The 132,948-nt window shown below is 27.4% G+C and overlaps 25 protein-coding genes across 25 annotated transcripts; 12 read left to right on the forward strand and 13 right to left on the reverse strand.

The window, feature by feature from the left end:
• Nucleotides 1–305: 305 nt before the first annotated feature.
• On the forward strand, nucleotides 306–1,097 carry OCT59_002434 (uncharacterized protein; the record flags this gene model as incomplete). Its single annotated transcript, XM_066144504.1, has 7 exons — nucleotides 306–349; nucleotides 434–468; nucleotides 544–609; nucleotides 677–724; nucleotides 796–864; nucleotides 946–1,014; nucleotides 1,090–1,097. The coding sequence occupies 7 exons, from the start codon at nucleotides 306–308 to the stop codon at nucleotides 1,095–1,097; spliced, it is 339 nt and encodes a 112-aa protein (XP_065995662.1).
• Nucleotides 1,098–1,944: 847 nt separating this feature from the next.
• On the reverse strand, nucleotides 1,945–7,372 carry OCT59_002435 (uncharacterized protein; the record flags this gene model as incomplete). The annotated part of the gene is made up of 4 exons (XM_025322591.2): nucleotides 1,945–2,645; nucleotides 2,740–4,298; nucleotides 4,702–4,709; nucleotides 4,790–7,372. 4 exons carry the CDS (start codon nucleotides 7,370–7,372, stop codon nucleotides 1,945–1,947), a joined length of 4,851 nt encoding a protein of 1,616 aa, XP_025165899.2.
• A 6,415-nt stretch (nucleotides 7,373–13,787) lies between these two features.
• OCT59_002436 (uncharacterized protein) lies at nucleotides 13,788–17,753 on the reverse strand (the record flags this gene model as incomplete). Its single annotated transcript, XM_025328604.1, has 13 exons — nucleotides 13,788–14,110; nucleotides 14,201–14,348; nucleotides 14,431–14,555; nucleotides 14,627–15,372; nucleotides 15,461–15,570; nucleotides 15,649–15,747; nucleotides 15,821–16,111; nucleotides 16,179–16,264; nucleotides 16,346–16,508; nucleotides 16,600–16,689; nucleotides 16,780–17,111; nucleotides 17,186–17,450; nucleotides 17,529–17,753. 13 exons carry the CDS (start codon nucleotides 17,751–17,753, stop codon nucleotides 13,788–13,790), a joined length of 3,003 nt encoding a protein of 1,000 aa, XP_025165897.1.
• A 1,182-nt stretch (nucleotides 17,754–18,935) lies between these two features.
• Nucleotides 18,936–20,905, forward strand: OCT59_002437 (uncharacterized protein; the record flags this gene model as incomplete). The annotated part of the gene is made up of 3 exons (XM_025322589.2): nucleotides 18,936–20,247; nucleotides 20,326–20,551; nucleotides 20,657–20,905. The coding sequence occupies 3 exons, from the start codon at nucleotides 18,936–18,938 to the stop codon at nucleotides 20,781–20,783; spliced, it is 1,665 nt and encodes a 554-aa protein (XP_025165896.2). The 3' UTR covers nucleotides 20,784–20,905.
• Nucleotides 20,906–23,604: 2,699 nt separating this feature from the next.
• On the forward strand, nucleotides 23,605–24,357 carry OCT59_002438 (uncharacterized protein; the record flags this gene model as incomplete). Its single annotated transcript, XM_025323339.2, has 1 exon — nucleotides 23,605–24,357. One exon carries the CDS (start codon nucleotides 23,605–23,607, stop codon nucleotides 24,355–24,357), a length of 753 nt encoding a protein of 250 aa, XP_025165895.2.
• A 151-nt stretch (nucleotides 24,358–24,508) lies between these two features.
• On the reverse strand, nucleotides 24,509–25,249 carry OCT59_002439 (uncharacterized protein; the record flags this gene model as incomplete). Its single annotated transcript, XM_025309659.1, has 1 exon — nucleotides 24,509–25,249. One exon carries the CDS (start codon nucleotides 25,247–25,249, stop codon nucleotides 24,509–24,511), a length of 741 nt encoding a protein of 246 aa, XP_025165894.1.
• A 2,142-nt stretch (nucleotides 25,250–27,391) lies between these two features.
• Nucleotides 27,392–29,003, forward strand: OCT59_002440 (uncharacterized protein; the record flags this gene model as incomplete). Its single annotated transcript, XM_025322588.2, has 5 exons — nucleotides 27,392–28,120; nucleotides 28,206–28,247; nucleotides 28,319–28,367; nucleotides 28,447–28,635; nucleotides 28,738–29,003. 5 exons carry the CDS (start codon nucleotides 27,392–27,394, stop codon nucleotides 29,001–29,003), a joined length of 1,275 nt encoding a protein of 424 aa, XP_025165893.1.
• A 9,386-nt stretch (nucleotides 29,004–38,389) lies between these two features.
• OCT59_002441 (uncharacterized protein) lies at nucleotides 38,390–40,171 on the forward strand (the record flags this gene model as incomplete). Its single annotated transcript, XM_066144506.1, has 5 exons — nucleotides 38,390–39,112; nucleotides 39,192–39,233; nucleotides 39,304–39,352; nucleotides 39,453–39,641; nucleotides 39,879–40,171. 5 exons carry the CDS (start codon nucleotides 38,390–38,392, stop codon nucleotides 40,169–40,171), a joined length of 1,296 nt encoding a protein of 431 aa, XP_065995663.1.
• A 2,580-nt stretch (nucleotides 40,172–42,751) lies between these two features.
• OCT59_002442 (uncharacterized protein) lies at nucleotides 42,752–46,188 on the forward strand (the record flags this gene model as incomplete). Its single annotated transcript, XM_066144507.1, has 13 exons — nucleotides 42,752–42,814; nucleotides 42,887–43,078; nucleotides 43,157–43,389; nucleotides 43,460–43,688; nucleotides 43,812–43,872; nucleotides 43,942–44,196; nucleotides 44,274–44,468; nucleotides 44,537–44,701; nucleotides 44,792–45,062; nucleotides 45,130–45,260; nucleotides 45,331–45,505; nucleotides 45,583–45,704; nucleotides 45,778–46,188. 13 exons carry the CDS (start codon nucleotides 42,752–42,754, stop codon nucleotides 46,095–46,097), a joined length of 2,412 nt encoding a protein of 803 aa, XP_065995664.1. The 3' UTR covers nucleotides 46,098–46,188.
• Nucleotides 46,189–56,765: 10,577 nt separating this feature from the next.
• On the forward strand, nucleotides 56,766–57,461 carry OCT59_002443 (uncharacterized protein; the record flags this gene model as incomplete). Its single annotated transcript, XM_066144508.1, has 2 exons — nucleotides 56,766–57,038; nucleotides 57,144–57,461. 2 exons carry the CDS (start codon nucleotides 56,766–56,768, stop codon nucleotides 57,459–57,461), a joined length of 591 nt encoding a protein of 196 aa, XP_065995665.1.
• Nucleotides 57,462–66,717: 9,256 nt separating this feature from the next.
• OCT59_002444 (uncharacterized protein) lies at nucleotides 66,718–67,719 on the forward strand (the record flags this gene model as incomplete). Its single annotated transcript, XM_066144509.1, has 1 exon — nucleotides 66,718–67,719. The coding sequence occupies one exon, from the start codon at nucleotides 66,718–66,720 to the stop codon at nucleotides 67,717–67,719; it is 1,002 nt and encodes a 333-aa protein (XP_065995666.1).
• A 2,491-nt stretch (nucleotides 67,720–70,210) lies between these two features.
• On the reverse strand, nucleotides 70,211–71,874 carry OCT59_002445 (uncharacterized protein; the record flags this gene model as incomplete). Its single annotated transcript, XM_066144510.1, has 5 exons — nucleotides 70,211–70,569; nucleotides 70,645–70,760; nucleotides 70,830–71,038; nucleotides 71,107–71,208; nucleotides 71,446–71,874. 5 exons carry the CDS (start codon nucleotides 71,872–71,874, stop codon nucleotides 70,211–70,213), a joined length of 1,215 nt encoding a protein of 404 aa, XP_065995667.1.
• A 2,251-nt stretch (nucleotides 71,875–74,125) lies between these two features.
• OCT59_002446 (uncharacterized protein) lies at nucleotides 74,126–75,117 on the forward strand (the record flags this gene model as incomplete). The annotated part of the gene is made up of 3 exons (XM_066144511.1): nucleotides 74,126–74,386; nucleotides 74,474–74,727; nucleotides 74,796–75,117. The coding sequence occupies 3 exons, from the start codon at nucleotides 74,126–74,128 to the stop codon at nucleotides 75,115–75,117; spliced, it is 837 nt and encodes a 278-aa protein (XP_065995668.1).
• A 1,616-nt stretch (nucleotides 75,118–76,733) lies between these two features.
• On the reverse strand, nucleotides 76,734–78,759 carry OCT59_002447 (uncharacterized protein; the record flags this gene model as incomplete). Its single annotated transcript, XM_025321546.2, has 5 exons — nucleotides 76,734–77,603; nucleotides 77,687–77,716; nucleotides 77,802–78,049; nucleotides 78,151–78,469; nucleotides 78,544–78,759. 5 exons carry the CDS (start codon nucleotides 78,757–78,759, stop codon nucleotides 76,734–76,736), a joined length of 1,683 nt encoding a protein of 560 aa, XP_025168571.1.
• Nucleotides 78,760–82,986: 4,227 nt separating this feature from the next.
• Nucleotides 82,987–86,413, reverse strand: OCT59_002448 (uncharacterized protein; the record flags this gene model as incomplete). Its single annotated transcript, XM_066144512.1, has 2 exons — nucleotides 82,987–83,326; nucleotides 83,403–86,413. The coding sequence occupies 2 exons, from the start codon at nucleotides 86,411–86,413 to the stop codon at nucleotides 82,987–82,989; spliced, it is 3,351 nt and encodes a 1,116-aa protein (XP_065995669.1).
• A 4,034-nt stretch (nucleotides 86,414–90,447) lies between these two features.
• On the reverse strand, nucleotides 90,448–91,373 carry OCT59_002449 (uncharacterized protein; the record flags this gene model as incomplete). The annotated part of the gene is made up of 8 exons (XM_066144514.1): nucleotides 90,448–90,455; nucleotides 90,539–90,607; nucleotides 90,692–90,751; nucleotides 90,825–90,872; nucleotides 90,937–91,002; nucleotides 91,071–91,115; nucleotides 91,188–91,199; nucleotides 91,286–91,373. The coding sequence occupies 8 exons, from the start codon at nucleotides 91,371–91,373 to the stop codon at nucleotides 90,448–90,450; spliced, it is 396 nt and encodes a 131-aa protein (XP_065995670.1).
• A 3,530-nt stretch (nucleotides 91,374–94,903) lies between these two features.
• Nucleotides 94,904–95,233, forward strand: OCT59_002450 (uncharacterized protein; the record flags this gene model as incomplete). The annotated part of the gene is made up of 1 exon (XM_025311754.2): nucleotides 94,904–95,233. The coding sequence occupies one exon, from the start codon at nucleotides 94,904–94,906 to the stop codon at nucleotides 95,231–95,233; it is 330 nt and encodes a 109-aa protein (XP_025168573.2).
• A 6,091-nt stretch (nucleotides 95,234–101,324) lies between these two features.
• OCT59_002451 (uncharacterized protein) lies at nucleotides 101,325–102,737 on the reverse strand (the record flags this gene model as incomplete). Its single annotated transcript, XM_066144515.1, has 2 exons — nucleotides 101,325–102,532; nucleotides 102,680–102,737. 2 exons carry the CDS (start codon nucleotides 102,735–102,737, stop codon nucleotides 101,325–101,327), a joined length of 1,266 nt encoding a protein of 421 aa, XP_065995671.1.
• A 1,996-nt stretch (nucleotides 102,738–104,733) lies between these two features.
• Nucleotides 104,734–106,030, reverse strand: OCT59_002452 (uncharacterized protein; the record flags this gene model as incomplete). The annotated part of the gene is made up of 9 exons (XM_066144516.1): nucleotides 104,734–104,837; nucleotides 104,918–104,959; nucleotides 105,040–105,081; nucleotides 105,163–105,204; nucleotides 105,283–105,323; nucleotides 105,532–105,596; nucleotides 105,726–105,800; nucleotides 105,886–105,926; nucleotides 106,018–106,030. The coding sequence occupies 9 exons, from the start codon at nucleotides 106,028–106,030 to the stop codon at nucleotides 104,734–104,736; spliced, it is 465 nt and encodes a 154-aa protein (XP_065995672.1).
• Nucleotides 106,031–107,728: 1,698 nt separating this feature from the next.
• On the reverse strand, nucleotides 107,729–109,063 carry OCT59_002453 (uncharacterized protein; the record flags this gene model as incomplete). The annotated part of the gene is made up of 2 exons (XM_025321547.2): nucleotides 107,729–108,523; nucleotides 108,725–109,063. The coding sequence occupies 2 exons, from the start codon at nucleotides 109,061–109,063 to the stop codon at nucleotides 107,729–107,731; spliced, it is 1,134 nt and encodes a 377-aa protein (XP_025168577.2).
• A 3,479-nt stretch (nucleotides 109,064–112,542) lies between these two features.
• On the forward strand, nucleotides 112,543–113,397 carry OCT59_002454 (uncharacterized protein; the record flags this gene model as incomplete). The annotated part of the gene is made up of 1 exon (XM_025311756.1): nucleotides 112,543–113,397. One exon carries the CDS (start codon nucleotides 112,543–112,545, stop codon nucleotides 113,395–113,397), a length of 855 nt encoding a protein of 284 aa, XP_025168579.1.
• Nucleotides 113,398–117,091: 3,694 nt separating this feature from the next.
• OCT59_002455 (histone H2A) lies at nucleotides 117,092–117,651 on the reverse strand (the record flags this gene model as incomplete). Its single annotated transcript, XM_025311757.1, has 3 exons — nucleotides 117,092–117,123; nucleotides 117,199–117,505; nucleotides 117,607–117,651. The coding sequence occupies 3 exons, from the start codon at nucleotides 117,649–117,651 to the stop codon at nucleotides 117,092–117,094; spliced, it is 384 nt and encodes a 127-aa protein (XP_025168581.1).
• A 1,378-nt stretch (nucleotides 117,652–119,029) lies between these two features.
• Nucleotides 119,030–120,214, reverse strand: OCT59_002456 (uncharacterized protein; the record flags this gene model as incomplete). The annotated part of the gene is made up of 7 exons (XM_066144517.1): nucleotides 119,030–119,037; nucleotides 119,129–119,197; nucleotides 119,267–119,335; nucleotides 119,508–119,573; nucleotides 119,649–119,690; nucleotides 119,769–119,780; nucleotides 120,130–120,214. 7 exons carry the CDS (start codon nucleotides 120,212–120,214, stop codon nucleotides 119,030–119,032), a joined length of 351 nt encoding a protein of 116 aa, XP_065995673.1.
• A 2,825-nt stretch (nucleotides 120,215–123,039) lies between these two features.
• OCT59_002457 (uncharacterized protein) lies at nucleotides 123,040–127,975 on the reverse strand (the record flags this gene model as incomplete). Its single annotated transcript, XM_066144518.1, has 12 exons — nucleotides 123,040–123,071; nucleotides 123,150–123,262; nucleotides 123,352–123,397; nucleotides 123,467–123,520; nucleotides 123,619–123,824; nucleotides 124,414–124,541; nucleotides 124,615–125,647; nucleotides 125,736–125,781; nucleotides 125,850–125,894; nucleotides 125,971–126,560; nucleotides 126,649–126,845; nucleotides 126,950–127,975. 12 exons carry the CDS (start codon nucleotides 127,973–127,975, stop codon nucleotides 123,040–123,042), a joined length of 3,516 nt encoding a protein of 1,171 aa, XP_065995674.1.
• A 993-nt stretch (nucleotides 127,976–128,968) lies between these two features.
• Nucleotides 128,969–130,372, forward strand: OCT59_002458 (uncharacterized protein). Its single transcript, XM_025311758.2, has 2 exons — nucleotides 128,969–129,878; nucleotides 130,065–130,372. The coding sequence occupies exons 1-2, from the start codon at nucleotides 129,089–129,091 to the stop codon at nucleotides 130,088–130,090; spliced, it is 816 nt and encodes a 271-aa protein (XP_025168584.1). The 5' UTR covers nucleotides 128,969–129,088; the 3' UTR covers nucleotides 130,091–130,372.
• The last annotated feature ends 2,576 nt before the right edge of the window (nucleotides 130,373–132,948 follow it).

Genomic DNA, 132,948 nt, shown 5'->3' on the forward strand with positions numbered 1-132,948 from the left:
CCAGGAACTCCTTTAGAATATAAAAATTTGATGAAGCAATGCTGGGATGCTGATCCATCAAAAAGATCTGACATTTTTACACTTCGGAGAAAAATGGGAGATATTAATTTATTTTATCAAACTAAATCAAGTGAATTATCTCAGCTTGAAGAAAATAATAATTTTGAGGTAGAAAACCATACCGGCAGTAGCAAACTATTTACAAGTAAACTTCATCAATTTGACAATCTTCCTGAACCAAGAAATGCAACAGAAGGTACTATTATATTAATCATTATTAATTGTTTAAAAAGACTAAATTAATAATGTATTTTTTTTTTAATTTAAATAATAATAGAAGAACAAGAAGGTATAAATTAAGCAATTTCTTATATAATTTTAATTTATAAATAATGATGTTAATTATATATATATTTTTTTTAGCATTTCATAGTAACAAATCATATAATTTTCATATTCCTGATAATAGTAAGTGCAATTAAATTTAAATATTATATAACAGATAACGGGACGTTATTTATTGATTTACTTTGCTTTTTTTAGTTGATGATTTTAATAAATCAAGTAGTAAGAAAAATAGTACTTCGAAAATAAATAGCATATTTAAAGGTAATTGAATAACATTTTATTTTAACATAATCAAATGAATGAATAACTTATATTTAAGGTTTTTTAGTTAGCAGCAAAAAGTCATCCAATATATTTAAAAGAAGCTCAAAAAATGGCAAGTAAAATAATTTAAAGTACTATGTTAAGTTTTATCAATATTAAACATGATTTAATTTATTTATTTAGATATTCAAAATGATTTTAAGATTGAAACAATGCAACAGCAAGTAAAGAAACTTCATAACAATGATGATGGTATGATGATAAAACAATTATTTAAATTCTTAAAATAATTATTCTACAGTATTTTATGATTTTTAATTTTATATTTGATAGACGAAGATGAAGTACATAACAATCTTAACCTTCATTCAAAAGAACAAGATGAATTGGAACTTCCTGATAGTAAGAATTATTTTTAAATGTTTAAAATTTACGTTAAATTACTAAATTTAACGTAATATTTTTTTTTTCTTTTAGATATTTAGATACGGAGGAATTATATAAATTAGATAATTTTCTTATCATAAATTATTTAAACACTATGACTTGATGAGATTTTTTTCAAGACTTCTTAGTTTGTAATTTGAATAATTTATTTTTTTTATTTTTATTTTTTTCTTTCTTATTATATTATTATATTAGTAGCGTAAACTGAACGCGTTTTTATTAAATAAATTTTAAAGTATATTTTTAAATTTAAATTTTATGATACAAAAATATATATATAAATATAAATATAAATAGCGTATAAAAAAATAAAGTCACGATGATCGTTAAAATGAATGAAAATTTCTTTGCCGAAATTATCAGAATCATTCATAATTCTGGATCTAAAACACATACAATATCCTTCACGACCGCATCTCGGTGAAATAGCGTTCTCACTAACACCCGACATATATTTATTTACATTTTTAAAAGGGAAAAGTGTTTAAAATTAAATTAAGTTATATAATGTTCGTTTATTTGTCTGTTGAAATATTTAATTTAGATATAAATTTTTTTTTAAAAAAAATAATTAATTTATATTGATAAAATATTCGCCACTCCGTCTCTTGTTAAATTTATAAATAATCTTTTTTTTTCTTATTTTTTTTTAAAGGGTTTAATGAATAAAAATTAAGTACAATGCGTGATAAATGTTTATATAGTAATATATAATGTTTATATGAACTTTTTTTTTTTAATACAAAAAAAGAATGGAAAGAAATTTAAAAAAAATATCTACAACTAGAAAATAAAAATAAATAAATAAAAAAAAATTAATAATTTTTTTTTAAAAAAAAAAATAAAAACGAATGAAAAAACAATAAATTAGTTTGGTTATGATTATCATGTACTTCCTCCACTACTACTATTACTACTACTATTACTACTTCCAACACTACTATTTTCACTTGATTGTTCATTTTTTTCTGACCATTTTTTTAATACTTTTTCCAACATTTTTAAACTAACAGGTTTAGTTAAAAATCCATCAACTCCACTTTCAAAAGCTATATCTTTATCTTCTTCACTAGCTAATCCAGTTAAAGCAAATATTAAAGAACGAGAACGTTTAGTAATAGTATTGATAGTATTATTTTCAATAATAGGAAATGATGGTGATGAAGGTATTGGTGATGGGGATGGTAAAGGTGATGTTTTGGATTTTGTTGTTGATTTAGTAGGTATTTTTATCGATATTTTAGGTTTTAATAATAAACTTGTGATTGAAAATGAATTGTTTTGAAAAGAGAATTGATCAGGATTTGATACTCTTCTTTGTAAAAATCTATTCTTTTGAGTAAATGGTTTTAAATGATTATTAGATTCTGAAACTGGTGATGAAGAAGTAGTTTTGTTAAATAATGATGATGGAGGAAATTCAAAATTTGTAATTGTAGGTGATGCAGCTGGAGATTTAGTGAGTGTCGTATTTGTTGTTGTTCTTGCTGTCGATAATAATGAAAATTTCGGATTGTTGAATTCTTCTTCAATTTTACGTATTTCTGCTGTTGCTACATTGCCGTTCATTACAGGCATTTGTATGTCTACAAATAAAAAAAATTTATATATATATTTAAATACATATTTTTTTTTAATTAAATACACGTGTACATAGATTTACTATAAAAATTTACTTACCCATTAATACGATATCAAATCCTTTTCGATTAGGAAATTCTCCATCATCATCTTCTAATGCTTTTTTAAATTTTTCAACTCCAATAGCTCCATTTTCAGCTTCATCAAACCTAATACCACGTTTTTTCAAAAATGTAGCTAAAATCATTCTATTGACTGCATTATCTTCAACCACTAAAACTCTAGGACCTAAATTACAACTCAATGAATTCACTGATTTAGATTTTTTCAATTCATTTAAAGGTGGAGGGTTAATATTTAGTGATTCTGACATATTTGGTAACGAAGTTGACATTGCGGTAGGCGTTGCACAAGGTGAAGTGGAAGGGGTAAGTAAAAAAGTTGATTTCGGAATAGGTAAAAATTTTGGTTCTTTATTTCCAGACGGTAAATGAAGATTTGGAAGTGTGGTGGAACGGTTAAAACAAGGTCGTAAGGGTGGTGCAACGGAAAGTAATGATGAATCACGATCAGATTTATTTAAAGGATCGTTAATATTTGGAGAAATTGATGATGATTTTTCTGAAGAATTATAACTAATATAATCTTTTGAATTATCATCTTCTGAAATTGGTGGTGTCATAATCAATTTTGGAAAATATGAATTTTCCTCTTCTAATAATTTTTCATCATCTTGTTGACTTGAAAGTACAGAAACAATAGCTTTCTCTAATTTACGAGGTCCACATGGTCGTGTAAGGATGACAACTTTTCTTCTTTTTCTTTTTATAAGTTGAGTTTCTTCAATTTCTTTCTGTAATTTTTCAACAAAATCAGCTATTTTACCATGTTTTGCTAAAGTAGTAGTAAATACTATAGGAGCTTGTTTAGTATCAACTTTAGAAATGATTTTTTTAAGTTGACCAATATCATCAATAATAAATATAATATCACCATCTAAAGTACTATCAGTAACATTTTCTTTATCTTCACAAATAAGTTCTTTAACTTTAAGCCATCCTTTAAAATATCTTTCAACAACTTCTTTTAATTTACCATCAACACATTTAACTACAATTCTTTTTTGTTTGACCTTTTCAAGAATAATTTTTCGTTGTTTTTCTTCAAAATCTTTAATTAAATTATCATTTTCATTATTAAAAGAATCAAAAGTATTACTAAAATCTCCTAAATCATCATTTTTATTATAATTCATTTTAATTTCTTCATTTGCTTGATCAAGATCTAACCAAATTCTAAATCTTGTACCAACTCCTACTTCACTTTCAACATCTAATTTACCTCCCATTTTTTCTACTAATAATTTTACTATAGATAATCCTAATCCTGTACCAACTTGTAAAGAATTTTCTTGAGAAAATGGTTGAAACATATTCGTTGATAAAAATGATGGTGATATACCACATCCTGTATCAGTTATTGTTATTAACGCGTGAATTTTATTTGATGATGATGATGATGATGATGATGTATCCGTTGTTGTTGTTGTTGTATCTTGTACTCCTGCATGTTTCTTATATTGATCACTTAATGATGAATACGATAATGATGCTAATGAAATTAAGACATATCCTTTCTTCGTAAATTTCATGGAATTCCTATTTTAAAAAAAATATAATATATATTAATAAACTCGAATAACGTTTAATTAAGACCGTTCCAATTTAACTATTTGCTTAACGTCTCATTTTTTTTTTAAAAAAAAAATTGGGAAAAAATGTTGTTACGCTCGTACAAACAGGTGAAAAGGGAACAAATGAAGGGAACAAGAGAAAAGGGATAGACATTAAACAAACAACTAAGTTGGAACGGGGTTGTGTCAATCCGTTATATCTGTTAATGTTACACTTATTTCGATATGTGCGCTCTAATTTTCGTGTAATTCGAATAAAATCCAGAATTATACTTAAGCTTATCCTCATATAAGGTCAATAACTGATAAATAACGGTTGACACAAATTCAAAAAAATAAATAAATAAATAAATAAATAATAAATTTACCCGATAATCTAAATAATCAAATCAAAAAATTAGTTTAACGAGATTTTTTTTTTTTTAAAAAAAAAATTAAATATCATATATAACTTACATTCATTAATAATTGTTTTAATGCACCATCTTCAGCCATTACCCACCAACCAGCATCTCTTGGTTCAACATCAATCATAAGTAAAACATCATCAGCTTGTTGATGATGAGATTGATTAGGATGTAATAAATCATATACACGTTTTTTCCTTGCTTGTGTTATAGCAGTATTATTATTATTATTATTATTATTATTATTTTCCATTAATAAATTTTCTTCATCATTATTTTTATTAATAGAATTGGTTATTTTATTATTATCATTATATATAGCTGTAACCATTTGTTGACCCACAAAACAAGCTTCAGATACTTCTTCTAATAATTTAACTAAATCAATTCGCTCCTTTTGTTCTTTTTTCCTTTTATTATTATTATTATTTCTATTCATTAATTTATTATTATTGTCTTTTTCGGATAATTTCTTTTGATTAATTGGATCATCAACGTAATCTTGTTTTTCACTTTCTAATTTCGCGAAATCTAATACACTATTAATAATACTTATTAAAGAAGTTCCACAACCTTGTATTGTTTTAACCAATTCAGCTTGAGATTCATTTAATTTACTTTCTTCCATTAATTCACAACTTGCTAAAATACCATGAAGAGGAGTTCTTAATTCATGAGATATAGAAGAAATGAAAGCACCTTTTGCTCTATCAGCAACGATAACTCTTCTTTTTAATACTTCACTAACAACATTTACACCAAAATTACTTAAATAAACACGTTCTTCATCTTCAAATTGTCTTTGTGGATCTTTTGTCATAGCTATCAAGAAACCAAAAGCATTCTGTGTATCATCGTAAATGGGTACAACAATACCGGAATGTACATCATCAGGAAAGAGGGTCGGTAATGGAGGTAAAGAATTTTGATAAATACAACCTTGTGATTGAGTTTGCATTAAATAAGTGAAATAAGAAGTAATTATAGAAGCTTTTAAAGCTTCAGTAGATAATTCAATTTCACCAACAGAAGCTAAAGATCTTAAATGACTTGATGGTACATCAGGAGGAGGACCGGTTAAAAAGAAATTATTTGAATTACGAGAAGTTATAGATAAAGGACGAGAATAAAGACAAGGCATTTCTAATAAATAAACAGAATCTACATTTAAAGTGTCTCTCATTAATTTAACAGCCATATTAAAACATTGTTTCATAATAGGATCACAAATAGTAGATTTTTTCTTATTTTCATCATTATTAGAATTATTATTAGCCAATTGAATTTCCAAACAAAATTTACTAAATTCAGCTATACTTTCTTGCATTTTATTTCTTACACGTAAACGTAAAGTATCAGTCCATAATTCTAATTCTCTCATGACAACTCTAGCATATTCTTTTAAATTTTCACGATCCTTTTTTGAAAAACTATCTCTAGGTTCACGATCGATCACACATATCGTACCAATATTATAACCATCATCAGTTCGTAAAGGAGCACCAGCATAAAATCTTATAAAAGGAGCATCAGTAACTAAAGGATTATTACAAAATCTCCAATCTTTAGTAGCATCAAGTACTACAAAAGGTTCACCATTTTCTTGTAATATAGCATGACCACAAAAACTTATTTCTCTAGTAGTTCCACTACATCCCATACCATCTTCAGCTTTAAACCATTGATGAGTCGTATTAAGAAGTGATATCATTGATATTGAAGTTTTAAAATGTTCTTTTGATAATGCTACTATACGAGTAAAATTAACATCATTTGATGTATTAAGTATTTGAAATCTCCATAACGCTCTTCTACGTTCAACTTCATTAGGAGGCATGGGAGGAGGAAGGTAATGATTATCATCTAAATCATCATCTAAATCATCATCATCATAAATACTTTCATAATTACCATCTACTTCAATATTATAATCAACAAAACATTTACTTTGTTCACAATCATCTTCAAGACCTTTAATAAAAGAAGTTATGGCATCAGCTTCAGCAGTAGAATTTAATTCACAGACAATTTTACTTCTACGACAATCAACAGTTTTACTTCTTCTAAGAGAATTTGGTTTTTTTGGAGTAGCCATAGGATTAAATTTTCCTTGAGCATAATTATAAAGGAATTCTTTCCATTCATCAGTATTATATTGATCAAATTGTATATCGGAATCAGGGGAGGTAGCTAATAATGAAATATCAACTTCACCACTATTAGGAGATGATAATACTTTATCAATAGAAGAAACTTGTTTTGGAGAAGGTTTAAAACGAAATAACGCACTGTTACGACGAGAAGATACATTGTTGTTAATATTATTGTTATTATTATTATTATTATTCGTGATAGGAAATTTTTCTTTTATTAAAGTTTTCCATTCCACATCTTTATAATATTTACTTGGATTCGATAATAAAATCGGTATCGCTATAGATTTTCTACGAATAATATTGTTATTATTATTAATATCATTATTATTATTAATTCCTTGTATAGAATTTGAAATTTCTTTATCAAATTTATAAGATTTAAATATAGAAGTATCCAAGAATTTTTTTCGTACAAAAGATTTTATCGGATTTGGTTTTGAGGATGAGGATGAAGAATTTGGAGGAGATGATGGCATTTTAATTGGAATAGGATATGTTTATTATGTTTGTTGGTAATGTAATTGTTAAATGTGATTGATGGTTTAATGTGATGGTTTTTATGTGATTTGTTATTTCGACTGCGGCAAAAATATGATTGTAAATGCCTTTTTGATTTTTTTGAAAAAAAAAAGAAAGAAATAGGATTTGTTGTGTAACAAAAAATAATCCTATATATATATATGTACGTTATGTATGTATGTATTTTTTTAATCTATATTTTAAAAAAAAAAATTTTTTTTTTTTTCTCCTCGTATAAAAATTCTCGTATAAAAAAATGCGAATTTGAAAAAAAAATGAATAATTTTTTTTAGTTTGAAAAAATTGAAAAAAAACAAAAAAAAGAAAGAAATTTATATATATATAAAGTGGTGTGTGTAGTGGTTGTATATGTATGTATATATATATATATATATAAGTAAAAAAGTTTGTTCAAATGTTATGTATATATTAAAAAAATAAAAAAAGATAAAACGTGAATAAAAAAGGAACGGAGGTCATTATTTATAATTTCCCCCTTTTTAAGTATCAAAACATTCAGTTGTATAATAAAAAAAAAAAGTATGTAATATGTAATATATAATTTTATTTATTTTATAATAATTATTATTTATTTTATTTTATTTTATTTTATTTTCATTTTATTTTATTTTTTTTTGTTGTTTATTGTTTATTTTTGTAATACAAACCAATTAATAGTTAGTAGGCGGGAAATTTTGTGTTAGTAAATAATAAATAAATAAGTAAATAAATGAATATACTAAAAAAGAAAAAATTTAATTTTTTAACGCCCATAAAAAATTAAAATTATTTAAAAGGGTTAATCGAAGGAAAATCTATGAAGATACGCCATATATAAAATAAAAAAAAAATGCGAAAAAAAAATGCAAAAAAAATGCAAAAAATGCAAAAAAAAAAAAAAAATAATTTTAATATAAATAAAGAAACTCAATTGTTTGCCTAAAAAAAAAATACTAGATTTTTTAAAAGTTATATTCATTAGTAATTTCCAATTTTATATGTTATCAATTAAAATTAAATACATTTTTTTTTTTGATGATAAACGAAATTGGTTAATAAAAAAGATTTTTTTTTTGAGACTAACCAATAAAAAAACAAAATGTTATTTTAACAATGGGTAACTTTGATTATTACTGATAAAAAGAATATATATATATATATGTTTATATAAGTTCAATTTATAATATTTATAATAAATTATTATTCAATTAATTATAAAGTAATTATTTTGGTTTAGTGAAAATCTGGAGAAAGGCTCCGATAAATTCAAAAAAAGATTATAATTTTTTATGTGTTATATAATATATAAATTAATAATCATCACTAATCATTTTTTATTTCTTGAAATTAAATTTATATTTTGTGTAAAATTAAAACCAAATTTGTTTAATATATGATTTTTTTTAAAAAAAGATGTACAAGTTAAAAAATTTATACGATGATACGATGAATGATTGTTACCAAACACTTAATGGGGTATTACTAATAATCGAACCATTTATATTCAAATCCAGAATTCTGGGATTAATTCAAAATCAAACACAACATTTTATGCATTATAACATTATCAGTTATAAAGTTATTTAAAATCCATAAACCTGTTCATTCAACGCCAAGACAAAGTGACAAACAATGTGTTTAATTCCCCAAGATTAAACTAACATATGACACACGACATATAAACTCTAAAAAAAACGCCACCCTTATATGAATTGGGTAACAAACATTTTTTTGGATTATACTAATAATTATTTATCCGATTAATAAGTTGGCATTAATTAAACAGATCATTCACCTGAAGGAAAAGTCATGTCAATCAAGTTAATCAAGTTTTTCTCCTTAAAGCTTGAATAAATTGTTTGCTTACATTATATAAAATTGTATATACGGGCGTAGTATTGTATATATTTTTTATTTTTCGTAAAAGTGAAATTTTTCCGAACATGAATTCCAATATATTATTCGTATTATTTGTATACTGATATGGAACAAAAGGAGGAGTAAAAGGCGTAAAATATTACTAGTATTAAAATAGTAATAATAGTTTAATATTTTACAATATATTTTATAATATTTTTATTACTTTTATACTTTTTAATATACTTTTTATACTTTTTAATATACTTTTTATACTTTTAATATAGTTTTTATACTTTTAATATAGTTTTTATACTTTTAATATGCTTTTTATACTTTTAATATGCTTTTTATACTTTTAAATACTTTTTATACTTTTAAATACTTTTGATATACCTAAATTTACTCTAAAATCTCTACTTTATCAGATGAAACATGTTCGTTCGTTATACGATGTGACAAACAAATTTTCACGCATAAATGGATTAATTCGCACATGATACCTTAAATAAAAAATATTGATTTTAATAGTTATTTAATCCTTCTTTTTTGAGATTTGGAAAAAAAAATATCCTTACATGCATCGGAATAACCTTTGAAGTATTCACTCTTTGTTTTCAACGAAAATGCAAATTTTTTTATCCAATTATTTGTTTTTTATGAAGCAACTTTTATTATTACATATATACATATATATGTGAACTAAGGGATTTTAAATAAATATCTTGTGAATTAAATGCATGCATTGTTTTTTTTAGCGTGGTTTCCTATACCCTTGAATTACTCGAAAATTTTTTTTTTTTAAAAAAAAAATAAGCTTTTCTTTAATATAAAATGTGAGTTACATTATATCGATAAAAATAAAATGTTAAATGTAATTAATATAGTTTAATGCAAAATTCTATCATAATTTTTGGGGAGTACAAATAAAAGATCGTAATTTTACACAAAAATATTTAAATTTTTTTTTGATGATGATCACTTTTTTTTATAAAGAATTTATTGGTTAATATTATAGTTATAATTTGGTATCATCATATTTCTTTTTGGGTAATCTTATTTTTTTTTTGTTTATTTTCTATTAGAAAAACTCAGAGAAATCATATCTTACTTTTTAATTTAAAAGAATATTCGAAATAATAACATAAAACCAGTATAAAACTTGACCCTCGGGTTTCAATAATGTTGTGATCATATATTTACATTTATACAAAACTTTAATTGGTGCTTTGATGGTTGATCAAATTTTTTTTTTCTCTTGTGTAAAAAAAGAAAAAAAAAAACGAAAATCGAATTCGTTTTTTCAAAAAAATTTGAAAAAGAATGGAAAAAAAGAAAAATTATACATTTTTATACATTTATAGTAATTTTAAATGATCCGATTGGTAGTACAAAAAATGTTTTTTTTATAGTTTCCCATACTAATGCAACATATTATAATCTCGATAACGTAATTGCACTGACAAACATGCCTCGACGCCCAGACATAATCTCTTAAATATAAATGATTATCTCTTTCCGATAAACTTTGAACCATACATTCAAGGAAAGAATTGATTTAAAGTTTATACATACAGCAGTATTATTATTTTTATGTATATTTTGTACAGTATATGTATCGAAAATTCGAATATTTTAATAATAAGCAATATGACAATATGATGATAATTTTTTTTTATAAATTAAAATGTAAGTTTAGAATGAAATGCGTTTTTATTGTTCACATCCAAAATTTTACTTTTCTATTTCGTAAATTTAGAATTTTTTATTTGCTTGTTATGTGTTATGCCATATAATTAGTATATATAAAATATTATAATTGGTATATATAAAATATTAATAGTATACAATTATATTAATTATATTAATAGTATAATTAGTATAACAGTTAATCAATTAATAAATTAATAATAGTAATAATCAGTATAACATAACGCAAAAATGTTGTGATCTACTTTATGTGAATTATGACCTGCTGAAAATTTGTTGAGATCCACTCATATCATGATTTTTTTCAATAATAAATATCGGGTTATCCGAGAGTTACTATTATTTCTAAAATGTGAGGATAAATATTATTTTTTTTACAAACAGGTGTAAATTCAGGGATTCAGGGTTGTTTTTTTTTTAAAGTGAATATCTTTTAAAAAATCGGCAGATTATACGATTATACAAAATTTTTTTTCATTCCAATATTTCCCCATTTAATATAATGATATTTCCATATTTCCATAACTCCCTGAAAAAAATCTACTGATCAGCAAATAGCCACCAAGCAAAAAAAACTACTAATTTTAACAATGTTTAACAATGATTTTAGTTTAGTGAATTTTTTAAATATTAAATAAAAAGGAGGAACTATAATAACAAATCATGGAATATGTTATATACCGGATCAACATGAACATTTATTTTTAAACACTTTCATGAGATTACCATACAAATCATACAAATTCTAAGGGGGTTCATCTTTAATTTCTATTTATGTAAATACATACAGTATATAATTTCAGTTTTTTTTTTTTAAACAATTTAATGTGGTTATTTAAGTTTAGAAAGGATATAATTATGGTAAAATTGCTTATAAATCGTTTTTTATAATAATAATAATAATAAACTTTTAGTTCCGATGTTCCGATTTTCGGATTTGGATAATCTCGGCCTCGGAATTATCATGGAGTAAATTTCATTTTTCATTATTAAAAATTTATTTATTAAAGTTCGTGTAAAAAAAAAATCAATGATTAATAATTAAAATTTATTTATTATTTATTATTATTTTTTTTTTTATCTATTACATCTATTACATCTATTACATCTATTATATCTCTATTATATCTATTACAGAAATCAAAAAAAAAAAAAACTCAAATAATAGGTATCTTCAAGTCTTACAATTATAAATTGACAAAAGATCTTCTTTCTTTTAACAGTTAAAAAAACTCTTTTTTAATGCCAAAATTTACTTCACATGGTAACAATAGAAATTAGATTTTTTTTTTTTGTACAACTTAATTAATTACGGAATAATAAAATTATAAATTATTTATTTATTGATTTTCGGAGCATCCCTTGTAATTAATCCTATTAAATTTTTTTTTTCGCCGTGCATTTTTAAATTTTTAAACTAGTTTTTTTTTGTAAAAGTTTCTTGATTCTTATTTGTACAATTGATTTTTTTTTTTTAAAAAAAAAAAAGTCAATTTATTCAAAAAAAAAAATAAATAAATTATACTGTAATATAATAAATTATACTAGATATACAAAATTACATTATGTACATATATATATATCACATGGTAACATGGTAAAAGTGTTGTTCCCCGTAGAGTACAATATTAAATGTTAATATTGTAAAAAAAAAATGTTTAAACTTTAAATGACATTTTATGAGTTAATTATAATTTATAATTATTTTATGAATACGTAAGCACAGTGTTGTTTACTTTATTAGTCAAATAGTGTTATAAATCGGATAAGGTTGGACCATATTGAGAAATTATAAAAATCCAACAATCTAATGGATTGGTCCATTAAAACACTTGGGATATATAAAGTCAGTGCTTCTTTTTCTAATAATAAAAATTTTAAATATAGAAAATATATCTGGAGATATACTTTTCTTTATAAATTAGTAAAACGACGACTGTGAATTCAAATTATATAATACTGTATAACGAGAAGGAGATGGTTATATACTTGTGTACTTATGACATTATGCACTTATGTACTTTTTTACTTTCCATAAGTAACTAGATTTTAACAAATGATACAATTTACAAAATCCTTTTGTTTTTTCAACCGAAAAAATCCCAAAAAACGTAAAAAGAATTATAACTTCACAGGGGGCGTGGTATGAAATATGATTCGTCAAAAAAAATATTTCCTTTTTGGAAAATTCTGGCTGGAGTTATGTAATCACCTGACCATACTACAGTGTTCAAAATTTAAGTGCTCAGACACGGTAATTTTTGATTGTGTGAGAATTTTTATAGATGATGTGCGCTATATACTTTGCCATATTACTAAGCAAATTGAATAATGTGCGCTACTGTGAAATTAAAGTTAGATGTAAAATTATTGTGGCAATCAGAATTTATAACCAGTGTTATAAATTCAAAAAATTCTTATACGCGCAAAGCGCATATCATTAGTAAAATTCATATGCGCTTTATATAATGATAGGCGCTACTAAGAAAAATGCCGCCTAATATTTTCAACGAAATACGCGGGAAATAAAAGTATTGTACGCTGCGCCTACTACGCGAATCCAATTTACATCACTGTTTATAACTATAAATAAGTATGGGATCAAGGTTCGTCCGCATAACGATCGCGACAATATCATAAATCAAGTCACGAGAGTTAATATATTATACACCCATTATTTATTTAATAAATTAATTATAATACATCATACATACAGTACATAAATTAATAAGGATATAATTGACGTACATGCAATCTACAACTCCGAATAAAAGCGGGTACTATCTACGTCTTCAAGTGGCACACTTAAATGACTCTCGCTTTACTAATTATATCATCATCAATAGGAGTCGCAGATGGACCCAAGTTCATTCGACTTTTCCATAATACCATATCATTAATGATTTCATTATAACCTTTCAATTCCAATTCTAACTCTTCGGATTTCACTTCCTCATCATCACCTTTTTTCTCTCCGTTTACAATATCATTTGATTTATTCAACTTTTGTGACCTTAAATGTACCGAAAGTTTTTTATGACGTGGTGAATCTGGACTAATAAATTTCTTATAAAATTCAAAAAGATCTTGTTTTGAGACTTTACGTATCTCTTCTACATCCTTAACATCTAAAATTAGAAAGCCGGAAGAAAAGAATTTTTTTTAGGTATCAGATTTAGATCCCGGTAAGGTGCAAAGATTCAAAGATTCTTGTTTACCTTGTTCAAAATCATAATATCCGGATTTAATTTGACCCCAATGTCTAGAAGTTTCTTGTGATAAATTTTTAGGTTTTTCTAGTTTCCTATCAATTAATGCTTGAACTCTCGTTTGATATTCTTGTTCTGACATATCTTCAATTATTTTCTGATAACAAAATGGGTTTTAAAAATAAATAAAAAAAAAAATAATAAATGATTACAAAGAAGAAAACAAGTCGTTATTATACCTGTAATCCATACAAGAAATTTTCGATTCTATTTTCCAAATGAACAGTATCTTTTATACTTTGTACTCTAATTCTTAATCCAGTAGATCCTGATTCAAGTCTTAATCCACTAGAAACTAAATAACCTAAAATTAAAGAAAAAATTCGTTAAAAAATTAAACCACAAATTTCCAAAAATCTCCTCATTTTAACCTACCTAATTGTTCTTTTGTTCTCAATTGATCAAAACAAGGCTCATGAGCGAGTTTAGACATTATATTTGATCTTATCCTTAACTCTCTATTTTTAAAATCACAAATTTGTATATAATATTCAACAGCAGAATTAACGTTGTCTGAATCAAAAACATCTCTTTGATATGTAAATTTTTTTCCTTTTGGAATCATTATTGATCTTGATCTAATTGATTGTGATGGTAAAAGAGCTTTTGGTTGAAGAATCTCTTCAATTTTTTGGGATATTTTAATTGCATTATCCTTTAATATATTACCATGAATTAATATTTCAATATATAATTGATCAAGTAATTTTGCATAAAATATTTCTATATCTTCATATTTAATACTTTCTAATGCTTCTAACTTTTCCTCATTTAACCAAAGACGATCAATCGTTAAATAATCTAAATAGTATTCTGAATGTTGAGATGGAGAATTCAATAGAAAATTTTTATATGATCTCTGAACTTTTTCTTTGATTAATGAAAATCTTTCAGGATCAACCTTGAGATTTTTCATTTTATTTACAACTTTTTCTAATAAAACCGGTAATTTATCATTATATCCGCTTATTGATAATGATAACCCTTGAGGCCGATAACTAATACCATAATATACACCTGCCATTTGAGCATTGTATAAATATTCATTTAAAGCATCTTTAATTAATTCGGAATAAAGCCGAGTTTTAACGTGATATAATGGTGTGGCATAAGCAAGTGGGCTGTTAAAAAGGAAATAAAGAAAGATGTTAACATGTTATAAATTATATTAATATGTTATAAAATATGTTAATATGTTATAAAATATACCTATTCAACAAAACATAAATATTGGCTTTTGGAACCCAAAATGTATCGTCTTTTTTATACCATAATCGACTAATTTGCGTATCTTTGATTATATCTGGTCTTTTGGCAGGCTAATTTCATTTAAATAAATTAAATTAAAAAGTATTAAATAATTAAATTCGAATTATATCATCTAGCTAAAAACTTACCGTCGAAATTTCTTTCTTGTATGTTTCAAAATCGGTTGGAATGAATTCATTAATTTCCGGTAATTTCAATTCAGAATGTGTCGTGATATTCTTCAAAGCCTATAGGTAATAATAAAGAAAAAGAATAAACAAAAGAAATAATTATAAAAAATGAGAAAAATAATAATTTTACCTGAATAAGTTTATCACTTAAAGGTTCTACTTTATATTCAGTTCCATACCACTTCTCTTTTTGATCTAATCCAGTAAAAGATTGACTGGATAATCTAAGAACAAAATTATCATGTCGAAGTAAATCAAGTAATTCATTAATTAATTTTGAATCAAATTCTCTGATCAAAGATGTACTAAGAATCCATTCTCTCGGGTAAGGCTTTTGCATCATCATAGATAAATTTGTAGTATATCCTGTTGGTGCATATTTTTCCCTGAATCTAAATGAAATTTCTCGTATTTTTTTAATCTAAAAATTCAATTATATTGATAAGATATTACGCGTGATAAATAAATATTATTATTAAAGAATTTACTTCATGATAAGTCCATTCTTGAATTCCAACTTGTTTCAACATCTCAATATATTGAAATATGTGCACTACTACATCTTCATAATTAGCTATTGAAAATATAATAAATATGTTAGACGTGTTAAACATGATGAACAGTAAATGAATTGGAATTAAATTAAAATAATTACCCAATCCAGATTCAGTAAGATCTATTGAAACTATGAAAAATCCAAATCCAATATCTCCTTGGTAATAGGCGCCTAAAGAATTTACCCATCCTTTCTTTTTCAACAAAGTAAATAACGATCCGCTTCCTTCATGTCCAATCAAATGACTCAAATATCTTTCAGGCTATTTATATATATATATATATATATATATTATAAAATTTATATATTAAACTTTTTTTAGAAAAATGAATGAGCTTATTTTACGCACGTACCATAAAGCGATATAATGAACTTAGGTCTGGGAACGGAAACTTTATTTTTAAGCTGCGATTATCTTTTACGGGTTTAGCAAAAACTTGTTTCTATAAAATTTAGATACATAAATATTATTATTTGTTTCATATACTTTTTTTTAAAAAAAATATTTATATAATTTGACGTATTTGACGTACCAATAATTCATTCTCAGTTAACGGATGTCCATCAAAAGTAGGTATTGGAACATTTTTATTTTTAATAGCAGAAAATTTCTCAATAACCCATTGAGTAAGTTGATCTAATGATTCTTTACCAAGTACGACCAATTTCATAATATTTGCTGAATAATATTTTTCATGAAATTTTAATAATTCATCTCTAATATTTAATCCTTGTTTAATTGGATTTTCTTTAAGTGTTTCCAAATTTCCTGTACCGAATCTTGAATAAGGATGTTTTGAGTTTGATAATGACTTTTCTAATTGATATAATCTCCAACCATCTAATTGCAAATTCTTATTGTTCTCTAAAATCAGGAAAATTATAAGTAAATTATCTAAAGAAAAGATGTTGAGCACCCCAAAAAAAAAATTTTAATACCGGAATCAACCGCGCAGATTTCTCTATCAACACAATTTGGATCAAATAACGGTGCTATAAAAAATTGAGCAAACCTATCCAAAGCACCTTCCAAAAATTCAGGTCCAACACCAAAATGATAATTAGTGTCATTGGTACTAGTAAAAGCATTTGCATTTCCATTATGTTGTGATAGATAATCTAAATATTCATTTTCTTTTGGGTATTTTTCAGTTCCCATAAATAATAAATGTTCACAAAAATGTGCAAGTCCTGATAAACTTTCCTAGAAAAAAAACAATAACCTTTTTTAGAATCATACTAGAATCGGTGGAAATTCTTTATTCCAAAATACTGTACTTACAGGGTCACAGAAATAACCGACATTAACGTCCAAAGAAGCACTTGATTTATCAGTATTAGCATCATGAATAAGTAATGCTTCTAGTTCATTACTTAATCTAATAAGTTTATAAGATCTATCATCATTATCCGATTGTTCAATGGGAACCGATAATACTGCATGACTTTTGTCTTCTGAAATTGTAAAGTTTGATGGAAGATTTTTGAAGATTGAAGTCGTTGCCATTATCTAATTATACGTGAAGGGTCGCAGATCATATATATGCATAAGTATTAGTCTAATTTTGGTATCTGTTAATGTGATTTTTTTCGATTTGAACATCCTCCTGATTTTTTTAACAAAAAAAAACTTACTTCTTTTTAACTTGATAAAGAAATAATTTTGATGTAAAAAAAAAAAATTCGGGATTTTTTTTTCTTATTTATAATAATTATTCACTTATCATTTCAATCTTTTGGTATCAAAAAAATAATAAATGACATTACCTAAAATTTAACAATTAAAAACCGGTTTAGTTTTCCCATAAATGGGGGTCATAGATTATCATTAATATTGTTTGTTTTAAAAAAAAAACTAAGGTACCACAATAATAAACGACCAAAATAATTAATTCATTTGAAAAAAAAATTTTTTTTTTTCATAAAAATCCGATTTTCATTTGATTGTGTTTCAAAAAGCTTTGTTATATTATCTTGATTAAGAAAATCAATACAAAGGGAAGAATTTCAGTCTTCAGTTTACGACACTACCAAATTAAGCTCATTTTAATTATAATAATGCGTGCCCAAACTTTTCATTGAACAGTAGTTATAATTTATCCGTTTCGGAACAAATGAACGTATAAAAACAGAAAGATATTTATCGGTTTTGGAGAAAGATATTTATCCGTTTCGAAAATGAGTGTATAGAGAAAGGTACCGTAGATCTGATTTACTTACATTAGCATACATTTATTTAATCCCTTAATCCTCCTTTTTTCCTCCAATTTTAACAATTCCATTATTAAAGTTAATTTTTTCAAATAATCAATACCAGATACCAGTTTTCGATGGCACTTTTATGCTTTGAACTTTTCATGCTTCAACAATCATTTGTTTTGTGAAAGTAGGTTCCAATTTTTTTTATTAGAATCTTTTTTGGGCTTTATAGGGGATGAACTGATCTATCACTGAAGGAGAGAGAAGGAGAGAAGGATTTCATAGTGTAACGATCACTTGACCACATGTTTTAGTGAGTTCCTGCGTCAAAATGAGGAATTTTTAAATAAGGATTAGTTGATTATCGCATTATCGCCCTAAATCACATGAACAACTTGTGAACAATTTTGTACCACTGTAGATCGTAAACAAAAACCTATTTAAACTGTTAAGGAATTTCAAATTTCAGAGATCATTATAAAGATAAAACATGGCGAATGGACTGAATAGGTTATATTGGAGTATAGTGTTTATGATATCAATTTTACCAATTTTAGCAGCAGCAATTTATGGAAATAAATATTATTTTTGGAGTAGTATAATTTTATTTAAAACAATATTGTTAGTGGGATTTATAATATTCTTTTGGATACATTTTCTTAAATGTTGTGTTATAATATTTTTGAAATTATTAAGTGGAACTAGTAAATCTCTATCACCGATAGCAAATTATTTGAATCAATCAAAAGTAATAGGACCAATAATATCATGGTATATTAGAGCAGTATTCTTTTTTTGGTTTTTAGTATTATTGATAAGTGATGTATTGATAAGGACGATTTTATCCAGAGCAAGCGGTATTCATGAAGGGACGGGTTTTCATTATACTCCTATTAATGCTTCTGATACAGATTTTCAACCATTAGGATTATTTGAAAAAGATGAGGAAGTAGAAGAGAAAAAGAAATTATATGGTGATGATTTTCCGGAATATAATAAGAAATTAGCATTGTCATTAGCTATTGCATCTAAAATTGCTTATGAGGACGTTCCAATTATTAAATACGAATTAGAAAAAGCTGGCTATGATATGAACTCATTTAAACCCATAGCTTATAAGAATGTTTGTGGATACATAGTTGAAAAAGATGACAATATTATTTTAGTATTTAGAGGTACGAACCCCTTTAATATACAAAATTGTTTAACTGACATAAGAGCTCTCCTTTGTAATATTGAATCATCTAGTCGAGGTCTAATTGGATTAGTACATGAAGGATTTTTTGAAGCGATCGGAGAAGATTCATCAATGGATGAATTACCTCGTTCTCAATCACAAACTATTATAGAATTATCAAATACTTCTTTGGTTAAAACCATTGAAACTATATTTAGCGCATTGAAAACATTGGTATTCTTTGCATTTCAAAGTTTGATCACTCATGTACATGATCCCGTTGATCATAGATATTTAGGTGAAGATGCGAGATTCGTTAGTGCGTATAGTCAGGCTGCAAGATGGATATCCAAATTATGTAATAATGATTCAGAAAATGGAAATGAAGGTCTGAATAATATTAGACAACAAAAATCAAAAAAACATTTATACATCACGGGACACAGTTTGGGTGGTGGATTGGCTACTGTCTTCTTGGCTAAATTATTAAAAGATGATAGTCCATTACTTGATATCTTTGCTGGTATATATACCTATGGTCAGCCGAATGTAGGAGATATAAATTTTGCAAAAGCATTTGGCCCTGAACTCGGAAAGAAAATGTTTCATCACGCTTACAATAACGGTATTATATTTATATTTGATAAATTATTTTGTAATTTATTTATTGAAATTTCATTTATAATAAATTTTTTTTTAACAGATGTGGTTCCAAGGATTCCAAGGTGGCATCCTTATTCAAGTCCGCCTGGAAATTTGGTGTTTATTGACGCATCATTTTCAATATATTTGTATCCTCCTGATCCTGTTACGAATATTCCTATCCCTATACGTAGAATTTCTTATTTACATCTTTCTGGTCTCCTAAATCTTCAAGTAATCAGAAGAATGAGAAATGAATATTGGCTTAGGATTTTCTACAGAATAATGTAGGTTAAATAATTTTTAAAGAGAATTTTTGTTATGTTTAATAATGCTTAAAAAATTATATTTAATGATATTTTAATATATACCATATTTACCTTTTTTTTTAGATTTCCATTTTTCATTAATGATCATTTCCCTGGTGATTATGTACGTGCCATTCGTGAAGGTACTATTGAACGTGTTATTGTTGGTTCACCAGGTCAAATTGGTGGTTTAGAAAAAACAAAAAATTAAAAAAAAATCATAATTGACAATTTCTATAGAATTTTATATTTTATATTTACCAACTTGATGTGTTTGTTACTATTTATTAAATAAAATTGACGAGTTAATTAAATTATTGATTTTTGAAAATTTAATGATCAGAATCTTGCGCGATCGAAATCGCGAGATTGTATTGTTGAATTGTTGACCAATGTTATTATTTGTCTAACGTAAATTTGAAATCGGTTTATGATCAAAGTAATCAATCATATTAATCAGTCATCGCTGCCGTATTTGCAGATAAATATTATAAATAAATTAATCACCTGATGCTAATATTCATACTTTTCTTCAAAATATTTATAAGATGAATACAGGATTAGTCCTTATTTACCTCAGAATAAAGAGAAAATTAACTTATTGACGGTAGAGTTACGATCCGGATGAATTCGAAAAGGCACATTTGGCAATTATACACAGATTTTAATTAATAAAAATTAAATCTTTTTTTTATATATTATAAGACCGATCCCAATGCACAATATAGTAGTTTAAAAAATTACTATTTAATACAAAAAAAAAAATAATAAATAAAAATGTATTGATTTTTCATCCGATCCGGATGAATTTCAATCCGGTTTGATTTTTTCTCTACTTTTATTTTTTGAAGACAATTTTTTTTTATTATATTATGTATTAATAGAATTCATAAGATATCTCAAAAAAAAAAATTCTTTTTATTGACTTAATATTTATAAAATGGCTGAAATGTGTTTATTTACGGATTGACGGATCGCAACTCTATATTGACTCCTGACACAGAAATTCAATCGAAACTTTTTGTTAACTTTTGATAGCCATTGTTACATTTTCATTTACGCTGTGCTATGATTAATTTTAAATATTTTAAATCTTACCTTTCTTAACATACTTTAACAGACAATGCACCATCAAAAAATTGTCACAGATCGATCAAAAATATTTCATGATCAATTTCGTGATGCCTATCTTCTGTATCCAAACAAAATATTAATACAATTAATATCTCACTTTTAACCACTAGTGAGGATTAAGGATCATGTGTCGAGGGAATTTCTGATCATTTTGGACTCCAGACGGAAGTGTAATTAAACGTGCCCCATCGATCAATCACTCTATATCAAAAAGTTCTATTTACGTCGTTTTATTCTATTTTAACCATTCTTAAGGTATTCGTGACTTTTAAGTATCTAAATAGATACGGAACTGATGGCAGATGATCCCACAAAGAGACCTAGAATTGGAACGAATAAGAAAATTGTCTCCGCTTAGTAAATTCATTGGAATAAATCAGGAAAATAGCAGATTGATGAATAATCATTCGTATACAAAAGAGCTTACAAAAGGATTAAAAATTTGGAACTTTTAATCATACAGGTTCTAAATAATAATAATTAAACTAAAAATAGAAAATTTTGATAGACTTTTATTCATTATATATATTCATTATATATTAGGAAAAGTTTTATTTTTTGCACTATGAAAAATATAACGCACGTGCGATTTTTTTCATTACTGAATTTTTAGACATTTAAGTTTCACCGAAATGGAATATCTTCGATTTCCAGAATTTACTATATGTGTGAGTATTATTGGATAGATAAATAGATGTCGCGAAATTCTCTCAAATCATAATATCAAATGGGTTTGCATCATATAAATGCATAATCTCATCAATATTCAATATGGCTAAAAACACATGATCATGTGTTGCAGCGGTACTACAGATGATCATATTTTATGGAAATTTATAATTGCTTTGGAATTTTATTATTTTTGTCTTTGTCTTATTTATGATGAAATTATGCAGGAAAATTGTCATAAACCAGTCAAAATTTTTTATTAATTGCTTGTTAAAGTTAAATATTGGTTAGATTAAGGTTGATTTATTATTACTTTTAATAGAAATGATAAAAGCAAAACAATTATAATAACACAATATATCTTTCTTAATAGCACAATAGTTAATAACCCTAACACAACATGATTTTATTGGGTATTACCATAAAAATAACGATTGTATGTTTTTTTGCTTAATGAACTTTTATGAGTTTTTAAATCAAACAATGAAAAAATTTATACGAAATAATTATTCAAATGAAGTAATTAAACAATCAAAGGTGGTTAAACCATAAATTATTAATTTAGCCTTTTAGCCCAAACGTTCTCTGTATAGAAGTGAGTACAATCGAACTTATTTTTAGATTTGAAAATCAGTTGATAATTAGTTTTTAATTTATTAATAAGGGAATTTTTTGTTTCCAAATTAGTAAATTGTAATCATGGGTCCTTTTTAATTTATCTGTTTTTGAATTTTGTAACTAAAATTAACTTAAATTATCGTAAGGTCACCGTAATATCGCTCGTAAGTGCTTTTGTTTCCAAATTTGTATTTTAGAACGGAATCTTATCTCCTTGTTCATTTTGTCACTCGTCGTACCCGTGACCTTCCTTTATTTATAAAAAAATTGCGAAAAACAAAAAAAAATAAAAATAAAAATAAAAATATTTTTTTACCCTAAATATTCTACATCATCTCAATAATGTTACCTTTTTTTACATTTTTTGCGCTTATCATAACATACATTGTTTATAATGTTTTTAATAAAAAAAAAACAAAATTCAATGTTCCTCAAAGAAAACAGAAAATATTTTGAGTCAAAACAATAAAAAAGTACCATTATCCGTGAATTATCATTTCACACGCAAATGTAATTATGAATGTGGTTTTTGTTTTCATACCGCAAAAACTTCATATTTGGCTCCAATTGAAGATGCAAAATCTGGTTTAAGAAAACTTGCAGATGAAGGTATGAAGAAGATCAATTTTGCTGGTGGAGAACCATTTTTATATCCGAAATATCTTGAAGAATTATTACGTTATTGTAAGCAAGTATTAAAAGTAGAATCAGCCTCTATTGTTAGTAATGGGAGTAAAATTAAATACGAATTTTTACAACGAAATAAAGATTATATAGACATTCTCGCAATTTCCTGTGACTCTTTTGATGAATCAGTTAATAAAAAAATTGGAAGGGGAACTGGAAAGCACGTTGAAAAGTTAAGCGACATATCTCGTTGGTGTCGTGAATTTGGGATTAAATTTAAGTTAAATACGGTAGTAAATGCTTACAATAAATCAGAAGATATGAATGAAAATATTTTAAAAATTGCACCATTTCGATGGAAATGCTTTCAAGTGTTAATTTTAGAAAATGAAAATGGTGGTGAGGGTACATTGAGAGATGCTCGCGAATTTGTAGTAACCGATCAAGAATTTGAGGAATTTATTCAGCGACATTCGAAACAAAAATGTTTAGTACCCGAACCAAATAATCTTATGAAGAATTCTTACTTGATTCTTGATGAATATTTACGATTTTTAAATTGTACCAATAACGAAAAGACTCCTAGTGAATCAATATTAGACGTACCTGTTGAAAAAGCATTGATGCAAGCTGGATGGGATCAAGAAGCATTTATCGGAAGATCTGGAATTTATGATTGGTCAAAACAACCTTCGAATATTTGTGGTAACAACCAAGCTAAAGAGCTTGAATGGTGAAATGTAATTATTACAATTATTGTAAAATTTTTTTTTTATTTAAATGTTTATTATATATATATATATGTTATTTTTATTATTATTTTATCAGTTTATTATTATCATAAGTTTATTATATATTTATTTATAATAAAAATTTTTTTTTTCCTCTTTACTTAGTTACAACATTATCCAAGGTTTCCGGGAATAATTTTTTCTTAAGCATATTAGAATTATTCATGCATTCCCATTGTTTCTTGTTAAATCTAGAGATATATGCTAATAATTTACCCATCACTATACCATCAGTTTCAAAAAACCAATCATGTTCTTTCATAAAAAATGCAATTCTTTTTTCTGCGTCTTGTACCTTGTTCTGAGATTCAACTATCAATTCAATTTCACCGACCGAATGTCCAAAGTCTGCGGTATCCAAAACCATAGTAAATTTATTATTAAGAAGATAGTTACGACGTTGAGTAGTTATCGTACAAATTGGCGTGAGATTGTATTTTTTAAATAAAAAATCTTTAAATTCTTCATTATTATAATGAATATTTTCTGACCGTCTTTTATTAACATCCAATTTTTTATCAAGAAATTCTTTAATGACATTGGTATCATCAAGTTCATGATATGAATCCATTGAAGCGGTTAAATTTACAGGTGTTTTGCATTCCCATTTGTTATCCCGATTACGAAGCCAAATATCATTTGTGGTTAATGGATAATTTTCCGAATGATTATCGTAATAAACGTCAGTAAATGATTTTTCAGAGATAAAAGTGACATTATCAAAAAGTTTTTTTCCGTTATTTTTTTCCAACAAAATAACTTTTGAACCATCAAATTTGAATTTTCGTTCTACTTCAAAATGATTCTGTTGTGTATTATAAAGTTTTAATTGTTTCATTGCACTTTTTATATTTTGGGCGAGAGAAATTTTATATAATATTCCTCTCTTAGTAAATAGATTATTCATTATTAATAATTTTTGAAGAGATTTTTAATTGTCGAATATTTTTTTTTTTTTTTTTTTTTGATAGATTCTTGATTTAAATACATCAAAGTAGTGCAAAGTTCACCAATAAGGTTTTATTTATTAAGTATCAATCTTATTGTGACACACTAAGCCTTTGTCTAATAAATACATTTAGGATCTAGCGCTAGAAACAATTGCATATTTTTGAATTATCAATAAAAAAAAAATTTAAAATTTGATTTTTTTTTTTTACTACGGATTGTTATTGTGACATTGTTAAAGAACTGAGCGACCAAAAAAGTTAATCGCAATATTTGTTACACCACACGAATTCAAATGAAGTAAATGAAGTTTTAAAAACAGAAAAAATTGGTAAATTTGGCGTCATACTCTAATAATTTTAAGTGTTTGCAGGAAGTGAATCCGTATCGCTAGCAGTATTAATTGAATTTCATAATATATTTTTCTAGAACACAAAATTTTTTGTATAATCTCCTATAATTTTATTAAACTGCGTATTATTATTTATTGCATTGTTTGACTTTTTATGACTTTTGCGTATTTTATTTTATTTATTTTTAAAAAAGTGATTCAGAAATATAACACATTAATGTATAGGAGAATAATTAAAAAAAACTAGATTATCTATAAATGACGACTTTCCTGATAGACATGATTTCAAATTGTCATATAATTGATATAGTTGATAACACGATATACTTGTATGTCCTTGCGTAGTGGTCATAGAGTCTGTGTTCACGGTAAATAGATTATCCGGTAAGGGCCTACTATGACATCAAATACAGCTTATTTAATCGCAGATCCGAGTATTCAGAATGAATAATAAATTTACTATTTTGACAGTCTATATATCATTATTTCTTTTTTTTGAATTTAATAATGCATTGTATTTTCCATTTATAAATAATAACTTTATTATTACATAAGATATTGGATCTGTGGATGCATACTTACAGCTTACAGCATATAATATTTCTCGTGTCCTACCTAATATCATCAATGATGTTTGGTAATACTGTACATTGGCAAAAACATTTGGTTATTCATTTGCAAATAAAAGAGGTGTGATATACAGTATATTCCCGATTTTAAATTCAGCCTTCAAATAATATGCAACTCATTATTGTCTTATATTGCATTTATTTTGATAATAATGTATTTTCCTGAAAAAAAGTTTTCCAAGATTTTTTGGAGTTCTACACTCTTCGAAAAAGTTTTTTAGGATTCTTTGGAGTTCTACACTTTTCGAAATAAAAAAAAATTCCTTTCTGGATTGATTTGTGTACAGACGTCCATATAACGAATCTTCCAGATTTAATTTAAAATACGTTTTCATACATAATATGAATATTTATTATCTTAACATTTTTTTGGTTACGGCACGATTTCCCGACGGATGATTTCCCGACAAGACATTTGCCCGACAAGTTTGGGCAGAGTTATGCACGAACACGTGATCAAACTGCCAGCGTTTGGCTGTCAGGAAAATGTCCAGCGCATTTTATTTAGGTCACCAAATTTTGTATTGATTTTTTTAGTGAAATCAAGTATTAATTCTTTCTAATATTGGGACAGTGGTACAAACTGGCCAGAGTTAACGTTACAGCTATCACGTGCAAGTGCTTAACTTCTAAACTCGGACCAGTTCGTCGTACACTCACAGTACGTTACTATTATTATGTAATCTGATGTTAAAAATCGAATTAATTGAGGCTGTCTGTCACAAAGCTACACCAAAAAAGGCAATTCTCAGTGACAATTTTCTGACAAGTTACATTTGTAAGTTTTTTTACTACACCATATAAACAAACTATTCCTTATTAACTTTTTTTTTTTCATTCATAAATGAATTTTTAAATTTATAAATGAATTTTATTTTTACAATCCGCTAGTAAGGAAACGGAAAATCCGAAAATTTCTATTTTAATCTAAATAATAATTTTGTTACACAAAATAAAAATAATCTGCATTAATGAAGTTTAACTATTTTTATATATATCCGGACATCAAATCCGTTCTTTTTTTTTCTTCTCTATTTTTTTTTTTTTCGAAATGAGACTTTTTAATAAATTAATTCGAATATTAGGAATTATTTTATATTTGATTAGTTATCACATTAATGTTATAAATTGTCAACAATATGTACCTATGAAAAGATCTTTTCATACGGCGACTCTGGTTGGAAATAAAATTTATTTTCTTGGTGGTTTTACAGATTTTGCAAATTATACAAACGATTTTTTTACTCTTGATGTTTCAAAATCGTTTAATCAAAGTGAAGGAATTCCATATGAAGATTTAAATTATTTAAGTACTGGTGTACCAGAACATAATAGAGCAACAACTTCAGTTGGTGGGGAATCAAAGGATACAATATTTTTGTTTGATGGACATATGGGAAATTATACTGATTATGCTAGTGAAGTAGTGCAATCATTTAGCACTTCAGAAAAAATATGGCAAACTGTGACAACTAATGTTGGTAAAGAACCTATGAGAAGGACGTCAAGTAATGCTGCTACAGATAGTAATGGCAAAGCATACCTTTTTGGTGGGGCAAAGGAGCTTAGACCTATTCAATATTATAACGTAATGAATACTTTTGATACAATTAACAAAATTTGGTTTAGTATTAACTTTGATGGTATTGCATCAGCTCCAACTCCAAGAGATGGTTATACTGCTACTTTCATACCTGAAACAAGTTCTATTATTTATATTGGAGGTTTTGGCAAAAGTAGTGACCCTTTCACCACAGCAGGGTTAATAAATATAGGCAATGTATGTCAATTGTATAAATTTTTATAAACTTTTAAAAAATAATGACAATAATAAATAATTAGTTGATTTACCCCACTTTTTATAGTTAGATATTTATGATACAATAAATAATAATTGGAGACAACAGGTATGTGATTATATAATTTTCAGAAAATCCAAAAATATATTTGTTAAATTTATGATTCATTCTTAAAAAAGTCAACAAGTGATCCACCGAGTAGTAGAGTATTTCACACAGCTGTATTAAGTAAGTATTGAATTTATTATTGATAATATCTCTATTTATTTATTTTATTATGCTAATTATTTTTTGGAATATTTAAAAGCAAAGGATAGAAGAATAATTTTATTTGGCGGCGCTGATTATACTACAAAACATCCAGCAGATTCTTATTATGAAGTATTAAATGTAAATACATACGAATGGTACCATAGTAATAAGGATACATATCTTGGAGCTCCTTATAAAGGCCATACAGCAACTTTAGTTGACGATTATATGTTTATTTCTTTTGGTTGAGTATATTATTTTTTTCATTTTTTGTTATTATATATAATATATATATATGAAAAATATATAATTTATGATTTATTATGTTTGATTTTTTTTTTCCTAGGTTTCGCTTATACAAAACACGGTACTGCTCGTAGTGATGAAATCTTGATTTATAAAATTGGTGAAAATGCAGATTTTGATCTGGTAGAAAGTTTCGAACGACCTATTATAGACAATCATTCTCATTCATCAGATACAAAAATTACAACGATACAGATAATAGCTATTTCTTTTGGTACAATAGGATTTGTTGCGTTCATGGTAGCTTTATTTATAGTTTTTAGAAAATATCCAAAAAAGAAAAGTGACATTTTATTCATCGAATAATTATTTGTATAAAAATAACGTGACTATTTATTTATTTATTTAAAAAATTACCCCCACGAAATTTAACAATTTCTTTTGTATAGTTATAAAAAGTTCAGATTTTTTTTACATTAATCTAATAAATAACAAATGTATATCATCGCAAAAAATTTGCGTCATTATTTATTTACATTCTTTACTAAGAAATCCGACGTTCACAAATCCTGACAAATCATAATCCCGAAAATTCAAAATCCCGATACTCATTATTCTGAAAAAAATATATTAAAAAAAATTATATCTTTATATTATGCAAAACATTACATTTTTATTTAATAACATAAATTCTAACATAATATTAATAATAATAACATAACATTAATAATAATAATTCATTAAATTTTGCAAAGTATATAAAAATATTTAATTATTACTCAAATTTTGCGACGTATTAATAAAAAAAAACATTGATTTTTATAATAAAGACGTTAATTCTTGCGAAAAATTTTAAAATTATTACATATTAATAGAATTATTAATCATTACAAGGTATAACGTCTAAAAGAAAATTAAAAAAGATGAGTGTCGGGATAATAAGTATCAGGATTTTGCCGGAACGTTCGGGATTATGAATTTGAGAGTCGGGCTTGTGTTATACGTAGGGATGGAAAAAAGTTCCAAATGGTATGACTTGAATCGGTTTTGGAGCCGAACGTCGGAACCATTTTTGAGCCGAACCGAGCAGCGAGGCAAGTTTATGTGCGAAAAGTTTATTCTTTAACCGTAAATAATTGAACAGTAAAATAAAACTTAATAATGATACTATAAATAGCGAACAATTAACAGTAACAATAACAATAACTGATAATAATAACATTGTAAATAGCGAACATTATTCCTTAACTTTATAAAACTAAATCATATTAACGAACATTTAATAATAATAAAGATAATACATTAATACCGTATAGCGCTGCATACAGTACCCCTTGTAATTGACCCCACATTCGGGTATTTTTGAATACCCCGGTACTACAAAATTCGATTTTGAGGATATTAATCATATTCTGACTTGAGTACTAATCAAATTTATGTACTATATATACATATACTTATTTAATTGTAATAAAATCATAGCCGATAAACTTTATTAAAAAAAAAATTATTAACGAATCATCAACTAGTAATCAAAACCCCCACACGTTAATGTAATTTGTTTCTTGTTCGTAATAACCAAAATATGATCTAATTTGAATTTATGAGAATTTTTACATTTTACATTTTGAAGTTTTTATTTCATATTAACGGAAAATTGAATTGAAAACTCGTTAAAGTTCTCTTGATTACTTAATTCTATTATCACATAATTAGTACCCTTCCAATGTACCCCCTTTTTATAGTAATCCCCTCCTCCTATAGTACCCTCGGGTACTATTCAATCTAAGCGGACTTTCTTGAATATTACCGGGGTACTACAGTATATGCAGCGCTATACGGTATTTAATAATAATAAAGATAACATTTAATAAAATTTATTATTTCAAATATCGTTTTTTTTTTGAACTAATTTGTTTTAAATCATAATTTAAAAATCATAATAAGAAGAATTATATTATTTCATTTTATAAAAACCGCATCAGAACCGGTTTTGGTCGGTTCGGTTCCAAACTCCGTTCCAAACCAGTTTTTGGTCATCGTTCCGACTCGTTCCGACTCTAGAACCGAAACCGATCCGATCGAGTAGTCCTTCTGATCGTCGGGATTTGGTATTGAAGCCCTAATAAACTTAATAAATTGGATAATTACATTAGTTGTTCGGTGGCTATATTAATTATTAATTATCACTGATATTTATATTTACATCGTTCAATTGTAAAATTAGTCTAGCGAAATCATAGTATGATTCAACCGGTCATTGATAAATTAATCATATAATACAATGTAATCTCGATATAACGAAATCCGCCAGCAGGATCAAAACTTCGATATATGGACGACTTCGGTAAATCGAAAATTTTTTATGTACAGAAAGTTAATAAGTAAAATTCGGTACGGAAAACACATTATTATTAATTGTAAATTGTAAATTGCGAATTAAAAATCCAAAACAATTGAACTTTAGCTGTCTTCTAATATATATATAAGGAATTTGATGATAAGTGTAGAAACGGCCTAGTAAAGAGTGCTGTACTATTGGGAATTATTTATGTTTACTAGCGTTAACATATAGTAGATACTGTAGCTTTTTCTACGGACCTAAAATCTTCGGTTAATCAAAATTCAGTACATCGTATATTGAGATTGTGTCTACAGTTGTCGACATAATTATTCGAAATTTTTATTTTAAAGACCATTATATCAAAGTTTTTTATAGGTAAAACGGTGATTCTTTAGCCATTTTTAAATGTAAAAATTGAGTAGTAATATACTTTGCTAATTATTCATTAGTAGCGATGTAAATTCACGGCACTAACTTTAATATTCAAAATGTATAAATTAACTTGGTTAATAACATACAGAAATAATTGAAACAACTGTTAACCACAGTCTAATTATATAATTATTGGAAAATAACACCTGGATGAAGGCATAATTCGCAGGAATATGATAATATTGATTGGCAATTTTTTTTTTAATTTAGAATGCACATTTGGTTAGACTAGGAAAACGGTAACCGTTAAAATCCGTCACGTTTATTTACTCAGGATCTTTTTTTTATTACAACATTAATTGATTACAAAAAATAGCAAGTTATCAATGTTACAAAAAAAAAAGGAATGATTGAAAGGATTTTTAAAACATATAAAAATCATTGTTTAAATTTGAATGTTAAAAATTTCTTCAACGTGCTAGTCCTAAGAATGTCATTATGGAAAAATTTGCACAATAATTCAAATCAAATAGTCTTAAAAAATTGATATATCAAATTATTTATTTAGCTATATGTTTTCAATTTAATAAATTAATAAAGTGAACAAATCGATTTATGACTTATGTAATATGTAATTACTATTTGTTGCTGACTTAGCCAAGTCTTTTAAAAAACTTGTTGTCACCTGATCACCACGTTGAGGTGCAGCAACATTGATCAGGGGGGGAAAGGGGAGACGAGAGGGAAAGGGGAAAACGAAAGGGAAGGGAAGGGGAAAACGAAGGGAAAGGGGAGAACGAAAGGGATAGGGAGGGTAAGGGGAGAACGAAAGGGATAGGGGGGTAAGGGGAGAACGAAAGGGAAGGGAAGGGGAAAACGAAAGGGAAGGGGAAAACGAAAGGGAAAGGGGAAAACGAAAGGGAAAGGGGAGAACGAAAGGGAAGGGGAAAACGAAAGGGAAGGGAAGGGGAAAACGAAAGGGAAGGGGAAAACGAAAGGGAAGGGGAGAACGAAAGGGAAGGGGAAAACGAAAGGGAAGGGAAGGGGAAAACGAAAGGGAAGGGGAAAACGAAAGGGAAAGGGGAAAACGAAAGGGAAAGGGGAGAACGAAAGGGAAGGGGAAAACGAAAGGGAAGGGAAGGGGAAAACGAAAGGGAAGGGAAGGGGAAAACGAAAGGGAAGGGGAAAACGAAAGGGAAGGGGAAAACGAAAGGGAAGGGGAAAACGAAAGGGAAGGGGAAAACGAAAGGGAAGGGAAGGGGAAAACGAAAGGGAAAGGGGAAAACGAAAGGGAAAGGGAAGAACGAAAGGGAAAGGGGAGAACGAAAGGGAAAGGGGAGAACGAAAGGGAAGGGAAGGGGAAAACGAAAGGGAAGGGGAAAACGAAAGGGAAGGGGAAAACGAAAGGGAAGGGGAAAACGAAAGGGAAGGGAAAACGAAAGGGAAGGGAAAACGAAAGGGAAGGGAAGGGGAAAACGAAAGGGAAAGGGGAAAACGAAAGGGAAGGGGAAAACGAAAGGGAAGGGGAAAACGAAATGGAAAGGGGAAAACGAAAGGGAAGGGAAGGGAAAAACGAAAGGAAAAGGGAGTACGAGAGGGATAGGGAGGGAAAGGTAAAACGATAGGGAAGGGGAAAACGAAAGGGAAAGGGGAGAACGAAAGGGATAGGGAGAAGGAGAGGGAAAAGGAGAGAGGGGAAGGGAAAGAACAAGGAAATACGCAAACATACACCACCCACGCACAAACCCACACACAAAACTACACAACAACCTACATACCTAAAGGAAGACGTAAAGAAAAGGGGCCTAAGAGTAAAGAGAAAACCTAGACAGAGAGAAAACAGAAAAAACAGACTATAAAAAAGAAGACAAAGAAAAAAAAGATAAAAAAAAAACCGACATATTTATATTATTTAAGTTACTCATGAGTCATGACAAAAACCCACATAAGATAATCAAGATGAGTAATTTTTTTTCGCGTATCATATGACGTTCGGACATTTAGTATAAAGTATAAAAGACTAAAAGTTATCACATATATTGTTACAAAAAAAAGAATCAAAAAAGGGAAATGCAGGGGTGAATAGGGATGACGTTGGCAAATTGTCTGGTGCATAACAATCCGGACAACTAATAATAACATGAATTTGAAATAAAAAAAAAATAAAATCTGCATCATTTTGATATACTGTATCGTGATAAATTCCGGATATTTTCGTCGTGAACTGTATATCGTACTCCTTAGGAATATTAACAATATTAACGCAAATTTCTAACATGAAACAGCTCGGGTTATACCGAAAACGAAATTAAAAAATTGTGCAATTCTTTTATTTGAAAGACTTAATGAGCAATTGAAATAGATAGAACATCTCTTGTTTTATTAACGTATTAGTGTACTATATATCTTGGAGAAATGTCATTGATCATTTACAAAGTTAATTTCTTCATTAAATTGCTTAGAAATTACACTCGTTCGTTAAATTTTTCGGATGCAATTTATTTTTTAATTTCTTTTTATAATAATATAAAATTACATTTATAAATATAAATAGTTTCATTATTAACACAAAATTTATGACAAAAAATCATAACAAACACTCGCGGATAAAAACGGCTAAAAAATGATCCGGATAATTCTTATGTTTTCATAGCAAAAAAATAAGTCACGGATTGTTAAATATACTCGGGAACTTTAGAAAGCTCAGTGATACGACTTGCTCTCGTGAGAAAAAAGATCTTAATGATTTTGTGACAATGTTCCATACTAGGTATTAATTATATAATTTTGTAATATTAAAATTTATATATAACTATCTCTTATCAAAATTTCAAATTATATATATCAGTAGGAAAACCCACAACTTAACGTTGAGATTGGGGAAAATTAACGTTCTTGAATAAGAAATAATATTTAATACTTTGATTTTGGATTTAAACTTAATATATTAAAAATCAGAAAGATCTGATCTTTATTTGTATTTTAAGATCGTTAGAGTTGAGAATTGTTATAATAATAATATTATTATTCTTGCTTATTATTATGTACTATAATGATAAATTTTTTTATAAAGACATTTACTTTAAGAAATTTTGTGATAAAGTCAGGTTATTAGTTTACTTATCTTTCGGATAATGAGTAAATTATAGTGTTGTTAAAAGTCCGATTTGGTCATTAGCAATCAATGATGTCATATGTCAACGCCCAATTTTAAATTTTTTTCCCACACTTTTTTCTTTTTTTTTCTTCGTACAAAAAAATTTTTTTCTTTTTACAATTATTTTTTTTTTCTGTACTTTATTAAAATTTTACATTTAGTCTTTTCTAAATCAATAAACAATTCTAAATCCTATTATGAGCGATAATTATAGATGTATGAATGCTATTCCAAATCAAAGATCAATAGCAAGTGAATTATATGACATATTAGATTTTTGGTTTAAATCTCATGTAAATGAATATTATCAGGAAGAAAAATTTGGTTATAAAAGAGAAGAAATTGACATAGAGGAACGAGAGGAACGAAAAACTGATGGAGAAATATCTTTTGATTCCTCAAAAATTAAAAGAAAATTCATACCAGTTCGTGCACCAAGTGTCGTTTGGCAATATTTTGAAAAATTATATGATGATAATGGCGTTCATTCCCAATCAAGATGTAATTTTTGTGGTAAAAATTATTCTGCAGGATGTGCTACATCTACCCTTAACTATCACTGGGAATGTAAACATAAACATTCAAAAGTTCAACCTGGAGGCACTAGATCAATTGAGATGGCATTTAATAATTCTGAAAAACAAGTAAAATCGAAAGGCGGAGAACATTTAGGAAGTTCTGAAAAATGAGTAAAATTGAAGGGCGAGAACATTTAGGAGTTCAACCTTGGGTACTGGATCAATTGAGATGGCATTTAATAATTCTGAAAAACAAGTAAAATCGAAGGGCGGAGAACATTTAGATTATTTAAGTGGACTTACTAATTGGGTAATTTTATTTAGAGAAGTGGATAGTACAAAAAAAGAAGAAGTCCAATAGTTTATCATTTCATAATGAAGTTGAAGAATATTTGGCAGTTTCTATAGAATCTCAAAGCGTAAATCCCTGTGAATGGTGGAATACAATATCCAATTTTAGCAAAGATAGTTCGTGATTATATTTGTATAACTGCAACGTCAGTTCCCAGCGAACAAGCTTTTTCAAAATCTGGAGAATTGATTAGCAAAAGAAATAGATTAGGTGATCATTCAATAGAAGCCCGCATGTGTTTAAATTCTTGGATAGCACTATTAGATAGTAATAAATGTATTTAGTTTTATTTTTAGTGATTATACAAATATTACGAATAAATAAAATTAGAAAATATTTTAAATTACGAGTATTATTATTTTTTTTTAACAGCAGCGCATACGTCTATTATGTTATACTAGGATCAGTACATAATTTAACAAAATACATAGAGGTGACGTCTAACAACGAAAACCCTATAGCTAACCAATCTAAATTACGAGTATGAATGTATTATGTTAATTACTTAATTGTTAAATACTTAATTGTTAATGAAATAAAAAAATAATTGATAAAATTTGCATCGGCCCCATCATCAACTTGAAATTATTAAGTTGAACCAAGCTGCAACTTAAATTTTAAGTTGGACCAGACCTACCCCATCAGTCGGTTCAGTCCGGTTTGGTCCAGCTTGGACTTAACAATATATTTGGCCATAATATACGGTATGTAATAGTAAAATTCATATTTATATTTTATATTCATATACATTACACTAGTTGGTTAGTCAAATTTTGCATAGCAGAAATTACTAACCAAACCATTTTGCCAAAAGGTTCTATATTTGAAATTGTATTGACGATACGTCTGATGTTGATTCAACCTCTACATGACTGTTAGTTGACAACTCGTAGGACTCTGAATTGAAAGTTCAATGAAAGAGAAATTGCTTGGGCTAGTGAAAATATCGTCTGTGTGGATTACGTAGTTCACGTGGTATATATGAAACTGGTTTGGAGAATGTTAGGGATAGTTGTTGTTGAGTGTTATCTGTACGTGCTATCCGGTATGTTTACTTGTTATTCTCTCTTTTGTACTTTTCGTCTTAAACAAACTCAGGTAACCTGACTAAAAATTGTCTCGTCGTTTATGATAATTACTGTATTTTATGATTTATCTATCTTAGATTATGCGCAACCAAACGTTGAATTTGCCCAATCGCGCCAAAGTGAGAGGTTTTAGTGGTTTCATGATTTCAGTAGATTTATTATTTCTGATAAAATTTTGGGTCTAAAGGCACGTGAGATAAACTAAATGATTTTTCTCCAAATTCAAACAGGTTATTTATGGTCGCTCGTGACCATTTGATGATAACGTTCGGGTGAAATAACTGATATACCCTATAATTATGTAACTGGATGTTGAACGAAATTGATAATTAAATAATTAATGAGAGATAACTCACATGGTGGATTTAATAAATATTGAAACAATTGTATATTTTGGAATTATAATCAATTAGTCAATAAGTTTTGCGGTAAAAAAAATAATATTTTCATCAGAACTACTCATATTATTAAAAACATTAGTTTTGATTTGCGTAGGCATAACATATTGGACATTTGACTTTTTTCACCGTTTTTAGCTCGACATATCTTAAGGCCAACTACAGTATTACTAAAATCGACGTTAGGGTCTATATATATATTTGATCTATGGATAAGATTTGTTGCGACAGTTAATCAATTACAGATCCAAATATCCACTTTTTCCATTTTTACTATGCAATACATTGTATATTGTATATATCATTTTGAAATGTACTAATTATATAGTGGATATTGGAACAGTGGAATTGTGGAAATGAAAATTTATTTTTTACACGTTGATCTCTTAGTGTAGGTGCTGGATTATCATGGTGATTTGTTAGGTCTTCTCTTTGTTGTGTGGGTTGAGTGAGGTGTGTGGGTGAATGTGTGTGTATTCCTTCGCTCTTTTCCTTTCCCTTTCCTCTCGTTCTTTCCTTCCTTATCACTTTCCTTTCCAAAGTCCTTATCAATGTTGTTGCGTCTCAACGTTTGGTGATCAGGCGGCAAGAAGTTTTTTTAATATTTGGCAACAATAGATGGATCGTAAAATAGTCACCCATGTATATCAATTTAGCATTTTACTAAATAATATCCAGGTACAAAATAAAGTTTTTTTTTTAAATCTTTAAATGCCTTTTTTTTATTATAATTTGAGAAGTGTTTTCGTTACCAAATAAGACGTTCAAATAAATGAAAAATATTATTTAGCTATGGCTTTTGCTACATTGGAAAGCATATTATAAATTTATAATAAAAGTAAAAAAAAAAATTAATATAAGCTAATAGCTATAAATCCTCGTTACCTACCCCACTATTTCACTGAAAATATAATTTATTTTGTTTCAATAATCTAGATTAAAGTAAATTAGTAAATTAACGTTAGTAGAATTTATTGAAAAGATTCATAACTATTAACAAGTTAATTCTTGTTTCTTATAATTGAAAGGTGAATACCATCTATTTATTTCGTCTTAAGAAAAAGTAAAAAAATCAAAAAAAAATTGAAATCGCGTAAAACGTTATTCGTTACACACGTTACACAAATTTGATGCTCACCGCATTTAATTATGTAGATTTTTAAGGATTTTTCCGTCAACCCTCATAAATATTAAACGGGTAAAGACGGATATTATCCGTTTTCACCCGGTTGTAACCTAAGTGAACGATCCTAGTGGATCACAGAAATTCTAGAAATTGTTCGGAGAAATTTTTTTTTTTCGGATGATCCCCTGAATTATGTAACTTACAGTACATTATGCATCCTGTTACAATTATTATACTGTAATTTGCGGCAGACTTTGACAATTCAATGTTCTAATGTAAATAAATCTGTTATTTATTACACACGATAATTAAAAATAAAATACATTAATTAAAATTGACTATTTTATATATGTCTAGACTTCAATCCGTTCTTTTTATTTCTCTGTTTTTTTTCGAAATGAAACTTTTCAATAAATTAATTCGTATATTAGAAATAATTTTTTATTTAATTAGTTTTCAAATTAATGTTATAAATTGTCAACAATATGTACCCATGAAAAGAGCTTTTCATACGGCAACGTTGGTTGAAAAAAAAATATATTTTCTTGGAGGGTTTACAGAATTATCAATATATACTAACGATTTTTTTACTCTTGATGTTTCAAAATCATTTAATCAAAGTGAAGGATGCCCATTTGAAGATTTAAATCATTTAAGTGCTAGTGTAGTACCAGAACATAATAGAGCGACTACTTCAGTTGGTGGTCTATCAAATGATACATTTTTCTTATTTGGTGGAGATATGGGAAGTCAATCTAAGTATGCTAGTGAAATATTACAATCATTTAACACCTCAAAACAAGTATGGCAATACGTTACAATTAATTCTGGTGAAGAACCTTTAAGGAGAACATCAATGAACGCTGTCACAGATAATAATGGCAAAGTATATCTTTATGGTGGTGTAAAAGAGCTTGTTCCTATACAATATTTTAACTCTATGGACACTTTCGATACAGTTAACAAAATTTGGTTTAGTATTGACTTTGATATTACGTTAACTCCAAGAGATGGTTATACTGCTACTTACATACCTGAATCTGGTGTTATTATTTACATTGGAGGCTTTGGTAGACATTTTTACCCTTATATCACATCAGGATTATTAGATATGGGCAATGTAAGTCAGTAATTTCTTAAATTTTTTTTTTTTTTAAATAACAATTATAATTAATTAGTTGATTTTATCTCTTTTATAGATAGATATTTATGATACAGTAAGGAATAATTGGAGAAATCAGGTATGTAATTACATAATGTTCAAATTTAGAAAATGATATATTTTAATAAATATTATTCTTACTTAAAAAGCCAACGAAAAATCCACCAAAAAGTAGAGTATTTCACACAGCTGTATTAAGTAAGTAATGTAGTCATTGATTATATTTTTATGTAATTAATTATTTTATTATTTTTAATATGCTAATTTAAATGTTTCATTTTTTTGGAATATTTAAAAGCAAACGATAAAAGAATAATTATATTTGGCGGCGCTGATAATACTACGAAACATCCAGCAGAGACTTATTATGAAGTATTAGATGTGAATACATACCAATGGTATCATAGTAATAAAGATATATACATTAGAGCTCCTTATAAAGGCCATACAGCAACTTTAGTTGACGATCATATGCTTATTGCTTTCGGTAAATATAACTATTTTTTTATTTTTGTCCAGAACGAAAAATATGACTGTTTACTGTACAAATTTGTGTTACCCCTGTAATGACCTTTCACCTTCTTTCCGTTCAATTTTCTTTTTTGAACGAATTGCTATGCTTCTCTTCCTTTTTCGAGTATGTTACACTGTCTGCACCATTTTCACCCCGATATATATATTTTTACCTTGAACTTATAATTCACTATGATTGATATATTTTTAGGGTTCGTTTATACAAAAGAAGGTAATGTTCTTAGTGATGAAATCTTGATTTATAAAATTGGTAATTATGCCGATTTTGATCAGGTAGAAAATTTAAGCCAATCACCTTCGGGACCCCCTGCTACAGAACCACCTGCTATGAAACCTTCTCCACAAGATACAAAACATATTAAGTTGGTAACAATAATAGCTATCATTAGTAGTATACTTGGGTTTATTATTATTATAATAGCTGCATTTATAATATATAAAAGATATAAGAAACATGCTAAAAGTATTTTATTTATCGAATAATTATTATTAGAAAAAAATTTGTTCACCTATTTAACCTAATATAATAGACGATTTTAAAATAAGTATAGACGATAGAAATTGCGTCTCTATCATATGAATAATAAAGTATTTCATTTACCAAAAAAAAAATAAAATAAAATAAAATAAAATTGCGTAACTACACGACATTTTAATAATCCCTGTCGCACTAAGCATACTAATTTTAAAAATTGAGAGTTTATAAATGACCGGGGATCTTTGTTTACCTATTTCCCGGCCTCATATAGATAGCCGGGAAATTACTAATTTTAGTTTAAAATAGTTAATATTTAATGTGTGGCACGCTCCAGGGGATTACCCATTTATTTCATGAAAAGGAGAGCATTAGGGTTTTTTTCCCTTCGGGAAAAAAAACCCCTATTATTCCCAATTCCCTATGAAATAAATAATATAAATTCAGATTCAGTTTCTAATAAATTGGCTACATTAATAATTATTACCGATATCAAGTTATCCTTTTATATGAACAAAGATCCGTGATTGGTTTGAACGTGTGTTGTTTAATAATCGTGCGCCGGTGTTGACGGGTAAAGTGTCATATCGATATCCTCGATGAAGGATTTGAAAGACATAATAGAACAATAACACATACATTAAAAAAATTTTATTAGTCAATTTTTTTTGCCAAACGCGCCAATATCTTGTTCGATTTCAATATCCTTTCAAAAATTAGGGCTACAGGTAGAACTAGGGTTTGAGTCAGAACGAATAGAGCGAAGTCAAGAACTTTTTTGATTAGAAGAGAGTTAGTTCAGTTTGAGTCAAAGTACGGGTCAAAAAAAAAAAAAATTTCTCGTACCGGAAGTGTAGCAATCACTTAAAAATGCTGTATTAAGTTGTAGTTATGCTTAATTTCAGCCAAGTTCGTAATGCTGGGTCAAATTTTTTTTCACAATATATCACGTGATGCTACATGAGATTATTATTTGAGAAAACTTAACCTAGACCGGGGGTTTAGGCTTCTTATCCTAGACCTAGAGGGTCCACAGACCTCTTATCTTAGACCTTGTGGCACAGCTGATCATTATCAGCCTCATTTGTTTATTTACCACCATTTTTTTTTTCACACGAAATAAACGCTACGCTCACTCTCTTTCTTACGATTATATAAAAAACAAGTATTGTATGGAAACCGATGTATGTATGTATGGTGTTACAAACTGTTACATGTATGCTATGTATGGTAATGATTTCGTACATGTATATTTATCTCGAACCAGAAAATAAAGTATGACCGTATGATTGTATAAACAACATTTTTTTCACATGATTGTGACTTGGCTCTTTTTTTTCTCAAATTTTTTGAAACGAAACTATGTTTATTTTTTTATTTTTTTAACAGATTTCTGGTAAGTGGTAAGAGTTTTATTTAAATTTACTTTTAAAAACGATATTAACCCGTTTTTTTTATTTCTTCTTAATAAATGTGTAGTTGTAATGACGCGATGTTAATGACATTTTGAAAAGACTAGCACCTTATTTTTTTAGGGTTCAGAGTTTCCTTTGGAACGGAACTATTAAGGTAAGCATCTTTGGGTTGGTATAAAGTGGTTAACGGCATTATGAAAAAACATTAATGCCTTTTTTCCTGTTTTTCCGATTTTAAGTCATTTGTTGGGAATTTGAAACAAATGTTTTAAAGAATTTTCGGGTAACTTTTAGTGTAAGAAGTTGTTTTTTCTTCCAGCAACATTATGGATTTTTAAGGAATTGCATGTATTCCTCTTTAATGGTAATTGAAGAGAAAAGATTCTTTTTATAAGAGATTTCAAGGCACATGTAGAAGTTATCATTTCTTTTAGTGATGTCATTAATATTATTAATATTTCATTTACCTTTATTGTATTAGATTGTTGGCGTATTAAATAAAATTTTTTTTTCGATATATTCTTGTATATATATAGTAATATATTAAATTTAGTTACATTAATTGATAAGACGTCATTGATGTGTTACGAGATCAGATTTTATTGTATCGATCTAATATAAATAAATGAATTTCCAATATTTTTGACATTTTTCGCACTTAATTTGATCTGGGAAAAAGGTTAGTAAATAATTTACTTACGGAAAATGTCTGTTTCAGGAAAAAATATTTTTGGGGGTGTGAAAGTATTTGTTTGCTGATTTATTAACTATCTAATCAAATAGTAATTTATGTAGATAATTGAAAAATTTCCCGCAAGTTAACAATTTAAATGAAAATTTCCTGCAAATGGGTGGTCCAATCTGTTAGGGATGGGAGTTAATTGAATCTTCAGAATCTCAAATAGTAATTAGGCACTTTGATGGTATATTTTTTTAATTGAGAATTTTTTTATTTAACTATAATTGGGTTTTTTTCACGTTAAAACGATTAATAAAACTAATTTTTATTCCTTTTTTATCTTTTTAAACCATGATTTAGCTTTTTAAGTTAAATTCATAGAACTAGTACATACAACACGTAACATTCATTTTTTTAAAAAATTTTGTAACGCGTTTTTTTCAGAATACACTTTTTAAAACATAATCAATCTTCGATTAATCGCAAGCTTCATAATGTCTTCGATTATTGAACTTTCGGATATAGATGATTATAATGAGAAAGACTTAATTAAAATGGTAAGTAAATGTTATTCAAATTATATTATTTTATTAAAGAGAAAATTATTAAAAGCTAATAAACAAAAATAGAGAGAGAATAATAGTGATAGCGAAAACGAATTAGAAAGCGAAGAAACATTAGCTTTCTTTACTTCTCAACTGCGAGTTCCCAAAGTTATATATACAACTGTTCCTATAGAATATCCAGATACATCTTCAGAAGGAGTTGCAACCGTTTACAATGTAACTGGATGGAAAAATCATACAGACGCGTTTTCAGATGTAAGTATATATTATTTACCTTTAATTTAACAACAAGCTATAGATCTTTAACTATAAATACTTTTTATTACAATGTAGATTCAATATTCAACAAATGGTTCAGGCGGTACCACAAATATTCAAGAATGCCCTTTTTTTGGAGGAATACCCGTTAAAAAAAATCAAAGAAAATGCCAAGGAATAAAGTTTTGTCAGTTCACTGATCCTGAACTTGTTAATCAAGAACACTGTAGTGTTGATTTTGATTCTGAAATTTTTCAACATTATACACAACAAAATAATAATAATACTAAAGAAGCTAAGACATATACGTAAGTTTACTAATTATTGTTAATTTCAAATGTATAAAACTTATTTTAATTACTTCCAAATTTTTACTAGTTTATTTTTGGCAGCAAAAGATACTCCTTGTAATTTCAAAAAAGACAATATCCCATGCAATGGAGGACCTCATATTGGAAGAATAACTAATTATCAAACAAATATTGTATCATATTTTATCGGTTGCAACAAATACAAACAAGGTGATAAGTGGCATCGATATATCAAAATAAAACAAGATGAAGTTGATATTTCATTACTTCAAAGTCTATTCACAGGTTCTGCATCTGTAAGTATTATTTATTTCTCATTATTATTTTTTTTGTCAAATTGGAAATTATAAGCAATTGCAGATAGCCATTTATTTTATATCTTTCTATTTTTAAAATTTAAAAATTATTCAATTATTTAGGTACAAGATACAGTAAAGTGTAGTATGATACTTTCTAAAAGTTGTAAACGTAAAAAATGTGGTAATTATTTAAATTTAATTATACTATTAAATTTATTTTAAATCATAACTAAATCTCTTTTATTTTAAGATATGCCACATACACATAATGGAACTATTGTCCGTGGAGAAATAATTGACAAACCTTGTCAAGTGCGCTTTATCAAATTTATTCCTTATGATATTGTCAAATGTCCTTTTGTAGCACTTGTATGTGTAGGAACACATAATCATCCACCCCCAGCACCTGAGAGGATTCCTTCTGGAATTAAGAATAACTTAGAATCTTTAATTACCCAAGCTATTCAACAAGATGATAATGTTACTTCAAGATCAATATTGTCAGGTATAAAATATTAATAAGATTATTATTTATCATTATCAATTAATAATTAATTTAGTTTTGATATATTAAACTAATAGGAAATCTACTCAGTGCTTATTTTAATAAAGAAACATTGGCAGAAGTTCATGTCTCTCTCAATAATATAGACAAATTACGATACTTAGTAGGAAAAGCATACAAGACCTTGCATCCTTTTGGACAAGGAGTTATAGGAATTTATCATGATATATTAAATCCCAAATCAGATTTAATAAATTATGTTCGCAAAATTGGTAAATTTTTTAAAATTTTATTATGCATTTTATTTAAATTACTCATTAATAATAACTATTATTTTTAGATCTTTATTCAAATAATGGCCAAGTAATTATTACTTGTATGCTTGATAATCAAGCTAAAAAATTAATTACACTTGATTATTTTCAAATTGATGTCAGCTTTAAACGAGTAAAAGGAGAGATAAATGAATTTGAAATTAACACGTATGATTCCAAACATCACCTGAGTAAGTGAAATTTTTATTTAAATTAATCCCATCATGTATTATAAATGATATACATTAATGATGTTACTAACCATAGTTTTTTTTTTTAAGTATTGTCATTTTGTCGTATATTTACTAATGTTTTTACTGCTGAAGGGTATCATAGGTTATTCTCATCTTTATTCCAAATAATTCGTGAAGTAAGTGGTCAATCTATTCAATTTCGACATATTCATGGAAGTGGTATTGGATGTATTCTGGCTGATCTGGACGCTGCACAGGCTAAGGGGTTAGGATTAGCATTACATGATTTGGATCACGAAAAAAGTTGGGAAACACACTTGACATTTATTTTGAAAACATGCCTTGTACACTTTGAAAGGTATTTATAAATTTATTGAATAGTTATCTCTTTTACTTTTAATTTAATTAATTTATTTTTTTTTTAGAAATTTATTTCATAAAACATTTACTATAAGCACGAAAAATTTAATACGACAAATTCCTAATGCAACTAGTAAAGAACAAGTTCATGATCTTCTGCAACAAATAGAAGATACAAATGATGAAGGAATAAAAGGTATATTATTTATTTATTTTAGAAGTTTAAAAGAATTAATATAAATTTTTAAAAATGTTTTTTCTTATAGAATGGTTGAATTATTATCGACAATCATATGTTTTATCTTCCTTAAATAAATACGTTTCAAATGTTGATCATGAGATTTGGAATAAAAGTGGATCAGATACTAATAATGCTGAAGCGGCCCATTCCATGGCTAACAGAGAAGGAAAGCAATTGAAGTTATTATCAGCCATTTTAAAGTTAGTTTAAGTTTTTTTAATTACCAAATTACATTTAATATTATGAATATTATGTATTAATTATAAATAATTTAAAGAGGAAAAAGGTACGATGCAAGGTGTTATACAACGATTGAAGTTCATGACAAAAATGGAGTACCTTACACTCATAGAGACAAAAGTGATGTTAAGAGATTACAAAATTCAATTGTACGCAAAAGTAAGTAAAAACATTATTTATCAATTAATTTATTTATTTATAAAAATTTTTAAAATTTTTTTATAATATATAGCATCTCGTATTCAAAAGAATAAAGTATCTCTTAATGATAAATTACCCAAGTCATCAAAAAAAAGAAAATTATCACCTTCTAATAGTAGAACACCTATTAGATCAAAGGAAAATCATGAAAGAGCTGAAAATATTTTATCAGACAATGAAGAAGAAACATTTTCTAAAGAGATTCATAAAAAAAATCTCGAGTTAGAACTTAAAGAGAAGGAAATTATATTAAGGGAGCGTGAAATTAAAGCACGAGTAGCTGAGGCTGAAGCACGAATGATGGAAGCTAAAGCCGAAGCATTAGAAATAGAAAATCAACAAAAACGTTAAAAAAAAATATATTTAGATTTTTTTGTTAAATTTATAATAATACGTTTATAAATCATAATAAAGAAAATATAAATTGCGTTTACAGTTCTAATACATGAAAAAAAATTTTTTTTAAAAAAAAATCAAAAACGTGAAGTAGTCAGTAGGGATTTTTTTTTATAAAAATTTCCGAATTCAATGTATAGTCACGTGAAATTTTATTTTCATACATACATACGTTTTCTCTAATTATATAATTTAATAAAAAAGTATGTATGTATGAAAAGTACACCGTATACCATACATTGACCACCATACATACATACATAGGAATCCATACAGTACATGTTTCCGTCACACCCCTTTCTTACCCTGCTCTTTCATTTGGTTTTTTTCTTTATTTTATTTTTCTACACAAATTTTCTTTTTTTTTATAATAAATATTTTTTTATTACCATTATTTTCATAATAGTGTTTATTAGAACAATAAAAAATCTTTTTTATCAAAAATTTTAAATCTAATAAATACAAAGTGTTCTTTCTCTAATAATTACGCTTTAACACTTGCAATAGGTAAGTTTATTCTGGTTTCTTTGAGTTTTGGATTAAATTATTACGGTATGTATTGTTTGAAACTTCTTTCAACTAAAGTTTGTGATTTTACTAACATGTACGTGCTTTTTGTAGATTTTCATGGTATAATTTTAGCATTCTGATTAAATTAATTGGCTTTGGTTGGTATGTTGAAAATAAAATTGTTTGAATACTCGTATTTACAAAATTTCAATGGAAATTTGTGAAATACTATTTTCACTTTAATAATTAATAATGGTATTTTTTTTAATACAAGGTTATTTTGTAAGGAGAGAATAAATAATAATATAATAGATAATTCTTTACCCAGTTGTCAAATATTTGATAAACATTTCTAATATTTGGTTTAGTTTAATTTTTTGTCATAAAATATTCCAAGAAAAATGCTCATACTTCTTTAATAAAAAAATTAATTTAAAAATCTCGAAAAATTTCTATAAATGTTACGCGCGTATTAGCGTATAAGTATTATAAAAAAATTTATGAAAATTTCTAAGATAAAAATGTTACGCGCGTATTAATGTATATATTATAAAAAAAAATTTAATGCTGATAAAAATGTTACGCGCGTATTAATGTATATATTATAAAAAAATTTATGAAAATTTTTCTAAGATGAATGTTATGGGTATACAGTACATCGTGAAAAATTTTCTAAGATAAATGTTATGCAAAAATAAGTCTTGTCCAATGGATTTCGGTGGCTGATTAAACCAATCATATTTAAGGAGGGTCTAGGATAAGAAGCCTGAACCCCGGAGGTCTAGAATAAGAAACCTGAGAAAAATATTTTTCACCACTAAAAATTTTCTCTGTCCCCAGAATACTTATGAAAAAATGAAAACGGTGAGGTGTGACGCGGGTGACATTTTATGCAGGTCACGTGGGGGTGAAAAATCTTGGGGATTATTATTCAAGTCATGTGACACATATTAATTACGACAACTTTATGGCAAATACATCACAACCTTTACAACCAGTTACGAGACCAACACTAACGATAATGATTTTTATGTGGTAAAGCCATAAAGGTGATGGTTATATGACCTTAAAGTTTTGATAAGGAGAAACTTTCAACTTTTGGAGACGGCGAAGTAAAGATGATATTCACATGAGCGACCATGAGAAAGTTGTGATGATTGATTAAATAGATAGTGGAACGGTAGCAGATGTTGTGCACTCCACCTTGCAGATCTTTTTAGATAAGAACGGAAAGATAATTTAATATTCTGAAAAAATTCTATTGTTAAATAGGAAGATTTTGATTTGTAACTGCGGAACTTTTTCTGGATGTATTGGTAATACTTATAGTCTTTAAAATTATAAAACAAAAACATTGGAAATTTTATATTAGTACGTAACATATGTAGTGCTTATTATTTATCTTTTTACGTCTACATCGTTGAAAAGTGTAGCATTTGCATAGCTTGATGATCTTAAATAAAGGGAGAAATTAAAAAACATTAAACTATCAAAGCTAAAGATGGTCATCGGTCCTACCGGTGTTCCAGGACTGCTGGTCTTAAGACTGGACCGCGGTTTTCGGTCCTGCTGTTAATTCAGGCCGAACCTATAGTGCCGGCCAGAATTACAAGCAAGTGTAACACAAAAAATTTGTGTTACAATGCCAGAACCAGTAAAAAATTTTTGCCTGGTGGCTAAACTATTTATCCTGGATCACGTGATAACATTATTTAGTAATTCCGGCCGACACTATGTATCTGGCCAGAATTAGCCCAGGACCGAAAGACCGCGGTCTTATGCGAGACGGACCGGTCCATCTTTTTGGGGTGTAGGACCGGTAAGACCGTGGTCTTCTAGGACCGGTGACCATCCTTAATCGAAGCAGTAATTCTTATAATGACAATCTCTTTTTTTCTTTCTTTTGTACACATTCATTGATTTGCATAAATTTAGGTAGTACAGTACAATGTTGCTTTATGTACTGTAACATTCACTTTGGTTACATATAATATGTATAACTACAGATTTGAAACACTGGTTTCAACCTTTCTTTCTTTCTTTCTTTCTTTCTTTCTTTTATTTAAAAAATTAATAATATATTTATAAAAAAAATTTAAAGTCTTATAACATATTTCATTATGTCATATGGCGATAATAAATTAATTAATAATGCACTTAACAGATCATATGCATTAATGGATTCAAATGTTTGTAGTAGTGCACACAAAACTTATGAATTTAGAAAACAAACAATTCTTAATGATGAATCACTTACAGAAAATGAAAAATCTGAAGTAATAAGAAAACTAACTGTAAATTATGATTACAACAAACTTCTTTTTGATGAAGGAACAAAAAGAATTTGTGAAAATTGTAACCAGGAATGTTTAGCTACAATATATTGTGAACTTTGTGTTCGAAATTATTTAAAAGCAAAATTTTCAAATTGGACATCTGGAAATGTTATTATTGATAATTTAATACAAGAATGTCAAATTAAAACAATTAACCCAAGTCTAATACCAGAATGGATTCCATATAATAATCTACAAAATATTAAATACCTAACAAAAGGTGGATTTTCAGAAATTTATACAGCAATCTGGAATAATGGAGGATATGAAGAATGGGATTCTAAAGAACAACAATTAAAAAGATTTGGAAGGCATGCTGTAATACTTAAAAGATTAGAAGATGTTGAAAATGCAAACCAAAGTTGGATTGAGGAGGTTTGTAATTTAAATATTAAAAAAAGTTAACAAGAAATTTTGTTTCAAATTTTTTAATGGTTCATTTTATTATAGGCTAAATCACATTTAAATATAAGCAATAAATGGGGTAGTATTGTCCAATGTTATGGATTAACCCAAAATCCATCAAATGGAGATTATATGCTTATAATGAATAAATATGACATAGATTTAAGAAAATATTTACAACAAAATCATAATCAACTTACATGGAAAGAAAGAATTCAAATTATTACTGATATAACTACTGCACTTAGAAGGATTCATTATGAAAATGCAACTCATAGAGATTTGCATTCTGGAAATATATTATCTAAGGTTCGATTTCACATTAGTGACCTTGGATTTTGTGGACCTGCAGATAAACCATTAAAAAGTATATATGGAAATCTTCCTTATATAGCACCTGAGGTTATTATTGGAAAAGAACAGACTTTTAAATCTGATATTTATAGTATTGCAATGCTTATGTGGGAAGTTTCATCAGGACAACCACCATTTATTAATTATGAACATGATTACGATCTTGCAATGAATATTGTTAATGGTATAAGACCAAAAATTGTACCGGGAACTCCTTTAGAATATAAAAATTTAATGAAACAATGTTGGAATGCTGATCCATCAAAAAGACCTGATAGTTATACACTTCAGAGTAAAATGAGAGATATTAATTTATTTTATCAAACCAGTAAATCAAGTGAATTATCTCAGCTAGAAGAAAATAATAATTTTGAAATGGAAAATCGTACTAGCAGTAGCAAACTATTTACAAGTAAACTTCATCAATTTGATAATCTTCCTGAACCAAGAAATGCAACAGAAGGTATTTATTGATTTATTAATATTTTTGTTAATTGCTAGAGTGTATTAATATATTTAATTAATAGTGTTTATTTTTTTATTTAAATAATAATAGAAGAACAAGAAGGTATAAATTAGACAAAATATAAAATATATAATTTTTAATCTATAAAAATTAATGATGATATGGTTAATTTTTTTATAGCATTTCATAGTAACAAATCATATGATTTTCATATTCCTAATAATAGTAAGTGCAATTACATTTAAATATTATGTAACAAGCCATTATTTATAGATTATTTTGCTTTTTTTAGTTGATGATTTTAATAAATCAAGTAGTAAGAAAAATAGTACTTCAAAAATCAGTACCATATTTAAAGGTAATTAAATATTTTATTTTGAAATAAGCAAATGAATGAATAACTTATATTCAAGATTATTTAGTTGGCAGCAAAAAGTTATCCAATATATTTAAAAGAAGCTCAAAAAATGGCAAGTAAAGTAATTAAGAGTATGTCAATTTTATTATAATTTTTTAATATAAATATGATATAATTTTTTTTAGTTATTCAAAGTAATTATAAGATTGAAACAATGCAACAGCAAACAATGAATCATCATATTAAAGATAATGGTATGTAAACAATTCTTATAATAATTATTTTATAGTATTTTTTTTTTCATTGATTTTTTAATTTAATACATTAATATATATTTGATAGACGAAGATGAGATGTATAGCAATCCAAATCTTCATCCAGAAGAACAAGATGAATTGGAACTTCCTGACAGTAAGAATTTGTTTTTAAATATTAAATTTTATTAATAAATTACAAAATTTAACGTTTTTTTATCATAGATATTTAGGTACAGTCTGTCACATATTATATGAAATAAACAACATTATTATATCTGATTTTTTTTTCTTATCATAAATTATTTAACACTATAACTTAACGAATTATTCTTTTCAAGTTTCTTGATTTTAATTTGAATTATTTATTATTATTATTATTTTATTATTATATTATAAATATCATGTTATTATAATGTATTGTATTTTTATAAATAAAATAAATTAAGCATATTTTAACATTTATATTTTATTAATATTTTTTACATGGCAATAAAAATTATAAAATGGCGAAAAAAAGTTTGAAAGTTTGAAAAAGTTATTAAATTATTATACTCCGTACAATTTAGGATATATTATTTAGTAAAAAAAATAAATAAATAACGATAACCATTAAATAGCTGCTCGTTTGAGAAATTCAAATCTGTATATGTACTGTACGATAGACTAATTGAAGACCTGTTTTTACTAATAGTCTAAAAATAAACAACTTGCATATATTCAGAACATGTAGTTTATGAAGGCGCAGCATATTTTAAGTTTCAAATTTGATTTTTATGAAGTTATTTAGTTTAAAAAAATTAAAAAAAATTGGAAATTCCAACAAAAATAGAAAACGGAAAATTTGCATAGTTTTGCTATTTTTTGACGTTATTAAAACATAAATAAAGAGTTTCTGTTTTTTTTTAATTGACTTTTTTAAAGAATATAATAGCAGATATCCAAAAGTATATATTAGAAATTTTAAGACATCTAGGCATCCAGCTGATAATTTTATGAGACAAAAAAAGTAGCAAATTTATGAAGAAAGAAATATTGCTAAAATTTAGCAAATTGAAGTATTTCGCTCATAGTAATTTCAAGATTTGTAATATTGATATCTAATGCTTTGTACAATAAAAATTTAAACTCATAGTTTTTATAGGCAAAAATTTCAAGTGATTTTGTTAAAAATTGATAGACTTATCTATATATAGGGGAAATATTTCAATTTTTCTACATTTCTAGACGGATTTGTAAGATTTTGAATTTATAAGAATTACATTAAATACTTGGATAAAAAAGATCTAACCTCATACTAGTAGTACTTTCTATAAAATTTTTAAGTTAACCGGGTAAGACTGACAGACTTGCCTATGTGGAAAATTAAGCGGAAAACAAGCTTTTATATGTTTTACGATTTTTTATGTTTCTAGGCGGATTTGTAAGATTTAGAATTTTATAGAAAATACATTAAATATTTGTTTAAACTCAAAGAATGTACAGTAAGAATTTTATGCGATTTGGTTACAAATTGATGAACTTTTATCGGGAATTTATATTCCAATAGCTGGTCCAATTTAATACCTGTCCTCCTCCATGATATTTCTCGATATTACATGTTTTATACCTGTTTTATCCGAGATGTAATAAAAAATTCACTGGTACGTGCGAAAACAATTATCCAAACATTTGCTGGCGTACAGATCACGTGACACACATATATAAGGAGACGAGTCGCCGATCTCATTATCCCTGTTACATTGGTCACAGGACAAATTCATCTCCTCTGATTTTATTAATTTGATGGTAAATTATTGTATGAATCAGAAATTGCGCTATTAAGTATTAAATTATGCTCATCAATACACGACTTAAAATATAATATTCGGCATTAATATTGTAAAACTATCTTTAGTAATACTATCATTATCATCATAAGATCTCCCCAAGAATTTCTTTACTATTTTCACTTTAACGGTTCGAGAATGATAATTACAAAATTGATGAAAATTTATTTTCATGTGTAAGTCCATCACGCGTTCCACGAAATAATAATTTGAATTCGTATGGAGAAATCATCGTCCGTGATATTTAATCTATTGAGATTAATTCAACATATTGAAATGTAATAATCATACTTTTAAATTTTTTCTTAGATGGACTATAATCACTATTAAAAAAAAATATTTTAATAGATTTATATAATTCCTCGGGTAGAATATCTTTATAAGGAAATACATTATTTAAAAATTCTTTTGAAGTTAAAGAAATGTATTATTTTTATTAAAATTTTCAATTTAAGTTATTCTTTAAAGTTATGAAATCATCCTTTGGATAACTAGTTTAATTTAAGAAAAAATTTTTTTTTCTTCAGAACTAAATACTTGCCCGTTTCTGTCATTTCGTTCATAATCACTTGTAAGATGTACTTCACGATGTTCAGTAGTCTCAACATTTAGGATCGGTAATTTGGTCTGGTTTATGGTTAATATTAATTTTTACTGAATATTAAATAGTTATTGGGTGGGGATATCGGTCTTCAACCGATATCTCTATTCCCCCATTTAATAACTGAGTTATAGTTCGGTCATTAGGAATACTGCTGCGGTGATCAATAGGAATTTATGCTACTAATACTGATTTCAATATTGGATGTCTCATAAAAATATCGGTCAGTAAAATCCAGAATATTCCTAACCGACTGAACAATGAAATTTTTGTTTAAAATATTGAATTAAGCTAATTTTAGCAGATAGCCTTAGTCAAGTGATTTATTTATTTTTTTGTATGAGAAATAACTAGTAGTCAATTAATAATTGAATAAAATTTTTATTTCAAATAATTCAATAAATGTATATGATATAAATTATTACTATAAAAAAATAATTCTATTAACCCCTTGTCGAAGAGATTTTGACTTCGAATACATCAGGAACCTTAACTGTTAAAAAAAAAAAATACATGAAAGACTATTTATTGGATAAATAAAAGACTATCGTTAGCATTAATAGTTGAAAAAATTAAGCCGTGAAATCATTAGTAATGAATGTTACGTGAATTTATTGGCATTTAGGAATTTATTTAGAAATAATATTAAAAATAACTTTTATTTTACTTTTACGCAGTTTATTTTTGTATGTATGTTTTTATTTTTTAGTATATATTTATTTGGCATAGAAATGGAAGATTAGCAGACTGGTGATCGAAAGTGGCTTAATAAGTGTACAGACCCCGGCGAAAAGAATGGCGGTCAGTTTTTTTGATATCACGAATGTAATTTATAGTAAAATGTGAAATATTTTTTTATTTTCTGAAAGAGAAACAGAAAATACATATATTTCATTATTTAAATAACATTTGATATGATCATCTTCCCGTGTCAATAAATGCTTTAATTTATTATTGCATACTATTCGCACTCTTAACCAGCGTTATTTTGTTATGATATTTTAATATTTTCTTAACTTTCTCGCCATCCAGAGGTCAGATTGAGACAAATTTACCACAATTGGATTCCTCTTGACTATGTGGTTCGAATGGTGGTCTCAAATTACTGTGTAGCATCTGTGTAATGTGATAGTTCAAGTATAATAGTGAGTATTATGAATTTTTATGTTGTATAAAGATAATCATTTCTAAATGCAATATAAAAGCTCAATAATATAATAAAAGACCATTATTTAAATCTCGTAATTGCAAGAAATCTAATAGTTGAAAATTTGTTTCAATACAAGCTTTGGTTGATGAGAAAATGAAGTTTAAACTTTTTATTTCAAACTTTCATACCAAATTCAAAAAATTATTAGTAGTATTTCTCTGTGATAATGTGATATAACAAAATGCAATTATAATATTTGGCAGTTAAAAGTAAGTGGTTTTTTTTTAAAAAAAATTGGAATTTATTATTATGTAGGATTTTGAGCATTTTAAAAAAATTCATAGTAAATTATTATGCTCCGATTTCTATTAAATTTATAACTTCTTGGTTTTTTAGAAGGCAAAATAGGTGTAAAAACAATAATAAATTTTCATTTTTTTTATTGCTTTTTAAAATAGTATTCTAAAAATCCATTGGGCATTTACAAGTTTTAATTTAAATAGGAAAATTCTGATCTCATATCCAAAATAACAAATGATACTCGCACCGCCATTCTTTTCACCGGGGACTTTAAATAATTGTATATAAAAACAATAAAATAAGGCAAATGTCCATTCGGCTAAACGGTTTTCGGCGAAATGTCCATATTGGGTATATTGGGTAAATCATGCACCCCACTCGGGTGATCATCAAAGGATATAACCTTATTATTTACGTCACAAGTGCATAGAATATATCCTTTGGTGGGCGGCCCATGGGCATTATGATTATATAAGTCACGTGACTTATAATTTTAACGTTAATATTTTAATGCTAATTTCAGCACATACTTATAATGCCCATAATGTCTGGCACACAATCCCAGAGAAACATGCGTTGGTTTAATGCATGTTTCCCAGAGTAACATGCGGTAACTCTGGCACATGTTCCCTACTGTAACATGCGATGACTCTGGCGCATGTTCCCTACTGTAACATGTGATGACTCTGGCGCATGTTCCCTACTGTAACATGCGATGACTCTGGCGCATGTTCCCTACTGTAACATGCGATGACTCTGGCGCATGTTCCCTACTGTAACATGCGATGACTCTGGCGCATGTTCCCTACTGTAACATGCGATGACTCTGGCGCATGTTCCCTACTGTAACATGCGATGACTCTGGCGCATGTTTCCTACTGTAACATGCGATGACTCTGGCGCATGTTTCCTACTGTAACATGCGATGACTCTGGCGCATGTTTCCTACTGTAACATGCGATGACTCTGGCGCATGTTCCCTACTGTAACATGCGATGACTCTGGCGCATGTTCCCTACTGTAACATGCGATGACTCTGGCGCATGTTCCCTACTGCAACATGCGATGACTCTGGCGCATGTTTCCTACTGTAACATGCGATGACTCTGGCGCATGTTCCCTACTGTAACATGCGATGACTCTGGCGCATGTTCCCTACTGTAACATGCGGTGTTAACAGGTCCGTCTCAGACTCTGTCAACTATAACTAAACGTTAGGGAGTCAATAGCTATAACGTAGTTTATATCAGCAAGACACGCAAAAACACAATACGCAAAATATAACACAATCACAGTTCGTTTTTAATATAAGAGTTTATTAAATAGTTAATACAAGTTAATCCCTAACTTATACTATCTATTTTCTATCTATCTGACACACTGACACACACTTTAACTTAAGAAAAAAATCAAAAGATATTTATATAAAAATAAAATATAAAGAAAATAATATAACTAAAATAAATAAAGTAAATAAAATAAATGTAATAAATAAAAGAAATAATAAAAATAATAAAAATAACATAAATAATATAAATAACAAAAATAACAATTGTAACGTTAATCAGATCTACAAAATTATTTGATTACATAATGATTGATCTACTAATTAATCATCTGATTTTTGAATCTCGTGATTTTTACTGCGCCATAATCTTCGTTATCAAATCTCCCTCACTAAATTTTGAGTTCCCACAAAAAATAATTAAAGCCAAATAAATTTTATCTTTTCTTTTCACTTCACTCCCAACCCGCTAGTAAATGAAAAAACTGGTCATCCATGTAATACCAAAACAGTAGGCCCTCGAAAGGGACACGAACCAAAGTCCATGTAAAGCTAAGGTATTAGCCTTCTCAAATGTGGCCATCAAATGATCAGGACACGGGTGACATCGATCCTAGGAAGAAATTCATTATCAATTTAAAAGAAAATCATGAATTATGGGATCGGGATGGGCTGGTAAATCATCAGAAAATTGTTGTAAGTTTTTTTTCCATAAATGTTGAAAATCTGGTAACCTAATTAAGATTTTTCTCGTCTTCTTTCTTTTCTCGTCATCATGGTATACAAGAAATACAATAACCAGAAATCTACGCCAAGAGAACGTATCAGACTAACTAAAAAGAAAAATAAATGTAGTTCTCAAAAAAACTATAATAAGCGGTTTTTTGTTCGCAAATCTAAGAAAGAAAAAGAAGAAGGAAAGGAAACGCAAAAATTATCACAAAGGGCAGTTCGAGTGGCCTCTGAATTTTTTCTTCAAAACAGGGAACTTCGTGAAGAAATAATTCAACTACGTCAAGAAGTTCAAGAACTTCAGGAGGAAGTACAAGTCTGAGAAGATTTTTCGATTATAAAATCTTCTCAAGAATCTCAGGTGTGACAAGAACTTCAACAACAAGTTCAACAACTGCAACAACAATTATCGTCACTCCAGGAGCAACTCCAAGAAGCTTCGTCACGTGACGAATTAGTTGAACAACAACAAGCTCCTCTTACTAGTTCCGAACAGTATCAACTGGTCGCCGAGAATGAAATTATGTTGAATGATATCCAGGAATGTGACGATTTCATTCAACGGCTTAAAAATGAGAGAGTAAATGAACATCTTGCTTTTCGTCGGCAAATTTCAGCTTTGAAGGAAGATTGCAATAGGTTGCATTGGGAAAGAAATGCTGCACACCATAGGGCTGAAGGGATGATAGTTTTGCTTAGAAATAGAGATAATTCTCGTAATCCTCCTTCTTCCGTATAATTTTCTTTTCTATTATGTAATCATCTTTTATTATTTTGTTATATAATAAATATAATATATATGATAAAAAATTTTTTTTTTTTTTTTTTCGTAAAATTTTGTAAATTTTCTGGGGCATTGAGTCGCATATTCATGCTGATCATTTTTGATCAGTTTGTTCAACATAAAAACTAATTTGATTTGTCGATCATCATTGATTTCTAATTTTGTTAATCATTCACGATTAATTTATCGATTTTAAGGATTATCATTAACTAAATTCAGCTCCACATAATAATCGAAATTCTTGTGACTTTAACTTTTTCAACATCATAAAAGTTACTAATTTTGTTCTAAATATTTGTTCTACTCCTATATTAAGAAAAATATGATAGGTCCTAATACATCCTTGATAAAAGTGTGTCGTCATTCTAGATCTAAATAAAGTTTTCTGAGCACGTGATAATATTTGATTTTCTAATAATTGTCCAAGTTTATAAGCATAAAATAAAGTGTATTGTCTCCTTTTTAGTCGTGAATATCTTTGTAATAATTAATAGTATTGGATAAATTTTTGGTCTGATGATGATTCGTCATTTACAGGATCTACAGGAAAAATTATTTCTATTGGTTCAATTTCCATTAAATCGTTGAAAATATCTACTGGAGTCATTTTGAAAATTATTTCTTATTTACTGAACGTCTAGTCTTTTTATATTATTTATAACAACCATAGGTTGCCAATTTTGTCGATCATGATATAATTTAAGTAACGTTCCATTAACTGGAGTTATTAAAACTCGTCCTTCCAAAGTTCTTAATTTGTATGATCCATTTAATAAAACTTGATGGATGTAAAATGGTCCTTTCCATTTAGGGTCTAATTTTCCAGACCATTGTTTTTCTTTAGCTGCATTAAAATAAAGAACTTTGTCTCCTATTTGGTAAGAAATATTTTTCTTTAATTTTGCGTCATGTCGATCCTTTTGTTTCTGCTGTGATTTATTGATCTGCACACGTGCCTCTTCTCTGATTTGTGGTACATCATCAATTAAATGTTTGACACGTTTTAATAAAGTATCAGAATTATTACACAAATTATCATCATTATCTATTGGTAATTTTGCTGATCGTCCATATACTAAAAAGAAAGGTTCTATTTTTGTTGAAGAATTTTTACTGGTTCTATATGCAAATAAAATTGGTGCGATAAATAAATCCCATTCATCAGTATCTGTTGCAGTTTTTGCTAAAGCTTCGCATAGTGTTCTATTAAATCGTTCCACTAATCCATTTGTTTGTGGATGATAAGGAGTAGAAAAATGATGTTTAATTTGAAATCGCTGGGTAAGACTGTCGATCATTTTATTATTGAAATGAGATCCTCTATCTGATAAAATTCTTGAAGGACATCCATGTTGACAAATAATATTTTCATAAATAAAGGTAGCAACATTTTCTGCTGTAGCTTCTGATAAGGCTTTTGCTTCAGGCCATTTTGTTAAATAATCTATTGCGACTACAATATATCTATTACCTTTTTTAGAGCGTGGTAAAGGTCCTACTATATCTATTCCAATTTGATAAAAAGGTTCAAAGGCAGGTATTGGGTGTAATGGTTCTGTTCTTTTATACTTTCCCCTTCTTTGACATTGATCACATGCTTGAACATACGCTCTTATATTTTCATACATTTGAGGCCAGTAATACCTGGAACGTATTTTCTCAAACATTATATCTGTAGCAAAATGTCCAGCTGTTGGATCATTATGCATCATAAAAAGAACAGGTTCTGCTTCATAGTTTCTGATTACTCTGAGTAAATTGTTTTGTTGTCTTTTGTCTATTTTGTAGATAAAGTTATTTTTGATGATAAAATTTTTAGAAAAATTAATAAATTTGCGCTTTTGTTGTGTTGTTAAATTTGGTGGTAGTTGTTGTGATTGTAAATATTGATAAAGGTTTTGGTATTGTTGTAGTTCCATATTGTTTTGATTGATTATTATTAAAGGTTTTGTTGTTTTAATTGGTTAATAATTGAATTGGATAATTATATAGATAATAAATAAATAATAATAATAAATAATAAAATAAAAAAGAAAATTTAATAAAGATGGGAAAAGAAATTAAATCGATATTTCCTTTGAGAGTGTTCCCAAAATGGTTCATTAATTAAATATTCAGGTTTAAATTCAGGTTGAATAATGTTGAATTTCTTAGGAATTCTTTGTGGTCTACTATATCCATCATTTTGTACTTCATAAATATTCTTTTCTTCGCCAATAATTGCTAAAAAACATTCAGCTGAATTAATAGGTTCTTCTGTTGGATTAATTCTTGAGAGAGCATCTGCATTGGCATTGGCTTTTCCAGCTCTATGCTGAATAGTAAAATCATATTGCTGTAGTTGCATAATCCATCTCGCTCTCCTTCCAGTTGGAATTTTTGAAGTTTGTAACCATTTGAGGGCAGAATGGTCAGTAACTACTGAGAAAGGTAATAATCCTAAATAATGCTGAAAATAATTAATTGCCCATACAATAGCCAAACATTCTAGGTCTGTTATAGCATAGTTTTGTTCATGTTTATTTAAACTTCTACTTGCATAAGCAACTACATATTCTTTTCCTTCTTTATCTTTTTGAGAGAGTACAGCTCCTAATCCTGTTCCAGAAGCATCAGTATATAAAATAAAAGGTTGTTCAAAGTCGGGATACCTCAAAATAGGTGCTGAGATTAATCTTTCTTTCAGGTGTTCAAATGCTTTCTGTTGCTTCTCTGTCCATTGAAATGGAGTTTCTTTTTGTAATAACTTAGAGATAGGCTTCGCAATTTTAGAAAAATCCTTGATAAATTTTCTGTAATAGGAGAATAATCCTAAAACCGATCTAATTTCAGTAACAGAGGTGGGTGCAGGAAAATTTCTAATCTTCTCTATTTTTGAAGGATCAACTCTTATACCATCTCTTCCTACGATATGTCCAAGGAAAGCAATACTAGGAAGGCAAAAATAACATTTCTTCAGCTTAATTTTTAAATTAGCATTTCTGAGCGCTTGGAAAACTTGAGTAATATTATCCAGATGTTGTTCAAAGGTCTTTGAGTAAATAATTATGTCATCTAAATAAACAGCCACGAATTTTCCCAAAAACTCTTGTAATACATAGTTCATTAACCTTTGGAAGGTTCCTGGAGCATTCCTCAATCCAAAAGGCATGACGTTAAATTCATATAATCCAAAATCTGTTATAAAAGCTGTTTTTTCCTTGTCTTTAGGATCCATTTCCACTTGCCAAAAGCCACTAGCAAGGTCTAATGTAGAGAACCAATTAGCAGTTCTGAAGGATTCAAGCAAATCATCGATACGAGGTAAGGGATATGCGTCAGGTTTTGTAACTTTATTGAGCGGTCTATAATCAACACACATTTGCAGGTCTCCTCCTTTCTTGTCTACTATTACTACTGGTGCAGCCCATGGGCTCATGGATTTCTTTATCATTCCTTGTTGTTCCAACTTCTTTATTTCTTCTCTAAGGAATTCTTTCTTCTTAGGGTTAGTTCTGTAGGGACTTCTTGCTTGAGGTGCAGCGTCTCCAGTGTGGATTTGATGTTTAATTAATCCAGTTCTCCCAATATCAGTCTGGCTCTTTGCACAAATATCTTCATTGTTGTTCAATACTTGTTGGAATTGTGTCTGTTGATGATCTGTAAGCGGTCCAACATGTAGGTCTTTTTGGATATTCCACTCATTTCCTTTTTCTGCTTGAGCTAAGAATAGTGCAGGATTATCAGTTTTATCTTCATCATCTTCAGTTAGGTAATCATTTAAAATATCTTCTAATAAATTATATTGGTCAGGAATTTCCTCCTTTTCATCCCAAGGGTTATAGTTTAGTGGTTGTTGATACCATTGTTCCCATATTTCTTCATCTTCACTTGATTCACTATTAAGAAGGTGAATCTGTTTTTCAATTAGGTCATCCTCATACTCATATTCATCAAAAATTTCGTCTATTTCATTGTCAATTTCTTCTTCTTGGAAAGATACATATCTGGGAACTTCTCCAATATGAATTGAAATAGGTGCAAGAATAGTTTTAGCTAGGAAAGTCAATTGAACTGATTTATTATTGAAATCAAGTACAGCTCTGGTACGCCTAAACCAGTCAGTTCCTAAGAGTAGGGTTTCATCCTTTGAGTCAATAACATGGAAAGTGGTAGGGATAAGGAGAGTTTGAATTACTATAGGTACTTTTTCTATTTGTCCTAAGGCTCTGTTTCTTGTCCCATCCGCAGTGACTACAATAGTGTTGGAGGGTTTAGTGATTTCCAATCTCAACTTTCGAGCAAGAGATTTGGTGATAACACAAACAGCAGCTCCTGAATCTAAAATTGCATAAACAGGATCTCCTTTAATTCTCACTGCACATTTCACAGCAGTGGTGTCTCTAGTATCACCTTCTTCCGAATCAGAGATTCTATCTACATAGTTAGTTTCTTGAGTCTTAGGTGGTCTTCTCAAAATTCTGGCAAAATCTTTCTTTTGGTCATTATATTTCAAAAGTTGTCCAATCTTTGCTGAAGATGGCATATTTAATATGTCATATGAAATGCGATAAGGAGGCATCTGTTCAATAATTGAGGGCATTCTTGGGGTTCTTTTAACAGTTCTTTTTGGTGGAACAGCAGGAGTAGCAGTTGTTTCAATAACTTCATCCATTGGAATATTGATATTTTGTCTTGGTTGGGGTCTTCTCAATCTCTGTTCTTGTTGTGATTCAGATGAAATAATATTTTCTACAGCTCTTGGTTGTTTAGGTTTTGGCCTATAGTTAGTGGTTGGTTGAGATCTAGAACGAGTAGTGACATAGGCTTCAGCTTCCTCATAATTGTCATCGTAATAATCTTGATAATATTCATCTTCATAATAATTATCATAAGAATCATAAGTTTCTTCATATGTTTCCAAATAATGAGCATCTCTTCTTTGAGGTCTTCTTGCATTTCTTTCTGACATACAATCTCTAGCGTAATGTCCTTTTTCTCCACATCTGTAGCATTCGATATCTCTTATATCAGTTCTGGGTCTATTAGGTCTGAAAGTTTGGGTTAAATTATTTGGTTGAGTATATCTCGCAGGTTGGATTCTTCTAACAGGTTGTGGTTGAATGGGTTGAGTTTGAGCTAATAAAGCACTAGATAAATTTGCATAGTTAAGTGAAAGTTTCTGCATTTGTTGAGTTAATGCTTCAATTGCTTCCATTTGAAGACTTTCAGTTTTTGCAGGTGTGGTTGATACAGTAGCTACTTTAGTAGCAATTCCAGTAACACTTGGTCCTAAATGTGCGTAATTTAATCCAGTTTCAACTTTTCTTGCATTACCAATGACATCAGATAAAGTATTAGCATCTTGTAAATGTACCATAGGAGTGATAGTAGGAGTTAATCCAAAAAGGAACATTCTAATTTTCTGAGCATCAGGAATAGCATTGGTAGTATCAACTCTCTTTAATAACCTTTGGAATTTAGCGGCATAATCATCTACTGTTTCATTACTACCTTGTCTTAAGGTGAGTAATTCCTGATACCATTTATTTTTGCGAGTATCATTTGCAAAATATTTTTTAAAAAGGTCTGTAAAATTATTGCCAGTGTTTTGTCCAGATTCCCAGTGGTTACCTATTGTAGCAGAATTAGTATCATACCAATCAGATGCAGCACCTCTTAAATAAGAAGCTGCAACTGCTAGTTTTCTCTCAGGAGTAGTCCAACCATTAGTAGCAGCAGCCTTTTCAAAAATAGCTAACCATTCGATAGGATCTTCATCTTCTTTTCCAGAAAAGGGTTCAATTTTTGCAATATTACTTCCTCTGCTCAAAAGATTGGCAGCATTATTACCAAAAACAGTTTGCAAAGCATTGGTGATAGCAGCTTCGTCAGCCATATTTTGATTATAAACAGGAGGGTTATCTATGAGATTATTAGGGTTATTATTTCTTTCAGTTTGGATATCAGTGTTAAGTTGAGCAACTAATTGAGGTGTAACAGGATTATTAAAATAGTTTGTTCTATGAGTAAGATTGAAGAAGAAAAATACTAGATTTCTGATAGAATCAGGTCTTTGCTGGTATCTAATACTAAAAAGTAGTTTACTAGATAGGATTAAAACTTGGAGTCCTTTGATTCTATTGTTATCTAATTGAAATGCTTGACAGAAGATAGGTAAAGCCCTTATAGTGTAGGAGGTATAACTAACTGCAAAGAAGTAGTTACTAATCCAATTCCAGAAATTTTGAAAGGCAGGTGGTAAAACAAGAGGTGGAGGATAACAGATACGACAAGAATGATCTACAGTAGTAGGTGGATTTATATTTGAAAGATGTTGAGCAGTATGGCGAGTAGTTAATTGTAATTGTTGTTCGAAATGATCTTGTATGGTCATAAATCTCTTATGACCTGGCAGGAATCACCACTTTGTTAACAGGTCCGTCTCAGACTCTGTCAACTATAACTAAACGTTAGGGAGTCAATAGCTATAACGTAGTTTATATCAGCAAGACACGCAAAAACACAATACGCAAAATATAACACAATCACAGTTCGTTTTTAATATAAGAGTTTATTAAATAGTTAATACAAGTTAATCCCTAACTTATACTATCTATTTTCTATCTATCTGACACACTGACACACACTTTAACTTAAGAAAAAAATCATAAGATATTTATATAAAAATAAAATATAAAGAAAATAATATAACTAAAATAAATAAAGTAAATAAAATAAATGTAATAAATAAAAGAAATAATAAAAATAATAAAAATAACATAAATAATATAAATAACAAAAATAACAATTGTAACGTTAATCAGATCTACAAAATTATTTGATTACATAATGATTGATCTACTAATTAATCATCTGATTTTTGAATCTCGTGATTTTTACTGCGCCATAATCTTCGTTATCAGCGGTGACTCTGGCACATGTTCCCTACTGTAACACGCGGTGACTCTGGCGCATGTTCCCTACTGTAACATGCGGTGACTCTGGCGCATGTTCCCTACTGTAACATGCGGTGACTCTGGCGCATGTTCCCTACTGTAACATGCGGTGACTCTGGCGCATGTTTCCTACTGTAACATGCGGTGACTCTGGCACATGTTTCCTATAGTAACATGTGGTAACTCTAGTTTATTTTTCTTACTGTAACATGCAGTGATTTTAGTACATATTCTTATATCTAAAATATTAAATATTTAATACTAAGCATTACTAGAATCAATGCATATTATGTTATAGAATATTGTATATTATGTTTTAGAAATATATATAACTTTACTAAAAATGGCCATTTTTTTGAAATAGTATTTAAGGTTTATTTTTAGTAATTTTAGCAAAAAAAATAAATAAAAAAAAATAAATAAACAAAAAAAAATATAAACAAAAAAAAATAAACAAAAAAAAATATAAACAAAAAAAAAAAGTAAACAAAAAAAAAATAAACAAAAAAAAAAATAATAAAATAACAAAAAACAACAAAAAATAAAAAATAACAAATGATTTGCATAATCATGTTATCAATATATACAGATCACGATACAAAGTTGTTAACAATCAGATGATCTAAATTTCATAGTGTTGTTTATTGTGATTGGCCGTTGTAATAATAAGTTGTATTCCAAAAAAGGAAGGAAGTAGGTCCTAATTTGGTTAGCAAATATGGCAAAACAGGGGTCCGTTTTTATATAAAATATATATAAACATAATTGAAATTTCGTTTCATTGCAATGAATTTCAATTTCAATTTCAATTTCAATATATCAATTGATTGTTTTTTGGACAGCAGTTGTTTAAATAAATTTCGTGAATTGAAGTTGATCATCATTTACGTCACAGTAAGTAAAAATAATCTAAAATTGGATTCACATGTTATAAAAATTGAAACTTGTATATAATAACTATAAATAAATTAGTTATAATGAAGGTACTTTTTTTTATTAATAAAATTGTATTTTTTTATTTGTTTGTTAATTAAATTAAAAATTGTGATTTTTCCCATAAATTACACATTTTTTTAATTAATAATAAATAAATTTACAAATTGAAAATCGAAAGATGATCATCATTTACGTCACAATGAAAATAATCTACAATTAAATTCACATGTTAATATTAGTTAAAAGAACTAAAGCCCGCAATTAATGACTATAAATAAATTAGTTATAATGAAGCTACCTTTTTTTATTAATAAAATTGTATTTTTTTATTTGTTTTTTTAATTAATAATAAAAAAAATAAATTTACAAATTGAAAATTGAAAGATGATCATCATTTACGTCACAATGAAAATAATCTACAATTAAATTCACATGTTAATATTAGTTAAAAGAACTAAAGCCGCAATTAATAACTATAAATAAATTAGTTACAATGAAACCACCCTTTTTTTATAGCTATAATTATAAAAGTGTGGTTTTTTTCAACAGATTATTACACTTTTTTAATAATAAAAAATAAATAAATTTACAAATTGAAAAATTGAAAGATGATCATCATTTACGTTACAATGAAAATAAACTAAAATTGAATTCACAGGTTAGAAAATTTAAAGCCACATATAGTAACTATAAACAAATTAGTTCTAATAAAATTACCCTTTTTTTTATCATTTATTTAATTAATAAAGTAATATTTAACAGTTAATGAGATTATGTTATTTCAATCATAAACTATTATATAAATTAATAAATTAATTTTATTATATAAATTGTAATAAATTTTTGATAAAATCAATTTTTTTTCAATGTAAATAAATAATAAAATCGCAATTTTTCAATGAAAACTACTTTTTTTTAAATTTAAATAAATGTAATAAAATCATCATAATTTTGCAATAAATTGTAATAAAATCGTAATTTTTTCAATAAAATTGCATTTTTTTAAATAAATTTGATAAAAATCAAAATTTTTCATATATTAATAAATAATAAAATCGTAATTTTTTCAATGAACCACTTTTTTAAGTTTTAAATAAAATGTATCATAATTTTGTAATAAATTGTAATAAAATCACATTTTTATTTTTTTAATAATCATAAATCATAAATAATAATAAATAATTGTAATATTATTACTTTTTTTTAAAAAATAAAATATATTATAAATATATTAAAGTCATAATTTTTTTTATAAATATAAGTAATTCATTTACTTTTTTTTACTTTTATTCATTTTTCATTTTAATAATAATCAGATTCAAAAAAAATTTCGAAATATGATTGCAAACATTACAACCATCGTGTATATACTCTCTGTGACTGATGAAACTATTAATAATGGTGTCTTGCAGAAAGGCATGGCTATTTCCCGAATTGATAATGAAGATGCATTTCAAATATATAAATTTTACAATTATATGACCTTAATAAATAACACAGACCTTGATTCAGATGATGGATCTAAAGTAACTTCGCCACTTAAGGCAGAAAATGTATACTTAATTACAGGAAAATTTTCAACAACTCAAGATGGTTCAATAAACGTCTCTATTACAACTAATGTACAACTCCTTATCGATAAGGAAGATATTCCTATAATAAAACCAACTGTACATCTTCTTGGAAAGACTTTGGGGTATGCAGAATTAACAGAAAGTGGATATACTTTACAAATACAAGTAAAGCCATATTTATCTAAGGATCAATTTACTCCATTTACTGTAAATTTAACTCACCCACCAAATGGGCGATTTAAGAATGCGTTAACAAAAGCCAGAAAAAATTCAACAGTTCATACAACAGGAGTATTTTTTTTTGCAAAAGATCAATTATACTGTGAAATTTTGGAATTTCAGTTTGTATCAGCAAAAATAGAATCAGATAACAGTATTGTAGTTCCATGGAAATCAAAATCTGATTCACGTAATGAAGGATCTTCAAAATCTGTTATAGAACAAAGAATTTCTCTCATACAACAGAATTCAACAACACAACCATCATTGTCAATGACACCAACTAAAAATAAATGTAAAACAAATATGACTAAAATAGCAGATATTTCAAGATCTTTGCTATTACAAAATCAACAAAGTGATGAAATTCATGATTGTGAAACTTCTATTACAAATGAAGAAAATGAAGAAAGAATTAATGAAAATATTGAAGAAAATGAAGAGAGAAACGAAAATATTAAAAAAAAAATAATACACCAAAAATTTCAAATTCAACAAGAGGTAGAAAAAAACAAAAAACTAAATAATGTTTATGAACTAACGTAACCCAGTAATAATCTTTTCTTTAATTTTTTTTATTATCTGTTCTTTATATTTTATATGTAATAAGTGCTATATTTATTTTTTTTAATGAAATAAAAAACATATTTTATTTTTTATGTCAAAGAAAAGTGGTTTAAAAGAAAATTTGAAGTCTACGTAAAATTTAATTGCTGATCATGTTACACATGTCATAGATCACCTGACAAATACGAACTGTTTTTAAAATTCTTTTTTTATTATCTATTGTTTTTTATATTTTATATGTAATAAGTACTTTATTTATTTTTCAATGAAATAAATGAAATAAAAGAAGTTGCATTTATTTTATTTTTATATCAAAGTATAATTAGTTCAAAAAAAAAAATTTGAAGTCAACGAAGTCAACGTAAAATTTAATTGCTGATCGTACTATTATGCATGTCATAGATCACCTGACAAATACGAACTGTTTTTAAAATTCATTTTTATTATCTGTATTTTTTATATCTTATATGTAATAAACATTATATTTATTTATTTTTTATTAAAAAAAAAATTGAAGTTATTGTAAAATTTAATTGTTGATCCTTAATAATAATATTACAAATATATGTTATAGATCACTGATCATATATATATATACGAACTATTAAAACTTTCATAATAATTTGATTGCTAATAATTTTTTTAATATATTACTAACATTAAATCATAATTAATAATAAAACTGAATCAGATGTCCTAAATGGGATCAAATTCAAACAATGAATTTAAATAGAGATGCATTTAAAGTAGATCCAAATGTGATTAAAGAATATTCTCGCTTGGAACAAGTAGCATCACAACCGCTTCCTATTTCATAAACAAACCTAGATTATCATGTTATCAGTTATCATATAAGTGTAATAAAGCAATTAGGGGTTCTTTAAAAAAAGTGTTTATTTGACTATGCATCTATGCTCATGTTACACCTAATTCTATTTTGAAGGCCGCCGCCAGGCGGCCATAGTGGTACAGTTCTAGTTGTATATTTTAAAGTTTATAAGTAATTAATTTTATGATCATGTAAATCACTTTACTGATACAAATATAATAATCATTTGTTTTTTTTCATTCCTATATATTCAATTTTTTCTTTTTTTTTATTTGATTTTATTTTTTTTATAGATTTTATTTTTTTTGTTAATTTTATTTTTGTTAATTTTATTTTTTTTTTTGTTAATTTTATTTTTTTTTTTGTTAATTTTATTTTTTTTTTGTTAATTTTATTTTTTTTTTTGTTAATTTTATTTTTTTTTTGTTAATTTTATTTTTTTTTTGTTAATTTTATTTTTTTTTTTGTTAATTTTATTTTTTTTTGTTAACTTTATTTTTTTTTATTAATTTTTTATTGTTTTATTATTTTTTTGCTAAAATTACTAAAATAAACTTTAAATACTATTTCAAAAAAAATATATAACAATTTAATATGTATTTTCTACCATAATATGCAGTAATCATAGCACATATTCCAGATGCTGTATATTATTTATTAATATAATATGCAGTAATTTAGCATACATTCCAATGTAAATTTATAATGTATATACAACAATTCTTGCATATATTCCTAATGCATAATATGCAATATTCTATAATATAATGCAGTGATTCTGGTAATATTCAGTTTAAATATTTGATGTTTTAAACATAAGAACATGTATCAGAAATCAGAATCATTACAGTAAGGAATATACACCAGAGTTACCACATGTTATGGTAAGAAACATGCACCAGAATTACTGCATATTACAGTAGGAAATATGCACCAAAGTCATTGCATGTTACAGAAATAAACATGGAGAGAATTTGTGTGCTAGAATTATCACATATTGCTTTAGCAATATGTTCCAGAATTAAGATCTTTATAAAATTATATGTCACGTGACTTATATAGTAATGCCCATAGAATGCCTACCAAAGGATATAACCTCTGGAAAATGTGTGCTTATCTAAAATATTAATTTTTTTAAAAACCATTTGAAAGGCCTTTAAAAAGTATTTTAAAAGCATTTTAAAATGCCCTTTTATGTTATTTTCATAATATTCTTATTAGTACTCATAAGCTCATTGTTAAAATATTACAAAACAATTTTAAAAGGCTTGCAGAAGGCTTTAGAATACATATCATTTAATAATCATCTTAAAACAATTTTATTATTAATGTGAACTATATATATATATTTTATTATTAATGCGAACTATACCTATATAATTATTAAACAGCAGTATAAAGAAAATCATTTTTGAAGTAATTTCTATTGTTAATGTCATGGTTTTCTACTGTACAGGAAGTACCACAATCATGCACAAAATGAATTTTTTGATGTGAATTTATAATTGAAATTGGATGTATTCGCTTCCAATTTTCATTACGTCCTTGAAGTAAATACCTATTACATTGCATAATTTGATCAAACCCAATCAAATCAAACCATTCAAACGATAAGAAAACATGATAGTTATTGTCATTTGATCAGTGTACAAAAATTGCTTGAATACGTGCAAACCATTTTTCATTTTCAATATCATCGTTGTCTTCTTTTCCTTCTATCTCAACAACATCACCTGCTTGAAGTTTTATGTTTTCTTCGATTATCATATCATCATCTATAATTGTAAAAGAAAGATGCTGATAAAAATTAATATTATAATGCGCCACGGCTGCTTGCTGTCCAAAATAATTATCGTATGTCCATGATATGTCTGAAACCATATTTTCATCAAGTTTCCTTCCTGAAAATCCATTTTCTTGTATTTTCTGTTTGTTCCATTTACTACGAACTTTTATATTAATATAGTTGGATGAGGGTGACGTAAAATTATTTTCTTGATCTATTATTATATAGATTTCAAATAAGTGATTTAATATTCTGTAAGTAAACTAAAAATCGTAGTTGCTTATAATACCTTCTTCAATATCTTCATTTGAATATACTTGCGAAGTTAAATACCATCCATCAAATAAACTTTTAATTTTTCCATTAATTTGTATATGATTATGTAAACCACGATCTATTAAATATCTTAAATTATAAATTGTAGTTAGTGATCAATAAATAATTATGGGAGACATTTCTTAAATAATTTATTACCTAAGACTTTGCAATGTGTTTTCTCGTTTGATGAAATCCAATTCCACATTTTTCTTATTGGTATGTGGTACATAACTTTTATATATTCGATGAACCATTTCTTTCAATGATACCGATGCATTAATAAGATTACCAAAGCGTCGTGCATGCTCAGAAAGATGACGAAGAACATGAAGGTTTGGTAAATTTGAAAACTCTTCTGGAAATACCTATCAATTTCAATTATCAGAAGTTAGTAATTGCTGGAATAAAATCTTATTACTAAGTAAAATTTTACCTTCAACAAATCAATAGACAAGTATTGCAACGTCGCATCTAATCTAACATAATCATTATCAGCCATTAATTCCGCAAATACTGCTTTTGAACATATGGCAAACTTAATCCAACATTATTTAATCATCGATATTGCTTGTGAATTTAATCGTAATTGGTTATTTTCTTTGATACGTTGAATTATATTATCTTTGATAGAGCGGTTGTTAAGACATCTACGTAATAGAAACGGCATCATTATAGCTAACCTTAATGTATCAGACATAAAGTAACTGTTCCGATATGATATGGGGTTTTGTTGACGCGACCAATATGATGGAAATTCAAATGATTTCTATACAGTAAGAAATTTAGCTTCTCCATCTCTTGTAAAAGATTCTAATGTAATATTAAGCAATCTGCCTCCCAATCCAGCTACTGCATGAAATGCATCTTGTGGTGTTTGTGTATGACGATCTCGAAATAATTGATCCAAAACATTTGGCTTAATACATAAACCGTGCTCTTTTGCAAAAGCTGTTTGTAATGAAGGTATGTCATGTAATTGGTGCAAATAATCAAAATAATTATCAGTAAGGTGATGATATCTTCCATGCTTTTTAATATCATAATCAATTTCAGTAAGATTCTCTTTAAACACTTCACAAGTTCTGCATCCATAATTTGCATTTTGACGTAAGATTCCAGCAAGGTCATTACCTTGAGGTAGATCAGCCGTAGTCAAGCCCAATCCACCAGTCACCCAAACCTCTTCTTCCCCGATCTTCATCACAATGCCATGTTGTAATTGTTTAATGTCTTTTATAAATGGTTTGATAACATCCTCAAACTCTCCACCGAATGGGATGAACCCTATTAAAAAATGATTTTTCAGTTATTGACGTAACTTGAGTGTCATATTACCGAATTGAATATATAGTCCTCCTAGAGAATGATATACTGTTCTAAAAGTACCAAAATCATCATAGTAAAGATCGATAAAAAATTTGAATACTTTCATATTAGGTGATGGAGGTATACCCATTGTTATATATTCATTTGGATGGTGATGTCGTTGTTCAATAGGATGAATCGTGTAACGATTATTATGCTTGTAAAGAATTTCAGAAATACGCTTTTCATAACGGGGTATTTGATCTGTATCCTTAAGCCAAATTACAACTTTTTTTATTATTTGTGAATGTCTTATTAATATAAAATCATCTGTCATCCACAACTGGTCAGTACCACGAGAAGCTGAACGAAATATTCTTGGCAAATCAAAATAATTTAATAATTTTTGAATTTTAATACGCCAAGATCCATTTTCTTCCACTTGAATAAATGCCAAAATCCTTCCATAATATCTTACATTGTCAAATTCGTACATAACAAATTCACCAGTACTGTAAATAACTTGAAACAAATTAAGTATATTAACGATAAAATAAATAAAATGTTTTAATATATTATTATTATACTTACCATCATTATAAGAAATGCTTGTTAAACCAAATAAAGGTGATTCATGCCACAAAGTTCCATGCCATAGTTCTCTTTTATTAGTCACTTCTACACCAGCTCCAAAATACGTATGCTTTTTTAGTTGAGGATTGTTTAATACTCTTTCAATATGGTTTAAAATAGAGAAATAATACGCTTCTTTAGTTGCTTCAGAGTTAGATGGAGTATTTTTCTGCAATATTGGAACAGTTAAACTTGAAATGGGCATTAAAGGTAGTTTATTTCGATATTTTTTAACGGTAGAAAGATCATTTGGGAGATCAAAAATACAAAATTGAGGATGTTTGAGGATATTTATAAGATCCTTGTACGCAGCTGTTCCTATGATCAAGTTGTTAATAATGCAGTACAAGTTTCACAAGTCGATCATATTTACCTATTATATGTTTTACAGTCCATATAAAAATCAGAAATACTGAAATGTTTGGGAAACATTGACCGTTTAAAGAAGAACTATAATCATATACAGTGTTAACGTTAGTATCAGATAATTCAGCGTTAACGTCAGTATTTTCTAAAGGTTCTGAAATGTTTTCAATATTTGAAATATATTCTTTCCCATTATTCCACTGAAATGTATCAGTATCGTCAGTTTCACTATTATGTTGAGATTCTACATTAACACGTAGGTTATTTTGAAAGATGTTGGCGACTCGAGTATCTCTTTGGACAAATTGTGGTTTTGTTTTTTTGGTATTTCTTATTCTTCCAGTAGTAAATTTATTTGTTTTTGTACGCACTCTATGCATTATTTGTTATCTAATTTTAAATGGTTGAAAAATTTAATAAGAAAGCATAGATATATAATTTAATTTGTAAACTACGTTCAGTTGAAGAAATTCTTATTTATATCAGATAGAAAATTGAGTTGAAAAGAGAAAAAAAAATATTTAGTTGAAATTGAAGTCTATTTATGAGATATCAGCGGAATTAGAATTATTTAATCAAGTGATTAAGCAGAAATATTCTAATGAGGCACAAGTAGAATTATCTAGACGAATTATTGATTAATAATCTAATTATCTAGATGAATTATTGATTAATAATCTATTGATCTTTATAAAATGATGAATTATATTTTTTTCATAAAAAAATTATCAGTCGTAAATAATATTCATTTAGAATCATAATTTAAGGATAAGATAATCAATGACTCGTAATGAGAAAAGATAATCTAGCAGTCCTTCATACGAATTTATAAGTTCAGATGACAAACCAGCAACAGGTAATTTAACGCTTTAACAAAATTTATAATTATTTTTTAAAAAATTAAAACTGAAGGTGATAATATTTTTTAAAGTAGCGATATCACCATCTGAAAAAGAACTTCTTACAGTTGTAGTAACGTTACCTGATGAAAAATTAAAACTTTTAAAACGTAAAAATAATTTTATTTTTTGGATACTATTTTAAATACTGAATTTCACGAATATTTTATAATAGCTCAAGAAAAAACAAGTCAAAAGAAACGAAAACTTGGTCCTAACCCACTTAAAAGGCAAAAAATTTCTGAATCAATGGCTTCAAGTTCGAAAAAATCAATTGAAAATCAAGAAGACTCAGAAAGTTCTTATTACGTTGAAGAAGAAGAGATTGATGAAGCCAAAGTAAATAATATGGTCAGAATATTTGTTAATACTTTTAAGAGAAATCCCGATTTGTGGGCAAATTTCAAGAATGTTGTTGAAGAGTCATTATCTGAAGTGCCGATTACTCCAATTTCATCAACAAATTCTTCTGGCAAAGGAGGCAAAACTAGACAAATAATTACTGATGATGTAAGTATCGTATTTAATTTATTTAGATTTTTTTATATTAACGTAATTATATTTATTAATTTTATCTTTAATTTTATATTTTTAAAGAAGAGTGGAAATAATATACCATCTAAGAAAGATAAAGATTTTTTAATGGAATTAAAGTGTCTTTTTCTTAGAAGCCGTAACCCATCTACTTCCACTTTACAACAAATAATCGAAAATATCTGGCTAGGATACGTCATCAACTCCCCTGAATCAACCGCATATATTTCCAAAGCTCATCGATATTTTGACTCGTTCAGAAATGACTTAAATAAGAACATGATAATACTTGCACGCCAGTTCATAAAAGACAAAGAGTATGTATAATTTTTAGTAATTCAACAACAGTTATAATTTGTTCTAATAATTTTATTATTTTTTGTAGTATTGAAATAAATGATACACTCGATAAAGATGAAATAATTAATTATGTGGATGAGGCAATTGTAAAAAAAACGCTCTCTCTTTTTTTAAAGGCTATTCACAGCTCATCATGGAATAATACCGAATTTGTCAAAACTCTTAAAAGGTTTGTACGACATTGTTTATATTTTCACGTACAACATATTATTAATGGAGAAGATAAGACAAGATACAGTATAGATGTACTTGAAAAAGTCAAATCAGATAACGTTAACAATATTACGAAAGATTTACCGGTTCATAGTTTAAGTGGTTTAGATTTAGCAAACAATGTTTTTTTGTAGTTGAGAATTTCTTATTTTAATAGTGGCAATATTTCTGAAGTTTTGCGCACAGCTATTTTATACTTGTAGTTTATACCTTGTAGATTTATATTCAATACCTTTTCAAATTATTTGTATTTTATAAACATTGTAATTTTATTGCTAATCCATTGCAAAAAAATGCAACAAAAAATTGAATATTTTTAATACATCTATAAAAGCATTTTAGAAGCATCGTAAATTTAAACATTTTATTATATAAGGCTTTTGCAAGTTAAATAATGCTTATGGAATGATTGTAAAATACATATATAATGATTTTAAATGCCTTTTTAAAAAATTGCATGTTTTAGCAAAGTGGTAGGGACTAGCGCATGCTACTCTGGAAAACATGTGGCAGGAATTAGTACATGTTACTCTGGGAAACATGCGGCAAGGACTAGCGCATATTACTCTGGGAAACATGCAACAGGACAAGCGCATGTTACTCTGAGAAACATGCGGCAAGGACTAGCGCATGTTATTCTAGGAAACATGCGGCAAGGACTAGCGCATGTTACTCTGGGAAATATGTGGCGGGACTAGCGCATGTTACTCTGGAAAACATGCGGCAAGGACTTGCGCATGTTACTCTGGGAAACATGCAGCAAGGACTAGCGCATGTTACTCTGGGAAACATGTGGCAAGGACTAGCGCATGTTACTCTGGGAAACATGCGGCAAGGACTAGCGCATGTTACTCTGGAAAACATGCGGCAAGGACTAGCGCATGTTACTCTGGGAAACATGTGGCGGGATTAGCGCATGTTACTCTGGGAAACATTCGGCAGGACTAGCGCATGTTACTCTGGGAAACATGCGCCAGACTAATGCATGTTTCTCTGGAAATGTGCGCCAGACGTTATGGGCATTATAAGTATGTGCTGAAATTAGCATTAAAATATTAACATTAAAATTAAAAGTCACATGACTTATATAGTAATGCCCATGGGCCGCCCACCAAAGGATATAACCTATGCACTTGTGATGTAAATAATAAGGTTATATCCTTTGATGATCACCCGAGTGGGGTGCAATCAAATTCCCACCCCACTCAAGTGATCATCATGGGAACGTTTCCCCATTTAGTCTAAAGCATTTTATAATTAGCGTGACAAACAACAACGGTAATTTGATAAATAAATAATTTTTATTTTCATTGTACGATTAATATTTTCATAAAAGTGATAATCACTATCATTTCTATCATTTTTGGCGAAATGGAATTCGGTAAAATGGCTTTCAGCTTCGGCGAAATGGCTTTGGCGAAATGGCTTTCGGTAAAATGGCTTTCGGTTTCGGCGAATAGTTTCGGTGAAACGACCCTTCGACGAAATGTTCCCTTCGGCGAAACGGCTTTGGCGAAATGGATTTTGGCGAAATGTACCGTACCCATATAACAGTTATTCAGCACTTCATGCCAAAGAATTATTAATTATCCAAAATATGAAAAACTAGCAGCTAATAAAATTTAAATAATAAAATATATGTCATTTTATTTAAAAATACTGTACTAAAAAACATTATTTCTTATAAAAAAAATATAAATTTATAAAATATTAAATTATCAAGTTAAATGAAATCAAAAATGAATTATCATTATTCTATTTTTGGTTTTCGATTATCGGACGAAGAATTCATTAATAAAAATCCAAATAATTTAATTAATTTAACTATAATAAACCAAATAATACTAAGAGTGATACCTAATAAAATTGTCAAAATATCAAGATTATATGCCCTAATAATTCCCATCCTAGTATCAGCTGGGAACCATTCCTTTAAAAAGTCATCATTAACATCTTCTACAAAAGTACTACTATATAACATATATTCAATCAAATCAGCAGCTCTAACCTTTCTCTTACTGTTAATTTTAGCTAAAACTTTCAATCTTTCTAAATTTTTCTTTACGTTCTCATCCTTTAATAATGAATCCATTTTATTTAAAATATCATCAATATCCAAATTATTTAAACTTAACGATGATGCTACACCAGCTGCAATCAATTTTTGAGCGTTACCCATCTGATCACCAGCTAAAGGTAAAACTAACACTGGAGTACCAGTATATAGAGTTTCATGAGAACCTCCTACACCTCCATGACTAAAAAACAACTTCGTATTGGTATGATTAAGTACAGAGAATTGTGGAGCAAATTCTGTAATATGTATATGTGGATGTTTGTTATTTAGTATTGGTGAAGTTTGAACTTGTGTACCATCAGATAACTTTAATGTAGGGTGGAAATTATCTTTTTGTGTCTTGATTAATGCCCAAACTACACCATCAACTATTTTTTTATTGATCGCTTCTATAAACGATTGTAAAAGTTTACTATTATTATCAGTGGTTGTGATGAAACGTGTGCCAAAAGTTACATATAGAACGCGTTCGTGCCCATTTATAAAATCAGAAAGTTCTGGTGAAAGTGGTGGATATTCTTCTGATAATATCGGTCCGATTTCCTAATATTGAAAAAAAGGGAAATTAAATATTATCATTTTATCAAATTTCATAAATATTATAGTAAAGAAATACTATTATTTACCTGAACATATGGTGGTAAATTCTGTGGTTGCTATAAGTAAGAAAAAAAAGTTTGATTTAATAAAAAAAACTTCGTTTTAATGACCTAAATAATTTTACTATAAATTAATAATTACCTCAAAACCGAAGAAAGTATTAATAAAAATTAAAGAGGATTTTACACTTCCTCCAAAGGCAATATTACCAGGTTCAATATTCATTTGTTTTCTTACATCATTTATTTGATTTACAATGCTATTAAATGAATAAATCATAAGTAAAGGTTGGATGAAATTACATCGGAATCTTTCCAAAATTGATGCATCTTCTAATGAGACGTCACAACCGATCGTCGGATCAGATTTATATGGCTTAGGATCTATTGCTAAAATAAATATGAAAATAGAAGAGAATATTATTAATGATAATTTTTTAAAAAAATAAAATAAAAATAAAATTAGAAAAAAAAAAATGGTTTGTAATTACCTAGAAGTCCTGAAATGAGTCCGACAACAGGTTTCTTTAGGGTGTGAGCAATATCTATGCAAGCATCATTTTGTATCGGTACTAAATCGCAAAAAAATAAGTCAATATTATATTCTTCAGCAACATTTTTGTACATTTCGTATACTCTTTTGTAAGATTTTACGCCTGGTTCGAACAATTTTATCATTTTTTTAAAAGTAAGTGCTTCGTTATTGACTTCAATTCCATTATTTCCGCTCATTTTAGGACCTGATGAAATATGCTTGATAGCTGGGTATTCTACTAATGTTTTATTTTCTATTGGCGCTACTAAAATCACCTATACGGTATATTGAGAATGAAAAATATGAATAAAGCCGATCTAAGATACGTTGAATAAATAAAAATCCTTACATTGTAACCTCTTTCAACCAATATCGTAGCAATATCTAACATTGGTTTAACATGACTTCCTCCGCCCGGAAAAGAAGCAACCAAAATATTTTTAGGTATGTTTGAGCGATCTATATCAACTCCTCTAGAAATATAATTTTGTGCCGCAGTATTGACATTGACACATAGCAATAGGAAAGGAACCAGTAATAATAAAAGTGATTTTCTTTTAATCATTTTTTGTTGATGAATTTCAATTGAATATTAACTACAGGATATACACCAATTCCTCTTTATATATTTATTTACGGAATCTTCTTTATCCGACGATAGTTAATAAAATTTTTGTATTTACATTCACAGTGAAGAAAACGATATCCCGAAATTTCTCATTCATGCATCGGAATGTCGATCATCAAGTGAGCAAATCTGCTCATATGCAATTTAAATATGTTTCAGAATAATTTTATCTAGTATTGTTTATCTTTCCTTTTTTTAAAAAACGTTTTTAAAAAAAACTTTGCTCATTGACAATGATAAAAAGAAAGGTCAAACTAACTTTTACTAGTGTCATTGGACAATGGACATGGAATTTGAATCAAATAAAGAAGAGGCGTAAGTAAGTGAGAGAATTTAGTCACGTGATGTTAGAAAGAAATCAATTCTGACCACGTTTAATCAAAAAAAGTATTTTACATACTGCGTATGAATGACATATAAAGAGTATCAAATTATTCAAATTCGCAAAAAAAAAAAATTACACAATTATATTCATTTGAGGATTGCGTTGAGTTTTGATTGAATGAAAGAACAAAAAAAATTAAATAAATTAATCCCCCTAAGTGTCACTCATGATTACCTTTCATACTAGCTGAGTTTATACTTATTTCCCGGTCTAGTCGGAAAATTTCTAATTTTAGTTTAAAATAGTTAAATGAGTGACACGATCCAGGAGTTAGTTCCATTGATTCTGGCTGGTGAACCGGGTCCATGGAATTTTTCGGATCCAATGGGAACCTGGACGAAAATTAATCTAGCCGAGATTACCCATTTATTTCCTGGAAAGGCAATCTATTATTTTTATACAACTCCCCATAAAATAAATAATACAAATAAATAAAATAAAAATAATTTTTTTTAAAAAAAAAATAAAAAGTAAAACTCGCCCAAAAACTTAAACCTCCAATCCAATAAAACGATTCAATAACATTTTTAGCTTAATTACAAATCAGGACTCGAGTTAAACTTTGAACTATTTGATTACGAGTCCAAACTTTAGTCCTTAATCTAAAGGAAGAATAAAATTTTTATTAATAATTTTGATTATTGATTAACGTTAATAAAGAAAAAGATTTTCAACAAAAAAAAAAAAGAATTTCTTTAATTATTACAAAAATTTATTTTAATAAAAGAAATTCTATTGCTCACAATACTATTATTTCGGTTCAGTCAATTACGATCGAACATTTTCTAGTTAAATCTAAATTTCACTTAATAAATATCAGCTTTATATAAAAAAAAAGAAAATTTTCACATAAAAATGCCATTTTAATTGCGTGAACACACTATTGCAAATTTGCAATTATGCTTTCTTAGTTTTAAAATATATATTTCATTTTTTAATTACTCTTATAACCATTATTAATTTAAATTTTTATTACAATTTAGGCGCCTTTCGATATAATATAACTTGGGTATATAAATTTTGAACATTTAAAAATTAATATTATGCGGTAAATAAAGTATTTTTGTTGTTTTATTTTATTTTATTTTATTTATTTTTTAACATGTAAACGAAGATGAGGGGCAATTTATTTATACCATGTGATCTGTGATCACTTTCATGTGACATATTTTGCATTGGCAATTTGTTTAATTGCAGGAATTAGTATTTGATATTTATAATAAATGGCCATATAAGAAATATGATAAAGGGATGTTGTCGCAAGTTGACGAGCTTCATGAATTTATATCCTTAATTTTCGCTCTAGTTTGGTTAATTGTAGTTGAAATTTCCATATTTGATAAAGTATCAATTCCTTTATTTAATAATCCTGAATGTTGAAAAAAAAATTTAGCATCATGTTTTTAAATATAAAAGTCATTTGCTTATTACGAAGAGAAGCAAGTCGATAACAAATACGACATACTTACCTGTTGGATTTGTTATCGAAACATTGCCGTAACTCAAGTGTTTGAGCAGAAATTATGAAGTAAATCCTCTGGATCGCGTAAATCCAATTGCCATTTTGATGATATTGTAGCCAATATAAAGTATCTGTTATTTTCTTGACGCAATTTTTAAAATGGAAAAAAAATATCGATATATCTACAAATAAAAAAATAAATCAATAAATCAATTTCTTTTTTATTAGTTTAAAAAATTCAAAAAAAAAAGTATTTTTATTCACGTGTTATTTTTTATTAATAAAAATATGCTAAAAAAAAATATATAACAATTCCTTACGCTTATATTCTAAGCTATCTGAACGGAAATTATAGTTTCATTATATTATAACATGAATCATTAAAAGTATAAATATACCTACAGTATGTAATATTAAATATATTTGCTTAATATTTTTACACTAATAATGGGTATTATGCAAAAATATCTGATTTGAAAATTACATAATATTATAATATATAAAGATTTCTAGTAAGGTGATCCTATAAAAGTAGTTTAAAGATCGAAAATGTAAAATAAAGAAATTACTAAAATTGAAGTTATATAAGATAAATAAATAAAAATTTAAAGAAATTAATGTATTGTAAATCAAAAATTTATCATAAAATTTTTTCTACATTTTCCGTCAGTTGTTTACTTATTTATAAAATGATAAGTTTTACGTACGCAACATCATATTGACAATGCACATTTATAAATAATTATTGGATTTTATCAATAATTCATATGATATCAATTTTTTTAAAATTTAAATTACTTAACGAATAACTTTATATTTCATTGATTCATGTTGCCAACGTTCTATTTATTTAAACTTTACGATAAAAAAAGAGTATTTTTTTTTTTAGGAATTATTGTGTACTAGTGTTATACTTAATTTCATTAAGTGCAATGAATTCATAATTTGTGCCTGGAATAGAGTTTTCTCTTTTATCGGTAAGGATATCAGTCATAATTTTAATTTTTATTTCAAAATCGAAGCGATTTTCTAATTCCCGAAATATTACTCCCAAACTATATATATTTAATGTCATATAGATATCGAAGATATCGACCCTATAAAAAAAAATTCTGGAAAAAAATCCGGTAAATGATCATTTTTCTAGTTTTTATTCCGAAGAAACCCAGACACGTGATCATTTTTCTGAAAAATTTTTTATAGGGCGAAGATCTATCATATAAATATTAAACCTCGTACTTCCGATCCTTTTAAACATGAACATCCAATATTTAATTCAATTATTTTAAGACATTATTGGGATCCTAATAAAAAAAAAATATGTAATTCGTATTAAATATAAAAGAATTATGAGATAACTAATAAATATAAATAGAGTATACTTAACAAAGAAATTTACAGAGGAGGCAAAGACATTTCATCCTAAACATTATTATTTGAAATAGAATTTATACTATATCATTCGTGATATTCTTCCGAATCATTGATAATATATATACTTTTCTATTTAGCTTTTTAGAAAAAAAAAAGAATATTCAATTAATAATAAGAATTTTTAAAAGAATAATCAATATTGAGATAATCGTTAGGAATCGAATAATTAAAATAAGGCAACCTCAAATATATATATTTTTTTGTTAAAGAAAAATTTTGAACATTTTATTTTGTTAAAGTGAATAAATCGCCTTTTAAAAGTCTTTTTTCCTTTACTGAGATACTTTACTTCAGTTTATATAAATTTAAACTCGCGTTCTTTGAAATAATCATGTATTTTTCCTAAGAAAATTTCCGAAATTTTCGGAATTCCGTGCAATCCGAAAGTAAATAATTTTACCCCTGAGAATCACCCTTTTTGGATTTAAACTGTGGCTTGTGTATAGACATTTAATTAACCAAATAAACAGTTTAAATAAAAAAAGCTGTACAACATTTTTTTTTCTTTCGTACGATATGAAGTAAAAAAAAAAAAAATTTCGGTCATGAGTTATTTACTTTTATTTAGTTTTATATATATTTAAATACAAAATTTTATTATTGCCATTACTCTTATGTTTTTTTACGTAATTTAGTGTTTCTGCTGACACCTTAATTTATTTGTCTGGGCGAAATGTTCATTCTAAGGTATGGTTCTTTTTATTTGACGCGTCTCAATTTATTTTTATTATTTTATATTAGAATTTTGTTTGTTTATTGGAGATCAGAAAATTGTTAATTTAATAAAGTATATGTACAATTAGTCTTAATAAAGACTTAGTCATTTATTTTATTAATGCAACGCAACAAAAAAAATATTGTAATAAACGTTATCTCAAAAATTCTAGATAATTTCTCTATTTAAATTCTCTTGATTTTCCTTCTTTTCCAACTCTTTATCAATCCAGTTGTTAATTGCCGTTATTGTTCTATCACATTTAGGAATATCAATACCATTGTACAAACGAGATACCATAGACTGATTAAAACCGATATTTTGTGTTGAAATTTCTCGTATTTCACGAGCTATTCTGTATTGACTTGGGGAATCAGTATTTTTTCTATAATCCATAACTATTTTAAAATTTTTTATTATTCTTGATTCTTCATTTGTAAAAGTTCGTTTCTTTTTGGGTTGCCATTGCTCGTTCAATTCATTTTGATCTTGATTCTGTTGGCCAAAACTAGATTATATAATTATTTAGTATCAGAATAATTATTTTATTATCATTATTATTAAATAAGATGCAAAACTTTTACCTTCTACACATTAACCTCTCAGCAATTAAGTTTTGTGTTGATTTTAAGGTTTGAGTACGAACATAAATATATTCATCAATTGGGAGATTTTTTTTACCAATATCAAAATTTTTAACTATATTATTTTCTACCTCAACAGTCGCTGTTGTACGCCTGGTTCTGTTTTTTATTGCTGGAATTAAGTTACTCCACAAAATAATTGTTTTCCACCAAAATCTTTCTAGATAATTCTTTAAATTGATACTATAGAAAGGATTTATAATTGATTGTGTTGTTATATCTAGTTGTACATTAATATTTATACCCAGTTGTAATATCAATAGTTCGTAACTATTATAATTTTGTATGATTTTTAATAAAGGATCGCCCATAATAGTATACGTCCAAGTATTATTTATTTTGTCAGAATTTAGTGGTAAATTTTGTGGATATACTGCTAAATCTAGATCTTCGAGATTCTGATTTGATTCAAAATCTATACTTGGCAAATCATGTAAACTTATTTCACCAAAATTGTCACGAAATCTATTTTTTTTAATTAACGACACCCTTTTATTAATTAATTCTAAATTTTTTTGTATCATCAACCATTCCCATCTATCTATTTCATTTTCTATTTCATCAATATTCTCTTTTACTCTTACTGAATTCCATACTCGCATAGCAAATTTTGCTAAAATTTCTCTACTACCACCTTCTTCAATTGTAAATTTCTTTGATCTAATGTGATGGCGCACTGCCCTTATAGCATGACCATAACACCATCCAACCAATACTTTTGAACTATCAAATTCTTCATTTGTTATAATAGTATTAATAATTCTATTAAAATATTGTTCTGGAGTTTCATTATTATATTCTTTTAATACTGCAACCAGTAAATTACGTGCACAATCAGTATTTATTAAGTAGGGAACTGAATTAGAATTAAATAATTGTAATTCTTTTTGTCGGTAAATGTGTAAATAATGCTGAAGATTATTAGCAGATAGATCATTAGTTACAAGTTCAAATACATCTACTGGAGGCGCATCTGATTTTTTACCTAATAATGGCATTGTAAAAAATGCATTCAAGATTCTCTTGTAATTTTCTGTAGTATTATTTATACTTGTGAGACAATATGGAATTGACTTTACTAATTGTCCCGTATAATCTAGAAAAATTCCTGGATTTTCATGCACATGATCATGATAGTAAACAATTGCAGCTTCATTAAATATTGGTATTGATAATGGTTGAGTTTGAATAGGTTCTTGAATAAAGCCCCATATCCGGCGTTTAACTGCAGATTTTGAACCATTTATTCTAAGAAATTCATCTTTTTCTTTTCTGTTAATATCTAAAATTGCTGCATGAAGTCGTTCACATAAATTATAACCTAGCTGTTTGTTTGTTTTTTTAGCCGAATTGATCATCCTTGCAGAATTGGCTGATGGTATACCTTGTCGATTACCAGTATATCTAATTTCACTTTTAACAGTTGATAAAATTTGCTTTCGAATATTACGAGGTGATTTACAATCAAATTCCATTAATTTCTGTCTAGATAACCCACGACATTGTCCAAATGTTTTTCCTTCTAAGTGCTTACATTGGTTTTTATTAAGTGAAAATATTACAGAAATATTGACTAAATTTTCAGAACTAATTAAATCAAGTTTATTAATTGCTATTTTAAACGTAACCTTTTCATTTATATTACATCCACCACAATAACAATACTTTGTTAGAATTTTGTTTGATTCATATGTTTTTTTAACAGTTATGGATATTTGTGGTGGGAATTCTGACTGTTTTCTGAGTAATTCAACCAAATAATAATTGCTAACTTGCCACGACCTCCAATAATAATTGGGTTCTTGATCATCAATAACGCATAAAATTAATTTATCTAATGCATCTTTTCGAGTAATTGTAAATTGAAAATCTTTAGCTTCTTGATAAATTAAATAGCCATTAATATTTTCAACATTAGGTATAAATGAACTATCAATACCCATAAATAATCCTGCTAAGTTTTGATTTTGTTTTCTTTTATCATTTTCAATAACGGGTTGCAATTGATGATCATTCTTGATAGAGGATTGATAATTATCATCATCATCATTATATACCGATTGGAAATTATAATTATAATCTTCACACTTAATTTCATCATAAACAGGCTCTTTGTCTTTAGCGATAGATAAACAATTTTGCATAACAAGTAATTCATCATCTTTAAAGATAGATAAATCAATAAAATTATTTTGTGAGAATGGTAAGTCTTGTATAAAATTATTTTTTCTTTTAAAAACTGGTACGAAATGATTTGCTTGGTAAGTCATTTGAAATTGTTTTGCGGAACAGGAACTCCACATAATAATACATTTAGGCAAATCTTTCGTATTTTGTCTTGGTAAAATTATGCGATTATAAATCTGGTTCATAAATTTATTATTCGTATTTGGAAAAAGAGACTCAATTGGTCTATGTAATACCGATGCTAGTCCAAAAAATGCTATCATAGAATTCCAGGAATTTGGTTTACACATCAATTTTAATTCTGAAATATATTCGCTCTCTTTCTTAAAACCATAATTATTATTTATAATTCTACTATTTCCACTATTCAATGCTTCTTCCCGATAAATAATATCCTGTTCAAAAATTTTTTGTTGCAAATAAAATTGGGAGTGTATCATTAATTCAACCATTACAGCTAATCGCAACTGAATATTAAAATTTTCATTTCCAAATACAATTAAAGAAGCACTATTAAAAAAGCAGTTTCCATCGGGAGTTGATCTTATACAAACACAATCTTTATATTTTTCTGGGAGCAATTTCATTGCTTCGTAATCTTGCTTATCATCATCCCACTCTTCATTAATATCAAAACTATTGGGTAATATATCAGCGCTATCAAATTGAACGCCATAATTAATAACCTCGCTAAGTGTAATATCATTTCTATCAAGAAAATTAAAAATAGTGTGTAAAGTATTTGTAGCAGTAATAGATTCCATTTTATTTGGTTTATATAAAAATATTCAGAACGATAGTAAATACAGTAAATTTGTAAAATAAATTTACAAAGTTTTACGAAGTTAAAAATTTTTTGCATTAGAAATTTATCATATTTATAGTATAGCGCTATAAACTTTAAAAGCAGGTTTTATTTAGGTACAAAAATAAATCTTTAGATTTGTTATTTTAACATATTACGAAATATTAAAAAAAAGTAAATTCACATTTTTTTCATTACGTTAAAAAAGTAAATTGACATTTTTTCATTGCGTCATGAAAAGCAAATCAAGATAAATTAGCATGCTACAAAGTATTAAAAAAAAGTAATTTCATAGTATTACCTCCTTTTCCTTAGTTATCGTAAAATCTACTTTCTCACGAAAGGAATGTGGTCTGTGTGTATTTATTTTAACAATATAATAGATATTTGATAAACATAAACATACAAGCCACAGTTTAAATCCAAAAAGGGTGATTCTCAGGGGTAAAATTATTTACTTTCGGATTGCACGGAATTCCGAAAATTTCGGAAATTTTCTTAGGAAAAATACATGATTATTTCTTTGAAAGTTATACTACGCCAATAATTCCCTAATCAATTTTTAATGGTCAACAATACAAATTATTGGAATAGCAGTCGTAATTTAGTAGATTTGGGGGATAATTAAATAGTCTAATTTAGAAATATATAAATAAACTTCTTTGTCCATCTTTGAATAGGTGATTTATCTGAAATTCTTGATTACATAATACATTAAATTTTATTAAGCATTTTTTACGGATAATTTGATTTATTTATTTATTTCTTCTAGTTTTAATTTTATTTATTTCTTCTTTTTTTTGTATTAAAAAAGTTCATCTAAACACATCTAATATTAACACGTAATGTATTTTTTTATTATTAACCCTTCAAAAAAGAAAAAAAAATGGTTTCATAAATGTTTTATACAGATGATAATTAAATATTAAAAAAAATTTTACGAGGCAATTCAATTTGGTTACGTCATTACGAAATGTATAAACATCATGTGATTAGTCATCTGATTGGCCCCAGAATCCTGATAATTCTGGCCAAAAATTTTGTGACATTTCATCAATATTAAATGATCACTGTGATTTTTTACTAACCACTAAATATTAACGTTTCTTGTGATTTAAAAAATTTAATTCATATAATATATTTGATTTATTTTATATTACGTACTAATATCAGATTAATATATAATAAATAAAAATATAAATATATTATTTAAATTACGAACTCAGTTTATTAAACCTAAAATATCAATAATAACACAAAACTTTAACAAAACATACCGTTAACTTTTACCATCTCCATTTCCAGTACATTCATCACATACCTTACTATATTTAATAATGTAAATATCGATACTATTACTAAACGTACTCATTCTTTAATATTTGTTTTAACTGAATTAGCCAGTGAAGATAAAGTTCTCTTTCAAAAGTGGATTTGATGGATTTTTAACTAAACCTATTAGTTTAATAGTAGTAATGGCGAAAGTACATAATAACACGTTCGATCGAATTTATTACTTTTCATTCTTTTATATTTTATATTTCATTCATTATATTAAAAAAGGATCATTTTAACGCTCACCAGTGGTGAAATTCACCAGGGGTAAATTCACCAGGGGTAAATTCACCAGTGGTGAAATTCACCCAAGGTAAAGTTCACCTATATTACATAATTTATTAAAATTTAAATTGTTTTGTTTTGAAAAAAATAATAATTTTATTAATAAAAATATTTATATAAAATATATAGTTTAAATATAATAATATATTATACAATAATTTATAATTTAGTATTATTATAAAAAATGGATAAATCCTATAAGTATTAAGTAGATTTTATACTGCTAAACAACTTTCAATTAATAAAGGAAGTAAATTTCATTGGACTAAAGTGGTGAAATTACACTCTAAAGTTAGTAAATGGAAAAAAGAAAAATTCGAAAGTTAGTACCATGATGAAAAACGTAGATTTCTCCATATGTATTATACCTATACCCATAAAAATTAATATATAAGTAGTTTCGACCTTGCTGAACAATTTTCAATTAAGTTAGAAAGTCGATTTCATTTGACTAAAGTGGTGAAATTATGCGCTGAAGTTAATAAATAGAAAAAAAAAAATTCGAAAGTTAGTACCGTTATGAAAAATGTAGATTTCTCCATATGTATTATACCTACACCCATGAATATTAATATACAAGTAGTTTCGACCTTGCTGAACAATTTTCAATTAATTTAGTAAGTCGATTTCATTTGACTAAAGTGGTGAAATTATGCGCGGAAGTTAATAAACAGAAAAATATTTTCAAAAGTTAGTACCGTTATGAAAAATGTAGATTTCTCCATATGTATTATACCTACACCCATGAAAATTAATATAAAAGTAGTTTCGACCTTGTTGAACAATTTTCAATTAATTTAGAAAGTCGATTTCATTTGACTAAAGTGGTGAAATTACGCTCTAAATTTAGTAAACGGAAAAAAGAAAAATTCGAAAGTTAGTACCATTATGAAAAATGTTGGTTTCTCCATATATATTATACCTACACCCATGAAAATTAATATACACGTAGTTTCGACATTTCTGAACAATTTTCAATTAATTTAGAAAGTTAGTTTCATTTGGCTAAAGTAGTAAAATTACGCTCTGAAGTTAATAAATAAAAAAACAATTTTAAAAGTTAGTACCATTATGAAAAATATGGGTTTCTTTATATGTATTATACCTACACTTATAAAAAATAATATACAAGTAGTTTTGGCTCTGTTGAACAACTTTAATTAATAAAAAAAATTGATTTCATTTGACTCAAGTAGTGAAATTACACTCTAAAGTTATTAAATAAAAAATATAAAACTTTAGGAGTTAAACAGTTAGTAGTGTTATAAAAACACAAATTTCTCTATAAATTTCATTTCTAATTTATGAAATTGAGTTGTATGGGTTTAATAGTATGTTTGGAAAAAAAAGTTACAGTTTAAAAAAATTCATAAAAAAATTTTTATTTACGTGTATGAAATTGTAAAACGTAATACAAACAAAATTAATATAAAACTAAAATTATCATATTACTGGTGAATTTCACCAGAGGTAAATTCACCCCTGGTGAATTAATTTTAAATTAACCACTGGTGAATATAAAATTAATCCATTAAAAAATTATTTTAAAAAAAAATTATTAAATTTTTTATTTATTTATTCTATTTTCTAGTTGTAGATACAATATTTTTAATTTCTTCCCATTCTCTTTTTGGATTAAAAAAAAGTTCATCCAAGCATTATTATTATGATATACATTATCACACGTTGTACTTATTTTTATTCATTAAACCGTTAAAAAATAAGAATAAAAGAGTAATTTTATAAATTTTACAAGAGGTAGCGAATATTTATTATAAAATAATTATTTGTAAAAAAAATTATATTTAAGTTAGTTATTGTATAAATAATTTAATTTAATTTAATTTTAAACTCTTTTACTTTTAAATGTAGAATAAATATATGTTGGTTGGTGAGAACGCTATATTATCGAAAATGCGGGTATAGTAAACATGAGGTTTGAATCCAGAATTATCAGAATTATGATAATTCTAGTAATTTCGGCCAGTTTGCAACAATTCATTCATATTAACGATCGCCGTTATTCTAATGAATTATTCATTTTTATGTGCTATTTATATTTATATATTTATTTGTATTAATCATATTTACCATACATGAAACCATTACAAAATTTAAATTTAATGATATACTTTAAATTTTATTTAATAAAAACGCGTTAACTGTTAAGTTTACATATGATATTTTAGTAATATAATAATATAAATAATATGAAGATAAAAAAACAAATAAAAATAAAAAAATAAATTATTCAAATTACAAACTAAGAATCTTGAAGAAAATCTCATCAAGTCATAGTGTTTAAATAATTTACGATAAGAAAAAAATCAGGTGTAATAATTTTATCTAATTTATATAATTCTTCTGTACTATCTAAATATCTAAAATAATGAAAAAAAAAATATTACGTTAAATTTGGTAACTTAAAAGGTAAATTTTAAACATTTAAAAAAATAATTCTTACTGTCGGGAAGTTCTAATTCATCTTGTTCTTCTGAATGAAGATTTGGATTGTTATGTGCTTCGTCTTCATCTATCAAATGTAAATTAAAAATTAAAAATCAAAAAATACTATAAAATAATTATTTCAAGAATTTAAATAATTGATTTATCGTACCATTATCATTAATTTGAAGTTTCTTTATTCGCTTTCGCATTGATTCAATCTTATAATCATCTAAATAATAAATCATGTTTATTATTAATAAAATTAATAATAAAATCAACATACTTTAAATTATTTTACTTGCCATTTTTTGAGCTTCTTTTAAATATATTGGATAACTTTTTGCTGCTAACTAAATAATCATCAATATAAGTTATTCATTCATTTGATTATTTCAAAATAAAATATTTAATTACCTTTAAATATGGTACTTATTTTTGAAGTACTATTTTTCTTACTACTTGATTTATTAAAATCATCAACTAAAAAAAGCAAAATAAATCTATAAATAATGGCTCGTTACATAATATTTAAATGTAATTGCACTTACTATTATTAGGAATATGAAAATCATATGATTTGTTACTATGAAATGCTATAAAAAAAAATTAACCATATCATCATTAGTTTTTATAGATTAAAATTATATATTTTATCTAATTTATACCTTCTTGTTCTTCTATTATTATTTAAATAAAAAAAATAAATATTGTTAATTAAATATATTAATACACTCTTTAAGCAAGTTAATAAATCAATAAATACCTTTTGTTGCATTTCTTGGTTCAGAAAGATTATCGAATTGATGAAGTTTACTTCTAAATAGCTTGCCACTGCTGGTATAATTTTCCATTTCAAAATTATTATTTTCTTCTGGTTGAGTTAATGATTCATTTGATTTACTTTGATAAAATAAATTAATTTTACTCATTTTTTTCCCAAGTGTAAAAATATCAGGTCTTTTTGATGGATCAGCATCCCAGCATTGTTTCATTAAATTTTTATATTTTAAAGGAGTTCCTGGTACAATTTTAGGTCTTATACCATTAACAATATTCATTGCAAGATAGTAATCATGTTCATAATCAATAAATGGTGGTTGTCCAGATGAAATTTCCCACATAAGCATTGCAATACTATAAATATCAGATTTAAAAGTCTGTTCTCTTCCAATAATAACCTCAGGTGCTATATAAGGAAGATTTCCATATATACTTTTTAATGATTTATCTGCAGGTCCACAAAATCCAAGATCACTAATATCAAATCTACCCCTTTTAAATAATATATTTCCAGAATGCAAATCTCTATGAATTGCAGTTTCACCATGAATACTTTCAAGTGCAGTAGTTATATCAGTAATAATTTGAATTCTTTCTTTCCATGTAAGTTGATTATGATTTTGTTGTAAATATTTTCTTAAGTCTATTTCATATTTATTCATTATAAGCATATAATCTCCATTTGATGGATCTTGTGTTAATCCATAACATTGGACAATTTGATTCCATTTATTGCTTATATTTAAATGTGATTTAGCCTAATAAATAAACCATTAAAAATTTTAAACAAAAATTTATTTAACTTTTTTAATATTTAAATTACAAACCTCTTCAATCCAACTTTGGTTTGCATTTTCAACATCTTCTAATCTTTTAAGTATTACATCATGACTTCCAGATCTTTTTAATTGTTGTTCTTTAGAATCCCATTCTTCATATCTTCCATCAACCCAGCCTGCTGTATAAATTTCTGAAAATCCACCTTTTGTTAGGTATTCAATATTTTGTAGATTACTATATAGAATCCATTCTGGTATTAAATATGGGGCAATTGTTTTCATTTGACATTCTTGTATTAAATTATCAATAATATCATTTCCAGATGTCCAATTTGAAAATTTTGCTTTTAAATAATTTCGAACACAAATTTCACAATATGTTGTAGCTAAACATTCTCGATTACAATTTTCACAAATTCTTTTTGTTCCTTCATTAAAAACAAGTTTGGCATAATCATAATATTTAGTTATTATTTTTATTGCTTCAGATTTTTCATTTTCCGTAAGTGATTCATCATCAAGAATTGTTTGTTTTTGGAATTCATTTCTTTTGTGTATATTATTATGAATATTGTAATCTATTAATGCATATGATCTATTAATTGCATTATTAATTAATTTATTTTTACCCAATGACATAATGAAATACGTTATAAGGCCTTTAATTCTTTTATAAATATATTTATTAATTTTTTGAATAAAAAAAAAGAAAAGGTTGAAACCGGTATTTTAACTCCGAAGTTATACATATAAAAATAGTATTGTGTACCCAAATAAATGTTACATAAAGCAAACATCATTGTAATACCTTAATTTATGATATGCACACAAATCAACGTACATGTTGTACAAAAGAAAAAAAAAGAAGCTATCGTTATGAATTACTAATTTGATAATTTAAAATCTTTTTTTTTAATTTTTCTCTTTAATGAAAATCATCAAGAAGCTATGCTAATACCAAACTTCTCAAACTACATAGACGTAAAAGACTAATAATAAAACACTGCTGCATATGCCACATACTAATATAAAATTCCCAATGCTTTTTGTTTTATAATTTTAAAATATTAGAAGTATTACCATCCTTGTACTGCAGTTACAAATAAAAATTTTCCACTTGACAATAAAATTTAAATTATTTTCCCGTTCTTATCATCCTTGATCTAAGGATCTGCAGATGGCATCTCTATTTAATCAATCATCAACACATGGTCATCATGTGAGTATCATCCTTACTTCGCCACCTGCAGCTATCTTCAAAAGTTGAAAATTTTTCTTCATCAAAAATTTTAAGGTCATCCAACCATCTTCTTTACTCCATAAAAAGTTGAATCGAGCACTATTGTACTGAGTTGTAGATACAGTATTTTTTAATTTCTTTCCATTCTATTTTTGGATTAAAAAAAAGTTTCCAATCATGATTATTATGGTAAACATTATCACGCTAGCTGTGATTTATGTTATTAGGTTTTATTTCAATATGAGTATTTTGTTTATTAGGTACAAATCAAGTAAATATAGATTGATTACACGTGATCATCATCTGATTCGGAACACGTTTTATCGATTTATCATGGGTCAAAATATTGAGTTTTTGTCCTTTTTTTCGTTCATAAAGCAGATGCATGAATATTTCAATTGAACATTTTCTGAGTGGACTTCCTAGACGCTCACGATCTTCAAGATTTTAGTCAGTACTTTTCAGGACAAATTCCGAATTTTCTTTTTTTATAAGGGAGAGTTAATTTTTATTATTTTGCTTAAAAAATACATAGGATTGGTGATGTGGTGGAAAATCTATACTCTATAGGGTCCTGTATCATTAAAGTCTATAGGGCGAGCTACGAAGTTAGTGTTGGGGTGGAGGAAATCTATAAGGTTGTCTTACGTTCAAGACTATAGGTTGACCTGGTGGGATGAGAAATTAGGTTAGAACTAAAGACATGCATAATTAAGAATATTGTTGATCTTTTGAATCTTTTCTAGGGTGATAAGCCTGATTATTTTTCTGCAAGAAAATGGAGAGATAATCATGAATTATCTGATGCAATTCATAGAACTTACATAATCTGACATTCACAAAAACTTTGATAGGAAATTCTAGGAGTATTTCTGGTGAAACTTATTTTAATTTGTTCGACAATGCATCTAAAAGAAGCCACCAGGAGGTATATACTTGTATTTTTTTTTTTAGCTAAAAGTTGAGAATCAGCGGGAACTAATTATTTTGTACCTTAACACTTTAGTACGAGCAGTCTGAGCAAGATTTCCTAGAAAAACAGACAAAATTAGATTAACTATCTACCTTGCATTCCACCACATTAAATCAAATCATCAGTTGCTTTGAGAACTTTTCCTCTAGAAACTAATGGAGAGGCACGACATCATGTTTTCAATGTATATTCTGCAACAAAACATCATACGCAGTAATTCACTTTTTCTTCTCAACATCTAGATCCCAGCTCACGATAATGAAAGTGACAATAAGAGTATTATAAGCGATTCACCACTTCACGATGAATTTGTAAGGGAGATAAAGATGGCTGATGAAACAAAGAATATTACTCTGTTACGGAATCTGTTAATTATGATAATGATGCTACGTTTATAGTTTAGAATCTTCGTCCTGTGATACCGATAATGATGATACTGTTATAGATGATAGTATTTTAAGTTGGAGATAAAGATTGAGTTTATTGAATTCAAAAAGACATACTTAAAAATGAATGACTCGGACAAATGAATTCTTTCTACGGGAAAAATAGAAGTCAAAGAAATGAGACAAAATTTTTTAGTACTATTGTGACTGGACCAGAATATTCATGAATAGAATTATAGGTCAGCTAGGAGAGGGGAAGTCGCATGCTAAAGATGCCCTTTATAATCTCAGGTACAATTTGAAGTTAAATAATGAAGAAAAGGAATGCATCGAAAAGTTAAAGGGCTTATTAAAGAATGTTGACATGATGCTCGATGATTTTAAACTTCTACATGAAGTAAAATCGAAAAGCAATATGATGTTCCATCGCAATAATCAAGACCTAAAAGCAGCAAAGCTACAACTTAACGACACAGTCCTAGATGGAGTGAAAATATACAAGCCTCCTATAAAGAAGGCGCTGGAAGCAATTGGCAAATGGGGACTATTTTGATTTTAAATATTTCTAAAAAAATGTAGAAGGTAAAGCAAATTAACTTAATATATTCAATAAATCCTTAATCTAATTAATTATATAATTTGATGTTAGGTCGTGACAAGAAAAGTTAAATTCAGGTGTAACAGAAGAGGATTTATTAAGACAACTCTTTTTGAATAGTAATGAAATAAGTAAATATTAAGCAACGCTGATCAAATTTTCTTGTGGGAAAAATTTATGTATGAAATGCAATTAGCGATCTTCTATATTTATATAATTATTTATTTTTATGTCATCTGTATTATTATGAGATTTACGATAAAATAAAATGCTTTTTCTATATTTGCAATACTTTTCTTATTTGCCAAGAAAAATAGTTGCACATTGTTGTCTGTATAGTGCAATAAGTGTTGCCCGGAAATATGAGTAAGTGTTGGAAGCTTAAAGGATTTGATTATACGCACTTCAGCTTTGATAAATTTATTGGAGAATTAAATATGAGTTAAATATCAAAAAAGTTTACATTAACTGAAACTCTAAACTTTCTTGCAAATATAATAGACCTATCAGATATGATGAGCCTCGTTTGTCCTATAATGATAATGCCCGCTACCTTCTTGAGCATGGTGAACTTGAAGGCTGACCAAGAAGAAGAGGTACGGATATTGAACTAGAGTCCTGAAGTTTACAATATTGGAAAGTTCGTGTACAAAAAAATCAGCCGGTCCTTTATAAATTACTTGATGGACTAAAGCGTAGATTTGTTAGAGAGGATATTGCTTGTTAATGATGGTGTTGAACTACCTCCTGAGAGTGTTCTTCATCAATAATCACTCTTGATTTTAAGGGACGGATATAATTTTCTCATTTATTCTAGTGATTCTGTGAACAATAGATAATTCAGTAATTACCAATTTTTCTAAACTAGGATATAGAATTGGAATTTTTAATAATATGTTAGATCAGATCTGAATATTTCTAGCTAGTGACTTTAAATTTTTATATACTATTAACAACTCCTCAATATCTTTATTATTTACTAAACGATGTCCGCAATTATCAAAGATTAAGTGTTTTAAATTTGGACATGCTTTTAAATACATCTAAAATAAAGATGTTTAGATTTATTGCTATTTTTCACTAAATTTTATAGATTTACAATATCACATGACATTGGTCGAACTTTTGCTTTAAAAATTGATGTAAATTTAATTCCTGTTACAGATATACTAGTGATCCTTAAACGAAAAAATCACAAAAACTCTTTCCCCTTTTTTATTTTTTTGATAGTTTTCTGCAGTAATTTTGCGCAAGTTTTATTTTTTTAGTTTCTATTTGAAACGCCAAAAGGGAAGAGGCCCAAACAGGCGCCTCTGTCCTATATGAAGTTTTTTTTATTCTTATTATTACAACCTATATCATAAAGGAATATGACTTCTACACCTTATATCGAAATAGACTGGTCTTCCACTTCACAACAACCTTAACTTCAACTCGGTGACCTAACACCACCTGAAAATGACTCAGATAATATATTACATAATACTGAGCGGCCAACAGTACTTTCTTCTAAGAATATTCTTTCCCTTGATATTGATGATATTTATCCTTTTACGTACTTAACTCTTCATCTCGAATAAGATGAAATGGAAGAAACCTATGACAATGAAGATTACTTTCAGCAGTTACTAAATACTGCACTAAACAGTAAAATAGAAGTAGTCAGCTATGGAGGAAATAATATACCCTCAACCTCCTGACGTTCCTTTAACTCCTATCATTAATGATAATACTCCGCCGCCTTCAAATATTGCGCCTGCTTCAGCAAATTTACCTAAGGATGAAAAAGAAAATACTTTCTTGGTCTCCCTGAAAAAACCTGACGTGACTATGCCAAAACGATCAGGTTATAACAAGATTTATGAAATCTGCCATCTAGGACAACCTGATACCATTACGGGCTCATTTCCTGAGAAAAAGAACTATTATTTCGCAGTCTCGTTTAAAAAATTTCACATGATAAGGATACACAAAACTGGTCACAACAAGATCTACAATTATAGGCGTTCAAAAAGTTTCTTTATTGAGATCACGGATCAATCTTCAAACACCAATGATATTCATTTAAAGATACACACAAATGACTATCTCATGTCAACCGCCCCGATTAGTTATAATTCCACGAGTGTCCTACCTAACACCAAATATCAAATTAGCAAACAGCTTCAGCATTTTTTTTCCGCACAAAGAGTTATTCCACGCAAAATTCAGAATAAATATTTTAATTTAATACGGAAAAAATTATTAGAACGCATCACGTTCATTAAATCACATGAGGACAAAAATGATCATCATAATACATTAACAAAAACTTTCTTCAATTTTTCTTACAAAAAATATCGGTTCTACTTTGGCATTTATCTTCCTTGCCAACATGTGACAGTACACAAAGGACTTAGTGTAACTTCTTTATGTGATCTTCCATCTCCTATTGTAAAATCTAATCACTGTCATAGATGTGGCCTTCACTTTCACTTAAAATACCCTACCAAGACCATTGAAGTAAGAAATAATGAAGGAAATATTGTAGATAATGACTATACATGCTGCCCAAATTATTTTGGGATGCCATAATTATAATTTGGGATGCCATAATTCATTCGGTTTATATATAATTTACTATGTAAAGTGCCAAAATAATTTGGGATGCCATAATTGAATTTGGGATTTTACTTATAATTATGGCAGTCCAAAATAATTTGGGTGGCATGTATAATAATGACCACTCACAAAATAAAGCTTTTCACGCTAATTTAATTTTTGAGCGCTGGAGAAATAGAGAAATTAAAACTATTAAGTCTCTTCATACGGGAATTTCTTACAACTCCCGTTACATGGCCCGTAATCATTTCCGCAATATTACAGCAGGTAGAATTCATATGTACCACAAATTACTGAACGGTTTTCGGTTCTCTCCAAGTCCAAATCCTAAGACAGCGACAAAGCAGAAACAACGTTTTGAATGCTCTGTTAGAAGAGTCCTCAAAGATGAAACAATTAAACCAGGTGGTATCACAGGTCGAACAGATGTCATTGTCGCAAAATTTGCCTGGAATTTTTCTGGCAAATTGAGAATTATTGGGGTAAATTGTGTTACAATTTTGGGATAATGGAGGTCTTACAATTTGGCAAATTTTGTCAAAATGGCGGAATTCCTACAGAATTCCTAATTCAAATGTTGAGAAATTTTTCAGTAAATTATCATTAAATTGTGGGAAATTTTAGGCAAATCTTTAGTAATGATATGCAAACGAAGTGCAAATTGTGGTGAATTTAGTCAAATTTTTAGTAATTTTATGCAAACGTAATGCAAATTGTGGTGAATTTAATTAATACTATGTAAACGAAGTGCAAATTGTGGTGAATTTTTAGCAATATTAGGCCAATGTTATGTAAATTGTGATGAATTTTTTGTAATGATACGTAAATTGCAAATTTGAAATAAAAATTTTCCATTGTTGCACAATTTACCAGGAAAATTCTGGTAAATTGTGCATTTTTTTTGTCAAATTTTGGAAAAATGGACCATTTTACCAAAATTCAACTTTCAAATGCTAGAAAAATTTTAACAATTTTAGACAATTGAGCGACAATGGTTTGACAATTTTTGGATAATTGAGTGCAAATGCAATATTTTAAGACAATTTCTGACGATTAAGTGATAATTAAGCAACAATTTGGCGTAATTTTATGCAAATTTTATAACAATTTATTATGATTTTAATTTTATTAACAATTTACCATTATAATATGTAATTAAGTACAATAATGTTAAAGAAAAACAAACATAAAAAAAACAAAAAGTTTTGAAGGTTAATCTTCGAAACTCACCAAGCAAGGAGCCAAAGAACTGTTTACTTTTGTTATTTCATTACAATAATCTACAAAAAAAGAAAACTGTTCAGTTAGAACGTTTCTTAAAGAAAAAACAGGAGTTTCATAACAAAATATACGAAACTTACCAAGCCATATCCAATACCTGAACGGAAAGTAATGGCTTCTATTCAACAATGGTTTTACGCGATTCATGTTTCCTAAGTTAGCTTCCCAGATATCCCGAACCTACAAAAAAGAAAAGGAACGTTAGTAAACGGTTCCTAATAAAAAAAATCAAAAAAACTTGTTTCGTGATACTTGTCACAAAACTCACCATTTAAATTGAAGTTTCGAAGTTATACTTCGAAACCTAAACGTTATCCAAACCCAAGACTTTTGAAACTGGAGGGAGGGAGCTCCAGATCAATCAGACTCCCAAAATCGATCTACAAAAAAAGAGAGAAACGTTAGAACGTTTCTTAAAAAAAATTAAAAAAAAAATTAAGTTTCGCAACGTTTATGTTGCAAAACTTACCAAAGTCAAGTATCCCGCTCAAATCTACAAAAAAAAATAAAAGAGAAACGTTAAAAAACGTTTCTAATAATAAAAAATAAAATAAAACACGGTAAGTTTCATTGCGAAACTTACCATTTTCACTTTCCAATGACACCCGACTTGGAGACCTACAAGAAAAGAAAAGTAAAAGAAACGTTAGGACGTTTCTTAATTAAAAAAAACAAAAAAGATAAGTTTCGTTAAACAAAACTTACATTTTTCTGTTTTGGAATCCTGGAGCACTTGAACCTACAAAAAAAAAGTAAAAGAAACGTTAGAGCGTTTCTTTATTAAAAAAAAAATAAAAATATAATAAGTTTCGTTAAAACGAAACTTACTTTTTTCCATTTCGGAATCAAGGAGAATCATTAATGAATATTCATGCTGAAACTTAGCGTTCTCACAGGTCTTTTAACGTTTCTAAAAAGACCTAATAATCTAGTGTTGATTTATTCCAGGTATAGTCTAATGAATTTACGCTCCTGGAACACCGGAACCTACAAAAAAAAGTAAAAGAAACGTTAGAGAATGTTTCTTAATTAAAAATAAAATAAAATATAATAAGTTTCGTTAAAACAAAACTTACATTTTCCGTTTTGGAATCCTAGAGCACCGGAACCTACAAAAAAAAGTAAAAGAAACGTTAGAGAACGTTTCTTAATTAAAAAAAATATATAATATAATAAGTTTTGTTAAGACAAAACTTACATTTTCCGTTTCAGAATCCTGGAGCACTGGAACCTACAAAAAAAAGTATAAGAAATGTTAGAGAACGTTTCTTAATTAAAAAAAAATATAATATAATAAGTTTCGTTAAAACGAAACTTACATTTTCTGTTTCAGAATCCTGGAGCACTGGAACCTACAAAAAAAGTATAAGAAACGTTAGAGAACGTTTCTTAATTAAAAAAAAAATAATATAATAAGTTTAGTTAAAACGAAACTTACATTTTGCCATTTCGGAATCTTGGAGTAACGGAACCTACAAAAAAAGGTAAAAGAAACGTTAAAACGTTTCTTAATAAAGAAAAAAAAGTAAAAAAATAATAATTTAAGTTTCGTAAGGTACGAAACTTACCCGACTTCTCCAAATGTAACGATGATTGCCATACCAACGGGGAATGGGAATGGTGGTGAGGGGGAAGGTCGAGAGAGAGGGAAGTGGGGAGAGAGGGGAAGGAGAAACGTGACGGGAAAATGGTGAAAAGAAGGGAAGAGGAATATGGAGCGAAATAAACTAAATTAGTTTTTTTTTAAACTCTAAAAAAAAACTGCGGCTGCGGCTGCAATAGTTTATTTTTAGCATTTTTAGGTTAGTTAAAAAATGAACTGCGGCTGTGCAGTTTAACCAAGTTCATGTCACGTGATATCGTGACATGTATTTTATATAAATAGGGGCATTTTTCCCGAAAAAAATTTTTTTTTTATAATTTTTTTTAATTTAATTACGATTTTTTTTTTTTTTTTTTTGGTAAACGTATTTATTAATTTATTAGTAAATGTAACGCATCACAATACAAAATAATTATAACAATTATACTTGAAATTCAGGATCAAACAATCCTGAACTCCTCCATACCAAAGCCAAGGGTTATCTAACCAAGGCGCGGATAAACATAACCAAAGATAGAACTAAAATAAAATATTACAACTGGGTGAAATCTATTCAAAAAACTATTTTTTAATTCTACTACTCCTACCCTTTTTTACCACTCTACTAAAACCTTCCAGGGGTGTTTTATTTATTTTGTCAGTATTGGGTTTAGTTTCAGGTTGGAGTTCCATCTTCATTTCAACTTCGCTCGAGCTATCTATGGTTGGATCTTCTTCCGAATCACTACTTCTTGCGCCTTGTTTCTTCTTTATACGCTTTTTGACATCTTTTAGACATTCATCGTCATCCGAAGACTCTGATAAAGGTGACTTGTCTTTCTTTTCAATTAAGAAAGGGTTATTGTTTGAGAGCGTATACGGACGATCACTCTTCTTTTGTAGTCTTTCTGTACAATCAGCGTTGACTTTGGCAAATTCATGTAATTCCACAGGCGTAACGGTTTTACTTATCAGCTTTGCTTTCGATTTTTGTTCTCGTTCTTTCATTCTTTTATCGTACCTTTTAAACTCTAAAATAAGCTCTTCCTTTCTTCTTTTAATATATTCGTTTTTCTCCGATAAGTCTGTAGGAATTCCTTCTTGAGTCAGTGCATTTTCATGTTCTGTAAAGACTTCTCCTCTATATTCTTCTATAATCTTAACCACATTCTCCGGTGAAGTGTATCCTTTAGTCGTAGGCGTTACCGAGGGCTGAATTTGTGTTTCAGGTTCGTCCAGTAAATTCCTCCTGTATTTGTTAACGGTATCGACTACTTCTTCTGTGGTTGTATGTATGACAGTATTAGGCGTAGCTGATGTTGATCCATGGTTGTTAATGGATATTACTTTGTTGGTTTTTCCCGGGGACGTACTGATGAGAGATCTGGCTGTCACCTCTTTTGAGGCTATTTGCACCATACTCTCGTGTCGTCTTCCATGTATTACCCATTTGTTGTCCATACTTTTATCCACGGCAATCGCAGCCTCTAGTTGTTCTTTATTTTTGAAATATGCTAAGAAAACTGTCTTATTTCCAAAACATGCTGTTTTTCCAAATTCGAAGGTGAAGTTATTTCTCGCTATGTCTTGGTAGTAATTCGTTTGAATCACTTTGTAGGCTTTCCACTTGCATTTTTCCTTTATGTCTTTTACTGTCTTGTCTCCATGGAACCAACGGACATCAATGACTTTTTTATTTTTTTCGTTGCTTCCAATCAGTATCTTTTCTTTCCACGCTCCTCTCGTGAACGAATCTTCGTATTCTTCTAATAATGAAATCTCGGCTTTTACTGATTGATATTTATAATGTTTTTTTATAGTAATTCTATGCACCGTTCCTAATTGTTTGATTGCGTTGCATACTTCTGTCTCGCTATAGCGTACTGGGATATCATAAAAAAGCATGTCACATGACCGAGTTCCTTGCGCCTCCTGACCTGGGACCTGATCGGCTTTTGTTGGGAGTACAATCTCCTGAACTATTCTATTTTTCATTTTTTTCACGTTTTTCTTTTTTTTGCTTTTTTCCTTATTCTCGGATGTTTTTGATTGGTGTTTTAACTCGCTATCAATTTCTGCATTTAGCGTTGTATCATGTGTCAGATTTTTTTGCTGCGCTTGGCGCAGCCATGAGCGAAGGCGAGAATTTTGTTTTCCAATATTTTGAACGTCGTTATTTTGTATTCTATATGCAAACCTCATTATACTTCTTGCTATTATTTCAACATTTTCACCCTTTATACCTATTATCTCACTAATTTCGACTAGTAGCCTGTGGGTTTTAAGCGTCCTGAAAAAAATTTTATCGAAGGTATCGTCCAGCTCCTCTTTTTGTCATAACTGAGCTTCTTTGAAGTTTTTTGTTACAAAAGTCTTGACGTCTCTTAAGAGCTGTTCTTCGAACTCCTCTTGTCCCCGGTATGACTCCATTTTATTATAATTTTTTGTAAGAAAAAGCAAAAAAAAAAAAAAAAATTTTTAAATTTTTATTATTATTTTACTAGTCTTACTGCGGAATTCTAAGAATTTTAGTTCACACGGAAAAGAGTTTTTTTTTCATCTAATTTAATTACGATAGATGTGTATATATACTTATATATATACATATATATATATCTATCTAACAACTTTACGAAAAGCCCCTCCTCTGTAAACAGGTAGAGGCCATAAAGTACCTATAGGGGGAGAGCCATTGCAGCTCCCTCCGCCTGTTTATAGTGACAAAAAGAGGGTCTTCAGTAGTAAGATTTAGTACTAAATTAAACATCACAACACATCGTGTTGATACATTGTTTGTATTAACAATGTGTTTAATGTTAAATAATGCATTTAGAATATTATAAATTTAATAATGTCCGTAATTTACAAATAAATAAAAATAAAAATTAACAATTTTAATGTAATTAAGTGTAATGCTAGTGACAGGTCGAACAGATGTCATTGTCGCAAAATTTGCCTGGAATTTTTCTGGCAAATTGAGAATTATCCCGGTAAATTGAGGTAAATTGTGTTACAATTTTGGGATAATGGAGGACTTACAATTTGGCAAATTTTGTCAAAATGGCGGAATTCCTACAGAATTCCTAATTCAAATGTTGAGAAATTTTTCAGTAAATTATCATTAAATTGTGGGAAATTTTAGGCAAATTTTTAGTAATGTTATGCAAACGAAGTGTAAATTGTGGTGAATTTAGTTAAATTTTTAGTAATTTTATGCAAACGTAATGTAAATTGTGGTGAATTTTAGGCAAATTTTTAGTAATTTTATGCAAACGAAGTGCAAATTGTGGTGAATTTAGTTAAATTTTTAGTAATGTTATGTAAACAAAGTGCAAATTGTGGTGAATTTAGTTAAATTTTTAGTAATTATATGTAAACGTAATGTAAATTGTGGTGAATTTAGTTAAATTTTTAGTAATGCTATGCAAACGAAGTGCAAATTGTGGTGAATTTAGTTAAATTTTTAGTAATTATATGTAAACGTAATGTAAATTGTGGTGAATTTAGTTAAATTTTTAGTAATACTATGCAAACGAAGTGCAAATTGTGGTAAATTTAGTTAAATTTTTAGTAATGTTATGCAAACGTAATGCAAATAGTGGTAAATTGTAGTGTATTTTTAGTAATATTATGTAAATTGTTGAAAATTTAGGTGAATTTTTCAGCAATGTTGTGCAAACGTAATACAAATTGTGGAAAATTGTGGTGAATTTTGCATTTTTTTGGTAAATGTTAGCTAGATTTTTGAATAATTTAGTGAAATTTAGGATAATTTCGGACAATTGAGTTAAAATGTTTTACCGATTTTGGACAATTGAGTGTAAACGATATAAATGCAACATTTTCAAAGATAATTTAGTGAAATTTTGCAATAATTTCAGATAATTGAGTGAAATTTTCGGACAATTGAGCGAAATTTAGTAATAATTTTAAACAATTTAGTGTAAACGCCATGACAATTTAAAACACTGATTTATAATCTATTATAATTTTATTTATTAATAAATGCACAATTATTATTATTTAACGATAATCTATATTTATCAGATATCCGATAATCTATGGATAATCCGCACCAGTGCCAAAATAGAAAACCTAAAAAAGAAAAAAAACGAAACATTAATATACGTTTCGTAAAAAAAAATAAATTAAAGAAACATTTCAAAGTTATATACCTTCGAAATGTTGAATTCCATACGTCCAATAAGCCGTTGAACCTAAAAAAGAAAAAAAACGAAACATTAATTTATGTTTCATGAAAAAAATTAAATTAAAGAAACATTTCGAAGTTATATACCTTCGAAATGTTGAATTCCATACGTCCAATAAGCCGCTGAACCTAAAAAAGAAAAAAAAACGAAACATTAATTTATGTTTCGTGAAAAAAATTAAATTAAAGAAACATTTCGAAGTTACATACCTTCGAAATGTTGAATTCCATACGTCCAATGAGCTGCTGAACCTAAAAAAGAAAAAAAAACGAAACATTAATAACCGTTTCGTTGAAAAAAATAAAAATAAAAAATATTTCGAAGTATACCTTCGAAATATTGAATTCGGTCTGTCCAATGGCCGCCGAACCTAAAAAAAAAAAAAATGAAGCGTTAATAAACACTTCGTTGTAAAATAAAATAAAAAAATTTCGAAGTATACCTTCGAAATATTCCCTTTCGTTTTCCCTTTCCCTTTCGTTCTCACCCTTCCCTTTCGTCTTCTCTTTCGTTTTCTCTTTTCCTTTACATTTTTCACCTTCCCCTTTCATTTTTCACATTCCCCTTTCATTTTTTACCTTTCCCTTTCGTTCTCATCTTTCTCTTTCCTTTCGTTCTCACCTTTCCCTTTCATTCCTTTAACCTATAAAAAAACAAAAAATAAACAAAACTTAAATAATGTTTCGTTATATAATAAAAGAACACCCCACCAAATACCCGGAGTTTCCTTTGTCTCCTCCAATTACTTGGATGGGTTCTTCAATTCATTCACCTTTGCCAAGCACTTTCTTTTTGAACTTCTTAACCATTTTAGTTCCAATTTGGCAGAAGTGGATGTTAAGGTGATCTATAAAAAAAATTGAAACTTTAGTTAACGTTTCGTTAAGAAATAAAGAAAAAAATATAAACAAAAACAAAATTCCCTTTATTACCTTCCACCCAAAGTCCGGTTCGTGAATTCGTTCCGGCGTTCCTACAAAAAGTAAAGGAAAGAAACATTTAATATCGTTTCTTTAAAAAAAAACAATAAATTAAGTTTCGCAATGATTCGTTGCGAAACTCACTGGGTCGTTTCATTCAAACGTCTGGAACCTACAAAAAGAAGGAAAGAAACGTTAGTTAACGTTTCTTTTAATAAAAAAATAAAAAATTAAGTATCGCAATGTAACATTGCGAAACTTACCGGTTCGTTTCCATCATTCTAACGTCCGGAACCTACAAAAAGTAAAAAAGAAATGTTAATATAAACGTTTCTTATAATAAAAAAAATAAAAATTAAGTTTTGCAATGTAACATTGCGAAACTTACCATCATCCTAACGTCCAGAACCTACAAAAAGTAAAATAAAGAAACATTAGTTAACGTTTCTTAAAAAGAAATAAATAAAAATAAAGTTTCGCAACACAATGTTGCGAAATTCACTGGTTCGTTTCGAACTCATCATCCAAACGTCCGGCGTTCCTACAAAAAGAAAAAGGAAACTTAGAAACGTTTCCTTACAAAAAAAAGAAAAAAATTTTTTTCTTAAAAGTTTCGAAGCATACAACAACACGCTTCGAAACTTACCGATTCGCTTTCCAAAGTTGAATATCGAAAAATCTCTACAAAAAAAAAAATAGGAAATGTTAGAAACGTTTCCTTACAAAAAATTAAAAAAAAAATAATTTTTTTTAAAAAGTTTCGAAGCGAAACTCTTCGAAACTTACCCTTTCGGTTCCTTGCTTTCCGAAGTCGAATACTGAAAGACCTACACAAAAAAAGAAAGAAAGGAAACGTTAGAAAAGTTTCCTAAAGAAATTAAAAATTTTCAAAAAGTTTCGAAGCATATGCTTCGAAACTTACCATTTCGAATCCCAAAGAAGCATGCCGAAGGACCTACACAAAAAAAAAATAAGAAACGTTAGATACGTTTCCTAAAGAAATTAAAAAAAAAACACTGTTTCGAAGCGAACTCGCTTTGAAACTTACCCTTAATTTCCTAAATTTCCGAAATCGAATATCGAGATCTAAAAAAAAGAGAGTATAGGAAGCGTTAGAAACGTTTCCTAAAAGAAATTAAAAAAAATATATTAAAAGTTTCGAAGCGAATGCTTCGAAACTTACCATTTCGTTGGAATTTTCCGGGAAGGGAAAGGAGAAGGGGAGAGAAAGAGAGGGGAAAAGGGTGAAGGGAAGGGAAATGAAATGAAAAGGGAGGAAGAGAACGAAAGGGAAAGGGAAAATGGAGGGGAGAAAAGGGGAAATGAAATGAAAAGGGAGGAGGAGAAAGGGAAAGGGGAAATGGAACGAAAGGGAGGGGGAGAACGAAAGGGAAAGGGAAAGGGAAGAAAGAAAGAGGACGTGAGAAAAAAAAATTAAGCTTTTGCTAAAAAAAGCTTAATTTTTTTTTTCGTTTTATTTATTTATTTATTTTATGTAAAGTCGGAAGGACTATTCTAAGAGAGCATTAATTACAAGAATTGCGCCCAACATTTAGTCCATCATCTACCTGTGGGGCAGACCCAAACTAATTATTATATACCATAGACTGCTCCAACAACACAGCCGATGAAGGAGCAGGTATGAAGAGACAATTAAATGACAAGCACCAATCCGTATTTTTCTTTCAACCCAAAGGGTTGCCACCTGTAAATACTGTAAGAGGTGGAATGGTTTACACTATTTTGAGTTGTTAAAAGTCTAACGTAAAAAAATGAACTAAAATGCTAATTAGCATATACAAATAGAAGCTAATATATTTATAAATCTATATCTAAAAATTTGACTAATGAGTACTTAAATAGTACGAGTAGATGAACTATTTTCTAAATCCTTCGATGCGGATAGTATACAAACCTTTTTATCTTTATGATAACCATAGTGAGTATCTAAATTGCTATTATCACTGGCACTTCGTTTAAGCGGTCTGTCGTCTATAATGGCACAAGACTGAAATGCCAACCCGATTTCTTTCGTATAGTATTCGATGCAAAAAATATTTTCCAAATTGTGAACCCGAGAGTATAACTCTTCTAAGATTTCAGTATCTTCTTGTTTTTTCCGTTCAATTTCTCGTAATAATTGTAATCGACGCTTTTCGTGTTTTTTGCGTTCGCTTTGTTTAAGTGGTCCAGATACAGTTGGTAAATCGGGTATTACTTCGGATGAGATTTCAAGTAATTTCATCTCATAGTTATACTGAGCGTTGGTGAATTCCATTACATGATTGCATAGATCCATCCGGTATTCGCCTTGATCAGGAGTGGTACCCCATTGTATTCCAGCATCAATTCTTCCTTGTTCGTATTCAATCATTGATACGTGATCATCATAAATTTCTTTCATATGAGCTAGCCAGCCATCACTGCCAACTGCAAGTGGTTGTAATTTCTTTTTCTGGACTTTATTATGAGAAGGTTGATTCAATCGGCCACCTTCATAGATTGCAGACTGAGGAATTAACGGAATATAATGTTCAGGTACATTCTCCCAATTATCAGTATTAGCTGGGGATATAGGTATGTCATTTGGTTTAGGTGTGACGGAGCTGATGTTACAAATTGTCTCCACTATAACAGGTACAGATACAGTCTTAGGTTCAGGAAATGGGATCGGAAAGGTGTAATAACTTTGTGATGGTTCAGCGAATTTATTCTTGTATCTAAGGTGTTTGATAGGAGTGGTGAAACTTTGATTTTCTTGAAATAATAATTTGTGACGTCGTGCAGCTCAGAGTTTATCATCCTTTAGCGCATTATCATCCAGCTTGGCGTTATGAAAGGTATGTCTAACCAAAGCATTAAAACGTGCTTCTTGTCTTTTCTTGACATTTGGAGACGTGCTGGGAGTAAATTGAAGATTCCCATATTTTTTGCCGTAAATAAAATCAAGTCCTTTTGTAGCGACGACATTAGTGTTATACACATGGTATGATGTGGTGAAAGAAATTCCTAATCGATTCGAAAAATTCTGATGTTTCTTCTTCTTAGCCCATCTGTTGAAGAGGCGAGTTGCATGAAAATCTTTGAATGTTTTGCAAAAACTAACGTCAGGAATTTTGTTATCCTTCGAGATAAAATATAGGACTAGATTCTTGTGGTGAATAATACAGGCATGACGATGATGTGACATTGTGAAAGGAACTGGAATGGAGCAGGTCGCAATAGTATTGGACAATAGACCTGCTGTATGAGTATGATTACATGGGAGATAAATTCCAAAATAAAATCTATATTTTTTATACGAAAAATTAAAAAAAGTTTTAGTCATGTGATTGTTTTTGTCTTCTTTTTGGGCACGTGATGTTATGAAATCCAAATGCTCCAATAGTTTTTTACGAATGTATGTAAAAAATTTTTCTTGTAATCTTCGAGGAATAACTTTTTGTATTGAAAAAAAATGCGTGAGCTGTTTCGATATTTGAAATTTGAAATTAGGGAGTTGGCTCGTGGAATTGTGATTAATCGGGTTAGAGGACATATGATAATCATTGGTGTAAATCTTCAATTGAAGTTGATTGGTGTTTGGTAATTGATCAACCAGCTCAAAAAAGAAACTCTTTGAGCGCCTATAATTGTAAATCTTGTTATAACCGGCTCTATGAGGTGGGGTCATGTGGAACTTTTCATATTTTGTAGAAAAAATATAGTGTTTGTTAGGCGAATAAAAGGGCCTAATATCATCAAAGTTATTATGAAGTGAAGGTATATCCGATAAAGTGTCATCAATAGGAGGTGTTGTTCGTATAATATCGTGGTTGAAAATGAAGTCGTTAGGACTAACGGGTGTATGGTCGTATCCAGGTGCAGGAGCAAAGTCATCGGCTCTTGGAAAATAAGACATAACCAACCCTTAAATATGGGTATACTGAGAACACTAAAACCTCGTCTTATGCCCGAGGCACCCTTAAGGGCCTCTTCCCTTTAGGTATTTCAAATAGAAACTAAAAAATAAACTTGCGCAAAATTACTGCGGAAAATTACCGAAATGAAAAAAAAGGGGAAAGAGTTTTTTTTTTTTCCTCTTAATTTTTTTTTTCGTTATACCGCAGCTGAAGCTGCGGTAATTATTAAGTAATATCACGTGATGCACGTGATAGATAATTTTATATAAATAGGGGCTTTCCCCGCCCCGGAATTTTTTTTTTTTTATTTTAATAATTTTAAATAGATGTATATATATGCTTATATATACATATATATATATCTATTAACTAATACTTTACGAAAAGCCCCTCCTCTGTAAACAGGTAGAGATCATAAAGTACCTATAGGGGGAGAGCCATTGCTGCTCCCTCCGCCTGTTTATAGTGACAAAAAGAGGGAGTCTTCAGTAGTAAGGTTTAGTATTAAATTACATCACAACACATCGTGTTATATTAACAATGTGTTTAATGTTAAATAATGCGTTTAAAATATAAATATTATAAATTTAATAATGTACGTAATTAAATAAATAAAAATTATCATCAATTTTTAATGTAATTAAGTGTAATGCTACATTATCCAATGTAATTGTAGTATTTTTTTGTATTTTTTAGTGCAATTCCGCGTTTTTTAGTGCAATTCCGCATTTTCTAGCATAATGTTACATTTTCCAGTATAACGCGAAATTTTTTAAAAAAAAAATGATAATTGTGGTACTTTTTAGTGTAATGCTACATTGTCTAGTGCAATTGTGGTATTTTTTAGTGCAATTCTGAATTTTCTAGCATAATGTTACATTTTCCAGCATAACACGAAATTTTCTAAAAAATATGATAATTGTGGTACTTTTTAGTGTAATGCTACATTGTCTAGTGTAATTGTGGTATTTTTTAGTGCAATGCCGCATAATCTAGTATAGTGCTACATTTTTTAGTATAATTTAATGTAATGTGGAATTTTCCAAAAAATGAGATAATTGTGATGCTTTTTAGTGTAATTTGGTGAAATGCTACATTTTCCAGTGTAATGCTATATTACTGAGCATTTTCAAAAAAAAATGTAAAATCTTAACATTCTGACGAAAATGAAACATTTTGACCAAAAAAACGTAAAATTTGCTGAAAATATGCAACATTTGACAGAAAATATAGAATTTTCATAAAAAAATACACCATTTGCAAGAAAATCGGAATATTTGACAAAATTTGAATTTAATTGACAATGTTATAACAATTTTATGAAATGTTGTTACAATGATATCACATTGAAGATAAAATGTGGCATTTTCATAAAAATGCACCATTTGCAAGAAAATTGGAACATTTGACAAAAAAAAAGCAAAATTTGATTTTAATTGACAATGTTATAACAATTTTATTAAATGTTATTACATTTGAGGTAAAATGTGAAATTTTCATAAAAATGCACCATTTGCAAGAAAATTGGAACATTTAACAAAAAAAAGCAAAATTTGATTTTAATGACAATGTTATAACAATGTTACGAAATGTTACAAAAATGTTACATTTGAGATATAATGTAGCATTTTCCCAAAATTTCATAAGATTTGCTAAATCGGACAATGTTGTAACAATGCTATTCCAAAAAATTGCTCAGCGTAATGCAGCATTTTCCACAATTTCCCACCATTTTCTAGGAAAATGGGGAATTTGCATTTTTTGAATTTTGGACAATGGCGCCCCTTCAACCTGTGTTAAATGCTACGTTATCCAGTGTAATTGTAGTGTTTTTTTGTGTTTTTTAGCGCAATTCCGCATTTTTTAGTGCAATTCCGCATTTTATAGCATAATGTTACATTTTCCAGTATAACACGAAATTTTCTAAAAAATATGATAATTGTGGTACTTTTTTAGTGTAATGCTACATTGTCTAGTGTAATTGTGGTATTTTTTAGTGCAATTCCACATAATTTAGTATAGTGCCACATTTTTCAGTATAATTTAATGTAATGTGGAATTTTCCAAAAAATGTGATAATTGTGATACTTTTAGTGTAATTTGGTGAAATGCTACATTTTCCAGTGTAATGCTATATTATTGAGCATTTTCCAAAAAAAAAATTGTAATATTTTAACATTCTGACGAAAATGAAATATTTGACCAAAAAAATGTAAAATTTACTGAAAATATGCAACATTTTGACAAAAAAATATAGAATTTTCATAAAAAATGCACCATTTGCCAGAAAATCGGAATATTTGACAAAATTTGATTTTAATTGACAATGTTATAACAATTTTATGAAATGTTGTTACAATGACATCACATTGGAGATAAAATGCAGCATTTTCATAAAAATGCACCATTTGCAAGAAAATTGGAACATTTGACAAAAAAAAAAGCAAAATTTGATTTTAATTGACAATGTTATAACAATTTTATGAAATGTTATTACATTTGAGGTAAAATGTGGAATTTTCATAAAAATGCACCATTTGCAAGAAAATTGGAACATTTGACAAAAAAAAAGCAAAATTTGATTTCAATGACAATGTTATAACAATGTTACGAAATGTTACGAAATGTTACATTTGAGATATAATGTAGCATTTTCCCAAATTTTCATAAAATTTGCTAAATCGGACAATGTTGTAACAATGCTATTCCAAAAAATTGCTCAGCGTAATGCAGCATTTTCCACAATTTCCTACCATTTTCCAGGAAAATGTGGAATTTGCATTTTTTGAATTTTGGACAATGGTGCCCCTTCGACCTGTGTACCTCCAGCACTTCAACAAAGCTAGCTGCAGCAAGGAAACGTAAATTCCTTTTCTTAAATTCTCAGAAACTTACCCCTCGTGTTAACCATTTACATTACAAAAAATCAGGTTCAATCCCAGTTCAGACAGATTATAATATCAAAATTCCTACTTTTGATAGCGAAAAATCAGAGACAATTAGTTCTTTATTTTCTCCTACTCCGTATTGTCCAATACCAGACATGTTCTTTCCTCTGCAGTATCGGAATATTATTCCACCAGATCCTATTTACGATGAGTACAACAACTTTATCATCCCAGGTTCACGGAATTGGTTCACTTATATGTATAATCTATCAAAAAGTCATATCGCCAATCAAAAAGCTAAGGCTAGAGATCCCAATGAAGTTGCTGCATATCACGGTACAACGCGTAAACATTTGACAAATAGAATGGATGTTGTGAATAGAATTACTACCTATAACAACACTTATGATCGCATTATGACAACGTATAGAAATTCTGCGTTACAAAAATTATCTAGACGCAAGCTTAAAAATCTTAACACAGAGATGGATTATTTTTTTTCAGCACATCCTTATGCCATACATGATCATCATCGTCATAGTGAGAAACTCCAGCATGAAACTGTTACATCAGACGACACTAAAGAAGTTGAGATGCATCCTCTTAAACGAGATATTTATGTCTCTTCGTCCATGGATGGTGCACGCAATATGTCGAAACGTATCTGCTCAGATTCTACTTTAGCTTCAGATTCCAAGCAAGCGGGTTCACTTCAGAGCACCAATACTAACTAACTTTAGTTTATTTATATATTAGTTAGTTTAGTTTTTTTTAGTTTCTTTTTATAATTAATTTTATTTTTTTGTATTTATTTTTGGAATCATTTTTACAAATAGATTTATCTATTTTCTTGGTTGTTTTTTTTTTACATCCTTTTTTACAATTAGAATAGTGTAAACCATTCCACCTATGACAGTATTTACAGGTGGCAGCTTTTGCTGAAAGAAAAATACGGGTTAATTAGTTCGCTTGTTAATTGTTTCTTTGGTTCCTGTTCTTCTTTCTGTAGTGCCCTGTAAAAAATCTGATCCGTGTTTTATCTTTCCATGTTTTTTCCGTGAATGTATCATTTTCATGGAATTTATAGCCTTAAATCATGGAAATTTTCATCTCGCTAACACGGATATCCGTGAATGTATCATTTTCACAGAATTTTTACGGAAGACACAGAGAAATAATGGAAATATTCAGATAAAAATTTTTTAAAGGGGTGGAGGGGGATCAGGCTGGTTCAAACGTCTTTAAAGAAGTTTGGGTCCGTCCTGGTGATGGATGATAGCTAGAAGTAGGATAACTCACGTTAGGTATATGTCCTGTTGAATAGTCTGTCCAGCTTCACATAAAATAAATAAAAATAAATATAATTCCTGTTACACTATTTAATATTTTATATTCCATTTACATTCCACTGTTTATTTATAAATAAAAGTGGATATATCTTCTCATAATAATCTATTATTAACGAAATTATTTCATTAGGTAGGACTACTTCTTTTTCTCTTATGTCTCGTTTAACTAGTAAATTAGTAGTAGTTATTTTTCTCTACTATTCCAACGAATTTTTTATAATAGCATGACCAATTTTTTCGCATTTTAGTTCTCCCGTATTTGGTCCTACCTGTAAATTGTTATCAATCATATTTGCTAAAATAAAACCATCAGTGTGGATACGTTTCACATGATCGCTTATAGGTCTAATTATTTTAGTTATTGTTTTGCAACCAAGAACTAAGATAAAAGGTTTCATACGTCGGGTAAACCCTCTATATGAACCCGATATACTCCACATTGCAAATCCCCATTAAGATTATAAAGTGTTTTGAATATACCTGGATTAGTTGGCCATTGTACTACCTTTTGTAATAAAACTGATGGATACTGCTTGTCTTCATATATCTTCTGACCATATTATTGAACCAGTAGAAGCTTTGAGATCAGATAATCTTCTTGAGATAATTTTTTACTAATAATCTGCCCTTTAGTAAAGCGAAATGATTTAGCAGCATATGTACTACCAGACTTGCGCATATCAATACGTCCATTAATTTCAAAAGAAATTGTAATAGACACCGTTTGTGAGCTTCTTATAAAGTTTCATTCTTATCAACTTTAATGAAAAACCAATCACGAGATAATTCTGAGGTCTCGTTTTTTAACCCTATCCAATAAGTTATCCCTTTGAAAAATTCAACTTCATTACTCTTAGAACGCTCTCTATAACAAAGAAAACCTTTACCTGCAGAATATCATCTAGTAGAAGAAATAGAGGCAGTATCGTATTCGCTGAAGGAGTCACTGATGTCTTCACTGTCTTTATTATCCCCATTGTGAAGAGTAAACATGTGATATGTTATCATATGAGCGGAAAAAATTTGTTTTCAAAATGCCTACTTTTCTATTACTTTAGATATTTAATATTTTGTAAATTATTGTATGGGAATCGACTTTTGAAATGGTTTCTTAATTGAGTGAAGGAAACTTTATTCTTAAGTTTTAAACTTAATTTTGTATTCAATTTCATACAAATCGAATTATCTTCTAAAACTTGTTTTTTTATGAGTAAGGTTATAATTTCCATATGTCAACAAAATTCGATATCTTAGTAAATTTTATTTCAATATTTGTCATATTCGTGGGAATATGTCGAATCGAATAATTTATTTTTCATTAGAATATTCCGTTTAATTGATTATGATTTATGAGTCTACCTACATTCAGTATGTTTGTTAATAACAGGTATGTATTTGTTCCGAATTTGGGATTTTTAATATAATAATAGTAGCTTCTTTATTATCACACTTAGGTTGTTGGTACCCTATTAGCACGATAAATTGTTTTTTGATTTCTAGGGGGTTGTATATTAAGCTATATTCTAAATTAGTGTCATAAATCATATCGATTAAAGTAATAAATTTAGTTCTTTCCATAATCGTGATTTCTTCTTTATTCCATTTCTTAATATCTTATTGAATAGGAGGACCTGAACGAAACTTTATTTGATCAAATTATTCCATATATAAATTTCGCCCAATGATAAATCATCTCAATTTTGAAAGTAATTCTAATAAAAGTGCTTTTAAATTTATAAACTTAACAGATTTAAAATAGTGTATCTATTTAGAACAAATTTCTTCAAGAAACAATTCTATAAATTTGTGAAAGTTTCACGTTGGTAAACAGTTTCCAAGAATTTCTAAAGGATTTTGTTGTAAAAACTCGTGCTGATGTTTAACGAAGCCTATTTTTGAATAGAATTAATAATGTTTGAATTAGAAGTTATCAAAAGTTTTAAGATATTTGATCGCTATAATTTCTCCAAATCGATCCTTCCAACAATAAATAAATCTATATATATCGTAATTATCGTGGTAGTAATTTATAATAAAATTTTTATTAATAAATATTATTTCAATACTTATTTTTTCATTACTTTAAAAATAATTTTAAAAAAATTGGGGAGAAATATTAAGAAAATTAAAAACATCCTTCTTCTGAGAATGCCGTACGAAAATATTGAGACCTAATGCGTAATAAAATTGAACGTGCATGAATTTCTCTTATATTTTCATTTCCATCAGCATAGATAAAAACATTATATTCTTCTTCAGCTTTAAGTAATTTTTCCAAATCATTGATAATTTCTTGAGAATATTCAAAGGACATGATTTTTTTTACAATATTTTTAAGAAAAAAGAAATTTGTATTACATGATCGATATAATTTAAATCACATGACAAGCTTATGTGGAAATCCTTATTTGTTGATTGACACTCACATCAATAACACGTGATTATTTTTGATGCTATTCACTGATTACAATTAGTTAGGTTCGACAATATCTATATTTAAATTTATGTATGGAGTCATTATGGGTTAAACGGACTAATGATATTTTTTCGAACTTTCTTGCTAAAAGTCTGTTTAAGCTAACGCCACGCCTATCGCTAATATAGAATAACATGCATGGTAACTCTACTGGTCAGACTAGATTATAGTTTAGATCCCTCTTAATAGAAGTTATATCTAAAGATTTACTGTCTGCTTTATCCATGACATGAAATAAAATTAACCTTTTAAAGAATAGAAAATTTCAGACTAGTTACCGATAGCTTCCTTCAACTTAATCATAAAAGTTAAACCCAAATTAAATCGTTTAATCGATTTTTCATTCAAAAATTAATATACTGTATAAGCCCCAAACAAAATTATTTAACATACCACATCTTTTACTGAAGTTTATTATAATAATTCATTTAAGCAGGAATAAATTTGTATATATACATATATATATTTTTTTATAAAAAATTAGGATTTAGCGAAATTATAAAGATTCAAAAATTTACATTTATATTTATGTTAAGCATAAAATTATAACTAATAATCCAGATAAATGTAGTGAAAAATAATAATTATATATATATATAACAGTTAATTATTCTGTTGTTCGACATTTTTCGCACCTATTATTGTAAAATCAAAACAATTAATTCATCTTTATCATATCAAAGTAAAAATAAAACATTTCAAAAACTTACTTTTCTTGGGTGGTTTTGGTAGTAAGCTTTGGTGAATATTAGGCAAGACACCACCCTGAGCAATCGTAACGTTTCTAAATAATTTATTCAATTCTTCATCGTTACGAATAGCCAATTGAAGATGTCGAGGAGTAATTCTTGCTCTTTTGTTATCTTCAGCAGCATTACCAGCAAGTTCAACTATTTCAGCTATCAAATATTCAACAACTGCTGCAAAATAAATAGGTGCACCACTACCAATATGTGGTGCGTAATTTCCTCGTCGAAGAAGACGATGAATACGTCCAACTGGAAATATTAGACCAGACTGAAAAAATAAATAGATAATCAATATTTACCAAAATTATTTTTAAAAAAAGAAACTTTAATAACAATTAAAATATTTGTTTTTTGATAATTATAACATACTTTTTCAGATCTCGAAATTTTTCTTTTATCTGTTAATTGATTCATTTTGTTTTATATTTTATTGTAAGGATTTTTTTTAAAAAATTGTACGTAAGGATTTTTTTCTTTTTTCTTTTTTGTACGTATTGTATGTGTCTTATTTATATGAAGAAGGAAAAATAAATGTTTATATATTTATTAAAATATATATGATTCTTTTTATATCATATAATATCTAAATAATATTTAAATAACATACATCATACTTTATCATGAATGAGATAATATTAGTAATAATAAATCAATTTTGCGGCGCAGATAAAATTCAGATACCAAACGTTTAAAATACTGTACTGAAATACTGTTACAATATTTGATATATTCTTAATAATTTTGATGTGTAAATATCTTGTCAGAAGAACTGGGAATTCAGAAAGTATTTTTTTTTTACGTGACGGACCCTCGTGAAAATTTATCACTTTTTTTAAAAGAAAAAAAAAAATATTGTTTACCGAAAATTTTCTAAATTTTCAAACTGATCAAAAAAAATCACAAGATTAAAAAGATTTTTTAATTTGAGTCACAAAATTTTAATATTTACTTACGAAACTTCATTTATGAATATTTAAACTTTTGAAATTTTTGAAAAAATATTACATAAATAATAATTAATTTATTACTAAAAAAAGATAATGTAAGACTTTATTCTCAGATTGGTGTAGAACTTAGACTTGTGTGTGACTCGAATAAACTCGAGTAAAACTCATACGAATTTTTTGACTCGAGTTGACTCGAGTGCACGTGATCGGTAATGGTCAGAATTGTTGTAACGTTGACCTGCGTTACCATTAGGGGTAAAATAAAGCCAGAATTAAAATAATATGCTTTGACTCAAGTTGACTCAAGTGTATCTAATTTTGACTCAGGTTACTCTTAACTACTTGAGATGACTCATCCTGACACAATTCCAAGTTCGGTTAGTTTCAATATTACATTTATGTAGAAGTATTTGCTTTAATCAGTTAATCAGTTCCATATTCATTTTTTTTTCATGTAAAAAAAAAAAATCTTTTTTAAATCTTTTTAAAACATCATTTTTTCAAGAAACAAAAGATTTTTTTTTTCTTTTGAAAAATTGAATTAACTGATAATCTTCTGCTCGATTTACTTTACGCTAATGATATGTTATAATCAAATTTTATAATTATTCATATGAATTATATTTTTTTTAAAAAAAAAAATAAATATATAAAATGATTTAAATATAATAATTTATTGACAAGTTAAAATTCGAATTATTTAAATTACAAACTAAGAATTTTGAAAGATATTATCATCTTACTACTCTAGTCTTAGTGTTTAAATAATTTTCAATAATAAATAAATAAAAATAATTTCAAATGTAATAAATTTTATTATTTGTACGTATATAATTCATCACTATTTAAATACCTATAAAAAATAAATAAATAAATATTTAAAATTTAATTAATTTAAAAAGCTAAATAAAAGTCAAATGAAATTTAAACAAAAGAATGCTCACTATCAGGAAGTTCAAATTCATCTTGCTCTTCTGAATGAAAATTTGGATTATTGTAAATTTCATCCTCATCTATAAAATATATATTTGAATTAAAAGAAATTTTAAATATAATGTAATATAAGTAATTGTCTTACATACCGTTATCATTAATACTAAGTATCTTTGTTTTCTTTTCTATTGTTTCAATCTTATAATCATTTTGAGTATCTAAAAAAAATTAAATTAAATTACGTTAATATTATAAATTTAAGATAATTTTTTTATCAAACATTCTTTAAACTTTTTAAATATTTTAAATAATTTTTACTATTAGTTAAATAATTTCTAATTTTATAAGTTAGATTTTCAAAATAAAACAAATAATATGAATAAAATTAACCTTTAAGTATGTTATATACTTTTGATGTATTATTCTTCTGGCTGTTCGATTTATCAAAATCACTAACTGAAAAATTAAAATAAATTAGTAATTATCTTATTATAATATCATATATACAATATTAAATTAACAATAACCTACCATTATCAGGGATATAAAATTTATATGATTTACTGTGAAATGCTTTAAAAAGTTTAAATATATTATTACGATTAATCATTTGTGAAATAAATAAATAGGATTTGTATAATTTATATATACCTTCTTGTTCTTCTATTATAATATTTAAATTAAAAAAAAAATAAACATTATTAATTAAATATATTAATACACTATTTAAACAATTAACAAAATGCAATAAATACCTTCTGTTGCATTTTTTGGTTCAGGAAGTCCTTCAAATTGATGAAGTTTGCTTTATTACTTTCTATCTCAAAATTGTTACTTTCTTCCGACTGAGTTAATGATTCATTTGATTCATTCTGATAAAATAAATTAATTTCATGTATTTTATTCCAAAGTGTATTACTATAAGGTCTTTTTGATGGATCAGCATCCCAACATTGTTTCATTAAATTTTTATATTCTAAAGGAGTTCCTGGTACAATTTTAGGTCTCATACCATTAACAATATTCATTGCAAGATCATAATCATGTTCATAATCAATAAATGGTGGTTGTCCTGATGAAACTTCCCACATAAGCATTGCAATACTATAAATATCAGATTTAAAAGTCTGTTCTTTTCCAATAATAACCTCAGGTGCTATATAAGGAAGATTCCCATATATACTTTTTAATGGTTTATCTGCAGGTCCACAAAATCCAAGATCACTAATACGGAATACTTCACCAAAATTATACAGTATGTTTCCAGAATGCAAATCTCTATGAATTGCATTTTCTACATGAATTTTTAAAAGTGCATCTATTATATCAACAGCAATTTTAATTCTTTCTGTCCATGTAAGTTGATTATGATTTTGTTGTAAATATTTTCTTAAATCTATATCCATTTTATACATTACAAGCATATAATTTCCATTTGATGGATCTTTTGTTAAACCAAAACATGGGACAACTTCATTAAATTTATTGCTTATATTTAAATGTGATTTAGCCTATCAAAAAAATGCATTTAAATATTAAAATTAAAAATATTAACAATTAACTTGATAAACATTTTTAAATTACAAACCTCTTCAAACCAACTTTGACTTGTACTTTCAACACCTTCTAATTTTTTAAATACTACATCATGTTCTCCAAATCTTTTTAATTGTTGCCCTTCAGTATCCCATTCATCATATTTTCCATCAATCCAGTTTGCTGTATAAATTTCTGAAAATCCACCTTTTGTTAAATAATTAATATTTTGTAAATTAATATATGGAATCCATTCTATTATTCCATCTGGTGCACGTGATTTAATTTGACATTCTTGTATTAAATTATCAATTTCATCATTTTTAGATGTCCAATTTGAAAAATTTGCCTTTAAATAATTTCGAATACAATGTTCACAATATGTTATAGCTAAACATTCTTGATTACAATTTTTACAAACTTCTTTTGTTCCTTCATTACGATTAATTCTATTTTCATCATAATTATGATTTAATAATTTTATTGCTACAGATTTATCATTTTCTGTAAGTGATTTCTCAGCAAGAAGTGTTTGTTTCAAAAATTCATATTGTTTATGGATATCATCATAAATATTATAATCTATTAATGATATTGCTCTAATAAGTGCTGCATGAGCTTTATAATTAGAAAACATAATAAATATATAATAAAGGTATCAAACGTTTTTATTTTTTTGAAAAAAAAGGAAGTTGGTGTCTTTACTTCGAAATTCGTGATACAAAAACTAAGGCGTAAATGTACTTACTACCTAAATATGATGTACAAAAACTTAAAATGTTACACATTAATTCTTGGTCGCACAAAGCAATTTCAGCAAAGAGATATGTGTAACTCATATTTAAAATTAATAATAATTTTAATATAAATATATATAAATCAAAGGTTCAATAATCTTTAGTTATTAGTTTAGTTACTTTGGAAAATTTATCAATGACTAGATGAAATACTAACGAAATTAAAATAATATTATTAACATTGATCATCAAAATCGGCAGCACAAACTTAAAAGTTTACATATTATTTATCTTTATGATATTACTACATTTATTAAATAGTTGATTATTTTTCTTTCGTTGAAATTTGATTATAATTTAAGTTAAGTAGTGCTTTGTTTTTATTGGTAATGTAACTTAACAAAAATTATATTTAATAATAATAGTTGCAAAAAATTTATCTTGCTCATACCATTTGTTAAAATTTTTGAGATTCAAACATTTAATATTCATTCAACAATTTCATTTTCCTACATAAACTCTAAGAATTTGTTTTTAACTATTAAATTCAATTATTTCTTTGTATGTTCTGTAATAATAAATAGAGAAATAGCAGGTCTTACATCCTTACCAGTACCGAGCTTGAAGAATAACTAAAGACTATTATTTCTTTTGACATTGTCTGTATATTAAAAGAAATGAGGAAACAATAATAAGTTCATTTAATAAAAGAAAGTAAATTATAATTATATTATTACAACGCCTTCAAGTGACATAAATATACGTATATATTTTTATAAATTATAATAAGTCTAAATCTACAATTAACTAGTAGGTAATTTTGGAATATAATTATGCATCATCTTTCGATAATTGAATAATTTACTATTGCCAATTTTATTATCATTTTTTTCTGACTTTTTGAACTTTTCGGTAAAATAATTCTCATGATCATTCTATTTATCAAAGATGATTCTTCTAAAGACGTACTCTTTAAGTTTTGATTTCTAAATATGAGAACGAAAATAGCTCTTAGGGGACTTACTAGGTCTCTATGAATAATATATATGTATGAAGATAATTCTTACTTTACTTAAATTATAAAGTAACAAAAATTTCCTTTTTGAGGCTAAACTACTAATAAATTTGAAGTAAATTAATAAATTTAATTTGCTTTAAAATAAGTAGTGTATATTTTTTAAATTAGAAAAAATAATTTGTTTATTAATTATAACTCGGATCATACGAAATAATGTATATTTATTAATTAGTTTAATTACACAATTTGGTTAAAAAAATTTAATTGCAGCAATAATATGAAAATTATATAAGACCTTAATAAGACTTTTAAGTAACTTAATAACAGAATTCATACATTTGTTTTAAGCTACAATAGATATTGTGCTCATTTAATTAATTATGATCATTATTTCTAATAAAATCATGAAATTTACTGGATTTTATGTACTGCTTCACAAGGTATTTACTGTTTAGAATACAAAAAATTTATTTCTATCATCTATTTCTCAAACTTGATTTAAATGCATGAATCATTCGTACAAATAATCAAAACTTATCAATATTGAAAAAAATAAAAAAAGAAAAATACATTATTTCAACAGATAGAAAAATAATATCTAAGTTACTACATAAGTATTTGGAATCAAAATTTAACCAACATACTCAGCTTTAATACGTTTTCCTATTTTTGAATATAAAAATGTATAAGTTTTTAAAAAGTGATATAATAATAATACATAATTATTATATGTAGATTTACCATCATTTTGAGGTTGAATATTCGATTCTTCAATATTATGTTTTCTTGAGGTCGAAATCGATGTACCTTGTTGAGTACTATCCTTAGCAAAATCATTATTTTCCAAAGATGATCTAAGAAAAAGAATAAATAAATGTATAACGACAATTAATAAATATTTTCTTTACTGTTATAAACTATATAGCTGAATTAGTATCATTACATTTGAAAAATATCTTCATTAGATTTCAGTTCTACTGAATTATAATCTACTAACGAATAAATTTGTTAGAAAATACATAATATTTATAATTATATGCGTATAATAAAAATGGTACCATTATTTTGAGATTCATTATCATTATTAAAATTCAGTTCTTGTGAAGTATAGCCTAATGAATAAGATTATTAGAAATATTAAGTTACCCTAGAACAATCTATCTTATTCTGATTTATATTAATTTTTTCAAAAGTAATAAATAATGCACACCTTGTTTTTCATTAAATGCATTTATTGAAAATTCCAATGAATCCTTAGAAATTAAAGCACTTAATAGTCTACTAGTATAAATAGCTCCTGAATGTCGTTTTTCACTAAAGTCAGGGCCAAGCATCTTCATTTCAATTAATTCTAATCGTCTCTCTTCAGCTTGCTTAAATACCGCAAATTTAGTTGTATAATCATAATTATACCAACTAACAGATTCAAGAATTTCAAATATAAGGGGCCTTTTATTAGGATCAGAATTCCAGCATCTTTTCATTAAATTAGCATAAATTTCCGGAGTATCTTCTGTAATTAGAGGTCGTTCTCCATCAAGAATTTTATAAACAAGATCAGCATTAAGTTCGACATTAGCAAAAGGTTTACAACCTGTAGTAAGCTCCCACATAATCATACCCATACTATATATATCTGCTCCTTTTGAAAATTGAGAACCCTTAAATATTTCTGGTGCAATATAAGGTATTACTCCATAAATTTCATTACTTGTTAAGGTGGAATTAGTATGTTGTGATAAATTGAAATCCCCAATTTTCCATAAATTTCTAGAATCACTATACTTTAATAATATATTTCCACTATGAAAATCTCGATGTATAACATTTTTTTTATGAATAGAATGAAGTCTAAATATATAAAAAGAAATCAATAAATTCAAATAAGCAAAATAATGATTAAAATAATGATCAATATATGTAAAATTTATACCCTTCTGAAATGTTTTGCAAAATAATTAATTTATCCATCCATGTTATATTTGCAAAATTTTTTTGCAAATACCCGTGTAAATTTCCACCATTTGCATACTCCATTACTAGCATATTGTCATTAAAATTTGGATCTTGTGTAACACCATATAATTTGATAATAGCGTCGAATCTACTATAGAGTTGACTGTAAAGTTTTAACTAAAATTACAAATATGCATGTTAATTGAATTGAAAATAAAACATGCTTAAAAAATATAACTTTAATAATTACATCATTAAGAAAGTGTTTACTCCCATCTAGTGAATCTCTATATCTTTTTAAAATAACAGGTCCATAATCAACAACATTTGCAATATAAATAATGCTAAAACCGCCCTCGGCTATTTCTTTAACATTATTAATTTGAGGATATGAAAACCATTTCGTAATTGGATTATATTTATCACCAAACTTATCTCTAATAAATTCATATATTTGTAATGAATTAAGTACTTTGTTATCTATATATTTATTAAAACTGGCAAGCATGTGAAATTTATTAGTATCAAGTCCTAGCAAAACATCTATGTCATAATTCCCGCTAGTGGTATTAGCAATATCAGCAGTGGTAAATACTATTCTTTTGCATTTTTTACACTGTGATTTATCTGCGATTCCGAAAATAATATTTGTTGTCAAGCAATATCTACATCCAATATATATTATAAAGCAATTTGAACACAATTTTTGATGATCCGATATGAACTTCAAGTATCTACCACAAGTTATACAATCATAAGAAACATCCCACCATGGTAAACAAAGTATTGGGATAGGCTTTTTAGTCAAAGATGAATCTATCCACTCACAAGAAATCAAAAAACAATCTGGACAAAATATATAATTAATATAACTTATTGACTGATAAACTATATTCCCGCATAATTTACAACTTTCTTCCACTTTCTCTTCAGTATATTTAGGAGATGAAAGAGGAGAAACTATTTGCTTAAAATGTGAAATCTTAGAAATATATCGAGTATTATTTTCGCTTATATGTACATCCATGTACGTATTGATATCAGTTATCTGTTGAACATATGTATTTAAACAATTGTTGCAGTACTTTTGTTCAGATAAAAGTGTTTTAAAATATTCATTCCCACAATTAATACATTCATTCTCTTCATTGTTAAAAGCAATAAACAAAATTGGTACGGGGCTAGATTTCAATTTTGGTGTTGGATCTCCATTATTATTTGTATTATTTGTATGTGGAACTAATGATCTACTAGTAGTAGTAGCATTGATATTGGATGAACGACTAAGATATTACATTATAAAAAATGATAATTAATAAATTTTTTATATAACTTATAATATTGCAAATTTGCAATGACTAATTTAAATACCTTTGAATATCATCTATATCAAAATCAAGTTCTCTTGTAAAATACCCTAAGAAAAATATTTTTTTTTAATGAATAAATTTTTTTCTTAAGAAAAATACAAACTTATTAAAATACCTTTAATATTTGATCTTTTTGTTAACGAATTGGGCTTTATATTACCTAAAATAATAAATATGACAACATTAATTACAAAATTTAAGTAATTTTATATATAGAAAGCTTATAAAATAAATACTTTGTAATAAGTTTATAGTAAAATTAGTATAGATAAGACCAGAATTAGAATTTTCAGTAAATTCAGGACCAAGTTTCTTTAATTCTAATAGCTCTAATCGTCTTTTTTCAGCTTCATTAAATTGCTCAATATCTTCGTTTCTAAATAACCAGAAGTAAGAAATTTCATAAATTTCATTTGCAGAAGGTCTTTTGGTAGGATTAGAATCCAAACATCTTTTCATTAAATTAGAAAAACATTTAGGAGTATCATTCGTAATTTCAGGCCTTTTCCCATCAATTATTTCTAAAATAAGAGTTACATCATTTTTAACATTATCAAAAGGTCTACGACCTGTCGTAAGTTCCCACATAATCATACCCATACTATATATATCAGATTCCTTTAAATATTTATTATATTTAAATATTTCTGGTGCAGTATAAGATATTATTCCATACATTTCATTATTTGACAAAATATCATTTGCATGTCGTGTTAATCCTAAGTCTCCAATTTGCCAATGTTGATATGAATCAGATTCTGATAAAAATATATTTTTACTATGAAAATCTCGGTGTATAAAATTTTTTTCATGAATAACGCAAAGTCTAAAATAAGGAATAGTAATGTATTAAAATTAATAAATAAATATAATAAATGTAATATGTACCATTAATAGTAATAAAAAAATAGTACCCTTCCGAAATCTTCAATAAAAGATTTATTTTATCATGCCATGTAATATTTGTAAAATTTTCTCGAAGATAATTATGCAAATTTTTTCCATTTGCATATTCCATTACTAACATATAGTCTTTTGATTCGGTATCTTGTGTAATGCCACAGTATTTAATAATAAAATTTTTGTCATAACATTGATAAAGTGATTTTAACTAAATTACAAACATATTTTGTTAATAAATATAATATATTAAATAATACAATTTAATTTAATTTTAATAATCAAGTATAATGTCATTTATCAATAAATAGTTACCTCATTTAAAAATGTTTTGATATTTTGCGAAAAAAATTTCTTTACAGCAACTTCTTTATTTTCTTTCAACCAAGTTGCTTTATAAACTATACCAAATCCTCCTCTTGCTATTTCTTTAAAATCTTTAATTTGAGTATATGGAATCAATTCCATTATTGGTTGTATGTTATTTACAAGTTCATTTTCAATAAAGTTATAAAACCATACTTGATTTTTATTATAATAATTTATATAATTGGAAATTGCATGATAATTATTAGTATTAAATCTCGTATAATAAAGAAACTCGTCTACGTCATAATTCCCACTGCCAATATTTGGGATATTAGTATCAATAGTGGTCGTTCTATTACACTTTTTACATTGTGACTCTTCCGTAATTCCAAAAATAATATTTGTTGTTAAACAATATCTACATCCAATAAAAGTTGTGTAACAATGTGAACACGATTTTTGACAATTAGATACTAATTTTAGGAATCGTTTACAAACTATACATATACCTTTAGCATCCCACCATGGTAAATAAAGAATTGGAATAAGTTTTTTAGTAAGAAATGATTCTACCTGCCCAAAAGAAATTAGAAAATCAACATAACTAGTTTCTGAATGATAAACTGATTCCCCGCAATCACATTTTATTGTAAGTTTTTCAATCTCCTTCTTATATTTAGGAAATGATAAAGGAGAGATTACTTGTTTAAAATATGAAATCTCCGAGCAATGTTTGCACCATTCTTGAATGTTCCCAGTACAAAGATCTGCTTCATGTTCAATACATCGAGTTTTATTTTTACTTATATGTACATCCAAATATGTAGCATTGTCACCGATTGTATCTTTAATAAATTTAAATAAACACTTTTTACAATATCTTTGGCTAAATAAAAGCGTCTTGGAATATTTATTCCCACAATAATTACATTTATTATCTTTATTATTAAAGGGAATAAACAAAATCGGTATAGGACTAGATTTTAATTTTGGTGTCGGATCTTCGTTATTTGTATCTTGACTATCTTCCATGATTGTTTTTATATTATTTGGGAAAGAAAAGCTTTGATACAATGGAAAGATTAAATATGTTTTGACGTATATATAGTCAAGTTATCGAATATTAATAAGTACTAGTTCAAATTAAAAGAAGATTCTTTGAATTCTATAGAATTCTATAGAATTCTATGCAATATTAAAAAGCGGAAAAAGTTTTTTCTAAACTTCCATGGAAATATAGCCACTAAATATATTTGTACATGTTTTGTAATACTAAAAATTTGTGTGCGAAATTGCCGCAGCAAATTATCGCAGTTTATAACATTCAACATTAAAAATTACGGAAAATTTTTTTTTTTTATTTAAAGTTCTAGATTTTCATGGAAAAGTTCTCTTTATTTGAATTATATAGAATTCTATGTAACATTGAAAAGAATTCTTTTACGGAAAAAATTTTTTATTTAAAGTTCTAGACTTCCATGGAAATGTTCTTTGATGTTCATACCGCTAAAATTAGATAAATTTGGATGATCACCTTTTTCTTGTTTATGTGGTCGCATAAAATTTTGACGAACGATTAAATTTCCGATAGTCCTAAATGTGGCTACCGGTCTATGACAAGCTAACCTGGATTGTGAGGTTTGTAATAATATAAAAAATGATCGAGGAGTAAAAGATACTGATATTTACGAATAACGTTACACAAGCATTTTGGCACTTTTTAATATAAATAAAATAATTTCAAAAATGTTTGTGTAATTCTTTCCATTAATAGTAATTATGTCATAAATTAAAAATAATAAAAATTTGGTTAAGTGTTTGGATTTAAAACGTGATTGCTTATCAGTTATCTTGATTAAACAAGTTTATTCAAGCCATTTACCAAATTATAGTTAATACCAAATGACAATCGATTTTTTGATTTACCAATTTTGTCGTCTGTATCATGGCTAATTTCGATATTTTCGGCATTTTTTTTTTTTTTTTTTTTTTACAAAAACACATTTCCCTATTCATTAATTATTATATTTGTTGACTTTATAAAATCATTGTGTCTTTTTTTATAACGATAAAGTTGTCCTATTATAAGCACTCATATATTATATTGTATTATTTCCATAATTAACCTTCTACGATACTTATTATATGGACAGTAAAAGCAAAAAAAATATTGTCCTTTGTGGTCGCTCTGGAGATGGAAAATCATCTATTGCCAACATGCTAATTCAAGGAGACGTTTATCGAGATAGTGAAAACGATTTTAGAATTGGTAATAGTGCTAAAGCAGTAACAGAATATTTAACAGCCATATCTAATGAAAAGTTTGTTGTATATGATACAATTGGATTAGGAGATTCAACTGGTAGTGATGAAGCCATAAAAGCGATAAGAAATTTTTTTTCTATGGGTAAAATTCCATTAAATTATATATGTTATGTTAAAAGAAGTAGGAGTCTCAAAGACGATGTTCGTTTATTCGAAACATATAGAAAGATCTTTGGGGATGGAGAGAAAAATTTCGTCATTATCATCACTCATAGTGGACCAGAGTGGGCCAAGGAAGAGGAAAATGTTAAATTAATAAAAGAACAACTTGGTAACTATCCAGTTATATCAGTCGATTTTCCCTGTAACGAAAATGAAAAATACACCTTGGTTGATCGAAAGCAAAGAGCAGAAAGTCTTGAACATTTATTAAATGAATTTTCAAAATTAGAATATAATGGAATTGAACCAGAGGTTCTAAGTCCATCTCAAAATATTGAGAATAATATGGCAGGATATTTCAGTTTCGTACCAGTTGTTGGTTCAGTTTATCAACTGACTGCATCAGGTTTTTATTATGTGACAGGAAAGGAAAAAACAGCAAGAAAACGTCTTCTCGATGGATCTTTAGGACTCGTTTGTGATGCTGCGGGTGTAGTGACTGGAATAGGTAAGCCTGCAGCGTTTATGCTTGTTAAAGATATAAGTTTAAGAGCTGTAAAAGTGGTAGTTATGGGAATAAATAAACTATTTTAGTTTTATTAGTTTTATTTTGATTTTTATATTTTGATTTTTAGATCATCAGATTATGTTATTTTCCTATTAAAGTTTCTTCTCTATAAATTTTTATTTTTAGGAGGGCTTTTCTGCGAAGTTATGTAAAGAACTTTTTTTTTTCCTTTAAAATTTGAATAAAGATACGATACATTATTAGAATTAGAATTATTAATTTCGATCATTGATGGGAGCGTAGTCTGTTCTTGATTTTATCGTTTTTTACGTGAAGTCACATTATGGTTTTTTATCTTGATTAAGTTCGTACATTAAAACATATTGTTTGATTAGAGATTAAAAAAAGTGTTGTGTAATATCATTTATATATTTTATTTATATTATTTATAGCATTTTTTTGTAATTAAAAAAAAGTGACTTACTTAACTCATCATCAATTATAATCATCAATTATAATCATCACTTCTAATCATCACCGTGATCTAGATCAAAATGGACAAAAAGTATTTGTTGCGTTAGTTAGTAATCTAAGTAGGTGTTCATTGAGAAGCATGTAGAATATTAAAAGTACGTGATAATCCTTCATACAAAGCGTAAGGTTCTGATCAAATGTCAAAAAAAGGGTCTTTTAGTAGAAAGTATAATTAAAGTAAGTTTACGCAAAAAAAAAAGATTTATTAGACACAACCGGAGATTTATGAATATTGGCTGGCATTACAAAATTTCGGCTCTGAAAACAATGCGTGCAGTTAATAAAGACTGAAATTTATCCCAATATATTGTGAATTTATATATAGACCCCCTTAAATGCTTATATATATATCGGTACAATATATTTCTGAGTTCTATGATATTAAACTTCATTATCAGAAATTTTTTTTAAATATATAGTAAATAAATAAATATCGAATAAGAATCGCGGAAAAGTATCATGCGGATATATCAACAAAATAGAAACAATATATTAAATTTAAGTTAAATCTCGCTTTTATATTTTAGTTAATAATATTTATTTAACTCGGGTTTATTTTTTCGACGCTTTGTTTATACAAAAAAAATACGGTTAATTTAAACAACATTTTTAATATTCGTTAAATAATTTTGTTTAAAACTTAAAAGTAATAAAGGTAAAAGAAAAAAACTCTAAAATTTAGGAATCGTTATATATTTCAAATTTTTACAAAATTTGTGATTTTATTATCTTGCTATATATGAAAGACATACCAATATATATAAATTACCATTATTAATACTTGATAGTTCTGCAAAGCAGGTTTAACTATTTTATTAGTCCATGACAAAAAATTATTTTAATGTAGATAATATTATTTAATTATCAAGAGTACAAGACAAATAAACATTTTCTTTCAAACATTCCACATATAGTAAACATATTACGCAATCTGCAACTGTTCGCATGCAATTACATAATTTCTGCAAGTAATCAATTTTTAATTGTTGATTATTTTGAATTATATCATACTGCATGACTAAAGAGAATAAATTTGGGTTATTTGGTTTACTGTTTTAGATAAATTAAAAATCCTCAATGACGTACAATGAGTGCGGCTTAAAAGTTATTAGTAATATCGACGTATTTAATTCCAAAGTTACATTCGCCGTTAAAATAATACTTATCTATATGGTAAGTTTATTGAAATACTCCATATTAAGTGCCTGCGAGGCGTAAAGATGCATTATGGTTTATTTGGTATACTGTATTTGTATATGCATGTGACACAATTTATATGTCATCTATCTATAAATATATTTTACAATAAAAATTCTATGAATGTTATGGATAAAAAAAAAATTTATCCTATTAATTCATGATGAATAATTATTATTCCTTCAAAGAATCTATTATAAATCAAAAAAAGCAAAAGAGACCAATCAGGTTCAGGAATGGTTATACTATTAAGAAGAAGAACTATCGAGAAACTCAATTTCTTAGATTTATCATCTGGAATATTACATTCTTTTCGCTAATTCCATTTGTTTCAGCATCAACAGTCGGACCATTTGTTGATAAAGATTATAAACTCCACGAAGATTACTCGTATAATGATGACGCACTTAATACAATTTTACCAATTTTTATTTTTGTAATTTTTCTTAATTTCTCAGGGAATTCTAAGTCCGTTAAAAATGTGATATTACCATTACTAGATGATGTATTATACAATATAATCACTTGGATGATTCCATTGATAGTCTCATTTTCCTATGATAATTTGTTGAGTATAAAGATATTTTCAATTGTAAACATGTGTTTACATGTAAATTGCTTAATAATTGCAATAATTGATAGAAAAAAAACTGTTGAAAGTAATCATAATTATTATACTTTAATCACTTTTTTCTTATTTTTTCCAATTGTAGTTTTTCTAATAATCTGGACGAATATTATTCGGGATATCGTTAGTTTCTTTTATATCTCGTATACTATGCCGATTTATTTGATTTAAAAGAAGAAAATGATGGAGGATAAGTTGACATAATTTGCAAAATATTTGAAATATGAGACATTATAATACAAGCATTGTATAGTGTACGAAGGATATGTGTTCATATTGATTCTATTATTATGTCCTTTTAAATTTATAAGGATTTTCTAGCTATTTCAACAACAAAAATCTAATATACTAAACTCATGATTTTACGCAAATATTGATAGATAAAGTAAAAAGATTAATAGATGAAATGAAAAAAAATTCATATAAAATATTTGTAGGAAAATAGACATATTATTAAGGAAAAAAATATTCTATTGACTTTTAAGTATAGAATAAGATATAATGAATCTTTTGTTGCTGTTCAGATATTTAAAAATTCTTCTATTTAATTAAATAAACATTTTTATTATTATTTTTCATATGACTTTAATGTGCGTAAAAAGTTTTTAGACCAAATAATATTTTTAAATAATGGTTAATCAATAATCAACTAATAATCAATGTGTGCTTTGTTTGTCCGCCTACGAGAATCATAACAAGATTTATACGCAA

Source organism: Rhizophagus irregularis, chromosome 10 (genome assembly GCF_026210795.1).
Source record: "Rhizophagus irregularis chromosome 10, complete sequence".
In the NCBI taxonomy this organism is placed as follows: Eukaryota; Fungi; Glomeromycota; class Glomeromycetes; order Glomerales; family Glomeraceae; genus Rhizophagus; species Rhizophagus irregularis.

Bases quoted from the DNA above. Each gene is read 5' to 3' on its own strand.
- OCT59_002458 (XM_025311758.2), top strand. From the start codon at position 129,089: ATGGACAGTAAAAGCAAAAAAAATATTGTCCTTTGTGGTCGCTCTGGA. The intron at 129,879-130,064 runs GTAAGCCTGCAG...TTTTATTTTTAG, and splicing joins GGGTGTAGTGACTGGAATAG to GAGGGCTTTTCTGCGAAGTT.